The sequence below is a fragment of the Netta rufina genome (genome assembly GCF_964035555.1).
Source record: "Netta rufina genome assembly, chromosome: 5".
NCBI lineage: Eukaryota > Metazoa > Chordata > Aves > Anseriformes > Anatidae > Netta > Netta rufina.
Genome location: NC_140128.1, coordinates 54,332,604 through 54,476,782, shown reverse-complemented (window position 1 = coordinate 54,476,782; position 144,179 = coordinate 54,332,604). Strand labels below are relative to the sequence as shown.

The window sequence follows — 144,179 nt, the reverse complement described above, 5'->3', positions numbered from 1 at the left end:
AAGCACAAGGATGTATGGTTACGAATCGGTCATGAGCTTGGACTCGGACTGGAAAGCTTTCTCACCATGCCAGGAGTGAGCAAACAGTGCCCTAGGCACAAGCACCCAAAGGGTTTTAAATCGGGGCACGGTACCGTGATATGTCTGAGGGGAATTTAATGGGGACCGAGCTGCTGCCCTTTTCCATTGCACTTATACCATTCCCAAACTTCAGGGCTGCTTCTGGTCCTCTGCCCCAGCTGCACTTGGCTTCTCAGGGTTTTCTCAACTGCCTCTGAAGCACTGGAAATTAGTCAGAGACAGGATGTAGAAAGGACACTGGTGACATGAAATCGTCAGGTGGTTTGTGGTGCATCTTGCTCATAGGCGTACGGTTGAGCTGATTGACGGATCTGGGTCATGAAGAAACCTTTTCCCTCAGGTGAGGCTGGCAGGGGACTGCTTCCCCTTTGCCCCTCGCCCCTGCCGATTTCTCAGAATCTTCTGGGAAATTTACTTGGCAAATGCCGTGCTGCAGGGATACTGGTGTCATCTCCTGTCACAGTCCTCTGTGATGCTGTGTGTGTGAGGTCTGGTCTTTTGCTGCAGCTCTTAAGTTTATTATCCGATACTCAGAAGTGTTTTGTGACCCTGGATGAATGGGGTTTGCAGAAAAGGTGTTATGTGAGACATCCTGAACAAAACCTCCACTGCGTTGTTGCTCACCATTGTAGGGGGAGATCATTTCCAGTCCTATCTCTCTGAAAGCAGCATCAACAGATTATTTGTAATGCTGGAGGTGAACCTGGGAGAAGGATAGAGAGAGGACAGCAAACCATTGTTTCTCTGTGAAGCAGTTTCCTGCAATTAACAGTCATTCAGCTGAACTATTGTAGCCGGTGATGATACAGTACATCCTTATTAGCCCTGCTGTTTCAGGTGCATTTTGGCATTGCTTCTATACATAATGCTACCTCTAATGTTGTGAGTCGTGTGCATTGTGCCTGCCCTCTCCACAGTTTCTGCAGATGTGTTTTCAGAAGGCGGTTGTGTCACGTTCCTAATCGATGCCTATTGTGCATTTGAGGAGGACTTAGCACAAAACAGCTTCTGCATCTGGCATTGGGGAAGCTTCTTGACTTGCAGCTTCCTCATCTTACGCTATGGATTGAAGGTGCTAATTAACAGAACAATAAAATCATTAAATTTATATTCCTTTGTATCGCTGAAGAGAATTTGTATCATGGGAATACACATTCATTTATTGCATCCTATACATGAGATAAAGATTCCCCTGAGTTTATTTCAACTGCTGCTAAGCAGGAAAGTCTAACATGATAGCCCTCTTGCTTAAGGAAAAAAAGATTTCCCCTGCCCAAGCAGTGATTTGTACTTTACATTCCTAGAAAGTGATGGCTTTTTAAATGACAAGCATTTGAGGTGAAACATTCCCTAAGTCTTCCAGAAGTTTAAGAATATGCTATGTGACATTTTTCAATGCTTCTCTCAAGCTAATTGTAATTCTCACGTCAGCTTATAGACATCCTTCGCGATTGACAAGAAATATTAGTATGACATATCAGAAGTGTGTCTCAGAAATCTTAGGGCTTTCTTATTCTCTTGCTGAGACCATTAAAAAAAAAAAAAAAAAAAAAAAAAAAAAAAAAACACAGTGAGATCCCCAGGCTCCCCCACCACCAAGACTTCCATTGTGCCAGTGCCAAATTGGCTTTGGAGTCAAATGAAAATTTTGAGCAGATGTCCAAAGATGCCTGTAGAGTGGGTCACATAAACTCTAAGTTGTACCTGGAAGAGATAAGGCAAGTTACTACAGCAGGGAATTACTAGAGCAGAGCGATTCTTCAGCTACACGTCTGTGCCTCGGTACATCTCCAGATCCAGAGCTGTGGTGGGAAGAGTGCAGACTCAGCAAGACCTGCTCTCCACCATATGGAGATTTCCCTGTGACAGCTGAATCCGAATATAACCAGTAAAAGCATCTTAAAGGCTGCTTTGTGCCTTTTCAGCAGCATGAAGCAGCTTTATCGGGATCAAGGATTTGGTCCAAAAGTTTTCCCCAGACATAAGATGTCTGTTATGATACTAGCTTGTTGCTAACAAGTGCAAGGATTCTATGAAATACCTGGCAAAGTAAAAGGCTGAGATTAATATAACAGCTGTATTGACTTATCCGGATGCCCTCATTTTCTGGGTGATATACCCATCTCTGAAAATATCTTTGGGATCTTTTCTCCATCAAGAATCTCAGAATGTAATCACAGAAAAGAAAAAAAAAGCCTCTCCCAATATTGGCAGAAAGACCAGATAAGTATTCTTTCAATGCTGAGAATTGCTCATTATTGTAGAAATTGTTACTGGCTCTTCACAGTAATCAATAATAGCTGTTTCTTCAGGGTGACACAACTATTTTTACTTTCACCTTTTCTACATGTAGTCATGGGAACACAAACCAACCTGTGAGAATCAGACTTAGGAACAATTTGAGCATTTGAGGTGACGGGGAGGTGGTCATTGAGTCTCATCGCTTCCCTGGCTTCCAGCTTAGCTGTGTGCATCATCTCCAGCACCATGAGGGCATCACAAAAGATTGGGTTCCAGTCATGCCAGCTAAGAGGCATGTTTTTTCCGCTATTTTTGACACAGCTCTAGCAAGTTTTAAAGGGAGTTTCAGAATGTTCTTGAAGATCATTTAAGCTTCTGGATGCTCTTCTGTCATAAACAAACTGCCTGCAAAAGGTGTGTTTCCAAACCCTGAAAACCCAACTTCATCAACAGCCTGATGCAGGCAGACCAGCTGGCCTTGGTACCAAAGAGGTTACTGCAAGATGGAACCTCAGCATTTGCTGCGCAGTAATGCCAGCAGATTCCTGGACAGAATCCAGTCAGTAGCAATAATCATGTAAAGAATAGTTGTTCAAGAAGCCTAGAGGAAAATAAAACTTCGCTTGTCAACGTTGTTCCCTTGGGAGCTACAGCTTTTCATCGTGGAGCCCTGATTCCCTATGTTAAATCGCGTGAATCTTACCCTATGTGTATGACAGATACTATCATCCTATTGAAGGATGCTCTGTCACGGATCCAGGTCTTGCAGATACAGTTTTGGGACTTGCTTCATGCCATTAACAATTCCCTGCCAGCCTTTGTCTAATATATATCCAGCAATCTAGTGGATCCACAAGTGTTGGATCCAAGGCTTATATTTGCACCAATGTCACGTCCTTCTGCCTCTCTGGCTTTTAGCATACAGCTTGTACATGTAGTTTCCTGATGGTCTGCCTCTTGTTACTTAACATTTTTTTCCCCCACTATTCTTGGCAGTTTTCTCACCTTGTGTAATAAATAGCAATTCAGATTTACAGTTTCGCAGCTACCATTCATTCTGCCTCGTGATAATATGTGGGAAATGTGGTAACTCTAGGGGAAAAAACTACCCAGCTGTTTGTCAGAAGATACCTCTTAGCTGGGATTCTGCTTATCCCCCCGAGTCTTCAGAATTAGGAGAGGAAAAAAGATCAGCCTACTTGCTGACTGATATTTAGGATAATTTCACTTTCCCCTGTATTTTTTATCACAGGGTTTTGGGAGGTCTCTGCTCTCTGAATTTGAAGAAAATGACAAAAAGCCTCCGAGTGGTATCAAGATGAGAGCGGCTGTCTTGTGATGCAAACAACTGACTGTCTTAGCAACCACAACACACTGCACAGGTGAGATCCAAGACCATCTACTTAAAATGTATCTTCAGGGATGCATGATGATATTCAAATACTTTCTGTGTTGAGCTTCAGTATTCTCTGATTCTCTGTATCAAATATGTTCAGTTTTCAAGTAAAAAAATTAAATAAATCTAAATGCTCTCAAGACAAATTCAGCCTAGCCCCTAAGAATCAAGCTTCTCTTCTTCTTACCTCTCACCAGCTATGACGAATGCTCTGCAAGCCACATTACACCCTAATCAACATTTGCATAATCTTTACTATCTCTATGATTACAGTATGAGGGGGTTATATATAAGCTAGACAGTAATTAAACAGAGCTAGAAAGAATCCAGCTCCAGTGATTAGCATAAAGAAGCAATGACTCAAGAGCAGATAGACTGGGGAGAAAAGCTGAGGAGGAAAAATGTGAGCTGGCTATCAGGATAAGGCTTCTGGTGAGCCTGAGAGCTGGAGAGCTGTGGGACAGCTTGTATCAGCACGGGGACAGGGAAGGAGGAGGCCTCATGGCCTGAGGAAGGCCAGTGCCAGGTAGCTGCAGTGAGTTGTGGTGTTGGGGGTACAGGGAACCCCTCCTTTAGCCCAAGTTGCTTTGTCATGCAGGATTATTCAGGCCTCTGGTGCAGACCCGCACCAAGGCCCGAGCAGCAGGAAGAAGCCAGACAGAGCTGCTGGACATGAGGTTACCAAGCAGCCACAACTGCTCAGCTGTAAGGCTCCTGTTTGGAAACCGGAGCCTTACAGGAAACTGGATAACAAACGAGTTCTGTTGGCACCAATGCACACAAGAGCCACATCCACTGGAGAAGAAGCCCCTCCTGTTGTGCCCGATATTGAAAGGCCTGTTGTGGAAATGGTGAAATATTAGCTCAGATCCTGCAAAGGTATGAACTAGGTGTATTAGAAAAATTCCTTTGGAACCTTCAGATGACTAGAAAGAAATGTACCTGACAAAACTGTCTCAAAGTTGTAAAGAAAACCATCTTTTTCTGCAAGAAATGAGTGACCTACTGCTGTTGGTGGTTGTCATCTCCAATAGCAGTGGGATGTCATATCAATCACAGGCATCCACCCTGCAGAAAAGTGGACAAAGAGAGGTAATACTTAGAGTATCTTCCATCGTGACAATAAAACAGAGCTCCTTTGAAACTCAGGAGAGATGCTGAAACTCTGTAAAGAACCCTTGGAGCAGCAGGAGATGTATGGAGAAGTCGTCTGGTCAGCTTATTTAGGATCCACAGGGGAATGGGACAGGGGGATTTCACCACTCACTAGGTCACCCCACAACGGTCCCCAGGTTCTTCACTCTTTTCATTCTTCCTAGATTATATACTGAAGAGATAAGAGCCTGCATCTGAGCCTGCACTGTTTTCCTGGGTTCAATTTCTGGAGGGTCTCCTCTAGGGTGCTTCCCCTAGGGCATTGAGAAGGGTGCTTCCACATCCTGAACTAGCTGCCTAACTTTAGTTCACTGCTTAGCAATGAAGAGTTCCCCTCATGCAGACAGATGTGAGTTAAAAATGTACGAAATCTAATGTCATTTTTGTGCGGAACTGAAAGTTGCAGAAAGCTAAATTCTTCTTTGGCCTTGGTCTTACCTGTGCTGTTGGTCTTCGTGCAGCCTCTGCAGAATTAAACCACAGTAAGCCAGAGCAGATGGGAGGCCCTAGACTCTCCTGTTCTTTTAGAGATAATACACAGTCATAAAACCAAAAAATAGTATCCCTGCCACCTCCAATTTCCACAAGGTATTGGGAAACTTTCTGATCTGAGATGCGAAGTGGAAAGCTGTGGCATTTTCACTGACTTTCCTGGAGCTGCTCCCAACCCATACTGTGGTAACATATTGCCGACTCAGCTGAGATCAATTTTTTTTTTTCTCTAGCTGGGCCTTCCATTTCAGTGGTTGTGGAGAGAAGGTGGCAATCTGTGTCTTTTCCTGGAAAAGTTATTTCCTCCAGGTAATGGTATTGCTGCAGAAGTATAGCCTTGCATCTTTTATATACTTCGGGAAATGCTTTATTTGTAAGAAGGGCATATCTAAAACTCAGACACCTTTGAGGAGCTACAAATTGCCAATTCTCCCAATTTTTATCATAAGTTTTGTGATATTTGAGGCTTTTTCCTCAAAGTACCAGCTTCTGGAGTGATGTGATTACACAAGGAGCTCTCATTTTTCTTTCACTTAAACAAAAAGGCAGTAATTTTCTTGCTCTCATGGCTGCAGAGGGGAGGCTTAAAAATATAACCTGAGCACACTGCAAAAGCTCAGAAAACAGAAGGCAAAGCAAAATGAGTTGAACATATATTCTCTTCTAAACTTTATAATTAGAAGCCCATGTCATTTTTTTTATTATTATTTTAAGATGTGACTCATGATTTTTAAATTATTTGATTTGGCAATACTATATAGGTTGACTATGCTCTTGGATAAAATTCTTTGTCACGCTAAAGGCGAAACTGAGCCAAGAGTAAATTCACTATAAACAATTACATATATTGTCTATTCTTGGCTTTTTTAAAACATCATCTACTCTTTACAAAAACTCTATAACACAATGAAGACTAATGGAAAAGTATAGCTTTCATCCCAGCCAACCCCCAGTATATGAAAAATATAAAAATTGAAAGGCCCGACAGAAAAGAAGCTAATAAAACTTGAAATAGTTGAGATTTATTTCTTTACAGTGTAACTTCTCCTATACCCACAGGACCACATTCTGTTCTGGGTTACACTAGGGTAAATCCAGAGTAAATCCAGTAAAATAATCTGACTTTATTGGCCACAACTAATATATTTTGCAGTGAATTGATATCAGTTCTGCTGGGTGTATTTGTCATTCCATTTCTAGTTGCAGCATTTATATCAAAATCTAGTAAGAACAGTGTGACTGGGGAATTGAGGAAGAACTAACATTAAGCCTGAGTGTGCAACTTCTGTTTGACTGATATCCCTTCTGTCCTGCTTCTGATTATTAATTCTGAAGCCTTTAATGATGTGATCACATACTTCCCACAGGACCATCTACCTCTCTGAGTAACAGATCGCTCTGATGGGGGTAGGTATGAAATCTGCAGCAGGAGAGATTCTTGACTTCCAGATCTCTGTTTCATCTTAATCTTAAGGAGTACTTGGAGCTACGCAAACCATGTCCAGCAGAAAGTAGGTGAGAATGGGGTATTTGCATACCCAGCTGGTAAGGAGTCCAAGATTGCAAAGAGAGTTTTACCATGTTCTGCTTGAAATACCTTGAATGCGAAAGAAAAGCACATGGCCTGAAAAGAAAAAAAAAAAAAAACAATCCAGGAGTCAACCTTGTAGTTTTCTGATCTATAATCAGAGGGTGTTACCCACTGCTCTTGGCAAGGTCTTTGCAGGGGCAGATGTACTCTATAATCAAAGTTAAAAGACAGATAATGAAATTTATTTCTAAAGCCCCTCATAATTTCCCCAAAATAACAGAGCAAAATGAAACCCTTGCCAGGCTGATATGAGGATGAACTTAATGTTTGTGAAGCCCTCAAAACCAGCAGTGATGAGCACTGGAGAAAATTTTAGGGCTTGAGCTACTGTATCGCCAATATAAAGTGAAGGGAGTAAAAGTCTTAGATGTTAACTCTCACACCCTCCAACTCCAAGAGCACTCATCCCTCAAACTGCCCTTTAAAATCCTGGTTACTTACTAAAAATCACCTGGATGTGATTCAAAGGGCAGAAAAGAAGGATGTGCCAGAGGAAAAAAAAAAATATATATATGGCATCCTTACCTAGGAGGAAATAGATGGTCTTTAAAACAAGTCTGTATAACATGCAATAAAATGTGTAGGGTACAACTCATTAAATGCTGCAGATAAAACAAAATGACTAAGGGATCCTCTGCCTCTCTCTTGTACCAAAGAAATTTGAGTCCTTTGGAAAAAAATAGTATCCCATTAAGAGCTGCCTCATAATGCAGTCTTTATTCTGTCATTTTTCTGAGTCATCTGAATTTCTGAATCACCTGAACTTCAACCTCATTGTCACTTGCACGTATAGATTTCTATTTTGGGGAGTGGGGAAGGAGTTTTAATACTTTTTTTTTTTTTTTTTTTTGATGTGGCATCTGGAATCATTCATATCCTCATGCTCAGGAAGAGGTGACTCTTCAGATCCTCTCCACGCACTTCTGCTGCTTGACCTAATGGAATATCTGCTCACAGTACTACAATGCCCTGTAGTCTGAGAGCACCCATCCTGCCCTCACAGCTTCACAGCTATTCATTGACAACGGAACAGGGAGGCTCAGCAGCCAGCCTGCCTGTCCGTGCTCTGATGGGGGGGTGTCACACAGCTTAATGGGCATTCCCCTAATACAGACCTTTCTGCATCTCTGCCCCATTCTTTTCTTTACAACCCTGGCTTCTTGCACTATTCACTTTTCCCACTGTTTTCACATCACTCTCCATTGCTGAGGGATCTCATCCTCATCCCAGTTTCTCTGATGACCTGCTTGTAACCTCCATCTCTGGATTTTCCATCCAAGTACGGTTCTCAATGACTTTTCACCAAGGACAGCTGCCTTTTAATGACATTAATTCCTGTTTCTCCTCCCTATTGCTAATTTCCCTTTCCTTTTTCTCCCTCTCACCTCTAGGCCTATGCCCCATACCAGGGTACCATTGTGAAATCTTTGCAAAAAAAATTAAAGAAATAAATAAAAAAGGAGGTTGTTGAAGAGTGCCATGGTATAATCTGAGCTATGGCTTGGTACCACCTAACACAAGTACTGAAATGCCACAAAAATACTTTCAGAAGTAAGGGTTAATATGGTTGTCTGAAATTCAAGTTCACAATTTCTGTAGCCCATTGCACAATACAGTTCACAGAACTTACACAACTTTAAAGAGTTATAGGAGAAAACCTGAAAGGCTGGATCCAAGAATTAAGAATGTTAACATGTGCTCCTGTCTGCTTAAGAAATCAAAGGAAGAGGGCTCATTAGGCTTGACACCATCACTCCTGAAGGCTCCTAGACTTGTTTTTACAACCCAAATGAAATGGGAGGAGTAGTCTGGTCAGGATATTTATTGGAAGTGAAGATATACAGTGGAATGATTTGGTAAATCCAGGGGCTTGGTCCATTTTGCACCCTTAAAGAATCAGGCAAAAATCACTACTTTTCTTGTGGCATGGTTGGAGGCCTTTTCCCATTGAAGAAGATCAAGGATAACAGGTTTGGAAATCTAAAACTCATCTAATTTCTCAACCAAGAGAAAAGAAAAGAAAAAAAAAAAAAGAAAAAAAAGAAAAAATGATTTTACCATGAAGCTTTAGGAAAACACACAACTTGCAAGTAAAAGGGTCAGAGAAAATATGGCATATCATGAAACCTTCAGTGATAGCAATAACACACTTAATACATCAGTGTCAAATGTTTATGTCCTTGGTGTATTCCAGTAATAACTTGTGTAAGACTGTTTTTTTCTCTAAGCTTATGTGTCTCTTTACCCACAGTTCACAGAAATGCTGCAGTCTGGAATAAAGTTTGGAGGGGACAAAGACAAAACAAGACTGACTACATAAATTATTAGGGGTAGACTGGGATGCTGGGACTCAGAGGTGGGTGCCTAAATCTCTGGAACAGAATTTTTCCTCACACTTTCTCCTCCATCCTTTTCATTTCCCTCCAGAATCTCTAATTATTTCATGCAGCAGAGAAAAGCTTCAAAAGGTTTGCGGGGTCCTCTCTTCCAGCATAGCTGCAGCTACGCCTGGATGCTCCGCTGATGGGCAGTAGGTGAATGGATCTCTTTGTCAAGTGCTCTAACCCCTGTCTCTTGTCTCATCTCCAGCAGCTGACACAGAAACAGCAGAAACAACAACAGAAAGACTAATGCAACAGAGCCAAGTTTCAGCCATCTGGCTCCAGTTTGAATTTCAGACAGAGAAAGGCACTGCCTGGTGGCATGCAGTGAGATGTCTATGGGAAGGGGCAGATCTAAAGCTTTGGTCAGGCGGTCTCTTGAAAATGTATCTGTGGCAGCTAAGGAACTAGCACTTTGCCCTTCCACTACTTCTTCTGGTCTGAAAACCAATGCTTTCCTCTAGCAGAACTGGCAGAGTTGCTCATGATATAGCTCATCTTCTTCGGTGCAAAACCCACCTGGTCTGGCTTTGCTCTGGAGTGGATGAACCACATTGCGGTGACAGTGGTAATCTTGGGGAGAGACACAGCAAACAGTTGAAAAGATGATCATGTCCTAAATGGCTGCGGCCTCTTCTGAAGTGATAGTGTGTATCTAAGGATGTCTCCTCTTTCCAGGGCCTCCTTCGGACTGTCTTAGGTAAGCAGCACTTCAGCATACTGGTGTTTGACACTCCTGATGACATTCCTGACACTCCCTTACCATTTGCATGTGCTGGGAGACCAAGGGAGCTAACACCGACCTGCGGCCTCTGTGGCTGGTGTGTAACTCTGTGTTCTTATGAGCCCAGCTGTAGGACAATCCTCCCTTCACAGGGAATAAATGCACTAACAATTTGAAGGCACTGGTAAAAGACAGGAAGGAGTCGTTTACAAAAATGTAAAAAATATACTTTTCCAATAACTTGTAGGGTAGGGATTTTTTCTCATATCAATCTTACCGCAAAGTTAGTCAGGCTTAGGCAAGAGCCAGTTGTTCCTAAAGGGAATATCCTTTAGCTTAAATATTGTTGTCTGTGTTACATGATGGTCCAAAGAATAATTTTAAATTTGCCTTCAGCAACCAAAATCCAATAGCAGCAGGAAGGTGTGGGGAAGCCAGCTGGTGCCTGCCCAGTCCTCACGATCTGCAGACATGCGCCAAGCCAGCAGACTGCCTTTTGAACCTGGAATGTTTTTACTATCGACTGACTTTGTTTTTGTCCTGTCTCCTGCCTCCCTCCCTCGTTATCACTATGGTGACTACCATATCACAGCCTGTCTCGCAGCCGTTGAAACCGTCTCTCTCTCTCCCTCATTCATCTTTTCTTCCTTAGCATCCTTTTTCCCTTCAACCCAACCCTGCCCTTTAAATGAAAGGATCAGCTCTGGACCGGGGCTGAAGTCATCTCAGCTGTCCAGCCTGTCCCTGCTGCGTGCTTGTCTCATTGCTCATCAATCATCTCCTGAACTACCTCAGTTTGCCAGGCAACATTTTAAGGTAAACCAAAATAAGCAGTGGTTCACCTTGAAGCACACACTTCCAACTGTGGCAGCCAAAGAGCTGACTGACAAGCAGCTGTACAACAAAAGGGAGGCGAACAAATGTCCTAAGGTAAACTTTCCCTTCTCTTACTACAGACTCCCCTATAAATACAGGTAATAACCACTCATCCATCTTCCCCTTATTGATTTAATCCTGTGTCAAACCCACCTTTTCACATATTCTGGAAGAGATCCTGTTTTCCTCCACGTGTCACCTCGTATCACCTAGCACAGCGGCTGAGAGGAGCAGAGTTCAGGAATGATAACGAGCTGTGTTCTTTCTGATGCAAGACACAGCCCCAGAGGCTCGAAGGTGCTAACTCAACTCCAACTTGTTAAATGAAGTCCGAGGCTTCAGACAGCATCTCAGGCTTGCGTGTTTGCCTTAATGTATCGAAAGAGAGAGAAAATATTAAAAGCATCTGAGACGCAAAGGATCAAGTTAGGCTGTTATTTTTAACATTCCTTATTCCATTTCCAATTACCTTTTATCCCAATTTCCTATAGAAATGAGGCTTATGAGATCAACCGGGCAATGCATGCCTCTCCCCACCATCTTCTTTCCCCATCAGCCAATCTCAAGAGAATTGAATAGAGAAAGTAGAGCTCTTCCGAGATAATTAAATTCTTACAGGATTTATAAAAGCCAGTGGCCAGGAAGCAGAGAGTGTGGTTTGAACCTTCCCAAGTTGACCTCCGGTGCTTTTTCTCCCATCACCCAGTTTTTAGAATATCACTTAGCTTTAAAATACTGTGTGTGAGGAATGTTGTCAGGGAGAAGAAAGGGGAAGTGGAGTGCTTGGGGAAGCAGAGTGCTTTGATGGGCACGTACAGGGTGCTACACACAACAGCCACCCAGTGCCACCATGGTAAAGGCCGAGCACTGGAGCCCTCCTGGCTGTGTGCAGACAGGACGCCCAAGGGGTGTGGTAAAGAGACGAGGGCAGGTTAATGCAATACCAAGAACACAGGGAATAGCAAAGGAAACTTCTCGTGTAGCTGTGTGGCTGCAGCCTTGCTGCTGTGAATGATAAACTTCTGAGTGGTTCAGGCAAGGACTGCCCAAACCCTGCTCTAAAGGTCTGAAGTCTGACTTCCATGAGCCAGAAAAGGAGGTTGGGCGTTAGGGGACATGTCATCCTGGAAATGTCTAAATATAGCTTACATTAGATGAACACGGGGTGCTGACAATGACTGCCACGAACGTGCGACCTTAGTATAAGGATGAAGAATTAATCAATTAAAAATGCATGATAGGAGCTAGCGGGCAACGAGGGAGTGCAGAAAGGACTGAGTGAAAGCCAGCGGGGAGCAGCTGTAGCCCAATTCATCTGCCTTCAGCAGCTGTGCTGTGTGGTCCCTGGTACCGGTGTCACGTCTGCTGTCCCACCCCTGTGCAAAGAGCCGAGGTGAGCCCCGAGCTGTCAGGAGCCGCATGAATGAGCTGTAGTCCCTGTAGTGCAATGGCAGCGAGCAGAAAAAAAGAGGTTCCCCAGTGGAGTATGGTCAGCTGGTAAATGGCCAGCGGTGGAGGAGTTGCTGGGTCCCATCTCTGGAGCACGGCCAGTTCTGGAGTCTGCTGTGGCTAACAGGGAGGTGTGAGACCTTGAGAGAGCACCTGCTATGGGGCTGTGGGGTGAGGAGTCTCCCCCTTGCCCTGGGGCTCCCCTTGCACAGGGGGCTGCTGCTGCTGCTGCTTGAGCACAGCCCTCCCGGTCCCTACGGCCACAAGCGCAGCTCACGAGGCCCCCAAAGAGAAGAACACTCGTGGTAGGGGAAGGGATGGGTTAAAGAGGAGGAGGAAACGACAAGACAATCTCAAGAGAAGCCTGGAGCAGCAGAAAAGCAGGGAAGCTCTGAAGTGCAGGGACGATGGAGAGGAGGAAGAAAGCCAGCCAGCTGAAGGCAGCAGGAAAGCGCTGGAGAGGCCGGGGAGGCAGGACGGCCGAAGAACATGGAAGAGCACAGTATCATTTATGCTTTATGCAGAGATAACAGAAGACCTGAGTATAATTCACTTAAAAGTCAATACTGCCCTTTACGTGATAGGAACATAGATCTGCAGAGAAACAGGCTTCATTATTTTTCCTGCTTACAGAATGACCTAATATCGGGGAAAGCCACTCTTTGGCTGGCTGTTACAAGGAACTGGAGGTGACAACAACTGTCCGCTTTGGCGAAAAGGGAAAAGGTTATTTTAAATGGGCCAGAGCAGACATTGTTTTCTTTTGTTCCTCTAGAGGAAAAAAGACAAGAGCACACAAATGGAGAGAGAGAGAGAGAGGTGGAAGAGCTGCGGAGACAGAAAACACAGCATCTGTTTTGGTGCCGACTCTTCCTCTCCATCTCATTGTGAAAGAAAGGGCACAGCACGCAGTCTTATCGTTTCCTTTGAGATGATTTGTTCCAGTTTTCAGCTGTTCAGGGCACAGCTCAGCCTGTCTGAGCACCCTCACAGCACTGTAACAAAAATACAGTCATGGCTCTGGCTGATCCAGACTTTGAAACAGGGGCACAAGGAGACAGAGGAGAGAGGAAGAAATAAGCAGAAGGAAAAAGAAAATAACACGTACAAGTCCACCCTGGTGGAAATTAAGATTTCAGCTGATTCCTTTACCTCAATTTCCCTGCCTAAATCATTTTTCCAGAAGCAGGTGGAAGAAACCCATCAATAACTCAGTGGTTTCTGGGATTTGAGAAGAGCCTGGGCAGGGCAGCCCCAAAAGCAACAACCTCCTCACCAGTCTGTCCTCCTCACCTTGTGCCTGCTGCAGACCCCAGATGGGCAGAAACCCCACTCTCCCACCATTTTATCCTTATTAATGACCTTTCAGTTTGCCACACTCAGACTTAGCGAACCCCTCAGCTGTGAACCCTGTGACACAAGAGAGAAACCTGCCCCATCACTGAGTGCTGGAGGCTGGCAGGGCCCTTTGGAGGCCACCAGATCCAACCCCTGCTCAAGCAAGGCCACCCAGAGCAGGAAGCACAGTCCCTGGAAATGGTCTGAGGAGCCTCAGAGCCCCTCATAAACCAGATCAGAGCCTTGGCCCCAAACAAGGGAGCACAGGAGAGGCACTGCAGAGCAAGGTTGTCCCCTGGGAATGCTCACAGGCTCTGCCAAATTCACATCCCCTCACCTGGAATGAAGGAGAGCACGGCTGCCAGGACGTGGCAGGTGGGTTGGATCCTCATGCAGGTGATTTGGATCCTGTTGTCACTTCCAGAGCACACACCACACAGGTGTCCCTGAGGGAAGAGCACAGGCACAGTCTCAGCATCACATTTACAGCTATAAGTAAGGCTGGAGCACCTCCACACACATGGAAACATCGGGTGTCCAGCAAATTCATGGTTTGGAAGCCAAGGTGGTCTTTTGGCTAGGTTTTAACTCGGGAGGGATTTTCAGCATCATTTCCCACTTACCCAGTGCAGATCTGCCACTCGCTGTTTGTGTGCTTCCTCTGCAAAGAGGGTAGCAGCACCCGAGGAACCACCTGCTGCCTACAGGGATCCATTTCTGTGTCATTTTCTTATTCAGTTGTTATGTGACAGGCTGAGGATCCCCGTTGTTAATTCTCCTCTTCCTGTTTCTTACCGTGGCCAGTCCCACCTGAGTCATGCCAGCAGAAACATATTGTAAAAGTACAAATGTGAGAAAAAATGAGTTGTTAAAATGTTGGCCCTGAAGTACTGAATGAAGCAAAGAGAGCCTCCTGAGAAAGCCTGCTCTGCTGTGTTTTATTAAACAGGAAGAACTTGGAGACACCAGAGAGCCAGCTATTTGCCCAGGTCCCAGCGAAGAGATTTGATTTTTCATTTTCTCTTGCCTCTGCTCCCTCTACTTGCCGGGAAGGGAGGAGGATATAAACGTCTCTGGTTTGGCAGGAGAGCCCTGTTCAGACCCTAACCAGGCTGCTGAAAACTGAGGAGGCTGCTGGCAGGAATCTGCATCTCAATTTTATGCCAGCAAAACTGAAAAAGCTAAACAGATTTTTACCTCCACCCCCCACAAACTTTGACGCTCTGAATTGGTTTGGTCTTTGATTTTTCTTTGGGGCTGTCGTCTTTTAGAAAGCCCTGGGTGTTGCTTCAAGAGAAACCTCAGGAGCTGAAGGAGAGTTAATGCTGGGGAACACAGGTAGCCAAAGAGCATGCTGGCTGAAGAACAAACCCAGTAATCCTTCACTGGAATTAAACATTACCGGAATAGAAGTTCATATTTTAATATACTTTTGAATGCATTTTTAAAGGTATGGAGCCAAGAGTTACATGAATTCTCCAGCAGCTGAAGTGTTCTGGTTTCTCTAGGTTTCCCCCAAGCCCCACAGATGATGTGTGACACTGGGAGCTAACTGCAAACATTCACAGGAGGACACCAGTCTTTTTTAGTCCTCAGTGCCATTTCTTGCCTTTCCATGCAAATACCTACTTTAAGTCTCTTTGCCTCCATCCCCTCAGGCAGCCCTTAGTCCCATTCCCATCACATGGAGGATCTCTTTGAGGAGTATGATGACAGAAGAAGGGTCCTGTGAGAAGCCATCTTATTCATCCAGTTATCCAGACCCTTCAGGACGAACAGCCCTGCCTTACAGGGGTAAAGGCCTTGGGACTCTCCCAGACTGCAAGGCGTTTAGTAGCTAAGCCAAGGCAAAAGAACTGTAAAACTTTCCTGGAGGATGACTCCAGCAGAGGAAATCTGTATCTCAAAGAGAGCTGCTAGACCCGGGTGTAGAAGGGACAAAGGAGCAAAAACCAATACAGCGAGGCATCCAGTAATCTCTGCTGCTGTAACACCCGTTGGGAATACAGCACCCGCACAAGTTAAGGCAGCTTTCCAGAACTGCTGCACCCATGATACATAGTGATGAGCCCCTCAGGATCACCGCTGTAAGCTTCTCTCCTTGCACCAGCACCTCTACCAGCACACCAACAAGTGAGGACAGACAGCACCACTGCGGCTCCTCAACACCTGATGGGTGATCACGAAACGGGGGCAACAGGACAAAACACGAGGAAGCCTTCAAGAAATGCATATTTACCTGAATAGAACAAAAATCAGGCAATTCTTTGAGAACTTCATGTATATTAGGACACCAACACAAAGGAGGATTTGTCTCCAGCTTAATTTTGGAAGGTTACTTTGGAGAAATGATTTACTAACGCAGTGTATTCAGGGTGTTCTGGATATTGAACTGAGGGTTGGTCACTTCCCTTATTAAATAAGAGGCTGTTGGTATGTTTTCAAACAAGCCAAACCTCAGCACAACCCAAGACCTGCAATAGGAGGCCGGTCTCCCTTTCTCACACATCAGCCAGCCAAATCCAGCCCTTGGCTGCAGCTGTCTGGGTGGAAGGCATGGCGAGACATCCTTCTTGCTGGTCAGTTTAAAATAACAGATTTCAAGACTACATCCAGGCTTTTTTTTGTTGTTGTTGTTGTTTTTTGCCTTTTTTTTTTTTTTTCCAAAATGGACAGCAACTTCTAAGTTGGAAAAACACTTTTTTATTTTTTCTTTATAATTACTTATTTCCTAAGTTCATACCAAATCTTGCTAGCCCTCGTATGCAAGACTTGCAAGACTGATTTTTATTTGGATGAGAGACGGAACCAAAATTCCAGGGAGAGCTGGGCAGCACATGCTCCTGCAAACATTGGCACACAGTTTTCAATGGTCCAGGGCTGCCTGAGATTTTGGAAACAACGTCTCGAGACGCTGAGACGCGCATGCTGCGAAAGAGCAGCTTTCCTCTTGGAAGCGTAGCATTTCCAAGAAAAGGACATTCTGTTCCCCGCCACCTCTAAAAACAAAACTGATTCTGTCATCTCCATGTTTGTTTTGCTGCAAATGATATTTTTAAATTGTTTATTAAATACAGTGGTGATTTAATTGAATGTTTGCAATAGCGAGAGATCTGTGCTATTGGCTTGAGCCAAGTGCCAGAAGGCATGCAGAAAAACTTCCCCCATCACGCTGCTGTTGCCAGGCCTCCATGGCTTGCAGAAAATCCCTTTCTGATCACCCAGTACTAAACCTCCTAAATGTTGTCCCCTCCCCGCCAGCACCACTTGGGATGAAACTGCTGTGAGAAGTTGTCTCAGAGGCCAAACTCATTAAAATCTGGAGCCAATGCACAAGGGGTCCATCTTTAATTTCACCTTATTTGTCAAAAATTGTTTGCCAGATCCTCCCAAACCACAATATATAGAAAGAGTCCATGCAAAAACCTCACTGCATTTGCCAGAATCGTGGGACTTGTTCTGCAGCACTATTGCACTGAAAACTATTATAATGAAAGCTCATAAATATTTCATTGCAGAAGTGACCAAATATGAAACGCATTCAGCAAAAGAATTTCAAAGAAAATCTTAAAAGATTACATCTCTGGAAAATGAAAACATAGGGGTTTTGGTCTGGAAACTGACAGAAAGACTGATTCTGTAATTGCAATGCTAAAACAAATATGAGAAAACACAGAAATCAGCTTTGTAGTGATGAGATAAAGTCAATGCCCATTAAATGACGGCTTACACAAAATACACTGAAAAGAAACCCAAACACCACAACATTAAAATTAAAATATTAAGACCTAAATCCACAAAAGGGGAATTCTGAATTAAATCAAGTTTCTACTTAATGCATTCTTACAAAAATGTCACTTTTCCAAAACGATACTTTACTCCCAGTACATTTTCTTTCTATGTACTAGGCCACAGAGTAAGAATAAATAAATGATTTATTTACATGGTTTAAATAGTGTTGTGTATTTCACAGTCACAGCTAAATTAAATATATGGGACGCAGGACATCCAGAAATACGACCGAGCTACCAGGACTGTATTTAACAACGGCTGTCTCTCCTCCCATCACTCTCCACAGCCCAAAGCCACTTCTGCAAGGGAATTGCTGACATTTATGTCTCCCTACCCTATACTTGCCCCCAACACCCTCCCCCTCCAAAAAAAAAAAAAAAAAAAGCATGTCACAGAATCACAGAATCATCTAGGTTGGACCTAACACTAACAAGTCCTCCACTAAACCATATCACTGAGCTCTACATCTAAACGTCTTTTGAAGACCTCCAGGGATGGTGACTCCACCACTTCACTGGGCAGCCCATTCCAATGTCTATCAACCCTTTCAGTGAAGAAGTTCTTCCTAACAGCCAACCTAAACGTCCCCTGGCACAACAAGCAAATAACAAGCAATGGAAGCCCCTGCCTTATCCCAGGGGTTGTCCCTCAGTCCTCTCTCCCACACACTCCTCGTTGCCCACCCGCAGCAGCATGAGGCCTCCCCTGGGAAAGGCACCACAACAGCGCCGGGTAGACCCTGAAAGGAGGAACAAGTAAGGGCTCAAGGGCTGAGAGCTCGATATTTCCATTGAAATGGAGAAGAGATGCTCTGGGTGACATCTCGCCCCTGTTGAGGGTTGAATGCTGGGCCAAGCTACCCGCAGTAGAAGGCCTCAGGCACCTCTGTAAAGCTGGGCCTGGCTCTGGATGGAGCAGAGCCTGGCCAGGAGGAAAGGGAGCCTGACCTGAGCTGAGAGGGGTGAAGGAGATGGTCTCCAGGAGGCCTGGGCATCAAAGCGATGGTGGAGATAAATGGGGGCAGAAGTAACAGGGAATGCATGTGCTAGATGCCAAGGGAAACAAGGCCAGAGACCAGTGGGAGAAAGGTGACACAGAGGAAAGGACTGAGGATGCAAAAAATGATGAAAGGAAGGAAAAACAAAGAAAATTACTCTAGTCAGTTTGAGGGGGAGGCGCTGACTCCCATCTAGACAAAGCCTCCCTTCAGTTTCCAAATTCCCCATACAAAAATGTGGACAAGAACAATTTTCCTCCTGCTCCCAATGAAACAAATTGGAACATGCCCTCTAACAAAAGCTGCTGAAGCAGAGTCAGCACTGGCACAAGAACAAATGGGTCTGAAGTGGCCGTGAATACATTTAACGGGTAAATGAGAGGAGCAGCAAGGGGCAGAAGCTGAATTCGGTGTGAAATGGAGCATGATGCACTCATTAAAGGGATTGTATGGGGCGATCACCCACAAAGTCAGGGAACTTGTTTCAACAATCCCGAAGACCCCCAAACCCATTCCCAAATCCCACCGAGCCTTCTGAGCTCCCCTTTTGCCAACCTCTCTTGCTTTCACGGACTCAGCAGCACCACACTTAAAGAGTAAAGGACAAAGACATAACACAAATTTAGAACCATTAATGTAATGCCATACATATTTATACTCTTACACTGATAAGGACCAACTTTTTGACTCATGAATATAGGGCCAATCAAGTGCTGCAAGAGCACACACAGATCCATCCCAAAATAATGCTTTATATATATTTCAGGAATGAGCCTTAACTATACTTAGGATAAGGAATTTGTCTTCATGTGATGAGCCTGACCTCATCATCTACAATAGGAGTGGTTGTGAGCAAGCAGACGCTCCTCTCGACTGCAAGGTCCAAATCACCCATATATTTCATACATTTAAAGTACTGATCTGGAACCCATTGCCGTGGCGTCTGGGTGCCTCGTCGTCTGCCTAAAAATAAACAAATATCAGTTACCCGAGTGGGTGACTCATGATCATACACGAGCCCCTCACACTGTGAGCAGGCTGGCTGGTTAATTAACTCAAAGTCTGACTAACAGATGATCCTACTACTACCTTCAAACTATCATCACTTTAATTAGTATGTGTAAATGGGCCCAAGTGCACAAAGCCAGCAAACTAGTTTCCTCTTTCCTCCTACATCAGCTGCTAGAAAAAAAAAAATAAAATCCCTGTTCTGAGACCCAAATTCATCCCTACCGACAAGTAACAGTCTCAGAGCTCTTTCTGTCCCACATGCAAAATACGGGCAGAGGAGCAGGTTTTTACTTCATCATACCAGCAGGGAAATTATAATGATGCAGCTCTTCACCAGACTGTGAACCCAGCACAAAACTCAATGTACTTTTCAGATAACTGACACGATGCTAATGCAGCTTGCTGTTGATATTTCTGATAACTTAACCTCACCGTCCATCCCATTCCACATGGCTAACAAATGCAGTCTATTGGGACAGTACTTGTGAATCTTGACCTCACAGACAATACTGCCTTAAATAATACAAATATTTTAAAACAAAACATTTTTAAATGAGCAGAGCCCTTTGGGCGGTGACAGGACGGTTTATTTTCTCAACTTTAGTTTTTCATTTAAAAACCCCTCTTGCTTACATGTGTGTATATGCATGCATGTGAGCAGCTCTCTCTCGATATAGATATAGATATAGATGATATAGATACAGATATATGGGACCATATGGAAAACTTTTTACCAAGACAGACTTAGCCCAGGGGGATCTATGCTGGCAAGCACGGGAACCTCGGCTGTCTTTTGTCTCAGTAGCAGCTTTGTCACTGCCAGCAACATTAGTTCAGTTACCATTCAAAAATGCAGAATAAAAGTCTGGGCTTCATTTTCTAATAAATCCTCCACAGTCAATTGTTTCAAAATAATACAATAATAAAATAAAATAGATAAAGAAATAGAGGTTCGCCTTCCTTCTTTCAGAACAGAAGTAGCGTCATCTCGCTAGGAAGTGTTACAGCTGGCCGCCTTTAAGACATACTTGAGGTTTAAACCCATTTCATGTTCCACGTGCTGGTTGCTCTCCAGTCCAAGCAACTCCTCTGGGTTGGAAAGGGAAGGAAGGGGGATCCCGACAGACATTCCTCATCTATGATCAGCAGCTATAATTGCACTTTCTTTTACCTCGCTCCAGCATTTTCCAAACCCCACCGCTCTCATGCAGGGAAAACTCTTTGGAAGTCAATATGGAACTACCTCTCCAGAGTCGATGAGAATTGACTTTTTCAGTGTGCCTGCAGGTGCTGGCCACTGTCGCTTTTTGACATCCTGCATTACACCGGCTTTGTGTGTACAAATGAGTGAAGTTGTTCCCCGGTGACTGACTTGAAGAGACTTATTACTACTGACAGCTGCAGGAACTCTCTTTTTGCTCGAGAGATAAAAATGTGTGTTTTGGAGCCAAAGAACCAGACAGTCAGAACAAAATACACTGAAGCTGATGATAAAACTCCCACCAGCTTCAGTGGAACTGAATTCACCCCATCTCAAGGCTCTTGGTGGATGTGTGCAGTTGTGCCTCATAGCGTTGTGCCTTCCTTACCCCGAGGGTCTGCTTGGCCGCATGCACATACAGTGATGTCAGGTGTAATTTCAGACCTCAGCCCACAAAGTGCTCTCTTATCTAAATCAGTCCTAACATTTTCTGTTGGAACAGCAGTATATGGGTCAGCGCCATCTAATGAATGAGAACAAGGTCTGGCCTCATATCCCCTTCCGTGGGATCCATCGCACCCAACTGACATTACACTCTTGAGCCTTAAATGCACACTTCTCTTCACATTGCTGCTTGAGTTTTCTGTCAGCATCCCAAAATGTGTGAAAACAAAGACAATTCAAAGTTTTCACCTTACTTTATTGACTACTTAAAAGTGGTGTTCGCTAGTACCTACAGAATTATCTAAGTAGGGTAACACAACACCAAAAAAAATGCCTTTAGAGCCACAGGAGTACATCACCGGCTGAGCTGTGTGTACTACTTGTACCATGAAAAATACTAAGACTTCATCCTATGTTATCCTTCAAAAGCTATTTTTTTTGCAGGAGTTATGAATGCGCATGAAAACAAATGGAAAGAATGTGCTGCAGAGGCAAACACAATGCTCACCACAAAAGCTGGCCCAAAGAAAAAAAAATTCCAACAGGAATTTGTGAGGGCTTCGTTTCAGGGAGAATAATTAGCATGAATACTGCAAATATGCATTCTCTGACCTAACCAAAAATCTGAACAAAGGCAAGAAAATCTTCACACTGTGGAGTTTTTTCCTTTTTATTTTAAGATGACTGTGAATTTCGTGGGACATTTTCAGCCTGATATTAAGAAAGTGTTAGAAAGTATGAGCAATTTCACATATTACACCTGACTCTTCTCTCCACACTGAATGCTTTTGTGGAAGCATAATTTCAGTTGCATTCGGAGCTTCCCTTTCACTCTAGAATAGAGCCAAGAACTGCAAAGGAAACAAAATAGCCTATTTTACAAGAAAATAGCAGTAAAACTGATTATACAGAGCATACCCTCAAAATTACCGTGTGAATTCACTAGAAAAAATAGAGTTATTTTAATTACTTTGGGTAAAAGTGTGTTACTGAAGCAGGTAGCATCCTTTTAGCCAAAAAGCCAACAGTTTGCATTGGGGGTCAGCACTTTCTTCATCGTTAAGCAATGAGGTTTTCTCATATTAGGAGCATACATGCACCTCCCTCTTCTATCAAGACTTTTTTTTCCTAATTCTGTTAAGGAAATGAGGGGATGACATAACATATATATATATAAATAACATCAAAACAAAGGATGAACTTAAAATAAAATTCAGACTGTAAGTTTTATTTTTGTCTAAAATATGTTGTTTGTGTCAATGTAGTAGGTGCTATGACATTACCCTGCTGTAAAGTGAATTCTGCTATGAATGTTAGTAAAGGAGAACATTTTCTCTTGTAAATTCCACCTGGAGACTTGTGTCTGGATTGGTTTTGTTTTCTGAACTATTATTTTTCCTACTTTAAAGTTCCTGTGTACAGAAGATCCATCTTTTTTGGTTTTGTTTTGTTTTAGATTTCAGCATCTAAAAAAGAATTTCTCCCTCTTGCTTGGGTCAATCCTTGTGGTGGGGTAAGGGCCCATGCCAAGAGGACTGCCCCTACCAGCATCCTCACGATTTAGCCCTTTCCTTTGGCTCCTTGAGACTATGGGGGAAGAGCTGCCCACTTCTCCCTCACCTTCTCTTTGTTGCCAGGAGCCTAGAGATGGTGCTTCCACAATACTTCATCCATTGCTTGTCTGCCAAGCAATTCCTCCAGGCTCCAAAGGACACACGCTTGGCCCCTGTCTCCTTTGTCTGCCATACGCTGATGGCTGAACCAGGCCAGAAATTGTATCTAAAGGCCATGAAGAGCTCAGAGTCCAGAGAGTTTCACACACTGTTTCATGACACCAGTAAGAGAGGAGCTTGGAACATCCCATGATCATCTGGCTGTGAGGAGAAGACTGTCCTACACCACCAGTGCCAGGGATAGCGCTGCTGGTATCACTGAGGGCAGGCAGGCAAATTTTCAGAAATCCCTGCCCAGTCCTCAGCTCCATGACTCAGTAACCAGCTGATCCTGCCACACCTGTGCCAACACAGCTCTCCCCAGAGGCATGCCCCACGTGTGCCAGCACTGCGAGTGTCTGCAGGAGCCTCGGTGTGCGCTGCTCGTGTCTCTGCCCTGGAATACCTCCGGAGCACCTCCAGCCAAACTGCGTCAGTGCCAACGCTGGTTTGCAGTGGCAGCACATCCTCTCATTAATGGTCTTTGAGCACAACTCTAAGGTATCTTGGTACCTTGGCACAAAGCGTGTCGCAAGCTTTCACACACATCCTCCTCCTGAAATGCAAGCAGGAAATTACAGCCTGTAATCCCTTGTCTCTACCATGCTGCCACCATTTTCATCATCAGATACTGGGGAGGCTGTCCTGCACTTGTGCTTTAAACAAACCTGAGTTTCAGAGAAAACCCTGAGCCTCAGCATCATGAGGCCCTACCATGGAGCTTCATCCAGTAAAACAGGCAAGTGCAATAAAAGAAAATGGGTAATACCACAGCAAAATAAACAAACCTTCTGCAGGCATCACCTGAGAGTGAGCCTGCAGTCTTGCTGGACACCCCGGCAAAGATGAGCTGCTGCCTCTTCCCTGTCCACGGAGTGGTAGAAATGGGGGGTAGGGGACAGGCAGCAGCAGGACCTGTGCCATGGAACTGTGTTTGCCATGGCAAAACGTGTGTGTGTCACACACCTCGAACGGGACACCTCTAATGGGTAGGTGCCCAGTGCTATTTTCTCCCCACTGACCCACTAACGCCAGGGACTGTTCTCGCAGTGAAATAAAGAGGTGAGCTTTCATAACAGGGGTAGGGTTGCAAGACCAGGATCACAAGGACTGGTACATTCATTGCTCAAGAAGAAACCAAGACCAAAAAAGCCTCTCCCAGTAACGAGCTACTCTCTCTGGGCCACATTTGGGGCCTGACATTTCAGCTGTCAGCTGTGCTCGGAGCCGGGGCAGCTGAGAGGGGAACTCCCCTCTGCGGCTATGCGGTCAGTAACGTCCAGCGAGGACTGGGGTGATCAGATAGGGGCAATCAGGCTTCAAACTGTTGCCCCAGGACCTCCAGGGCCTCCTCTGACCCAGCCCTTAGTCTTTGTGGCTTAGCCATCCTCACAAAGATAAAACAACTTCCTTTCTCCACTTGTGCCTGCCTGGCTCCCACAGTAGCTGCAGAGGTTCAAAGAACACGCGGTGCAGCACCCCTAAATCCTACGGTTTGTTTCTTCATTTTTCTGGCAACAGAAATGCATGTAGGCTTGCTAGGGGTTGGTTAATGTTGTAAAAAGGATATTCTTCCCTTCCAATCATCCCCACCTTCCCCAGTTACAGGCAACATCTCCCAGCAAACACCCATGCGGAAACGCAGCTCATCGCAACGTCCTTCGGCTGGAGATCTCAGGCTGGCTCCTGAGAGAGCAAACCGTGCCAGCAAAGTCCTTTGCAAGTGATACAACTGCATCAGCACTGGGACCTGTGCCGGCACAGCTATTTTTTTTGGCAAGAGAAGGGTAAAAAGCCCCTGCTCCGACCGGTGGAACTAAGCTGGCAAACAGAAGCACCGGGCATTGCACCTCTAACGGGGTCTGCCTCCTGTGCCCCCTTCTCCGTCCCCACTTTCCCCCAGCACTGCTTACACACATAGATCCAGGTCTGCCCGGGAAGGGGAGGGCTGTGCTGCTAGCTCCTCCTGAGGATCCAGCCAAAAACCGGAGTAAACAAACACAAAGAACCTGTGGGAGACAAGGGCCGTATGCTGCGAGTCAGTCCAGTAACTCGCTCATTCACTCCTGACCTCACCGAGCACATAACCCAGCAGCATCGCCACGGTTCTCATTGCAAACTGCAAAGCTTTTGTTTCAAAGGGAAACAGCTTGAATGGGCTTCATGGAAAATAAATAATAATTAAAAAAAAAAAAAACAGCGAGACAGCGTTTTGTCTGTGATAGCTGCAGTGCTGCTGTTTCATCTGCGGAGCGCTGCTGGAGGCAGCAAACAGCCAAAAAACATTGCTGCAGCCTGCGCACCATAATGAGCAGTGAACTTCATGGATGAGTTGGGACCGTTTAATCGATAGCGTTATTAAGCAAAGCTCGCTTCCCCTCTGCCTCCTCCCCACGAAGAAGAAGAGCGGCTCAATAGCGAGCTGTGTGCTAACGCGACTGCAAAATTACAGTTTAACAAATATCTCAGAAAGGGGAAGCTGCACGCCTGGCTTGGCAGCGGCCGTGCCCGAGCCCTCTCGCACGCCTCGCTGCAGTGGCACGGGTGGGGGTGAGGGGCGAGGGCACCCTGACACTGCCCCAGCAGCGGGTGCCGTGCTCGGGCACGCAGGGACACTCGGCACAGCCCGAGTGCAATTTCCAGTGCCTCTGCAGGCTTGTGCCTTGCTTTTTGTTGTAGCAAGCAGTGCGTGGTGCAGTCTGACAGTGCCGGAGAGGAGGCTGTGCTACAGCTACACGTGCATGCAAGCAAACTGAGGCAGCGAAAAACAAAGTGCACGCAGCCACATCGCTGTTGACACGCAGGTAAATGCTGAAGGCGGATTCTCATCCTTCTTGTTAACAGACCCGGGCTTCTTCCTGTGATTTAGGAAGCTGATACTATTTGGGCAACACACCACAATCAACATATAAGTTGGCAGGGATGGCGAATTCAAAAGGCTTTGAATTGTGTTGACACAATTCCTAGCTTGAAAGCTTATAGCTTACAAACAACATAACACGTAACAACGGTGTGTATTGATTTCATTAAATAATAGCACAGGGTAGGGGCAAATTGTTCCCAATAGCAGCTTTTAGGAAAATCACTTTATAGCCCATAATACCTGATAGAAACGGACTGCTGGCAAGCTAGACCAAGGGGAGAAAGAGCTGAATCAGAGGCCCCTGGGGTGCGGAGCCGGTCTGTGCTGCAAGGGTGTGGGAATCCTGCAGCAAGCGTTACCGATTCTGCTCCAGCCCTGCAGCAGAAGCAGCAGCAGCATGTGACTGTTTGCGGTCCCGGAGTCCTGCTCTGCCCTACCTGCCCGGGAAATGCAGCCCTTTGCTCCACCATGCAGCGTCAATCCACGCGAGCAGAGCTTGTGCTGCTCCCAGGCAGTGCTGCAGAGCAAAACATGGCCGGGGCAGCCTGGAATACTCTGCAGGCACTGCGCTGGTGGGGTTTTACCACAACAACTAGACGTAGACCCCGGGAAAGCAGCCTGGGTGCAGACACCATTTATCTGCCAGACTGAACTGCTGCCAGCTAAGTGTTCCTAATCTCTCCTCTGCTCCCCTTGCCCCAAACAAGCCCTAGGAGGGAAAAAACTGCTTGGGGTACATCCAAGGTTTGTTGTTTTTTTGTTTTTTTTTTTTTCCAACATAAATCTGTCAGGCACCTATTGCTTCTCCTCACACCTCCAGCTAGCACAGCTCTGCCAGCACCGAGGCGAGGCCAGAGCCAGGCCTCGAGCAAGATGCAAGGGAAAAGCCTCGGGTTTGTCAAATTAGCTCACGCTCCGAGCGGCACGGACCGCATTAGGACCTGGCGGGGCATCGGTTTAACCTCTCCATTAGTTCCCATCAGCAAATGCTGCTGCCCCTGCCAGGGTGGAGCCCACTTAATTGGGCTTGTGACCTCCACATTCTCTGTCTCCTCTCATTCAGAGCAGACTCATAAAAGCACAGACGCTGCCAGCCAGAAGTGGGCTATTAGTAGTAATAGTAGCGGCGCTGTTATTATTAGCTAGTCTTTTATTTATTTTTTAGGAAGTTATAGTGCCGGACTGCAGACCTGCCCGTAATGCTTTTCTAAGGGGGGTGGGGGGTGGGGGGAGGAGCAGACTCCCCGGCACCAAACCCAACATTAATCTATTTTGAAAACAAGATCTTGTTTTCCACATCTCCCTGCCTGTCTCACTTGGATTCTGCCAACACATTTTTTATGGTGGTTTGGGATTTTTAGGGGGTTTCTTGGTGGTGGGGGAGGAGGTTAACGATTGATAAGTTCACTGGCTGGCCTCTTGGTGAGTCAGGAGAGCAAACTGCAGCCCGTGCCCTTGCATCCAGTAAGCAAAGCCCTTCCGAAGCCCCTCTCTGCAGGGCACTGCATGCAATCGCTTCCAGCTGGCAGATGTGCCCATTTCGATGCACAGCGGCATCTGGAGGCGCCGGCATCACCGGTCGCTCGTGCAGGAGGTTTGTGTCCTGGGAGCGTGGTTAACTCCCCAAAAAACAGAGTGATTCCAGACTGACCGACGTCGGGATCCTCAGCTGGTGCTCTGCAGAGCTGGCTTTTACTGGTGCGTCCCCAAAGGGGCAGCTGCTTCCCCCACGGCAGAGGAGCCACAGGCCACAGGAGCAGCCAGGGCACCGTCCTGCCCACCTGAGCAGTGCTCACCCAGTTCAGAGGTCCTCTCTTCATCACTGCTGTGATTAAAGATGAGCCTCGGCTACAGGCTACAACGTCAGAGCTGGTCTGAGCGGTTTATCATGCTGGAGGGAGGCACTCCGAATCTGAGGAGATTTGTCCTGCGTGTCAGTTAAGACTAGCTTAGGCTCAGAAGCTAGCTCAGCCCCTGGCTGCCGTTGTTTGAGGGGGAGGTGTGCTGTCCTGGTAGGAAGAAATCATTGCAAAGGGTTCACCGGAGGAGAAGCGAGCTCTGCGTTAGCAGCCTTTGCAGGCAGGAGCAGCAGAAGACCAGCAGCTTTTCTGTGAAGATGCTCAGGAAAGCTAAACGATAGCACTTCAGCTTATAGCTTTAGACCCTGTTTGGGGAATTTCCAGCATGCACGATTCATTCATTTGCTTTTTCATGGGGTCCCTCAGGAGCTTTTGTGCAGCTGTAACTGTGTATAGCAGAGCACGAAACCTGGCTTGCCCCCTAGATAGAAGGGGCAGCCCCATCCTGTACCAGGGGCTTTCAGTATCCTGGAGGAGACATGTTGCAGCTCCTTGCCCTCCAGACCAGCATAAACGTTTGTAAAAGGCATCTGAGCTATCAGCAACCCAGAGCTGAGAGCACAGACCTTGAGAAACAACGTCTCTGCTTCAAGCACCACCTTTGCCTCCAAGTAATCCTATACAAGACCCCCTTCTCTCTCTGTGCCTCAGTTTCTCTCCTGGTAAAATGGGCTGACAGGTCTGATCTGTTCTGACCAACCTTTGAAAGGTCCCAAGGGGAAAGGAAAGCAATAATCTTGGGTAAAGGAAAACAAATGAATAGTCAGGTAAGAAGCCTGACACAGCTGGAGAAAGCGAAGCAGAAACAAGCACAAACAAGTTGGGAGCCAATTCACTGACACCCTCAGTAGAGGGTCTCGTCAACTACTGAGACTCAGACAATCCGGGCAGATAGAAGTTCGTGTTTTACCTCTAAATAATGCAGAAAGTCCCAGCTGCTGCAGGGAAAGAAGTCCTCCCCCTAGGACAGAGCCAGAATGGCTCAAGAGGACGTGAGCGTGCTGCAAAACAAATCTCACATAAAGGCTACTGCGTGCTTTTCTCATTTAAAACGGTGTTGTGCTTATTCATCTTTGTGCAATGTCCCCTGTGATTGCACACGGCTACATGCAATACTGGAGAAGTTAGGAGAAATTCAATTATATTGATTTACAGAAGAAAGAGACAATAACAAATGTAATGGGTAGTTGTTATTCCATATTTTATCGTGATCCATTAAGACTTCGGTTTCTAATATCCTCTACCTTTAGTGTGAGAATGAAATTAAAACAATCATTTTCAGGATGAGGCTTTTCTCCACGTAAAGCCCTGGGCTGCCAGCTAACCAAGTGCAGGCACACATAAATCAAGACCTACTCAAATCTGGGTGCATTCAGATCCTTGCTGGAAATAAATTGAAACAGTTTCCTCTCAGAAATGGTGCTTCTCAACAGAAAATACGCCAAGTGGTCAATCCCACTCTAATGCTATGCAAATCTATTTGTGGAGAAGATAAATATACAGGAGGAAAGCAAGGCTTTTTGTTTGAAGATGCACGTCCTAATTACCAGGTAGGTGACCACGCAGCCACAGCAGGGAAATGGAAAAGTCCAAGAATTAAGGTAAAGCAGGTGGAACATTGCTGGTCCGTAGCATGTTCCAGGCACCACTGACCAAAACCTGATTGATTTTAACAGAGCCTTGAAAAAAGAGAGATTTTTGAGAGAGGGAAAGAAATCAGTCATCCAGACTTGAGGTTACTGGCTAAGAAATCTCTGGCATCTCCCACTGCTGGATACGCATATCACCAGTGACAGCTTAATGTGCTGCTGCTCTGGCACGGGGCACACAGCTCCATCCACACAAGCTGAAGCCCTTGAGCCTCCCCTAACCCCGTTTTCCTCCTCTGCCTCACCTGTCATTAGGATTCACATTCCCATACAAGAGGAGGGCCCAGATTAAACACAAGATGCAGCCCGTTCTCCAAATCCCTTCCTTCCAGCAGCAAGTCCTGAACCTCTCTTGCTCACAGTCAGGCTATCCCCACAGGAATTTCCCTCCACAGGGTTCAGACCCTGCTGCTGACAACACAGCCACTTCTTTCAAAAACACATGGAAAATGACTGTGCTTTATTACGGTCAGAGGCTAACAAGTTGGTGAAGCACATTCCAGTGCTATGATATCGCTCTGAACAGAAGAGCAATAGGATGCAGCCCCGGCTCTTTGAGGTAGAGCATTTCTATGTTAATTGTGGTTTGGGAGTCCTGCTCAGCATTTGAACAAATGACCATTTGTTTCCAGCATCTTAAGCTATGACTGCATCCAGTTTATGGTGATTTAACAGAGTATTTACAGCTGAGGTTAATCATTTCCCTCCAGTATTTCTTATCTCATTGCCATCACTTGACACCCTGAACAGCTCCTCCCCATCCACCCCCTGAGACTGCCTGGACCAAGCAGCACTGTGCTGCTGAAACTGCAGCAAGGCCTCCTTTGGCGTGCTCCTGCCTTGGACAGAGGCAGTCTTTGCCCTGCTAGAGCATTGTCTCCTTTCCCCAGAAATCACTCCCCAGGTCACAAATCTCCCCCCACAAGCCCATCAGTGCTAACGGCGATGCAGTGCGGAGACACACAGCCTGCCTGGTGGCTGCTCTTCCCAAAACGAGGACAGGCAGAGGAACCTGGCCAGCCTTCCTCCGGTGAGAAGACGCCAGCACTGCTGCAGCTTGTAGCTGTCTGGCACTTCTCCAGGCCAGGCTGGTTGCTGTGTAAGAAGAGCAAGCAGCCCACAGCACGCTCCCCTGTGAGAGGAGATGCGAGGAAGGCTCATGGCCCAAGGCAGTTCCTCAGCCCTCACTCTGTGCATGAAGCCTGCGACACCTCATAGTCCCAAAGCACCCGTGGCAAGCCAATGTCCACCCAGGCCCCAGCCCTGGACACTGCCCAGAGCAGCCCCTGCCCAAGGTCTCCAAAAGGCTCGTGGTTTCTCTCAGCAAGCTCCTTTCCCTGGGGTGGGATGAGCCTGAGGGGGGGAGCTGCCCTCCAGGCTCTGCCCTCTGCCCCAGAGCACGGGTTTCGCAGCCATGTGGGATATGCTGCTACACCACCTCCACCTCGTCAAGGCTGCTTTGGGGCACACTCTTTCCAAATTAATCACTCCTGGCTAACACACAGGTCAATGGCAAGCACAAGTTAGTGCAGGCTGGCTCTGCCCCAGCCCCAAGATCATCCCTTGGGTCCCTCCAGGGTCCCCCTTTGGGGACCGAGGGCTGGGGGCTGGGTGGAGGCCCCTGTTGGGCACACGTGGCTCTGAGGGGAAGCAGCAGCTGCAGGTCCTCCCCAGGGAGCAGAGGCAAGTTTCGGTGCCACTTTCTCACAATGAACCCTCCAGCCCTCCTGCATGCCCTGGGCCAGCCTATTGCTGCCTCCTTGGCATTTCAGGCATTCAGGGAAAGCTCCTGGAGCTCTACAAGAGGGCCTCGATGCACCAAATGTGTCCCCAAGCAGAAGGAGGGAGCAGGAGGAGCAGCAGGGCAGCATACACCCCACCCAGCTGAACAAGGCTCTGGAGGGCACTGGGGGCTTTGAGACACCAGGATCGCTGAGGCTGAGGACATCGAGCGGCCATCTGTCCATTCTCCCCTCTTCTACATAAAACTGATGTCCTCTGCAGGGCCTCAGACCAGCTCTGCTCCTTGGTGCCCATGCAAACCTCCACCACCTCAGAAGTATGGTCACGTAAGCACAGGAGATGTGGTCTCCCAGCCAGACCTTCTCCCCTGAGTTCACCACCCATGTATTTGATAATTCATGGATTCAAATATTCTACCTTTTGCCATTTAACCTTTGTCAGCAAAGTTAATTTGCAGAGGCAAATTGTGAGCTCTGTGGGATAGAAAGCACATTTTCTACTGTGCTGTACATAGTAACAGTTTCTATGTGCTATTCCATAGAAATACGAGTCTTTACAGGACCAACTAAATATAACAACTCTAATGAAGTTACCTCTGGTCTTAAACATAACATGCTGCCTTCCAAACGGCAGGGCTTCAGCACACACATTGTTCCCTTTCATCAAAAATAGGGGAGCAGGGTGGCTGTTTTTCTGTCCTCAGGTAACTTTACCTGCCTCCTCTTTGGCCCTTCACTTTTTCAATACCAGGTGGTGCCCCCTGAGTAGTGCCACAGCCCTCCTGAGCCGCCTCCTCCTGCCCAGGCCACTTCCCAGCTCTCTCCCACCACCATGCTCTCCTGGCCTCATGAACTTCACCTCTGCCATTGCAAGAGCTCTTTCTTTATCCTTGCTTTTCTTGGCCTCTCCTTGCCTCACCAATTCACATCACCACCCAAATCCCAGCAGAAAATAGCTCTGCCACATTTTGCTATGCGTATTTTTTTGATTTCTGGTTACTACCTCTGTATAAAGGAGGAGGTAAAGCTTCTCTGAAAGAAAACAATCATATACCATCATCAGGATGAACAAAACTGAGTGTTGCCTGAGCTGCCTGGTTAGGTAGGGAAGAACTGAAGTTTCCCTTCAGAAGTTCACAGCATAGCTGCTTCAAAACCAAGGACCTGTAATGATCTCCTATAGTCATGGCTATGAATTTGGCTGCTTGGGCTGATCCCTCCTTGTGAGTTATACAGGGTGGCACCCAACCCAGCAGCACGGCCGCTCAGGTTAAAGGCACACACAATAACTTCCAGGGATTGGGACAGCAATAGCAGACAGTGACTGCAGCCTGGCCAAAGAGCAGAGCTCCTCGGACCACCACACCCTAATGTCTGTGGTTATTAAATGCATTTCTTTGGGTCATCCGCTCCTAAAACTACCATAAGAGTGCAGAGCAGGCAGAGGGGAGGCTGCTTACAATAGCTGCTTCTGTTTAGCGTCTTATCTGGAACCTGAGTCACAGTTGGCTGCTGGTCCAGAACGGAGAAGCAAAAGACACCCAAATGAAGCGTAGTCAGCTGCAGCGCTGGTTTAGCATTTCACTAACAGGCTGCCTCTCATAAAATCACTTGCAACTTACATTATGTACACAGAGGGAAAGAGCGCTCCAGGAGTTACCGATACTCCACAGACACAGAAATAAACAATGGTTTAGCTAACATTGTGTACAGTTACGGAAGGTGGGGTGGATCAGTATCTCTATTATGCATTTCAAGCTCACGGATAATAAGAATCGGATTTTCCTTTTCTACCTCCTGTCTGCTTTCTCTTACACTGCAGGCAGTATCTGGAGAGCCCAAATGAGGAAAGAGTGCTTGACGATGTCGCCCTCAACCTGAGCAGATGCAGAGCTGTCACTTACTTGCACAGAGCGGTCTCCGTGATGACAGCCCAGGCACCCAGTCCCAGCGCTAACTCACTTTGCACACCTACTCCCTGTACCTGAAGGAGCTGGGCTGTGTTGGCTGAACAATGGGAGTTCCTTTGAAATACCCATTTCACATTGCCTTTAAAGGCCAGATCCAGCCAGCAGCACTCAGTACTGCATACATTGTGATAAGCTGTAGATCATAGTTTGGCAGGAGACTGACCTGCAGATTGCCAAGTTGTCCAGGAGCTGGTAAAGCAGAAACCTTGCTGCCTGCTGCTAAGACGGGTGTGCCCGGGACCTGTGAAGCAAGCACCAGGTCCAGGACATGAAGTTTCTCATTGCTGATAGGAACTGGCACATCTGGCTGCACCTCAAGTCACAGCTGATAGCATTCTGGCTGGGGTTGTGCTCTACACCACCCCATGGTCTCCTTTGTGACGGGCAACTAGCCAGGAACAGGGGTGATGCCACTGCTCTGATGGCTGCCCCCCTCCTCCTCTGACTAATTCTCATGATGTCACTGGAAGATCATCTGCCCTGGGGGAAATTTGAACTTAGGATGTTCAAATTCCAAGGAATAGTACAATTTACAAGCCTAGACCCGGAGTTTTGTGCTCGCTGCAGCCTGAGATGCTCTTACAACACCATGCAATCGAAGCTGGGGACACAGCATGACACCTAACAACCTTTGCATGATACGCCCTCATTTTCTGTTTCCCCACTCTGAAACACTCTGTTTGCTCAATTGCTCACCACCACCAAGTGAAGGAAGCTCAGCAATCATGTTCGCCTTGGCACCTGGTGCACAAACCCAGCTTGAAAGCATGGCCAGGGGAGGGTGGCAGGAGCAGGAGACATGCCCTTCCTCCTGCCTTGCTCCCTGTTCCATGCCCAGCACTGACCTGGGAGCTGTGCCTTGCTCAGGGAAAGAGCATCAGCGCCCCCTCCGAGGTCGGTCCCAAATCTCCACACCTCTATTTCCTTTCAAAGATTTTCTCCCCACTAGTCCAAAAGGCTGCGAGCTCTGTGCGTGAGGTGAGTGCTGGCCACCGCAAGCAGAAGCCTGCAGCAGCAGAGAACAGCCTTCTCCAAATAATCCGCTTTACTGGTTCACCACAGCCCCTGGAAACTCCTCACCTTACCCAGGCTGATAATACAGCACAAGAGCAGGCACCACTCCAACACACAGCCACCAACAAATCCAGATCTGTTGCTGGTAAATGTGAGGGAATGCTTCACAGCTTTATACATCTGCAGCCTCATCTTGGTCATATAGCAATGAATTATTGCTTTTGCCTTACCTGCTGCCTCCCCTTACGTCTTCCAGGATGTGAAACAATTAGTCACAGATGGGGGAAGACAGCCTCCAAGAAGGGCTTCCTCCAAGTTCGAGGAGCAGGGGAGAAAGGAGATGCAAAACATTTCCAGCCCAAGGAAAATGCATCAGGAAAACAGTCTGACTACAGAAAAATTGGATAGTGTTGCCACTGAAACAAACCAGAGGTGGCTGGAGAGTTGTCAAAGTTTTTGCATGTGTGCTTTGTTGGTTTTGTTGTTGTTGTTTGTTTTGTTTTGTTTTTGTTTTTAATACAAATTAATTTAGAAACAGAATGCAGAGGTGCTCCTTTTGTATTGTCTCAGCTCAGAGGATGTTGATTTGCAGTTTTGGGGAGGTTTTAGAAGAGGGTGCTCTTCTTGCTGTTGATGGAGCAGCTGGCTTCTAGGCAGTGGACACATCACTTTGTTTCCTCTTTGCTAGTTTTTGCAGAATATTGTCATGTGGTACTACATTTCCCTTCTCTGATATGTGTATATATATAACACATACAAAAAATAAAAAAATTATATATATATATATATGTTTATACATACGTTTGTTTCCCGTGTCTGTATTTTGGACCTCCTTTTTTCTCTCCAGGCATCCTTATTATCCAGGCCAATAAATATTACAGCATCTCTTGCCTGTGGATTAGGAGGGATGGAAATATCTGTTCAAATGCTCGGAATAATCCATTTTTTCACTGCACATAATAGGGGAGGGGAAGAAAGACTCATAAGCCATGATGGGTGATCAGACAGAGGAACAGCATGTACACAAAACACTCTGCAGTGTGTTTGGAATTACGCTGTGCCCATTTTTGAAAGCTTAATTTGTCATTTCAGGATTTTGTATACCAGAGGATACAGCTGCAGGCTTGAATCATTGTATTCCCATCAGGGCAGCTCACAGAAATCGTCTAGGAAGCAAACCATGTAACGGCATTGCAAGGTGTGTTGTTTTCGGTAGGCCGGCTAAGAACATGTTTGTCAAAAAAAGGGGGCACTGGAAAAAACAAGCAAACAGACAAACAAACAAAAAACAGTGTACCTGTATGTCTGGAAAGGCAGGATCAGGTTTCGAGTCCTTGTGTCAAAAGAAACCTCCTGGTTCCTTGAAAGCACCCAAATGTCTCTGGATGCCCCAGCCCCATCTCCCTTCCCAGCACGATGCATTTCAGGACTGGAGGAAAGCCACACCAGTTTTTCAGGCAGGATTTAAATCTCCAGTGCATGCTGGATGCAGACAAGATCAAGGCACCAGAACTTACTGAAATTGCTCCTTTTCCTCAAAAAAAAAAAAAAAAAAAAAAAAAAAAAAAATTTTTTAAATCTTTTCCCTTTATCGCAGGAAATTTAGCCACCAACACACAAAGCTTTAAGAACCCAAAGAAGCAAGTGGATAAAACAGAAAAGGTGAAGGAGAAACAAGATATGAAATTAAATAAAGGATTATAACACTTGTCTCTTGCCTGTGAGAATTTGGAAATGTGAGACAGTGAGGTGCCTAGCACCAGAAAAGCCATCAAAAAAGGCTCATGCAAGATTTTATTTTTATGAAGACGTACTCCAAATGAAGACAAGCAAAGCGTGGCTTTAAAATAAATAAAATTTTTCACAGTCAAAAAGATTAGTTTTGCTCAATAGTCTACAGCTAAGTGGGAAGAACAAGCTGGTTATTAGACTACACTAGAAAAGAAACTGAAGAACACTGCAGTCTTACAAAAAAAATAATAAATTAAAAATAGAGGGATATCAGTTTCATACAAAGACAGAAGCTGCCAAGGTCTGAAATAGCAGATTTATATCAAACCCACAGCCTAGCAAAATGCCTAGTTTAAGGCTAGATTGCAAGGGCTGTCAGAGACACAAAGCTGGAAAAGAGCCTGCTAAGAGGGCCTGATTTGATGTCAGCCTGAGATGAGCAGCAAGGAGTCACTGCTGCTGCAGACAGCAGCAAGCCCTGCACACAACCACGCTGTGGCACGGCGGGGACGAGTCGGCAAATCCCACCGCAACAGAGAGCCAAAGCCAGAACTGCAAGGCCCAAGAAAAGGTTAATGGAAAATTAAAACCCACTAGCAGCTCAAGCACTTTGTCTGTGGACCAGTTGATGACCAAGAACATCGTGAGGAGCCACAGAAACCACCAGAAACCTTTAGAAACCACCACCTTCAGAAACCTGCCTTCAGTGGCCTGGTGCAAAGACAAGCCACAGCAGCTAACAGGAGAACGGCTGGTGGGGATTTCTTGGAAAGCCACAGCGACCAGTGAAGGAAACGTCAGCATAAATGTGAAGACATCTTATAAATGGAGCGGTCATGTGAGGGTGGATTATCTGAAGTTTCAATGAAGGGGTTGAAAAGAAAATGTAATTGTGGCCATTGCTGAACAAGTGACTCAGATATCGCGGTAGGAAAATGATTTCTGCTGTAGATATCACCAAGCTAGATGTCAGAGGAAAACAGAATGTCGAAGAGTTTGTTTCAAGGAACAGCTTCCTATTTAGGGGCTGAAAACACACTGAGCTCAGCTCAGCTTGGGTTCATCTTCCCAAACTTTCACATCTCCAGCGTGGAACCTGCATCTGCAGCACCCGGCCGGGGGCGCTCGGAGGGTAAGGGAGAGGAGCTCACATCTCCAGCATGCAAGAAGGGAAGAAAAACAAAATAAAAGCATGATTCCAGATAGTAGGTGGAGACAATAGAGAAAGCAATACCTCTAAAGTAAAATAAGAAAGGCAGAATTATAAAAAAAAAAAAAAAAAAAAAAAGACTGAACTAACATTTTTGAACATACTGGAGGAAGCCAGATTCACAGTCCAAGGCTGGCGCAGGCCTTTTTATGCTGGGAAAACAGATATTGATTTCAGATCATCGGTCTTAGAATCCAAAAATAACATTATTAAAGATTACAAACCAGTAACCATGTGGTCTCCTGTTTAAAAGTCCGTCAGTCATGGCATAACAACTAAGGAAACAGCCGCTAACCAAACACAGCTTGATTGTTACAAGTTTAAGTGATTTTGGGTTTTAGTTGTTGTTGTTGTTTTTCTTTCTTTCTTTTTGTTTGTTTGTTTTGGGGGGTGATAGTGAAGGAACTCCTTAGAGTCTGAGGCAGTTTGGCTCTGCCTGGTATCACACTCATCCACCTCATGGGAAGTGATGCTCGCAGTCCCAGGGCAGCATACAAGCCTGTAACACGGTGTTTTTCTACGTGCAGGGAGGCAGTTCCACATTCCTCATGCCTACAAAGAATTGCCAGAGGAAAGCTCTCCTGTAGAAGAAACAGAAAACCTTTCAAGCTCCCTCAGAGCAAGGGGAGGTGGCAGCTCTGCTCATCCTCAGTGCAGACCCAAACCTGCCAGGGCTGAGCTCACTGCAGAGTAACAGCGGTGAGGGGGACCAGGGGTGGGTGCAGAGGTGCTTGGGACACACAGGAGCAAGGCCAGCTCTGAGCACAAGCAGGTCCTGCTGCTTTGCTTATGCAGTGCTGCACAAGTCCTTCCTTCCAACTCACCCTGTGAGACCCCAGGGCCGAAACGTGGAGTCCCAGAGCACTCCAGACAGAGCACTTCTGGGAATAACCAGTGCCTGCAGCCAGAGACAAGCAGAAGATGCCATTCCTCGGCTGGCAAGAATATTTATCAATTTGCTACATCCAAGCGTTACATCCAGCCAGGTAGTGATGGGATTTGTGCCCCATCCATCACAGGCAGCCAGGAGCCACGGGCACCCTGCAGCCTCACCCCTCATCAAGCTGTGAGACCCCCGATTCCCCTTCCCATGACTCCTGGAGACCCACAGGGATGCTGCTGGCAGCTGCACGAGGCCCCAGCTCCCACAGTGGGATAGGATCCTACCTTCTGCCTCCTCGGTGGCCCCCGGGAATTGCCACGGCTTCTGCTAAAACCGGTCCGCGGACAAAGCGCTTGAGATGCTAATGGATTTTAATTTTCCATGAATTTGCAAGCAGCAGTATCCTGCAAAGCTTTGGGTGATTGTTCATGCTTCTTCACCTAGTCTAACATTTATTATATTTTTCAAACAGACATTAGTATTAATTTAATCTTGATTTTTTTTTTCTTTCCTGAAGCAGGCTATAATTAAATGTCCTTTTCCCGTGACATTTGCTAGGATATAGTGAGGCCAGGGCTTTTTTAAAGACTCATTCAATATAACTAGCATTTCAATTAGTGTAAGTGCATGAAGTAAACATTTCAAAAAACAGCCCGGTCCCTTGAACTCATACACATGGGACAGTTTAATTTTTAACCAACTGTAATTTTTTATTATTTTTTTTTTAATGCAAGGAAGCCTGAGTGAATGGTAGAAGTCCTAGCAAAGCGTACATGTAAAGCAAGCTGAATTTCTTTTCATTTTCTCCTCACAGCTGTAATATATTTTCCTTTCCTCAGCTGAAGCTTCATGTTGACACTTCATCTCTGCATTGCCCTTACTCAGGTAGATTTTCATGTAGGAAATTTCCTACTGTTTTACTGAATGCAGCTGCTTCCCCTTTGGTCCATCACATCAAGATGCCCGAGCGTGGACTGACAAAGGTCTGTGTAACATTTCCAGCGACTTATCATTTCTCTTTAAAAGCAATCACGGAGAAATATGGTATTCTTCTTGTTCCTATTTTTCAGGGAAGATTTCTAAAAAAAGGCCTCCTTCAGGGGCTTGCTGACACCAACCCTGTGCTGAGAACAAGGTCATTAAGGCAGGAGCCGCATCCTGATGTACATCAGCGCAGCATCTCCCACCGCAGCCCCTGACCTTGCTCAGGGTGCTGGGCACGCTTAGGCAGCGCTGTACAGTACCAGCAGTAATTGAGCCTTTAATAAGTTGTCTCAAATTACCATAGGAGCCATTAAGGAAAGGGACATTTAATTACAGTTCTCTGTTAGAGGGGGGAGAAAAAAAAGCCATGATAATTTTTATTCATCCTTTGCGGAGCGCAGTGGCCTGGGGACGTGCCCTGCGAGGGGACACGTTCCTGAAGGTGCTGTTCAAAGGCTGGGGACAGAGCCCGTGGCACAGCATGGGGACATGGTGGGGGACATGGGCAGCGTGCCTCACCCTGGGATTGCTGTAAATCACAGGGACTTCAGGCCCTAATTACTGCCAAGACCTGAAGAAACACAGGGACGGTGCTCAAGAAGAAACCCAGCATCTATGCCACTGGGTCCTCTTCCCAATAATCCTGTTGCAGCACCAAAATGAAGTGTGATTATAAAAGCCAAGTGTATTTCTAAAAATAAAGGAAATACCAGTAAATGTCTGCGTATGAAATGTAGCATTTTATCTAACACTACCAATTGAGCTAAATGCTGTGCTGCACATTCTGCTGTTCCCAGAATAAGCACAGTGCATCTCAAATTGATTTACCCTTATTACTCATTTTGTACCGGGGTTTGCAAATTTCTCTCCCAGTGCAGAACATAATTTCTGTCTGTTGCTCATGGATGGCAGCAGGCTGACTCCAATAAATCCCACTCGGTCAGAATCGAGCATCTACATAATGATTCCTCCAAACCAACCGACTGAAGCGCTGCCTGCGCTTTCATGTCAGTGCTAACGGGGGGCGATTTCAATAGTTTCATTTATTGTTCCTTTAGCCTCCTTTACAGATCCCAGAGCCTTCCAATTATTTCAGACTCCGGAGATGCTTTCATCAACTGAGGTGCAAAGCGATCCTCCAGGAGATGAGGTGCGAGCGCTGCCATTCCCAGCTAGAAGCTCAGCTTCACGAGGGTTCAGCCGTCAGCCGCCTCCGACTGGCACCGAGCACCTCGTGCCCTTTTCCCATTTCAACCGATTGCACTTGGGTTGAGTTGGAACAACACAGGCCGTGCTGTCGGGGTAAAGGTTTATGAGCAATTTAGCAATGCTGCTAGAACGTGTTTATTTTTGCTCCGTCGGTTTCTACAGTTACTGCGTACTGACGAGTGTCCTCAGCTTTGTACCAGGCTCTCCCGTCTGTGCCCGGCATTTCCTGCCCAACGAATCTACGCAGGGCTCTTATCGATAATCCCTCGCCGTGCTCAGTATTTGCTCGCAGGAGCTGCAGCAGGGATCGGCGCTTGGTTTTCCTGGGCACCGTGCTCACAGGCAGCACTGGATCCCCCCCAGTTTTTTGGATCAAACTGCAACAGGTGGGCACGGGAGATAAAGGGGGGGGAAGAAGAGGAGGAGGAGAAGTTAAAGGCTGAAGCCGACCTGCCTGGCATACTGATGAGCCACCTCGGTGCGCTGCTGGAGGATGATTTCCCCATCGCTCCTTACGGCGGCGAAAGCACGGCGCAGAGGAGCGCTGCAGGGAACAGCAGCCCAACAGCAGTGCCTCTGAATGAGAGGCAACACCGGGAAAATGCTGCAGGAAGAGACCAGCACACTTGGTCTATCATGCTCCCCATCACCTCCAGCATCCTTGTGAAGGGATATGGGGACAGGAGCCCCCCCTGCCCCGTTAGCTGAAGCCCCCTTCCCTGCCCCGGGGACAGGTTTTGCCTCCAGATCCCAGTGCCCCCCCTCAGGCCCTGACAGCCACAGCCTGCCTTAGGGATGTGCTTTTAACACCTGAAGCCTCTCCTCTGGACTTGGCCAATTAGAAGCATAGTTGCAGCGACTGCAGAATTGCTCTCATTTTGTATTTCATTTTTTCAGTTAGATTAGTTCGGGGATCAGAAAATGAATGAGCTTAGCTCCAGTCCCACAAGCCTGCTTTTCCTCCAGGCAGCTTAACACACTGCTCTGCTTGCTAGACAAACATTTAATCACTGTCTGCACTCAGTATCCTCCACCATGCTGGGAGATGGGCTCTTGCCAGGTTGCTCCAACAGGCAGAGCAGCCACACACATACATTTATTTCCCTTGCAAGCTGCGGCCAACACACAAGGACACACACAAAGAAAGGAAATCAGTTTTCTAAGAGAAATGCCTTGTAAATAAGATCATGCTAAAAGGGCTCTCTGGCTTCCAGAGAATCTTCAACGTAGCTATAAAGCAGAAACCTATCTGATAACATAAATATCAGACAATTTATCCCAGGAAACAGGGGTGAAGGGAGACTCAACACCACATGCTAGCCAATCCCAAACACCATGGTTCTGAGGGGAGGGTGACAGGAGTGATTTCAATTTTATAAAGTTTGCTTTTTCATGAGAAGAGCAGACAAACTGTGCTACTCGGTCCATCCCAAGTGAGACTATGACACACCTATAAGTACCTGGCTGGGAAGAAGTGCCTGATAAAAGCCTTTAGTCTAGCAGAAGGAGATGCAGTGAGAGATACCAAGTGGAAAGAAAAAAAAAAAATGCTGGGCAAATTAAGGCAGCAAAGGTAACTTACTATTGAAGCAACTTGCTTAGGGACCTTGTGAATTCATTGTTGCTTGAAGTCAAGCCTGGGCACCTTTCCAAGAGCTACAGCTCAAAAAATAAATTACAGGTGTGACAGAGCTGATGTTCTGGAAGCACAGAGATATGATGAAGGCCAGGGAAACAGTCACATCAAGCAGAAGTCGTTACGAATAAATTGGTATTCTTACCCTACAGGAACTGCTGAAGTGTGTGGGAGAGGAAAGGGGGGAAAGGGGCAATTAAGGCAAGCTCCTGCCATTGCCTACATAGATGGTTTGTCCTCTGAGACATCACCTCCTGAAGAAAACAGCACCATTGGTTCAGAAGGCCCGACGAGGCCCTCGAGCTAAATACCAGCGCTGCCAGACCCGGGGGAAGCATCTCGCCCTGCAGAAGGTGAGGGACACGTGAACACACACATGCATGTGTTGTGGGAGGACGTTTGGGGCTGCTGCTGCCCCTGACAGCTGTGGAGGCCCACCTGAAGTCAGACACATGGAAATCACCACAGTAAATCAGAAAGCAGCTGCAGTTTTACAACCCTTCCCTGGAGGCACTGGAGGAACACGGGACAGAGGCACCAGAAAGACCTGCAGTCCCCGAGGAGGCCCAGGAGAGCTATGAGTATGGCCAGATGAGGGCCAGGAAGGGGTCCCTGTGCAGAGGCTGTGGGGCAGATTCTGAGATGGATTAGGGCTATTAAAGCCTGAGTGGAAATAGGCGGGATAATCCACACAAATCATCAGTATGGGCTTTGCTGGCCTTCAAAACCCGCATGAATTCATCCCACTTGGTCATTTATCACTACAGGTGCAGGTCCTTCATGCTTTCCAGCACAGGTTATGCCTCCCCCTCAAATTACAGCCATCTAGATTTCTCTTCAGAGAAACCCCCCGAATAAATCATCTGTGATTCATAATTTATTCAAGCATTTCCCAAACCGTTGGGCTACATATTACTTGGGCTGTCATCTGACAAGATTAATAGCTTTCAGGAGCCATTGGGAACACCTTTCCCAGCCTCTTCCCCTCAGAGCTTTACCAGTTCTGGCAAAACACAGGCTGGAAGTGCCACCTGGCACTCCTGTGCTGAACACAAACTGTCAAGGAACAGTTTGCGTGGAAAGACTTCCGAACTCAAAGTTTCGCAGCAATAAAGGATGTGGCACACCTGTCACTCAGCTCTGCTAACGATTAATTCCCTTCGCCGCCTCATTTCCAGGACTTCCTTTGTCAAGAGCTGATTTCTGGCCCCGTGGCAGCCTGGGCTGCAGCAGCACCTGCCCACCTTCTGTGGCCAGAAGCCGTCTCCCCCAGAAGCCCTTCCAGCTGTGGGCTCCTTTCTGCTCCTGCAGTGTGACATACACCAGGTGCCTCCTTTCTGCATGCAAAGAACTTGCACCACTTTCCTCCAACACCTCTCCATTCCTGCCATCACCCTCCTGAAACCTCAGCTTCACAACCTCACAATAGATAGATGCTTTAATTTAATTAAGACGCTGATTTCAGTATCTTCAAATGGCCAGAGGAATCTGGGCTTGCATCAAGCTTAGCACATGAAATCCTTTTTTCTTGTTGGGAGCAGAAGAGAGGAAATGAGAGTACACATCCATGCCCTTTCCTCCCGTAGGGTCTGTGATTTATTCCCAAGCTTCTGCTGTAGGTAATATTTAAGACAGCAGCACACACTGCCCAGCTTCCAGCTACACACACGTGGCTTCCAAAGACTTCTGCAAGCATTAATCAAGCACTTGAGGACACACAATTTTCACATACTAATTTACTTAAATGACATGTTACTTTGTCTTCACAACTGAGACACCTAAACAGCTGAACAGAAATCACAAACTGAATCTCATAGGAATAATTAGTATATGAAAAATAAAGCAGACCGAGCTAGAGCCACCCAGGCAAGCAGCCCTTGGGGTCCGTCGACGAAAACAACTCATTTAGAAACAAAATAGTCACAGGCTAAAGAAATTTGGACAGCATTCTCCAAAGCTCCAGCTATATTAAGAAAACAACCTGCCATAAAGTTTATCATGAAAAATGGATCTTGTGACGTGCAGCCAGAGCCAGCCTGGAAAACAGGCCAAATTGCTCACTCAGGAACGGTGGGACCGAGGCAGAGCGAACAGTTATCTGTTAACAGCAATCCTCAGTTATCTGAGCATTTTCTTCTGCGCTTTGGTTATCCCTGGGTAGGAGTTTCCAGAAAATCTGCTACAAACACCATCAGTGCCACAGAGCAAGCCAGTGCCAAGGGCAGGAAACATAGGCCTTCAGGAGCAGGCCCGCATGGACGTCTCTCTCCAGAAGTTTCTTGCACCCAGCCAGGGACTCACCCCTGCAGCCTGACGTTCAGACACTCGACCTCAGCCTCTGCAATGTTCCCCCTGCAGGGCCAGGTACACAGCCACACGCAGCTCCTCAGGTCAGCCTCCTTCCGACCAGCACTGAGGTTTCATAGGGTTTATTCTACACAAGCCGAAAGCCATCCTTTGCTACTAAGCATATGCTCCAAATCTCTTGTATGACACTTTATTTGCATGTGCTGCCTAAAATGGCACTCTTGGCGCTTTTGGTAGCCCTGCATCACGGCTATTGGGAAACACTTTCTTACTTATAGACATAACTGCTCCTCTACAACTGTGCCACATTACATTTTTTTCTCCAACAGACTGGAAAACCAAGCCCTACCTGGGCATTATACTAGGACCTCTTTAACATCCACAGAAAGGACACATCCCAGTACTTCCAGTCTGCTTTCACACTGGCATTACCACTCTCTACCCTGTGTTCACAGGTGAGTTAACATCAGCTTAGCTCTGGCAGAAATTAGCAGAAATTATAGTTTGCTCCTCCTCCACGAGCCTGTTAATGGCTCTCAGCAGTGCTGTCAGTCCCCCCAAGCAAACAGCAGTTGCTTGAAGCCTTTACCCAGGTTCTGAATTTTTAAACAAAGGTTTATTCTCCTGAGTGTATACGGGGCATTAAGTAAACATTAAACTTTTTAGTAAAGTGTAAAGACATTTAAAACCATCTCAATTACTCAGCTCTCATCTACACAGCACTGTGACCTCTCTGTCCCAGGAGGAAGGAAAAACAAGAAGGAGTTACTAAATGAAAACAACAAATTCACCTTTGCAAGGAAAACAGAAATGACTCCACTACCTTCTAGGCAACCTTCAAATATGAAAGCAGCAACAAAAATAGCATCAACACTCTTTACTTCATTTTGCAGATTACTTTTTCCTTTCATACCAAAGCAAAACAAAAGCATTACAGAAAGAAAACTGGACTGTGTGCAGGTTTGAAGGCACTGCCTTCTTGCTAACATAGTCTCAAACCCTTGAGAATAAGCAGTTTGATCCAGCTTTGATTTTTACTTTGACCACAAAGTAAAAAGCAGGGTTTCTAAATGCAACATATTCGCCTCCTCAAAGGCCTCAGAAAGGTTCCCCAGCCAACAAACACGAGCAGTTCAGAGGTGCCAGATGCTCTCCCTGGTTGATCAAGCATTGCTGAAATCTTGCTGCTTCTCGCAGTGTGCTGATGCATTGCTCTGTTAGCAAGGCACATCCTTCCTTGTCAAGTTTCTGCTCGGCCCCAAACGCTAATGAGGGACTGGTGGGTAATCACTTAAACTATGTTTACTCTGAAGTTATGAAGTTATTTACTGTCCATCTGGTCCCACTCTTACTGCAGACTATGGAAAAGCACCTAAAAAGGCTTGAATCACGCTCTGTGCTATTTAATGCCTATAAGCAGCAGCATCCTAGTGTGGGAAGACTTCCAAATTTAAAGCATTAAACAGAAAATACTTTGGGAAATCCTGCAGAAGTTAGGGGGGCATTAATTAATTTATTTAAAATTGTTTTCTTATTTTAAGAGATTTTATCTGCATCCTGAGAGTCTGGCAAAAGAGGATGGAGTGAATTTCACATTACGGAGTCACTAGGCAGTGCACGTGTGAGGGCACTGAAGACACAAGGCAGTTCACAGTTATTTATTACACTTCTTTTTTTCTTTACACCGGATTCGGAACTGCAAATCTGGAGCTGTGGGCAGATCCCAGCACTCATTGCTAGCACTGGACAGAAACAAAACAGGAGTTCCTCCTGGAGGAAGAGAAGCCATCCATCCGTGCCCAGGGCTAAAGGCAGTGTTCGTAACAAATTGCCTGACTAGTTTATCTTCCTTATGTCCATATCACAACTCTCTCAAATTATTTTTCTGCTGCTAAATCCCCCTGTGGTTCTGGGTCACTCATTGAAAGTCAAACCCAGAGCCTGCTTGTGGTGGAGCACAGGCATGGGCACTGTTTGCCTCCAGAGTACGGCACCACCGCACCTAGGGCCTTGCATGATTGATTGTGGGAAGCGGGATCTTTGTACAAACACTTTTAAAGGAGAATTTGATTAAACTTAAAAGGTATCTTCTAGGAATATTTGTACCAGAGAGACTTGATCACGCAAGGAGAGAGAACTAGCCATGCAACAAAAGGAAATTAGCTTAAAGAAGAACACTTAATCAACAGCTTTTTTTTTCCCCCTTGGTTACATTAATAACAGCATGACGAAGATGCTTTAATTTTTTATTTTTTTATTTTTAAAAGGCAGAACATTAACAGCACAGCATACTGATCAGAGGTGTAAGTTACTTTGACATCAGAAAAGCTGTCCCTAAAGTTGCATTGGAAAGGCCAAAAATGATATTAAATAGGTAAGAATAACCTTTTCATCATAAGTGAATTTTAGCAGTGCTGACCTGAACTGTTTCTTCAAGAGAAATGGGACACAGGGCCCAAAAGAACAGCAGTTGGGTCCGATGATTGTTTTCTCCCAGTACAGGTATATTTCTAGAGTTCTTATGAGGTACCAAGTCACAGGAAAGCCAGTTCTGTTATCAGAGGCATATTTCAGCAAGCAACTAAAATTTGGGACCCCCCTGAGGACGTTTGTTTAGAAGCTGTGGAAGTTTCCAGCTCTAGCCCAGACTTCCCACTCTATCTTGTGGCAGGACGCAGATTTAATCCTCCTTCAGGAGGAAAGAGCACAGGACAGGAGTAGGGACCCTTCTACAGGAAAGCAGGACAAGAAATTCAGAAGCGCTGAAGGTGGACACGACTATGGGAGGTGCCAGGCTGCAGTTTGGGTAAGCTCGACATCCAGCAACTATTGAAATTAAAAGAAACAGATTCCTCCAACCAACCCTTCCTATAATGAATCTTTCATCTTATGCAAAGAAAGAGAATAAAAATAAATAAATAAATAAATAAAACAACCACTGGCACAAACAGCACATACCCCAGAGTAGCAGAGACCTGTAGAAGCAGTCACGAGGCTTGCTGATGTTCCTGCGAACGCCCTTCCCAAGCCCTCCCTGCACCAGCCCGTGGCCCCAGAGCTGCTGCATCCCAATGGCAAACGGCCCAGCGGCTGCAGGCTGCAGTCCAAGGCAGAGCGAGGCACCTGGAGCAAGGCAAGGCTTCCCCAAAGCAGTTCCTTCACCCAGAGCAGCAAGTGCAAAATCCAGACCAGGGTGCCACTACAGAACTGCTTGGCCAAAGGCACCTTTCTCTTAGTGTCCCTGTCCCCAAGGCATTTATCTCCATCCCCCGGGCTGCATGTGGAGCACAGTCGTGGACCCAACAGCTCCCAAAACAGGGAGAGGCTCCCAGTGGAGGCCTGCCTCCTGGAGCACCTTCACGCCACAGGTAGTGGCCCTGCCAACACACAAATCTGTGGTTCAACACCACTGCTGTCCCAACAGAAAGGGTGGACCCAACTGGCAAAGGCAGCTTGCCCAACGCTCCTCTGTACCGAGGAGTGTGGAGTTGGGAAGAGTTCTGCAAAATGGAGCCCAGCTCAGTAACCCCAGCACCTCCTTCACCTGCTCACAGAACGGAGCACTGGGGGAGAGATTTGAACCCCAATCAGGAAAAATCACCTCACCAGGGTTACAAGCAGACTAAAATCCACCATAGTTTTCCTCCCACCAAGGCTGCCTCCCTTCAGTGGTGACCCCAGGGGTGCCATTTCCAGGGAAGGGACACAACCCCCAGCCCTTGTCCCACCTGCCTGAGCAAAGCAAACCCACATACTGCTGCTGCTTCTTTCTCTTCAGGCTGATCCATCTTCAAGAGGATGAACCCAGATGACACACAATACGCCTGAGCAGCTTTTCAAACCATTGGTACGACAGCACTAACGTTTCATCTAACACAACTCATAACGCTGCCACGCAGGGGTCTTCGTCGCATCGTTGTCCTCCCGGGGTTAGCGCTTACCACGGTACTAACGCGGCTCGTGCCCAGCTTCCACATCTGAGGCAGAGCCCTAGGCTCTGTGTAATCAAAGGAGAGAAATGAGCACTTTCAGGGTGTAATACATTAGATCAGTTTTCAACATATAATTTAGGATTAAATTAATTACACCCTAGGAAAGCTTATTTCTCTCTAAGGGATTCTGGGCGACCAGCTCAGGCAGCGATAACCAAACCCGCTGATGAATCCCACGCCTCGTGACTGACTCGCCTGGCACAAGTCTCTCTGCCAAACCCACTGTGTACACTCTTCTATTTTATTAATCCTCCTCAGACTTCTTTCAATCAGGAGATATTCTAAACCTTGCACACACGAGGTAGTATCAGGAAGTCTGCAGCTGCCTGGATCTTCTATTCATCTTTTGCTTTTAGATATCAGTGCACTCTTATCAGTTGCATAGCATCATCCTCCATTCTAAAAGCTTATTCAGGTCTTCGCATGCTAGGTTTCAGACACATTATATCTGCTCCCCCAAAGTGTGCAGATGCACAGAAGCTTCCCCCAGTTCCCACGTGTGGATTTCATTTCCATTATCTCACACCTCCTCTTCCAGACTGCCTTAGAGAAAACTGCAGCAAAACGTCCACCCAAAATTTGTGCAGATCGCTGCCTCTCCCTCAGTCATTGCCGGTAGAAAACAAACACCAGTCAGCATGACATTGGCCAGTTGTCTTCCTACTCCCATTGCCTGATCTTCACAGGCTTCTTGGCTGAGCAATCTTTCTAATCCCTGCTCTCCGTTGCCGTATTTTAGGCTGTATTATGCAAACTTCCAAGCAAACTTTCTCTGTTTGAGTAGGGGAAACTTCCAGGTAATTTCTCCATTTTTGATGAAACTTCAGACCTCCTGCATGTTACTGACCTCAAGACTTTCCTTTCTCGATGACTTCAGATGCTAGTTCCCTTAATATTTTATAGTAATTCCCTCCCTTTTTCAGCAAACGGTTCTCCTACCTCTGTCACACCTTTGTTTTGTTTTTTAAAGCACACGTAGTTTACTATTTATTAAAAGGAAGACCAGAAGTTGCATTTCTTACTGGTTCAAAGAATTTGTTAGATGAGCCAGAGCAGGACATGACATTTGGCACCCAGTTTTGTAACGCGATGCTCTATCTTACACACTCGAAGTTAGCTCGTGGAATGAAAACCACACTTAAACCGTTTGATTTCCTAAAGCTGGCTTTTGGGCATTAGATTAAGATCTCAGCACACAGCAGCACCATCAGGGCACTCTTCAAGTTCAGCCTCTCCAGCTTATATATTGCACCCTGTGAGGCCGCTCTGGTGCTGGGAGGAAGCTCCTGGTGCTGCTCATACTCACGGCTTGCAGAGATGGGAATGGCCTGGAGGACACACACATGTGCTTTGGGAACTGAGGTTTGCCCACATACCTGTGTTTCCCTTCTCAGTTGGGGTCTAAACCTTAATTAAATGTAGACCCTCAAGTCTAAACCACAATAGCTGATGCCTTAAAACTTCTGCAGTGGAAGCTTAGGTGCCTAGTTATTTATATAGGAAACGAGCCATCAGGAGTACTAAATACAGCATTAAAATTAGCATTTTAAATTCCATTCAGCATTAATTCAGCCCTGCCTCCCCACTTACACATACATACCATCACTAGGAAGAAATGTAGCACCTCTGCTCTCAAAAATGGGAGCACCACCACTGCTTTACTTTTGCTTCCCAGCCTCTTCAGGAGATTCCTCAGGTACACGTTTGGGCACAGCAGTCCCAAGCTTCTTCCCTCCTTAAACTTACCAAGTTCCTTTGTTTCACTTGCTTTTTCTTGGGGCTGGGGGGGGGGAATGTGTGGGCAGGAAGAGGTGGCTGGTTTTGGAGGTTTAGGGCTGAAAGATCCAAGTCAGACAGCTCTGCAAAAGAAGCTGATTACTCGGTTACTCCCGTACTGTCCTGGTACTGCAGTCTCCACCACCAGGAAAATTACAAAGTTTTTTTTGCAGTAAAACACCCCCCAGAAAAACACTCTCTGTGCTTCCCTACCCTGCCAGTTTTTCAGTATATGAAGGCATGACTAATTGCTGCCCTCCATACATTACTAGCACTGGAAACCACCGCAGTAACTCGCTGTATTAGTTCTGCTGGATTTAACACATGCAAGCAAACCATTTACCGCGTACCAAAACCCAAAAAGCTCACAGAGCACTGCTGGCAACCTACCTGTTGAATGGAACAGGACAACACAAAGCAGTTTCCTTTACCTGCCCTATAGTGTCCTGTCTGTTCTTCTGCATGCAGTGCTTTGTTGCATCCAGCATGGGAAGACAGCAAATATTACCTCAGAAAATCCCAAGGTGCAACCCCAGTGCAAAGTTTCCTGCCATTTGCAGCACGCGGGGTAGCGACATCCACACACTGCTGGGCTTGAAGGGCACGATGCCGTTTTTGCCGTGTATTTTAAATGCATTTCTTTTGTTGCAGCCAAAGAGGGCAATTTGTTAAGCTGTATAGCCAGGTGGCTAGCCCTCAGACAGCAGTCTGTACTCACTACGGCAGTGACAGGCAGCCAGGTCGTCTCCATCCATACCCTACGGGCCAGGCTCTGGCTCTGGGCTGGAAGCGCCGAGCCAGGACCGGTCCCAGCACTCCCCAAGCTCCGGAGCTGCCTCGCAGCAGCGCTGCCAGCACGGCCGGGGGAAGGAATACAGGAATACGCCACACGGGCAGAAAAGGAGCAGCACGGGTCCCTCCAGGGCCACCGGCGTGACCAGTGCCTGCCCTCGGGCAGCAGACAGCTCTAGGCACCCCAGCCCTATGGCCCTAGGAAGGTCTGAGCGAGTTTCCCAAAGCTGGGGCTCGGCAGCGACCGGCGACCGCTGCTCCAACAGCGCCGTGCCCACCGTGCGATACAGAGGGGGCAAACCCCCCGCTGGTGGCTCTCGTGACCAAACTTGGAGAGGTAGGTGATCAATCACGTTTCAGAGCAGTGTTTTACATCAATAACGTTTTACTACGTATTTTATTACATCAATGGCTTGAAAAAATTTTATTTGATGTCAGCAAACATTGGAAATCATAGAAAAATGAATTATGTAGAATTTCACAAAGGAATTTACCCCACTATAATTCCTCATACAGTAAAATAATTCAAAACCAAATGTTACTTTTCAGTGGCTAAGCAGTTTTATAATGCTATGAACATTCATCACAGTAAGTGTGCTGAATAATAGAAAACAGGCAAAAAAGACATTTAAAATATTACTTACAACAGCATTATTACAACATACTTTCTTTAAAATCCCAACGAGTATTTTATCACTTCAAAAGCTATACAGCATTTCCATTATATTTGCAAACTTAACCTTATACATCTTTTAAAATCTTGAAAAAACTTCTTTTAAGCAATCTATAAGCAGTTAACAAAATTGATAAAATCTACATAATGGAATACTATACACTCCAGTATAAATTTTATTTTAGGAGAATATGAATGTAAACACTCATTATTATACAACATGCATAGACTATACTGACCTTCCATCTTCTGAACTGTAACTTTCACTGCAATTGTGCTTTACTATCAACAGGAAAAGCTGCATTAATCCAGGGAGTGGCAGAAAGTATTTGCTTTAGGGGCATTGCACAAGATCACTAGATTTTGACTTGCTGAAGACAAGCTGGAGCTCATAAAATGATTTTATTTTTATTTTTTTTAAAGAGTAAGTATCGGGCCATTCATCACTGAATGGGGTATGCATAATTTTATACAGATTTGAAAAAATGCATTATCAGAAAAAATCTCTTAGGACATTTTTGCGCTTCACTGACTCGGGGATTTATGTTCACAAACCCAGTGATCAAGTTAGTGTAATGCACTGTTTGGCTCATATTTGGTGTGCAAGAATACCAACAGCATTTTAGCGATTTAGATAATAAAAACTGAAATTTAAAGTGACAATGAGCATATTTTAATACATAATGTTTCAGATGTCTTTGTACAGGAAAGAAAAATGTTTGTCAGGACATTGCTTTAAGAGATTAAGAGTTTTACTCTTATTGTAACTATTAAAAAAGTGTTCTAGTGAATATTTAATGGGGTCTTCCTGGTTGCAAACTTGTAAAAATATATTAAGATTTCATTATCCCCATTGGTATTAAATATATCAAGACAACCATTGTGGCTGCACTACCAGTTATGGCTACTATGGTCTTAAGCATCTGATTGTACATTGTTGCTATATTGTTAAGCACAACTGAGGCATGTTTTTTTTTTTCCCTTGGTTATAAGATTATATTACAAAAGTTGATCACTGTTTCAAACCAGTTAAACACGAATATTCAAGTAACAAGGTTGTTTTAATGGATAAGCGAAAAAAGAAGTTACCTAGCACTTTACACAACTACATAAAAATTAAATAGAACAAATGAAATTTGTTTATGCATATGCAATACACTTTTATATCTTTAAGATTTCTAAAAACTAAAACTTAAACTATCATTTTCTTTAACGATACCATATTTTGCACAATAACTTATACTTAGGAGAAATAATTTCCCATTTTCCACAAAATATATATAATTATGACATTCACATTGATAGTTTAAGAAACAAAATTTAAGTGAATATTCTATCTTACGCAGTTATCTTTGTGGACCCTTCTAATCAGAATGCAACCAGTTGATGTATCTAATGCTTGATCCATTTAAAAAAGAAAGAGAGGGTCTTCACCTAAACAAGACCAAACCATTTAAACTTTCAAAAGCTAAGATGATTTCATCGCGTTTAAAAACATAGTTAAAGAGAACGTAAAAAACTAAACGTTTAAAATACAGTGCTATTATATTGTATGTATCGACTACAATAAGATAGCTGTCAACTGAGAAGTCATTTAACAACTTTTTTCTTCCTAATATCATGAATTATACATGTTTCTCCCTACCCCTTTGGGGATGAAGCCAAAACACAACTTTTCTGATCGTAAGATGGACAGATTTGAGGGCAAAAACCGAAGAGAAGTCCTCACAGGTAACTAACTTGACAGCAGAAGCCCCACCTGATGAATTTCACCAGCTGGGACACAAGTTTCCGTGCTCCTCTCCCCCTGGCATGGACCTACCAGCGAGAAGTTTAATGCTGGAGTATTTCTAGCGAGCGGCATTTCTTTCCACCAGAACTGCCAGCCGCATTCGCAGTGCTGTTTGCCCGGCTTTAATCCCGATTCACACTGGCTAACAACTAAGTGTCCTCTCCCCCTCCCAGCTCCAGCTGGCACAGGGCTGAGGGAACGCATGCAGGTCCACCCTCAGAGCTGCCATGTCACACAGACAGCTGTAGAGATGCTGCCACAAATTTGGGTCACCGTATGTGACTACAGGTCTCCAACAGAGGACAGGGACTAGCTCCCTTCCATCCCCTCATCACCTCAAAGGCTCTCTCTGGAGCTACCAGAACCAAGCTGCTCAGAAATGGCCGCAGGAGCGGCTGAAATAGGCCCCTGCTGGGCTAAACACTGTAGCTTGCCCTAAGAAATGCTCATCTGCTCCTTTGCCTGTGCGTCACAGGGGTTGTGTCCACACAGACGGAGGTGCCACCACAGCGCTCTGGCGGTAACCGAGCTGCTTTAGGGTCAGAGGACGGAGCCACCATGGCACACACCACAGCATGGCCCAGCGGCTCCAACATCAGCACCATGTTCGGAGCTAGCCCCCGAGCTGCAGCACCTCAGCTGCAGTCAGGACGCGGGCTAGCTCATTTCAGGTTGTGTTAAAAGAGGCTGGTGCTGCACGCTGCTGTGTGCCACCCTGGCTCGAATCCTCTGTAGAGGAAGAGGGGCAAAAAAGGGTCTTTTTCTCCGTCTGCAAAGACACCTGTTGGTTTCTTACCACATCGTTAAGTTAACCATTTTTAAATGCTTTGTGACTAGTGTTATCTTGCAGCTTCCCATCAGGCAAAAAGTAATACTGCTGCTTCTAGTTTCTCTAAATACTGTCTGCTCAGCAGTCAACCACCCTGTTCGAGGTGCAAAGTCCCAACGCGGGACTTCCAGGAACAGCTCCAGTTCAAGCCAGCTGGACAGGCCACAGAACAGATCTGAGCAGAGGGCTGGGGATCTGCAAGCTGCATGCACCAAGTATTTGGAAAAGCACCTCTTAGATTTTAAATTGCATATTTTGGTTCAGAACATGAAAGCAATGTGTGCTTCAGAGGGGTTTAAATGGCCAATGAAATTAACCCGGTTCTTGTCCATTGAACTTCCAAGAGACCAAAAACTACTTGAAGGTTGAATTTCATGCTCCAACCCTCGCCCAGACGCCCACTGGGAGAAGTAGTCTGATGTCTTTGGCTAACAGCACTCTGAAGAGGAATGAGACACTGGGACAGAAAGTGACCTATGATAGCCAAATGTAAAAAGGCACATATTCCAAAAAGGAGAGGCACCAGAGAAAGTTGCTTTGACTTAATCCCACAGAGGATCAGGAAAAAGAAAGTTGTGTAGCACTCATTTAACAAGTTACAATGCAAATGCTGAATGCCAGGGGTTAAATAGCGTATCAAACAGTTTCAGGTTACGTATTCCCTTTTGCACTAAATAAAAGCCATTAAAATATAAAGGAATAAAAATGCTCAATTAGGGAGCTTTCTATGAAGCAAGAACACACAAATACAGTGGAAAGAATTGCACAAACCAGAAGTGTAATGAGTTACATTTACAACCTTGGACTGACCAAACCTTAGCAATAGGATTTCCTATCACTTTGCGTTGTTCAAGATCGCGTGTTGACATGCCCTGTCATTTCAGAACAGACCTGACACCACTGGCATGTGCACAGGCCTCTCCTTTATAGAAAGCTCACTAACAATAGTGTCATCTTAAGAATACACAGGAAGCGGAGACCACAAGGCCATGCAGCAGTACGTACTTATACCCTACGGACCAAGTATTATAAGAACTCCTAACATGTAGAGTTACTGTGGGGCCTGCTAAGGAGCTCCTGGTTTTGCAGGTTGGTCAAAATTACGGACAGGTGTTACTGGTTCTAGAAATCCTCATGCTTAAGCAGGACGTTGATGAAATGGAGAGCTGAGCTACCTGGGTGCTTTTGAAAGAAAGTGGAGGCAGTATGGAGGAATGAGGGGAGATTAAGGCAGATGTAGCACAGGACTGGAAGCGTTTGCCTTTTTTTGGTAATAGCTGCTTGTCCACAGATATGATGCAGATGGCTGTCTGAGGTTTGCTAATACCTGATATCCTGGATAACACAGTAGTCAACACAAATTGTTCTAGGCTACAGCACCTTCTCACGAAGCAGATGCATATCTGACATCAAGAACAGAAGTAGCCTGGAAGGAAGAGGGAGGGGGAAAAAAAAGAAAACATTTAGTTTAAAAAATGAATACACATAGGCTTTCTTGCATCTCCAAACTTTACCCCAGATTCAAGGTACTGAAAGCAACAAGACAGCCAGCCCTGGCACATGGGGAGAATCACAGCAGCTTCCCTTATTCTGAGCCACACCAGATTTTGTTGGTAGAACAAGAATTAAGACCAGAGCTGAGGCTGCTTTATCAGCAGCAATCTCACCTCACTGCTTCAAAGATGTGAGCGGGGACGGGGGACTTGCTGTGAAAACACACAGAAGGGGAAAGCCCAGAGGAGTCAGTCAGAAGGCTGATGAAGATTTTGTTAAGCTGGTGGCCGGGCTGACAAAGCATACCAGAGGAGAGAGCACCTGAGGTACTGCTTTCAAGAGCAGGCTGCAGCTGCACCAAACTGCTCAGGAGGGCCCAGGAACATCCCTCCTAGCCCAAGGAGATCGCTTACATGATAATCCAGGTCCCATTTTTCTTTGCACCCAAAACCACCCAGGCCCCCGTTACCCAGCTCCTTGCAGCACCGTGCTTATGGTAGCTCTGAAGGCAGGAGCCCCACGTTCACAGCCACCCAGAGGCAATATTTACACCTGATTTGCTCAGAGAGCTTGCAGGCCATTAGATCTCCATTGTGGGACAACCCTGTCCCCCTTCCTCTTGCATCGTTGTAAAAAGGTGCAGGCTGGGTAGCTGAAATCCCCACCACGCTGCCAGCACCGTCCTCCTCCCAGCCATGACACACCAGTTCCTACTGTCCAGAACAGGCTGCAGCTCTCTGCCACCCTGCATGGCTCCCCTCAGCATCAGCCTGGTGTCCTCATCCCACTCTACTGCACTTGCTTGGCTCCAGCCTGGGCACTTTCCATCACTGGCCTGGGGACCAGGACTCCTATTCCACCAGTTGTTTCACCAGACCTTGCTGCCATTTGAGGTTAAGGTTGCATTTAAAGCCAGACAATCTTTGAGGGCTCAGGGAAGAAAAATTCTGCACTTCTGCTGGTCACAGAAAAAGGCAGTGACATCAGCCACCTGTTTTTCAGACAGCTATGTACAAAAGTAGTTACTTCTTTGTCCCACCTCCCAGCTCCGTACAACAATTTCACTCACAACCTAAGAATGCGAGTTTTTTGAGTTCAGTTTTGTTCATCTGTCACACCTTTGGACCTAGCCCCCAAGTATAAGTAGCTTCAGAGAACAAATTACTGGGATTTGTAAAGCAATCAAGTTCTGCTCTTTGAACGTCTGAACAACAGGCAATGTACAACTGAGCCAACGACAATCAAGGTAACTTAGAAAAACATATGCAGCACACAGAGAAGTCTTTAGTCCATGTATGACAGACCAAAATTCAGCTCACACTGTTAACTGCATTTGCATTTGAGAAGATGCAGCTTTTGTGTTAAGCTGTCATTTAAAATTAGCCACAAAGGAGCCCTGTATCTAACATTTTTACATACAAACCTCTAGTGGGGTTTTTCTTTTGAAAGAAAGTGTTAATAACACATTTTTATAACGAACTTTCATATCTCAATACTCTGTAGTCTCTTGGTTAACTTTAAGCACACGCTGCCTTTGGAGAAGTGTTACCTCGGTGAGCTTCTATCAAGGAGAGCACGAAAAAAATTGTTTCTAGAATGTGCCTTCACAGAAACTGCTGTAAATTCAAGGAAATTTTGCCTCTAGGTAATTCCAGAGCAAATAGTATCACACACTTCCCTTGTTTATAGCTTTCTTTCCTTCCCTCAAGTGAAACCATTCCATGATCAAAATACAAGAAAGAGCTTTGCCTCGGAAGACTGTAAGGTCTCAAAGCCAAACCTTGAACAGCTTAGAGAACTGAGTGCAGGGAAAACATCCAAACGATATAAATATCTATCAGGTTTCAGCAGTAATCATTAAATTGTCCACGTGCTGCTGCTGCTGAGATACCAGTATCATTAGAGGGCTGCAAAATTAAGTGTTCTCTTTCCACTTTTATGGATGTCTAGAATTCCCCCAAACAATACTGGGACTGGAATATCCAGACACGGTGAAATATGCTCAGATACATTTTATTAAGTAAAAACTGACTGATTGAAGATACACGTGCACACGTATACACTTTTAAATATATTTATATATTATATATTAAATATATAACATTATATGTGAAATATATCATATTATACATAAGAACTGAGCTCAGATTGGGAACTTTACATGACTTAAGTGTGATTTACCTCATCTTCCTCTTCGGACATTTTAGTGGAATTATCGGGGGATTTTACAGGCTTCTGGCTATTGGTTCCATTTGTCTCCTCTTTGCCGTGCTCTGCCTCCCACTCCTGTAGAACTTCATCTATGTTGAAACGACGTCGGTAATTTACAAAAAAGTTTTTCACTTGCACCACAGATTTGTTTCCAATCACATCAGAGATTGCCTGAAAGTCTCGGCCATATTTCCTGATTGCTAAAAGCAACAAGAAAAACAAAAGTAAAGTGTTATTTCCACAAAGACCACAAATTAGGCCCAAGTCACAGCATGAGGATCCAAAGCTGAACTTCTGTCCAGGTTTCAAGCCTTTCTCTGATTAAACCAGCATGAAAAAATCTAAATTCTCCATGACACAAAATTAAGACTAGCCTTGGAGAAGAAAAGGAAATGCAGGTGTAGCAAAGATGAGCAGAACGAAATCAAGAAGAGCTGTGTAAATATCCCTGTATTACTTGAGAAGTTGCACAGGCAAATAGCAAAGCAGTCTCCCCAGAGGAGTTTCACTTTCAGAAAGCTTGGACAAGAAGAGATTATTTGCAAGTACTCATATGGTACAATTACATTGCTGGGGGAGGGGTTGAGAATTGCTTCCTTGTTCAGATCTGTTCTTTAGGCATTAATAAACAGCAACATCAAAACCCTTCATTAGTCGCTGAAGTGAAACACAGCTCTGAAATGTAATAGAGTTTTGATCATAACCTCCTGAAGTACAAACAGACTTGTAGTGCCATACCTTGCACAGCAAGAAGCTGCTCATCTGTGGTCCAACGTGCATTAAATTTCTGAACAACCTGCAGGTCAGAAAAATTTGGTAACTCCCATTAACATGCGCAACAACTTTCACTTGTACCCAAGTTCAAAAAAACTCACAAAACCATGAGTAATTAACTGTTAGTCAAGCTATCATTCGTTTGAGCAGCAAGATGTTTTCAAAAAGAACTGCGTGTGGCAGCCGTTCAGTTAACTGTGACACACACGGCGCCCGTAACTCGCTGGGCAATACAGAAAGAGAGGGAATGGTCTGAGCAGATAACCAAGAGCCACAAACTCTTCAGAAGCACCTACTTGTCTTTATCACAGACACCTTCTGTAATCTTGGTCAAATTATTTCCAGCATGAGGTGCCAGAGTTGGAAGAACAACAACAAAAGCACCGAGTGCCAAGAGAAGGACAGGCCATTAACATCTCTCCTACGTTTCTCAGTATCTAGAACCACCACCTCTCCCAGGGGCATATGGACACAATGCTGAAAAACATGGTATATCTGGGACACCAGCACTTCTGCTAGAAACCATTTTCACACGTTAAGCTGCCTTTTTTTTTCTTTTAAACTTTCTTCTTGCCTCCCATCCCCGTTATGCAACAACAGTGAACATGGTAATAGTCTTGATTCATACTGACAACTAATACAGCATCAGTCCTAGTCTACTGGGAAGATCAATAGCTCGGGTATGTGAATACAGATTAGCTTTTATCTCCACAACAAACAAGGGTCAGAAAATGATCCTACCTCTGGAAGTCTGTATTGTTCTATCCCACCTTCAAGTTTTTCTTTGAGAGCGCTGTTTGTCTGTTTAATATTCTGAATCTGAAAAGGAAGTGTCACCCTTTTAACAAGGACAGAGACCTTTGACAAACCTTCTTCCAGCAGCCCTAATGGAAACTGTACAAGTTCAGCATCCCACTTCTCCTCAGCACTTTTCTTTTTCAAAAAAATATATATATATATTGTATTGGAATAAAGAAATGTAGGAGCAACTGGCACATTGGGAGACCCCCTTTACTTTATCCTATCCCATCCCATCCCATCCCATCCCATCCACAACTTATTTGGAGCAAGAACTGCTCCAACTTCCAGGTCTGTTTAAAGCCCAGTATAAAAAAAAAGCCCTGTTCACAGCAAGTAATGAATCAAAGACTGCTAGAGAGCTCTGCTTCTCCCTCAGTGCCAAGAAGGCTTCAGGCCAAAATACCAATTCTATTAAGTTTAATAAAGAGCTTGAGCCAGATCTCTGCTCTAAAAAATACTGAAAATGTTCTCATCTAGGAAACAGAGTCATGTAACAAGCCTGTTTTTCAAATATCTATTAGTAAAGACATTTGTCTGTAACACTTATCCATAACCATTTAAAAGGGAGACCCATCAGACAAACAAAAGGTACCTAAAGTTTGTAAGATGCATTTATAGGGAAGAAGAAAAAAATATCTGGCTGTTCTACAAGTACCATAGGAAGAGGTAAAGAAAATTACAGATTGACATCAGAAACTCCTGAATCCAGTTATAACTGAAGGAAATTCATAGTTGTAACACAAGGAGCTCTGAACTGCAAAAAACTCTGAGAGCCAACAAAACTCAGGTCAGTGCTGTGGATTTTCCTTCCCTTGCTTCACTTTAGATACAAAGTAGGCTGCCCACAGAAGTAAAACATAAAAGAAGAAAGCGCAGGGCTGCATTAATTTATAGCACAAGGCTAGCAGCTTGTCAATTAAGCCACATAATGATGTGCATCATCACCAACTAGCTACAAGTTCCTGGGAATTTTGCAGACGTGACAGACAGTGCCACCAAAAGAGGCAGCTATTCTTGCACTCTCTCATCCATACCTGTCGCTTGATTGAGACTAATTCCATATCCAGTTGTCTGAGTACAGTGGTAGCGGCTGTCGCATTGGCAGAAACAGCCTCCACATCTTCTTGAGAGAGGAACATTCCTTTGGGAGGTTTCCTCTTTGCTCTGTTCTTGGCCTGTGTACTGTGCTTCTCCTTCTTCACCTGAGGAACGGTTTCAGCGGGTGGCACCTGAGAAATAGCAGCCATTTGACAAAATGCAATACAATGTTTTAAGTGACCAAAGAAACATTGAGGCGAGCTATGGAGGCTGTTTTCAGGAGCCCTGAAGTGATCACAAAATCTGATTCTAGATCCCTCAGTCATTTTTCAAACCAGGATTTACGCTCTCAGGTTATAGCTAGGTGTTTTAGTGGTTCATTTTCAGTCATCCTCAAAGCTTGGAGAATGAAAAGGAATAGCTTGCAATCAGCAATAATTGTTTGTGCTTTAAGCAGTATGTCATACACATGCTTTTATACAACTCTGTCCTTTCTCCTAGGCAGCTTTCAACATTTCCAGGACATACTTGTCTCCTTCACCCATTCTCGTTTTGGGAACAGATACCTAATTTTCAGTCAGTTGAATATCCTGGTTATTTGCAAACACTCCAAAACGTCTCTTCATGCTTTCAACATCAGGTCTCAACAAAACAGTTTAACTGAGCACCAGAAGAAAAAGTGGAGTTTGGAGACAGAAGAACACGGCTAGAAGAGTTTGCAGAGATTTGTTTTTCTACACATCAGACAAAAAGGGATAAACCAAACTTATTCAAAGGCTGAGGATGAAGGAGCAAGGTGACTACAAAGCAACTCTTCGATCATTATACAGTTTCTTGGAAGCTAAGTTTTCCTGCACAGCACTGATACATAACTGTTCCATTAAACTGATGCAGTTTGACCACAAAATTTGAATCACTTTTGGAAAAGGGAATATTTCACACACCACTAATTTTTATGCCTTCTGTCTAAAGCACAGAATTAGGCACACACTGCTAACAGGTACATTTGCTAAGGCGCTATACCACAGGGCCTTTCAGGAGCACATTTGATTCTCTAACACCAAAACCACCTCTTCCAGAAGTTACTTTCAATAAGCAACACATACCCAAGATTTATTATCCCGTGGCTGGAATATTGCCCAGAATGCAGAACAGAAGAAGGGTGGCTGGGGAGAGAAGGGAGGGAGGGGAGGCCGCGCTCTGAAGTCCTCCACTTGATCACTGCCAGCTTTAAAACATTGGCTTCCCTTCGCACCATTGTTCCCCTCCTAATTTGCAGCTACATGCAGTTTCTGCCCAGTCTGCGGCATTTGCTCATTAGCAAGCATTAAAACCCACATGAAGTTGCACAAAGCTCCATGTAAGCACTTGGCTCTGCCTCCCAGAGCCTGGAGAAGCCCAGTGCAGCTGCCGGCAGATAAAAGCTTGCGCCCTCTCCACAGGCTCAATGGCCAGAGCCACGCTGGAGCAGTAAAGCGGGCAATTGGCTCTTCTCAACTTTTTTCTTGCCTCTCCCAGCACAAAGAGCTCCACGAGACACAACGCCGAAGGCAAGCCCAGGAGCAAGGAATAACCATTGTTTTTTGCAGGACAGATAACAGATTTCTTTTTTTTTGCAGTGGAGAATGGGGAGCAGGAGAAACCGGGCTGGCTGAGCTACAAACAAGTGAGGTAAGCTCTGCACTCTGCTTCAGAAGCAAGCACTTTGATGACTGAGCCAGGTAAATTATTCAGCATGGTTAGATGTTTCAGATCTATTCATATTTCATCTGCATACAGAATTTCACAGGATCACGCAGTAATGCCTCGCAACAAGTTCAAGCTGCAGGGTGACCAACAGGCAATACCTGCAGTGCAAACATCCCAGAAGCCTCAAACCTAAGTAAAAATGGAAGCGAGTTTCAAATGATTGTTTTACACAGTTCAAAGAATGTGAAGCTCTTCTGCGTTGTGGATGAGAATCCAGACCTCCAGCAGAATGGTTTTTGACAGCTCCAAATGCTTCTAAGCCCCAGTGATATTGCACAGGCTGTGAAAATTCAAAAATCTACCCTATCTTGGAAACTTGCTTTCCTGGCCACACATTCCTGTAGAATTATATCAGCTCATGAAAAACAGAGCTGAAATGCAGGGATTTAGCAGGGCTCCTCTATTTATTCAGATAGTGCCGCTGCTATCCAGAACACTTCAGTGATACAATGCCGCTTCATAGAAACAAGGTTTCCCGAGATTTCATGGTTTAAAAACAAAGACCAAGCTCAATCCATGTAAGAGCATGGGCTGAAACAAGAGGCGTTTCCAGGAGCTGCCTCAGGAAGAGGGATGTTGAGAAGCTCTTACGGAGTCAGCATCTGAGGAAACCTGAACAGTCGCACTAGCACTGAAAGTGCTAAGAAAAGGAAAGATTCCCCCTCCAATGATCCCCAAAAGAGGAAACACAGATGAGAGATTTCAGATACTCTGAGAAATCCCGGTATTACTCGACAACTCATACAGTAACTGACACATCTCAGAGCTGGAAAAACCATCTCTGTGGGGTTGGGACAGGGAGGTTCTTTACGGTAAAAGTCCTTGGCTAGCAGTGCATCGCTGACCAAGTGGTTGAAACAACCACAACCATCAGGAACAGCCCCCCTTCCTGGATACCTGCTCTCCTGAGGCATTTTCAATCAGCCCCAGGCTCAAGTACTGCAAAATCAAATTAGCTCTGAGCAGGCTAAGCAGGTTGTCAGCTTCATTTTGCCCAGCAGAACAATCACTGTCCAGAAGAGCCCCCAGAAGGCTGCCCGCTGTTGCAGCCGCAGCGTGGCCGCACGCGCTCAGCGAGTTCAGGTGACCTTTGGCTGGGTGAAAGCACGTCGTGCCCTCTGCTAGTACAAAAGGGAGGGCAGTCACCTCCCATGCAAGACATTCTGCAAGAAAAAAAAGATGTATTGATGGTAGCTGTCTGCCATCTGCTCCCTTTCGGCCTTAAAATAGGGGCAGCGAAGCTGGCGAAGAACGACTGTTCCCCCTGTGTCCCGAGTTCGCAGCGTGCCAGCATGGCAGGGAAGGAAGCTGTAATAAAAGGGATTGAAAGGTCTCTTTGCGGATGCCAGCTTTCAGAAAACTTAGGGAGAACTCCTAACTTGATTTGTTTTTATTAAAAAAAAGGAAATTAGATGATAGTATTGATTATTCACAAGATATACTAGGCAGCTGCAGCATGCAGCTGCAGCTTAGCCAAGCAAGAAGCCTTCACGTCTGGGTGTCGCCGAGGCTTTCAAGAACTCAGCTTCTTGTGAGAGTGTATGTGAGTGGCTGGACATGCACCCTGCTCCTAGGCAGTCACTGGAGATGCTGGCTTCTTCAGTGAAAGCAGCAACTAGGCTTTTCTGGGACGTCTGCAGAGAGCACTCTGGCATGGGTGGAGAACAGCCCAGAATACTGTGATTTTTCAGTTATTTCCCTTCAGAATAATTTATTAGAGGAATTAATCTCACTGACAGCAACTGACAAAAAAATGCTGTAGGCCCTTGCTTTTGCCTGTTGTGCAATCAGTTTTAAATAATTCTGGTGTTTTTTCCTATATATAGCCTTTTAAAAAAAAGTAAAATCAGATGATGATGACTGTCATCCCTGAGAGAAAGCAGGCTGTAAGAAATCAGGAGAGGGAGCTACTTCAAGGAGAGAAGGCCTTAGGGTAAACATCTTCCCGTACTGCTCACATATACAACCCATACTGCTGAATTGCAAGATTCTTGTTTAGTAACAGATAATCAGACAAGTTTCACACGTGAAAAGAAAAGTATACACTCTCCAGTTAGGCATCACAGGTGGTTTAATGGTTTTCAGAAGTGTCTGTTATATTGGCATGGCTCTATTTCCATCCAGAACTGTATCCCAATTTAAAATGAAGTACCTGTACCTCACTTCAAATATTATGCTGTAAGTAGGTAAGTTATTCTTCATGTAGTGACAGGCTAAGGCCCCTCTGACAGACAAAAACTGGCCACACAAGATTTCTCCTTTACCATTCACAGCTGCAGTTGCAATCCTGGTGTCACCAAAATCCTCAGAACTACTGCTGAGGCCTTCAGCAGATCAAGAATCGACCTTAAAGTCTGTGCTGCAGATAAACACGCTCCTGCCAGTCTACCCAAAACAGGTCAAAGGTCTTACTTCCCTTCCACGAGGCCATCCAAGGAGGGACATCAGTGCTTGTACTCCATCTCAGCCCCCGGTTAGCTTGACTTCAACCATCACCAAGGGTGGTTCAAGCGAACACAGCCAACCCTGAGTCAAAGGCTCCTAACACTCACACAGTACACCAGCATGTGATGGCAAAGTCTAGAATTCTTCCAGCTTATTTGTCTATACTTGTCTTTATCTAAGAATAATTCTGAAGACAATTCTTTTCTTGTGTGACAGCCATACAAAGCACAAATAATGAAAATTAGATACTGTCAGCTTCTACATCAAGTAGCAAGTAAACACTTTCATTTGTACAGTAGTAAGAAAAGAATTATACCTCCTTTTTGCTCTCCTTATTTTGTTCAACTTCAATATCAATAGGGTTATTTCCATTTGCTTCCTCCATTTCATCCTCACTGGAAGACAAAAGCAAACAGCACTGTATTACTTTGTGAGGCTCTGTTTCTCTATAAATAGCACGCTAAAAATGCAAGGATGCAACAGCAAGTCCAACAGCTTTCCTTTCTCTTTTTCCACCAGGGTGGGCTTTTTGGGGGGGGTCTGTGGTGTTCTTTATTTTCCCTATTTACTTGTTTTTAAGTCAAGTAATTCTTAATTATAAGGATACTAGAGACCATCTCCTTAAAGAAAGACATCAGTAGTGTATTTAGGCAATGGAAGTCTGCTCAGATGAAGGCAAGACACAAGAATTTGATTATGTAAGTTATCTTTTAAAGAACAATGGACATTGAGCATTATAACTTTAGACAAACGCAGACAAAGACTTAGAATTACAGCAAGCAGCTCTAACACAGATCTTATACAGTTATAACATTTAGCAAAAAAGATATGCACAAGATGAACTCCCTCAAGAACATGCATAAAAATGTTTTTTCTCAGTCAAAATCTCACATTTCATTCTCCCCTGTAACAGAAAAAGAGGCATCAGTTACAGAATAATAATAGGCATGAAATTGGGGCCACATTGAAAGTGACCTTGGCACACCTGGCCAGTTTGGCTTCATTGGAATTTTAATCAGACATTAAATCGAATATATTTTCACCATTTAGAATTTTTGTACTGTACACAACTAAAGTTAATTGCACCATTTGGGATGATGCCCAGAAACTGAAGAAAAAAGCTGATCTCATCAAAGCCTTTTTTTGAATTACTACATAAGAAAAATAAACCTATTTTGTCATGTCAAACTTCACAGCCTGCATGAGGAACTTCAGCTGAAGCAGGTATGTCGCAGCAACACAGCATGAGGCAGGGCAGAGGAACCCAGGCAGGAGCTGTGCTCAGTGCCTGGCTGCTGGGAGCAGCCTGAGCTTGTCCCCAGGGGAGCAGGGGACAGCAGGCTCGGTGGGTGCAGCAGGTAAGTGGGTGCTAATTTCAGATTTAGCTCACGGCTGCGTCCATGCTGCTGCACAGATGTCAGCTAAGGAACAAATTGGTGAGTGACTCGAGCTGGTGTCACCACCACAAGGGCAGTCACTTGCACAAGCTGCTCCTGCTCTCCCAAGCCACCAGCTGACCCTCGAGGTATTTAGTTTGTAAGGTATTTAGTTTGTACAATCGTGATTCCAACGAATAAAGCTCTCAAGCACCTCCCCACGAGCTGCATACACATGGCTCCTCACATACAGCCCAGAAGGGCTACTGAAAACCCAGTCCCAAATGCACTGGGAGCTATTTCTGTGACAACCTGAGGGGTTAGGGAATTTCCCTGCCTACTGCAGAAGAAATACCGCAGCACTTGAGTGAGATACCTCCGGCTGCCTCTTCTCTTAAGGCAGCTCTGCTGGAGATGGGGCTGTATTCTCACCTGGGTTCAACTGCCAGCCTTTCTACAAAAGCCAAACCCCCACAGGCTTCGCTTCACTCGCGGTTTGCTCATATTCCAGCAAGTTCTCTAGGCATGAGCTAGATCAAAACCCACTCAGTCATTCTTGCAGTTTTGGACATTGATCATGATTAACTGAAGAACACTTGAAATTTTGCCAGCACCCGGTGGCACAGCACATCATCAAAACTCGGGCATCCTACCTTCACCCAGCTTTATTTCCACACTCCACGTGGCTGAGCTGAAAAATCCTTTGGGAGTGTGGAGGTTTCACTATTTTACACAGGGGAGGGGAAGAAGGGGAGACCAACATCAAGTTGAAGGCCTGGTGCTGAGCTTGCTGCAGATATAAATCGAGTTATGCATTTCCAGTCCAGCTGCCTTCTTCAGAGGCTGCAAAATCACAGCACGTGGCAGCCCATACAATTCCTTCCCAGTCACCTCTTGGTCAGAGGTGCTGCTTCATCCAATAAATAGATATATGTTACCAGAGAGGTATATTCCCAAATTGCAGTACGCACATATATGAGCACGGGAAAGAAAATAGAGATAGTATTAAAAAGATCCTTGACTACACAGTACTAGACAAACACACACTCCTTATAAGAGATTTTCTCTTATAAGTTACTAGGAAAAAGACAAAAACAAGCAGGATGCAAAGGAAAAAAATAATCAAGACAACCTTTGCAGAGAAGAACAGAATGGGAAAGAGAAAGCCAGGTCAGAGAAAGCCATCCAACTACTGAACAAGCTGGCTGGTAGTATTCTCCCTGGCCCTGCCTGTTAAACGAGTATTGTTGATCTAGTGAAAAGATGGGAGAGGTTGGGTGAGTCACTGGTGTGATACATCTCAACTCAGGCAATATGCATCTCTTCCCCCTTCCCAAACAGGGCTCATCACCCAGCGCTGGAGGCAGCACACGGCTCTCTGGGAAGCACGACAGCAGCGACTCCTTTGAGGGACAAGCTTTTGCAGAACATTGCCCAATGTGGTTAGGAGTCTTCCTAAGCCATGCGCACACCTCCAGATTGGGCAAGTTGGGTTGCAAAGATGTAAACTGCATTTTACTGCAGGTTGAGGAGGCACCCACATCGAGCAGATGGACTTGCTGCTGTTCAGAGAGACGGCTTTCCCCCACGCACCCGAGGCCACAGCATTTCTGAGGCCCTGGAGCTCAGCTCCAGAATTAGGCAAGGTCATCGAGTGGCAGTTCTGACTGGGCAGGTATTTCTAGCCATACACACACGGCCACTGGCTGACCCACCGTCTTCAAGGGCACACATCCAGGGGGCTCCAACTTGCAGACATAGCTGCACAAGCAGGCGTCAGGCTCATCGGCAGAAGCTGGTGACCTCCTGACCACCACCACACCCCAGATCCTAACACAACCAGCTTCTTGGGACACTGCTGTCGGAGGTGTCATTGTAAGCTCTCCTCTTCCTGGTCTAACTTTATTTTTCTCAGGGAACAGAGCTTGGCCCAAAAGCCTTACACTGGGAACAGTTTTCCATGTGAAAGGCATGGGAAAGGGGTGTGGGTGCACACGCACAGGCTGAGGGGTGCTGCACTGGAGCCTGTGCCCCAGCTGGTGCGTGTTCTCATTCTACTGAGCACTGCGCAGAGGAAATAAAGGCAGATTTCTAGCTCTTTTATGACTTCCTTTTATTGTGCTGCTCATCAGCTTTTCTGGCTCTGCTGGCAACAGTGCCAAACAGCTTGTAAACATCGGTTTTAATTTCATTTTCTCCACCCTCAAGCAGTATCAGAGAAAAAAGTACCTAGAGTGCTGGGATGGTGACCACTCCACTACGGGGCCACCAGGAATTGCCCAGTGTTGGAGAAGGGAGCACACTAAACTGCTGCCAGATTCCTTTTGGCTTAGAGCAAAGCAAAACATGCACAGCAGGGAAGAAGGGGTGGGGAAAGAAGGAGTGGTACCAGGAAACATTTGGGGGGAAATTCCTACACCTAGTTTCTTACAAACTAACAGTAATGTCTGAGGTAGTCTAAAGAAATCAGTGGGCATCAATACACGGCCTTTCTGCTTGCAAACCTACCTTTCCTCACGTTCCCTTTTTTGTTTACGAGCATGACGGTCCATCACGCTAGTTTTAGTCCTTGTCTTCTTCCAGGAGTAGTAAAATTTCACCAGGCTGGCTATTGATTTGTCAGGAAGCTGTAAATTAAACATGTATCCTTTTATACGCTTATATGTAAAGTAACCCCAGGAGTTCACCCACAATTGGTTTGGTTTTTGTCAAGGAACTTCTGATTCTCTACTTTGGATTCTCTGAAAATTTCAAGCAAGGCAGTTCTGAAGCCCTTCAAAAAAAAGAAAGAGAGAAAAGAAATCTGTGGGGGACTGTTTCAGGTTAATGCCTACCATTTGGGACAACAAAATCTATAAAGAGCATCTCAGCAAGCCTCCACTGACCAGCCAGGTAGCTGGTTCCCTTCAGAAAAGAGGAACATTGCAAGAACAAATCCAAAATGGATCCTTGAAAGTGAGCAAACAGTTTTAAAAGCCAACACAAGCATGTGTAAGCAAATGTAGGAATTGCTGAATTACAGGCTACATCCCAAACGTATCTTTGATGTCAGGTTAAAAAGGCCCATTCACACCATTCACATGATGAAATCTATTCAGGTCTCAACAAAAGATACTTTCAAAAGGTGAAACATCATTGTATGGTTAACTGAGGATATCGGAAAACCACAAGTCAGATTTTTTTTGTCCTCTTACACTAACTATGATGCCCTGTAGCTACAAGAATAAAGTCTGCCTCAGGAAAGAGTAAAGCTACACTAAGCCTAGCTCTCTACTTCTGAAGTGTTCAGCATGCATATTCTTACACAGGACTTCTACGAGGTGAAAGACCAGCCTTTCGCTGAATGAAATGTGTTTTAGATAGAAGTCTGATTCAGCTGGGAGGGCAGGATGGCTGGGGAGGAAAACAAAACTGAGCATCAGCCAGACCTCGCTTACTAAGGTACTAGAGGTGAAGTCTTCACTTGCAATTAGCTGGTTGGCAGACTGCAGACTGACCTCAGGTCCTGCTGATGGATCCCACCACAACTACCAGGCTGGTCCACAATGGCACACAGGCACAAATCCACCTGCTCCAGCAGAACACGTGCTGTGCCCCCTCGGTGAGCTGCTTTGGGGTCATGTTGCCAGCAGCCACGCAGCAGGCTGCTACGTTGGGATTACCGAGTTCCACAGAACAAACTCAGGGACAAGGCTGGTTGTGACAAACATCAGCTTGGCTACAAGCACACACTACGAGTGCCAAAACATCAGCATCAGCTCCGGTAAATAACGCAACTCACTTCTCATTCCTGCCTTCAGTGACTTTCCCTCTGTTCCAAGCCGCAATGGTGCTATTGGGCCAACAGATAGAAACTAACAGCTAACACGCTCCCCAATTCCTGTCCCCTACTAAACACAAAGCTTCGTGCCATTTAATTCCTTCCATGCAGGATGGCTTTTCTGGGAGCAACAGCAAAAAAGAAAAATCATTACCCAGGAACAGCGTATGAGCTTGGCTTCCCTCCCTGTATGGGTATGCACTTCACTCGGGGACAGAGTCACGTTTCTGCACATAAACTGAAGGGTGATTTTTTATTTATTTTTATTATTTTTTGCTTTGTTGGTTAACCAAGCAGCAGGAAGATCTTTACATTCCTCTTTTTTTTTTTTTTTTTTCTCCCCTCACCAGGATATTCCCTCCCTCCATGTAAGATGAGAGGAATAAAGAAGAAAAGTGTTTCACCCTTCAGGAGTCCCCAGCTCTCCAGATTGTCTGTATGCCCATGGCATGTGGGCAGCCTTGTCACCTGAACCAAGGCAGCAGGAGCCCCCAGGACTGCAAGATCAAACGAACATCAGTGCAGGTGCATTCAAGGAAGACATGAGGAGAGCAAGCCTCTTCCTGCCACCTTTTTGAAAAGGGACCTTGCAGCTTTCCTTCATGCCTATGGAGCAGGTTGCCTTTCCCTTTTCAGCAGGATCAGGGACACAGACCTTCAGGTGTGCTTTAAAGAGGCTGAACAAACTGCAACTACATAGGCTTGCCTCAGGAAGTCACAACCATGGTTGAAGAAGAGCGAAGAACAAAGTCTGGTTCCCACCCAGGTGACAAACAAGTCAAAGAAAGACTCAAGATTTAATTAGTAAATAAACAAACATCTAACATCCCATCCTCTCCGTATTTCAAAAAGGATCTCTCATTACCTTTTGCTTGAAATCAGCGTTTTAACATCCTGCTCCCTTATCCCACACACACCCCAGTGATTCCCTTTCATGCAGAAGTCTACCCTTGAAGTTTTCAATCTTAGTTTTAAAAAGATTGCTAGCAATTGGAAGCAAAGGGCTGAATACTTGAAATGATATATAAACCTCCACCACAGCACCCACTGACAGTCCCAAATCACATTAAATACAGACTTCATACTCAAATAAAATGAATTCCTAAAAAGCAGGCTGCAAGAAAGGAAATCAGCTTTGCACAGAGATAATCTTTACTCGGTGTGTGGGTGGGCACGTGTGCACAGACCATGCCTGAACTCCAGCTGAGACAAACACTACCATGGCACATAGGGGACCGAAAACCATAATTTCCAGCCAATAAAAATTGCACAGTCAAAGTTTATCCTGAGCCTGGTAAAGCACTTCAGGAAGACGCTTCTGCAGAGGCTCCAGAAGCAATGTTGTTTTTATCTAGTCACGGCATTATTTTTCCTCCGACATCCCCTTTGGCCCATTTTCTCTCAAAAGCATTAGAGCAGTTCACCACAATCAGCACAGGAGATTGTCCAACTGCCTGTTCTGCTTTTTCACTCCTCTGACACCACTTACCATCTGCTGGATCCTGTGAAAGGTTTTCCCATGGAAACTGAAGGCCTGTTCAAACAAGACCTTGTCTTCCACCGTCCACTCATCTGGGAATGGAGTAAAGTTTGGCAGATCTGCCAGAGACTTCTCGATGTTGTGCTTGTGCCAAAACAGCATCCCGAGAGCCTAGAAACAACAAGGACACCGCAGGGACAACTGTAATCACAAGTTGTATTATTATATGCATGCAAAGGGAGAGCCACAGCATTTTTCTCAGGGAACACGTTGACCATCGTTTTTAATTCTCTGCTCCATCAGACACTTCTGTGTGCCAGAAACCCGCAGTCTGCCCCACACCCTGCCAGGTTTTGAGGAACTACTGAAATTCACACAAACCATGGAGGTAGCAAAGTAAGAAGGGAGTACCAACAGAGAAAGGGGAGAAGAAAATCAAAGAGGTGATTCCTACTTCACTAATCGTGATCTGCACAGGCCAGCTAAGCAGAGCCTTGGGAAGGCTACCTACAAACCAGGCTGGACTTTAGCACTGACCAGAAGTTCCCTGACCTCCCATGGCTTCCCGTGCAGTCAGGAGGATGGTTTAGTTGCCTGGGGTTCCCTTTGGGTGTTTAGGGGCTTTTTTTGAGGGGGAGGGCAAGAAAGGGCGAGAAGGCGGGGGAAGAACGAGGAGAAGGAAGGGGCAAAGGGTGCATGCAGCTCTGACTTGCTGCCGAGACATCCCCAGGCCAAAAGGAGGAACAAACCTCCCTCGTTTTAGGGGCTGCTCATTTGTTCCCCTCAACTACATCTCGTTTCGCTGTGGCAGCCTCCGGCACCTGCAAACGGCCCTCCTCCCGCCTGCCCCGGCGCTCCTGACAGCCGCCCCTGTCCCGAGGGTGAGGTGTGATCACACGTCGCTACATCTGGCATGCCAGTGACCACCGCGAGTCATTTTAGGAAGGCCTGACTCCGCAGAGCTAGAAACCAGCCTTTCACAAGAGCTGCGAAGTGAAAACAGCACCTAACATGCTGAGTAAAACATCAGAGGAACCCGCTCAGCGTATGCAAACTCGGTTTGGGTTTCGCAGCCTCGGTTACCCTCGTCTAGTAGTTTCATCCTGTCCACTCAGAGCTACAAAATCCCTCTGAGCCTGGGGGTTCCCCACCGTGCTTCGCTATGCAAAAAAGCAGTTCCTCTTGGTGTTCTTGCTTCACGGAGATCTGCACGGGGCCGGACCGCAGGCCTTATCTTATCTTATCTTGCCCTGACCCTGCTGGCCTTGCAGTGCCACCTAAGCACCCCTCTGCCCCGGTTCAGGAGTCCCTTTGCCAAGACACAGGACAAGAAGGGCTTGGGCACGGCCCAGTCACCAGAGGTGGCCCAGAAGCCACACACCCAGTTATCTCCATCCACCTTGAAAAGTGTGAAGCTAAAGAAACTATTCTGCAGTCTTGAAGGACCGAACTTTCTTTCCTATCATCCCTCCTAGCTTCAGATAAGTGCTATACCAAATGTCCGTGTGCAAAAGCAAGGGGAAGACGTGGAGGGAGCCATTTTGGTGCTAAACACTGCTACAGCAGGGCCAAGGGGAGAGCTACTTCCACAACGCAAAGGGTCAAAAAAAATTAAAAAGCTCTTCCTTATTGCTGTGAGAAAGCACCAGATCCATTTAAAAACAACCACCACCACCTAAGATGATGGCTAATTACAAACAGCTGACACCCCCAAAGCACCGAGAAGCTCTCACACACTCCTTCACCCCCACCGTGCCCACGGGGAGCTCTCTGCCCTGGTCCACACGCAGGCACACACCTTTGCCAGCCTTGTTTGTCCCCGGACACCTGACCCAGGCTGTCAGGCGAGCACAGCACGCAGCCAGCTCACTGTAGCGCTCCCAAAAGCCCGTAACCTCTACACCTCAGCCTGCTGCAGCTTGCCAACCCCAGCCCAAGCGGGTTTGCCCTGCCAGAGCCTGCCCTTTGCCTGTCTCGAGCTGGCGAGACTGAGGGGACTCCCCAGGGCACAGCCCCGAGCCCTCCAGCAGCAGAGCCAGCAGCGTGGTGCCAGGCCACCGGGGAGAAAGGACAGTGACACAGGAGCCATGCTGGCACGGGCACGGCCAGCTGGAGGGCTGGAGCATGGCCTGGCCAGCCTGCCAGACGGCTCACGGCTCGCATCCACAAGCCAGCACGTCCTCACTGCCATGGTATCAGGCACGGATGGCACAACAGGAGTCTGTGTTACAGCCATCAGCCAGAAAGCTGCACAGGAGACCGGCTGTCTGGGGGTGCACGTGTGGGAAAGGCCTGCAGCAGCCAGCAGAGCCAAATCCTGAAGGGGCCAAATCCTAAAGCTCGTCCTGCCTGGCTTCCAGGGGGACTGTACGGGCTCTTCCAAAGCTACCCAGCCAACAGAGACACTCATGGCACCTGCTGAAGAGAAAGTGTCCCTTGGTAATACAAGTCATGGTACAAGGCAGATCCTTTCCACTTATTTCCTGGAAGCACCTCACTTGGTAGTCTAGGAAATCCCAAAGGACCTGGGATGTGTTCATCTCCAGAGCACTACATGAGAGCGCTGGAGAAGAAGTGGAAAAGTTTTTAGAAGGAGGGACATTTTTAGCTCCCGTGCCCTGGTTTGGAGAGTCCCAAAACTTCTGTACCCAGAGGAGGGGTGGGCAGGGGGAAGGCAGATGGGGAGGAGGTGCTATGAGGAAAGGGTGGGAGGTATCTATTTCCAACACTAAAATGAACGCAAGGCTGCTAGCCAAATAAAGTTTTCCAAACTACAAGAATTCGGTTTGTTTAAAAGTCACAGGCTTCATTTTCATCACTCTTCTGGATCAGTCTACACTCTCCAAATATTTCTCCACTGAAATGACAAAATTGGCTTTTATTATCCTGAGCTTTTATTACTCTTTTAGCAAACATTACCCACAATTTCCAGTACTTGGATATACCTATCTCAGTTGAAGTGAGCCATCCAGGATTTCATCTGGATTTAAGCATGCAGCCTTTCAGTGCTTTTTTGTTCTTTTTATTGGCATTTTCTGCTCTTAGAAACTACAAATATTAACTCTGATCATCCTGAGTTTTCAGAAACTTTTGCTGGCTATTTCGATTTTAATGTTCATGTCCCACAAGAAGTCTTTCTGAGGATGAATATCAACCACTGAAAGCCTGACTCAAAGACAGCAGAATCATTTAAATAAACCCCCTGCCTGACCAAATCACAGACTTCTATGGTAATGGCTTCTGCCTGAACAAATTCATAAATTTTCAAGTTTTCTTAGAATCCCTTTGTAGAGATTACAGTATGTAATTTGCCAATACAGTAAGTCATAAGATTCCCCGCCTTACCTTTCCGGGCAAGTGCATAAGGAAACTCTGTAGAGAGTTCAGAAAAATTTCCCCAGTCACTACTCATCTCCCTAGGCAAGTGTTGAAATCGATGTTAGTTAATATATGGAAGATTAGTACACAATCCTAGACCGAGTGGAGTAAAGGAGAGGTCTGCCCCTTGAAACAGGATTTCAGTCCCTGAGCTGAAGGCAGTGGCTAACCTCAGGGACGGCTGGTGAAGTTGGTACTGCACAGACACCTAAGAGCTCACTTACAAATGGCAAAATCATCTGCAACACATTTTTAAGGTGTGTAGTCCTGGATATGGGTTTGTCTCAAAAGAACATGATGGTTCAATAGCTCATTAATAATCCAAGATATCCATGAAGCAGCTGTGGAGCAGTCAACTGGAAACCACAACACAAGCAGGCAGCAGCCCAAACACACGTCATTGGCCTTTTTAATGTTGTTTAGGGGTTCCGAAAGCGTTCAACAGGTGGTCACCTTAGAACGCTTAATACTTGTGGTCAAACTCTTCTAGAAACTATGATGTTTTTGTTTTCTTCTTTTGACTCTTTATGTAAAATTCAAGGTGAACTCTATAATCCCAGAGTATGGGTCACCATTAGGAACAGTCAGTTTGGGGAGAAGTAAACAGAAGAAAACAGAGAAAGAAAGAAAAAAAAGCACAAGGGGAAGATAAACTTGCGGACAGTCATTTAAGTCAAGTTTTAATACCTGCTGAAAACAACTTTTTAAATAAAGTAAGCATTCAAAGGATTGTTACCTGCTCCATATTGTATCCATGCTTCTCTTTAGCAATGGCAATGTATTCGTCCACTGAAAAACAAAGAGAAGACATAAGGGCATTTCATACAATTATCTCATTTCTTCTTCCCTTCCCAGGCTAAAACACAGTCCTGCAGCTCTGACTTCAGCCATGGTCTTTGTATCCTCCACACTGAACTCACATAAAGAGCTGCTGTTTCCAGCCAGTCAGGAAAGGAAGGAAACAAAAGAAAAACAGCCAAACTACTCCATATTGTCCTTAACAAGCTTAAACGATGCGTGATAACCAAGCCAGTTTCAATACTTCCGAAACACAGCATATAATATATCAAAACAGGTATTTTTGAGTTACAAGCACAAGCATTTCTCCCGTGATCTGCTCCCATTTACTCTCTGAAAGTTTTTCATATCTTCTTCTAGTATCAAGTTACCAACCTCGTTCTCCAGAACTGCAGAGATATGAGTCCCAACTCTTTTTTTTTTTTCTTTTAACCCCCCGCCCCAAAGCAGCTGTTTTCTTAAGAACAGAACACCCCAAAGACAACCCTTACCCTTCCAATACTGCCAGAATCCTAGCGTTACACAATCACTGCAGCTATCTTGGCAAATTTTTCGGTCCCTGTGCCTCAGCAATTCTCATCTCGGACCAAACCCCACCTCTACATACCAGGCCCCTGTGAGTTTTTTAACCTTTATAACATGAAAATGCCCTGTGGAGTTGCATTTTGTACAGACAAAACTAAATCCCAAATGTTTCTCCCAGTAGGAGTGACTGAGCTCACACGACATCCAACTGCAACTGGAGCTAAGGCAGCATCCAGCGCTGTTCTTCCAAAACCTGTGTCCTTGCACTTGGCCATCATTGGATATGCCATAATGATAAAACCCTTGAAAAATAAGCTAAAAGTGAGCCTCCCACTTCACTTGACAGAGCAGAGGATGCTGGAAGCATTGGTTGTTTGTAGGATTTCTGATGTGCAAAGCACCGGGAAGGCTTCGAAGAGGTGCACGTGGCCCAAGTTCTCACTGGTGTACAAACATTGAACTTCCAGACGAGTCATTAGCAATAAGCTCAAATTCATTCTCCCTTCTTTTTCTGCACACGAGGGGAGGGACGCAACCAAATTCCTGTGCTGAGCATCCAACAATGACGTGGAGAGCACACACAGCAACTAAGGAAGGAAACGGTCCTGCGAGCACTGCAGCTGAGGAAGCCACATTTCCCACGGTTTGTGCCTCATGATTAACTTCAGCTCCCACACGTGCTGCTCCCATGCCTTTTGCTCCATGAGAACCTGCCGTGACTCCCTGCTGTCTAACAGCAGGGCATTTCTTAAAGCCTCCTCCTCATGCCAGGACACTCCTCGATTCTGTCTTCAACTGAGAAAACTGAGCAGTGAGCTCAGAAGTTATTGGGCAAAACAGAGAGGACAGATCAGAAAAGACACAGCAGCAGAGCACCAGCCTCTTGTTTTCAGCTTGTCAGCACTAGAAACAAATGAAATTCAGGTGAAGCAGACAGCCCGTCTTACTAGGCAACATGGCATTTGATACCGATGCCCAGCCTTGATTTGGCAAGATGCACTAACTCATTTTCACACTTTTTTTTTTTTTTGCAACACCTTTATTTTGTTAAATGCCATGGAGAAGCCTGTGACAACACTGACACAGCCGCATGTCATGGCAGGAGAAGAGCACGATGCACGTCAGCGAGGACACCCCATGGAGTTCTTGCTCTCCCCACCCACCTGCAGACAAGGGGCACTCCCAAAGGCTGACGAGCCTGGTTGTTGGACCACACTCGGGATGGGTTCACTAGGTTTTATTGGCCCTCTGAGGAAAGGTGTAGCCGCAGACACTCGGTTACAGCCCCGCAGCAAATGTGCATCTGTCTCTCCAAGTCTGCAAGTTGGTTCTCAGGACGGTGCTGGACTGGGATAAAAACCCTCCCTGCTTGCTGACAGCCTTTTCTAGTGTTATACAAACATCACAGAAGAGTTGCACAGCCAGTGGAGGTGACAGGATGGTGATAGAGGCTTCTCAGGCTGAAATTGCTGCATTGCTGAATCGAACATCCTGATGGTTTCAGCAGGGTAGGAACCTCTGAAACCAGCCTTGCCACAGGAAGACAGAAAAGGTCACAGAACCACAGCCCGAGGAGATAACAGCATCCAGGAGGACCACGTGGGGACAGCAAAGGGAACCGCCTCTTCACACACCATCCTTCCCTCCACCCACGGAACGAGGAATGGAAGGGCAGAAGGATGTGGGCAGATGTGCAATTTCAGATGCTCCCAGACTTCATAAGCACACCAAAAGCAGAGGCTGCCAGGAAATCCTAAGTATGGCATTTCCCAGTACTTCAGTTAAGTGCTCTTGGCTTCCTCAGGACAGGTATTCCACATGCAGCGTGCTACATTTTGTCTACGGGGGAGGTGAAGGAAGGGAGGAGGGAAAGGAGTTGAATTCTCTGAAGTCCAAGGCTGAATCAAGCCCCTGAATGCCAAGTACTGCTGCATTAACCAGCTCGCTTCACTGGAGAAAAAGCTACGGGTCCTGATTTGACTTCAGCATCTTATCCTTTAATACATACAGAGACGAGATGAGGTCATTCTGCTCTCCAGCATATTACATTTCTTGTGCCAGACACCACAGGCAATGAAAGCATTCTTCTCCCCTCCCTTGCTCCTCACCCCTAAAAATCATTACAGCCTTTTCTCTCCTAATCCCAAGATCCTAAGAACATTTGCAAGGATCCCCCACACCAGTGGGATTTTTCTTGAATTAAGTCAGAACACCACAGTGTCTGCTAGCAGCAGTCTGCACCGTGAAAGGGGACAGGATGCCTTCCTTGGCATGGTGGGGACGTAACACCTCTGTGCTGTACCTCGCTGCTGCAAAGAGAGAAGAAAAGAGACAACAAGGCAGCACACCAACCACGAGCAAAGGAGAGCTCTTCCTATCCCCTAGGAGTGTTTGCAGAAGAAAGGACAAGGAGTCCGGCGCTGTGCTCCTGCACGCAGGCAGGGAACAAGCTGACCTGGCTCACTGCGCCTGTCGCTTCTTGGCTAGCTGTGGCTCACTCTGGTGCTTGCACCATCAGAGAGGTCTGGCCGTGTCTCCAGCACTCCCTTCTTTTTACCATCCCCCTCTGCACGAACCAAGCAAGGAAGAGCAGGGCACCGGCTGAGTCACAGGCTCCCTTTCGCCTCCCATACCAGCAGAGCCTGGAATTGCCACCAGCTTCATGCTTCGCATGCCAGCCCAGAGCAATAAGCGCTCTCTTCCACCCCTGCCTTCCCCCACGTGCTTCCAGCGAGCCCAGGGCAGCGGGCACGTGAAATCCTGCCTTTCAGCAGCACTCAGCCACGCTCGGCGTGCAAGCAGCGATCTGTGCAGGCAGCAGGAGCCCGGGGCAGAGCCCTGCTTACACCAGACAAACTTGCCAGCCCAGCAGCCCCGGCACAAGCCGTGCCACCACAACTGCAGCCGAGCAGGGGAGATGGGGACACCCTCCCCTCCCCTCACACCCAGCCCGGTGCTGGAAGCATTTCTGCACAGAGCGGGCCAGAACGACAGCACTTGGGCAGAGATGGGTGTCTGTGTGACACAGGAGATGCTCGGCTCCTCTGGAGGCTCTTGTTGCTACTAGAAACCAGATGCGGGAGGAGGGACAGAGCAGAAGCACACACTGGTTTGTTTCTTTACCAGTTGGGCTACGTTTCTTCCCTTGTATGTGTTTTAGCTGCGTGGGGAAGAGCACGACCCCACGCACAGCCCCTGCCCAGAGTGGAGGGAGCACCCAGAGAGCTGCTTCCTACAGGCAGGCATGTGCAGGAAGGCAGGGGGATAAAGGTGGGCACACGAAGGGAACAGAGCCACGCACACATCCTCACCAGCAAAGAGGAGCACGGGGTGCTCAGATGCTTTCAAAAAGCACCTCTCTCTAACACAGGGAGGGAGACCTACAAAAAGATGACCAAAGGACCCCGAGCGCAGCATTAACGCAGAGAAGGGAGATGTAGGGGAACGAGAAAGGGAGCAAAGTGCTTCTCCTCCACCATCTAGAAAGAGGAGTTTCTGCCCAAAATGGTGCCCTCAGCCCCCTGAACATCGCGGTCTTGTTTCCAGCTGTCTCTCTCTCTCAGCCTTTCCTTCTGCTAGCTGCCTTTCCGCAAGAATTCCTCACTAGAGGCTAAGGGAAGGGGACCCTCTTGGCTGACACAAGCAAACAACTGCATTGCTGATTTTCAGTCCCGCATCCTCGAGCCGTGAATTCAGAGATGTAAAACAGGAGCATTAATTTTGGGCTGGGGGGTGGGAGAGCTCCGAGGAGAGAGACGCCTGAAAGTGATGCCTCCCCTCCTCAGCACTTGAGCAGATGAAACGCTCTCTCCAAGTGGGTCTTTGGGGAGAACTCCCCCCACACCCAGCCCCAGCTTGCTTCTTACAGACCCCACAAGTGTCGTGTTGTGCCTGGTGGACTCAGTGACCCCGAGGAGGGTTTGCAGCAGAGGCGGGAGCGCTAAAGCCCAGGGAACGCACCAGGAATGCAGAGGTAGAGCTGTTGCTGCAACCTCAGTTCACCCCTATTACTGGGGTACTGCAGGAGCTCTGAACACTTTGCATATTACGTGATGCAATACCCTGACAGAACAGGGTGAAATAAGGACAAAAGCAGCAGCCTTCACAGCCTCGGTAATGTGCTTCACGGGGTCTGATCAATGCTGGAACCTGTGAGGGATTTCGGATGCGGCTCTCCATCTCCCCCTCCTCTCCCCCTCCTTTCGGAACAGAAGAAGTCGAGACCCAGAACAAATCAATCTGATATAAAGAAAATAAGGAGCAGGGATTAGACACATACATGTGAAATCCTTCCAATTGTCAAAACACTTGTGACAGTAGACAAACAACTCGCCACAGTTTCTACCTCGGTGTAGAAATGAGCAGCTGCATTGCCGTCCCGCCGCCTCGGTGGAACAATCCTGCCACCTCGTGGCCCCAGCACAGGAGAGGAAGGCAGGAGAAGAGCCGAGCTCAAACAAAGCCGCTCGCTCAAGTGAGCAGCAACAGGAGGCAGTGGGGAGCAGGCAGAGCCCAAAACGAGATGGGCCTGACCACTTTTTCTGGGCGGAATTGGGTATAAAAGCAAACAAAACCCATCTGCTTAAGAGGCTGTTAGTTTTTCCAAGGCATATTTCCTCTCCTTGGCAAGAGGAGCAGGAGAGGGACGGAGAGCCAGGGCACAGCCATGCTTTAGGCCCCTTGCTGCACTCACCTGGGCAGGTAGGTGGCCTCCTTTCAGACTGCTTCTAGGAAGAGAGAGCACTGCAGCAACACAAAGGCCACTTCAACACTTCACAAATGAAAGGCATGAAAAGATTTGGGCCTTAACTCCGCTTATACCTGCTGTATCTACAGCAGGTGAGGCAAAAGCCTGGATGCAACTTCAAGGCAAAGAAAAACTGACCTCAGCTGGGGAAGTCACCACGAACAGGAGCAGCAGGGGCAGGGTACCTCGAGCCAAGTGACCACACAGTAGGTCTCAGCCCCCACCCACTCACCTCCCCATGGCTCAGATCCACTTGACCATCACCTCATGTCCTTCAGCAGCAGGGCCAGGGTGAGCATCCCTCACCCCAGGCACCCTGAGAAAGGCCAGGTCTGAATGGCCCAGCCAGAAGTGGGACGTGTTCCTTACCCCAGCACAGCACGAGGGCAGGGATGAGCAGGCAGGCACAGGCACGGCTGGATGGAAACCAGCAGCGATGTGGGAAGTCGCTCCCAGCCACACCTGGAGCCAGGGAGCTGCAGCCTCAGGTGGCAGGCCGAAGGGATGCAGTGGAGTGCCCTGCTGCTGAGATCTGACCCCTGCAAGCAGCCCTTGTGCCTGCTGACAGTTTTATTTCTCAAAGGGAAACACACTCATGCTAGCAAAGAAAAGCAGCTATTTCCCATCTCTCTTTCTTAATCCTCCTCTTTACTTTGCCGGCATCTAAAGCTAAGCCCAAAGCTGGAGCTCCAGTGATGGTTCAAGACCTGACCCACCTGCCTTCAGATTGTGCTGCAGCAGCAAGAAAGCTGTACCGCAGCCATGGGGGCACTCACACCCCCAGCACGGCTTTGGAAGCTCGTCAGAACCCTTTAAAGCTGTTTTCCAGGGAAGGCCTTTTGCTAGGATGCACGTTGCCCTTAAAGCTTTTACCAACACAGGCTGGTTCCTGAAGTTGCACCCTCAGCTGGTGGCAGCACATCAGGAGGGTGGATACCCACCATAAGGATGCACACGGAGCACTCTCGGGGGGAAAAGAGACCGCTTCTTGTGCGTGGAACGCATTTAAGCTTCAGCTGGAGATTCGCTCAGCCCTGGCATCAGCGCTGCCTTCCTGGAGGGGCGGCACGGCTCTACCTGCACAGAGCCCCGGGCACCTCCCGTGTGCCACAGGGGGGAAGGATGAGGGCGGTCTGACAGCCCAGGGGAATCTGCACCTTTGGGACCCAGCACCAAACAGGCAGAGCCACTCAGCCCACTAACCTATGAGGATTTGGGATCCCGTGTCAGATCATACAGCAGCACATGGTACCTGCTGGCAGGGAGGCAATGCTCAATCCCTGTGTGAGCTTCTGAGACGCAGACAAGAAAGTGACCCTGGGGTAAATGCATAGGGCACACGCCTAACAAGAGCAGGCTTACAGCAGAGCAGATCTTTGCACGGTTCAGTACAGGGAGTCCTAAAGCCAGCTGTACCCCGCTGTCAGTCCATGGCCTGAGTTCACTCTGCAGAGAAGCCGCAGCCCCAGATTCCATACTTCAAGGCAGGAACATGCCCAAGCAATGCAAGTAGCTGCATTATCAATGTGCTTGTCACAACGGGTAGGAGATTTAAAGAACTATTTGATCAGATGGTTCAAGAGACATTAACTTGGATTAGAAGCAGCCTCCCTCACGCAGATTTTATTATGGAAATTACTACTTTTTGCACTCCTAAAGAGTAGCTGATTCCATCCATCGTTTCCAAAAGCCACAGTTTTCATAGAACAGCTCAGGTCAGAAGGGATCTTAAAGCCCACCCAGCTCCAGCCCCCTGCCATGGGCAGGGACACCTCCCACCAGCCCAGGTTGCCCAAAGCCCCATCCAGCCTGGCCTTGGGCACCTCCAGGGATGGGGCATCCACAGCTTCTTTGGGCAGCCTGTGCCAGGGCCACACAGCCTCTGAGTGAAGAATTTCCTCCTAACCTCTAATCTAAATCCCTCCTCTTTTAGCCTAAAGCTAAATTTTGTCCCCATTGTCCTGTCATTGACTGAGCAAAAAGTTGCTCTCCATCTTTTTTATAAGCCCCCTTTAAGTACTGAAAAGCTGCCATGAGGTCTCTCCAGAGCCTTCTCTTCTCCAGGCTGAGCAGCCCCAGCTCTCTCAGCCTTTCTTCATTCACTACTTTGGAAAAAAAAAAAAAAAAAAAAAGTTTGACACACTAACAACAGAGTCAGTGTGGGTAAACAGACTCAGACTAGCAGTCTCATGCAAGGTTCATCCTAGGTCTCATACCTAGGAACATTTCCCAACTCCTCATCCACATGTCACGCTGTATCTGCTGAAATTCGTTTTGTATTACACCAGCAGCATGGAAACACAGCTTTCTGAGCAAGTGAATAAAGTAATTCATGAAAGGAGCGACCTCATACGCAAAAGCAAACAAAAAAACTACCAAAAAACCTAGCACGGAGCAGCCACTCTGGGTCAGCAGACTTCTCAAAGGCCGGATCAAGCAGCCTGCTGTCAACCAGCCTCCGAAGCTGCCAGTGAACACCCAGACACAAAGCCCTGTAAAGAGGATGAAACCTTCCACGGGGTTCATTTCGCACCCTCAACAAGATTTTGAAGGCTCTTGTCTAAACCCAGAGCTGTTGCGTTCCCATTGTGCTCGGAACACGAACTAATAAAGCACTGCAGCCGAGCCAAGCTCCTTGACCAGCACGAGTAATTCCGTCACGTCACGACCCGGGGCACCTGCACAGAAGGGGTGTGTGGGAGCAGAATGGCCATCAGGCTAAATTACAGCTCGTTATTATTGTTACTGATAATAAAACCCATCACGAGAGAGTAGGAGCCACGCTGACCCCCTTTATAACGCATACAAAAGGCAGAGAAATGAACGGTTTGTCCCTTGGCCACCTCCCTGGAGAATGTCACTCGGGCAGGTAGGACACGTGGGGCAGGCCAGCAGAAAGCGAGGGGACAGAAGCCGGAGTCACGCTGCGGAGCTGCCCACGGCTGCTGGGAGGCGGCGATGTGCTGAGCACGGAGCTGCTCGGGCAGGGCAGAGCCCTCCAGGTGCAGCCAGCAGCCTCCAGCTCCACAGCAGCTGGAGCAGAAGGTTCTGCTCTGGGATGGTGAGGGGGTCAGGCACAGGAGCAGTGCTTCTTGGTTGAATGTGGGGGGTTGGTGGCTTGGTTTGGGGTTGGTTGGTTGCTGCTGGCCTCCCTCGCTAGGTGAGTGAGAAGGGTCTGGAGCACAGACTGCTTCTCAGTGACCCAGAAGAGCTCTGCACTAGTGAACAAGAAGTTGTGACACTAAATGAAGAAAGATAGGGACCAAGTGAAGGCAGCTTGGTAATGGATGTGAACTGATCTTCATTGTATTTTCTGAAGTATTTTCTTTTGTTCCTTCTACATATGCAGTTAAAAACCCATTTTGAGACGTTTGGGACTGGCCCCTTCTACGAAGGGGAGGACCTTTTGACAGCAGCACTCTGCGCTACGGCACCAGGGTGCTGAGAATCCCAAATGACATCTCAGGTGTGCTTGGAATGGCTCCCTTATCCCCTGGGTGCAAGCACGTTGGAAGGAAGCAGGACAGAGACGAGACAAACACATCCAATGCACAGGGACTGAGTAACCTAGAGGGAGTGACTTACCTCGAGGCTGGCTGTGGCTCTAACCCCCCACTGTCTGCCCCAATCTCTTGAAAGCTCCCATCCTTGCGTGCTGCAGGAACAGGCCAGCTGCTGGACTAAGGCAGGCTGTGAACTAAGGCACCTAACAAGTGCCTGCTGCAGGTTAAGTCGAAGGGGAATTCCTGGTACCCCAGACAACATGAAAACATGGTATGTGGCCACTGCTTTCGGCCAGGATTTAGAAGCCCAGACCTTCCTTAGGTTATTATTTATTACTTCCGATGCTTGCCGTGCTAGGAAATTCGTAACTACCCCTACCACCATGTGAAAGTGCATGAGGAGCGTATGATTGGAAAATAACTTGCATGTGGAGGGCAAAAATAAGAGTACAGGAAAAATAATTAGCAGGAGTGGTTCCTAATTAGAGCAAAGAATGCTAGAACAAACATTACGGAGAGGGAAGCTCTGGCACATGTTCTTGAGAAAGCCTGGCTGCTCTGCATCCTGCTCCAGCACCTCTGTAAAGGTCACACTCAGCAGCAGGGTGAATTCATCACAGCAACCTTATGCCCATGACGTCCTCAAACATTCCTCAGGGAAAGACGTACCCCACAAGAGCTCCTCCCTGCCTGCACACAGCTCCCATCACATCCCTATCAACACGCTCCTGTTGGTGCTTTTGCTCACCAGCCAGCTCCAGGACGAAACAAGCAGTTACCTTCCAGATCCTCACCCTTCTTACTCTTCCCTTAAAGCTACAATAAGAGACACGAGGTCAAGAAAAAAAAAAAAAAAAAAACTACACCGAAAGGCTCAGAGGCTGCCATTCCCACTAGAGCCAGCAAGACTGGAGCACGCTCGGCCCGGCCCAGGGCTGGGCCAGGCAGCCCAGCGTAGCTGCAGCCTGCTGCTTCTCGTTACACTGGTCCTACAGCTCACACAGCGCCTCTCAGCCTGCCTAGGACTGCTCCCAAACGCCTTTCAGATCAAGGCTGGCTGCCAGGGTGACTCTTAACAGCGCTATCATCACTCCATTACATCCCCGTCACCTCGTCTCTGAACTTCTCTTTAAAAAAAAAAATGCAACGCGCTTCTTCCGAGCGCCAGCTCTGGTTCAGCCCCTGCAGTCGCAACCATGGTGGCAGCTGGCATTTTCAAACTGGGTCATCTCGCCACGTTTGAGGGCCCGTTTCATACTGCAGTGAAAAAGAGGAACAAACAGGTGGCAGGAGAGAACAAGGCACATGAAGAAACTGGTGACTGCCCCCCCCGCAGCACAGCAGCAAAAATTCCTCCAGGATTACGCAGCTACCTTAGATCAGACGCCCTTTTCCTGGATACTCTCCAACATGTTCCTCTTTCTTTGGGGGTTTTGGGGGAATTTGGGCTTTTATTTTTTTTTATTTTTGTTTGATAAAGTCCTCCGTACCTTGGGTGAAACGCATCCCAAACACACACACACGCTAGTCCTTTTGAACTGAATTGCTTTCCTGGCTCAGACACAAACCCCTGCTGTGAAAGGGTTAAAGCCTCAGCTTTCATTTAAATATGCATCCCGGATCCAGAAATATCAACCTGCAGTAATAATGATGAAAGAGCTGCTCTGAGATTTCCACACAGCATTGCAACAGCAACGAGCACAACAGCTGACAAACAAAGGGGAACTGCAGCGAAGTTTGAGGCAACTCGGCCATTTCTGGGATACACCCAGAGCCTTTGAAGCCTATCTTTTTTGTTTTTTTTTTTTGCTGTTGGTAATATCCACACTTTAAGCATCAAAAGTTGCCTCAGCTAGAATGAAATACTGCCTACCTTTGTATTTGAGCATTTTTTTTTAAGTGCAGCAACTGCAGCTTTTGGTGGAAGTGGCCATGACTGTATTATTTCTGTAGCTACACTCGAGCAGAATCCTAAATTAAACACCAGTTATCTCATTTCTGGATTCACGGAGTTGTATTCTTCAGCTATGGCATTTGCATCCAAGCTTCACAGCTGCCAGGTTCGCTGCATAATATGAAATTTGGATTAGGGATAAACATAAACCCAATTCTGCTCTTCCATTAATCCTTTTTGCTGTCACTGGGACAGCCAAGCTCATATTTCTAGGGAAGGAAATGAAGGAGCACATACAAATAGAAGGATCAGAAGTGGTTTTTGCCTTTTTCTTTGCCTTTTTTTTTTTTTGGGGGGGGGGGGGGGTTGTTTGTGGGGTTTTTGTGTTGGTTGTTTTGTTTCCTTTCTGTCTTCCCTGGAAGCAAGAAAAGGTGAGCATCGAGCTGCAGGCAAGAATTACAACCCCTGAAGTCCACCCCTCAGAGACCTGGAAGCTTTGGATCTACCTGGCAGCTATTTTTAAGGCTAACATTTTTCTTATTCTCAAAAGAAGGAGAAAAAAAAAAACTCAGATACAAACAAGAAGAAAAACCCCAAATGAAAAAAAAGCACAATGCACACACTCCATCTTCCAAAACCTCCCACTGCACCCAGCCAGCCCCAAATACAAAAGCCTGAGCTGGGCTGGGAGTTCAGCAGGACTTTGCTGGCTGGTGGCAGAGCCCGAGCTGCTCCCACTCTCCCACCCCAGAGCCGAGGGGGCTGCGCTCTCAGTGCCAACCCAGCCTTCCGTGGGGTCGCCTTATAAACCAGAGCACTGGGCTGTAACCCTTCAGGCAGGGGGGATTGGAGGGAAGGAGGGGAAATCATTAAACCCACAGTTCCAGCCATTTCAAAGCCCTCGCTCGCAGTGTTTGGAGAGGAGGGACAAAGCTTTGCTGCTGCTGAACACACGTGGGACTCCATCCTCCTCCCGGCTGCTGCAGGGCTGGCTCCTGGGTACCTATGAAGCACGAATCCCTTCCACTTCCAATGCACCCTGTTAAACAGAGGCTTTGTTTTTCAAAAGGGAATTTTTAAGATCACTTTTCCCTGTCTCGTCTCTCCCATCTGTGGTTTTCTGCTCACATTCACTTATTGTGAGCGCGCCCCGTGCCCCAAGGAAATGAGGGAAATGAGACCTGATGATGGCAGCTAACGGAGCCGTGTGTCCACGCTGAATTCACAGGCCAAAATAAGTGAGTTGAGGGGGAAAGGATACATGGAAGCAGAAGCCCTTCTTAGAGCTGTTTGGCTCAGCTACCCACTGCAAACAAACCCAACACAGAGCATGTGGAGCCTTTTCAAAGACACACTCAGCACCTTGATAAGACAAATACTTCCCTGTCCTCTATTCTGTCGTTTTAGGTTAGAAAAAACAGATTAAGGTGATTTTCAAGCTCGTGTCACATCCTCTTAAAAGAGAAAGGGAAGAATAACCACAGCTTGTTCTACGCACAGATTAACCCTCGAACCACAGCTCGAGACAGCCTCCAGTCGCTCAGCAGCAGCCAGCCCTCCGAAATCTGGGATCCACCTCCTTGTGGCACCTGAGGATGGTTACCAAAACTCTCACCCACGAGGCAGCAGCGGGCAGGCTAACAACCAGCACTCGCTCACAGCCTCTGGCAGGACCCAGGCTTTGAGCTCCCAGAGGCCAACTCGGAGCTCGCAGGGCTGGGGCACCGCTGCTGAGCAGGGACACGTCCCTCCCCTTGCCAAAACGCACCCCACAGGGTTAACATCCCCAGTAACCATGGCAACCTGCACTTCTTCCTCCATCAGAGCCTCAGCTGGCACTGCTGCCTTCCCGGATCGGGTTTTGCAGCACATTTAAGGCCCCCCCAACCCCTTTTGTCCCCAGCCAGGGGTTTGGCTGAGCGCACGGTGAGGGTGCTGGAGCACCTGCTGCTCCGTGTGACCAGTGTGCCTTCATCCCCAGGAGCCTCGGGCACATCCACCACCCTGCCCGGGGAACAGGGGGCTGCCTGCGGTCTCCCCAGGCATGCCAAAGCAGGCATAGGGTGAGGCAGGAGCAGTCCTGCAGGCAGGATAACAGAGGGAGGGCTGGGGGGTGCCCGAAGCTGGAGCAGTGATCCATCAGCAGGTCAAGCAGAAGAGCAGGGGACCCAGCTGGCAGCCCTGAGCTGCCCTCCCAGGGCTGCTGGGGACAGGGCCGCCTCTTCAGCACCACCCAGAAGCTGCAAGTCCACCAGGGACACCCACCAAAACATCCCGATAATGGTCAGGAACCAAACCTCACATCCAGGGCACGTGTGTGCTGTCAGGAAGAGAGCAGACAAGTGACTTTCAAAACAGAGCTTATCGCAAGCTAAACAAAGCAGCTTTCTCCTCTCGTCGTTCACCTTTGAACTACAGATGCATAAAAGCCCTCATCACATCCTATTCTCCCGCCTGCTTTCCACCCCTTCCTCCTGGGCAGCTGCAGCATGCCAGCACTTGCTTATTTCCAAACCAACCCAGTGCCATCGTTATGGTTCCACCCGTTGGAGCTCTTGGCACGGCGACAGACACACTGCTGTGGTATAAATAGCGTCGTGCTGGCCCAGCTCGCTCCCGTGCAGGATCTCCGCAGCACCCTTACAATGCATTTTTCACTCCCTGCCTCTCCTTCCCCACCTCCCACGTGCCAGGCAAAGAGAAGGCTGCCCGTCTCCCACCGAGCTGCTCCTGACCCCCTCTGGGGACTGTTATGACCCCTGAAAGTGGAGCCTGACGGCAGATAAGGACAAGGCTGGCAGCATTCAGCTTCGGTATCAATACGGGGCAGGGCAGTAAGCGGTTTGTACAAGATTAATGGTTAACGAGGCACAGGATAAGAAAGTGAGCGGTAAGCCAACATACTTCTGTTTGGTTTTGTGTGTTGTGTTGTTTTTTTTCTTCTTTTTAAACCTTCTCTGCCGTATCCATTATTTCATGGCATCCAGGCAATCAGTTCCTCCAAGGTTCCACAGAACTGCTCTGCTCGTGGGACCTACCAGCTCCGAGCAGTCACTGACGTGTGCTGCAGCAACTTCCATCTTCACACGGAGCCCCAGGAACACAGCAACGTCCCAGGACTCTTACCACAAGAGCAGGATGGATGAAATCCTAGCTAGGATTCACAGCATTTACAAACCAAGGGGCTACACCAACCTTCTGGAGACCCCAACTCCTTCCATTCCTGCCTCATACGGCCGATGATTTCCCCCTCCAAGGATAACACATATCACAAAAACCCATGGTTTAAAAAGGCATCAAGAAATAGGGAATCCTTCACTTCCCTGGATAACTTCCAATAGTCAATCAAAAAAGTTAAAAAACACACTCAGGAATTTTATTTCAGTCTCTGTGGACTTCTCTTGCAGCCCTTTATTTACATTATATACATCTTTTACTATGTCAAAATTCCCCTTAGAGAAAATTCAACAGTCCCCTTTCAGTCTCTACTCGGTAAACTGAACAGATGGAGTTTGCTTTGCCTTCAGTTCTCAAAACATTTCAGTAGCTCCCATTCTCCATTCTTTTCTCAGATTTTCCATACTAAAGCCGTTATTCTGAAGCCTTTTTCCTGAATGCTGCAGGACTGAGGCAGCAAACCACTCCAGTTACCACCTCATTTTTTACCCCCACATCATCCTTTGGGGCCAAGCATGATGCTGGGAAGCCCTTGCCAAATTACCTGCCCACTGTGCCCCTAGAATTGCACTCCAAGCTAGTTCTTTCCAGACATCAGTCTTGATAAAGAAGGTAAGACCAGAGCTTTCAGCGCAGAGACTTGTAACTCTGCAGTCGGGTCATTAAGAACCCACTGCATTGGCATCAGTTCAAGCTAGGAAACAGACCCAAAGCGCTCTGTAAGCCAGACAAACTCTGTAAGGCAGTGTTTGCTTTATTTATCATCTTGTCAATCTACGGCTTACCCTCAGTTTCTCTCCACAGCAACCCCGTATCAACTCCGGATCGCTGATGGCAGCGTGGATCATCAGCCCTATTAGGCGTTCTCACAGACCCCATTTAATTAGGATTCACCATCAGCAAATGCCAAGACTGGGAAGTGAACACCAGAACAGCTGAAGAGACTTTCTGTCCCCAATGCTCCTTGTTCATAAACCACGATACAGATTAGGGAACTCTGCATGCCATACACCAAAATGCTCTACAGACTTTGCAGAGCACTGCACTGCTTTGTTCTTCATAGCTCATTTTTGGCTAACGCCAGGCAGAGGTAGGAATAACTGATACTTCCTTCGGTATTGTCAGCTCAAACTGAGCTGAGACAAAGCAATGCCCACTCTTACCTTGTTCTTCTTCTCTCCCTCCCTGCAGAGCTGCCCTCTCCCCACCTGCTGGAGAGTTCCTACCACCCCCAGCCCCCTCAGCCACCTCTCCCAACGATCCTTGGCTGCTTGCTGCTACCAGATGCTGTTTGACAACCACGTCCCCACAGCCAGCTAGGTGCCTGGGAGACGTTGGTATGTCACGTATTGCACAAGAGGATCATACTGCTTCACCCCCAAACACCGTATGAAATATTCATTCATTTTTTTCTGTATCTTTTTGGAAGGTAAAATCACTGATGTGCCTACGCTGTTGCTAAAATTTTAATCAAGTCTTATGAGCAATTTTTTCTTGCCCTCGCATTCACAAGTTTTCCCCAACCTTTGTTGTGCCAGCAACAGTCAACTGCTATGTAGTTTTTAAATCAGTCATACTACGTTTTTCATTTCTTAGGTTCATGACATCTTAACAGATATCATATCCTTTTTACTCTGTAATATACTTGTATATTTTGTGCCAGTTACCATGATATCGAGTTGAAGATTTTACTCAGTTCCACAAATCCTTTCTTTTCTTCCTCCATTCTCTCCTCTGTCTCCAAGAAACCCACATCCTATCAGACAAAAACTAAATGCTCCAAAGCACAGCTGAGGTTCAGAAGACTCTCAGACCTGAGAGGCAGCTACAGGAATCCTGTGTCACAGATGACCCATGCAGCCTTGCCTCCTGGTGGAGGCATCAGTTTCTTACTCTTACACCCCTTCACAGGTTTCTGGCTGTAGATAACTGTCAAATATCTCTCTCTCCTCATCAGTCTTACTTAGTTCAGCATGCAATAGCAGAGAGCAGACAAGACACCACTGGTGAGAGAGAAGGCAAACATGATCCTTGCAAAGCCCTTTTTATCTGGGGATCATAGTACTATTATCCTTTTATAACTTAAGGGGCAACTTCCTCAGTGGACCAAATGCCCCAGGGCAGATCCCAGCCACTTCTTGACAGAGCCAGTTTATGCAGCCTCTGCTGCCTTAATTAGCAGAGGCCTCACAATGGTGCAGTGATGCATCTCAGCCCTTGGGCCTAAGGAAAAGCCATCTATCAGCTTAATACTGCCACCACAAACATCTGCAGAGGACAAGCATGTAAGGTTCTTATTCCTGGTCCCAGCTTCAGAAAGAAAAAAGATACAAGCATAAAATCAAAAATAAGCTCTTTCAGCTGCCTTCCCTAAAAACGTTTAGCTTTAGTAACTGCCTCCAAGCAGCAGCCCTTTAATCAAGGAGTCCCACTTATTCACGAGGACAACTGTAGCTAGACAAACCTTTCAAAAGCTAGTTCTGCCATCTGGCAACAGCACTGAGACTTGTTCCCAAATACACACACAGAGCTGGTAATTGCCCTCACGTGGAATTCCAAGGCACTGCAATTGTTCTGGCATTTAAACCTCCACGAGCTCCAGATGTGAATTTCATTTGTGGCTTTATCAGAAAAAGGTACTACAAATTGCCATAGATTTCTGCCACCCCGTAATTCTAAAACACTTTTCATTTTGCTCTCAGCAGTTATTTCTGTCATCTTCTGTGGCACCAGCAAACAAGATCATGTGGGCCTGAGAGTAAGTATCTTAAAGAATTCATGCCAAGGAAAAAAGTGTCACATTTCCCCTGCTTTCCCTGCTTCCTTGTATTTGCTACACTGAACAACTGCCTGAGGGGAACAAAGTTCTTTTGGAGGGCTGCTTTGTAGGCTTTTCTTCTTTTCCAAAGCTCAAATTAATTTCAAAGCATAATAAAAAGGTCACAGACGTAACCTCTCTACTGAAAGTGGCACCTTCACATTCTGTAAGTGATATGCAGTGAAATGGAGAAAGAAGAATTTGAAGAGACTTACGTTTTGCTTCAGAGAGATTCTGATTAGGCGACCAGACCAGCATGCCGAGGTTCTCTCTCTCCTGACTTCGTCTTGCAAGTTTGGCTTAAGAGAAAGCAGATACAATCCAAGTTATAGAGAAAGTCGTTTCAGATGCAAAATGTATACAAAAGTAACTTATCACACATCTGCAGCTTTTAATCAAGCTACGAAACCCTTCTGTAGAGTCAAAGCCCTATCTTCTCATTCAGACCTGAGGCTTTTCCTTGTGTTTTTTTTTCAAGGCATCACCCCCTGCATAACATGGCAGATACCGCACACTCACTCTTTCATGCAGCGCACTAAGAAGCATATGTTAGATCTAAATTAAAAGTTAATTAATGTTTCTCTTCCAGCATACTTGATTATTTTTCTTCCAGCCACTGTTAAATGAAAAAGGGAGGAGCCAGGCTCAGGCGGCAGGCTCTGAGCCCTTAGTATCATGAGACATTACTGTGCACTTAGATTAACACTTCAGGGTAGGCACACGGATGAAGCTACAGTTTCAGATTTCACTTCCTCGAGCCTTCTCCCCCATCCATCCCAACAACCCTGCTGTGTCTCCATCCCCCATATGTCTGCACACCCACCGGGGGAACACTGGGTGTCCCAGAGCAGAATCAGGCCCTCTGCTCAGCCCATTCAGAGCAGCTTTCGTGCATCACACCCACGCTCCTGAAAACACGTCCGTTTTTAGCCACCTTAACACTTGTTGAGCTTGAGAGCACTGAAAGTCTGAAGTGAAGAACCACAGCTGCACGTACTTTGAAGAGGAACCTCAAGGTAAAGGTTAAGTTTCAACAACAAGTTCTCGTGAATCTGCTGTTCCTGGGTGATGAGCAGTCAGAAGAGGAGGAGGAGAGAAAGAAACTTGCCCTGTTGAGTCAGCACGCCCAGCCAGCTCAACCACCCGCCCTGGCCAAGAGCAACTTGTAGGTCTTGTTATGAACGGCTGCGTGCAGTACTACTTCCACTACAGAACTTCACAACGCTCAAGTTTTATGCAACGTTTCAACACGACGCTATTTTCTCTGTGCTGCACGATGAGACACAGCCACCATTTCACGATGCACTGAAAAACACCACAACAGGAGAGAGACGTTCTGCATCCTCTGATGGAAGACACGGTGCCAGGACCCTCCTCTCTCGGGGCACGGGTATGAAATCAGGACATTATCTGCTCCTCCATCTCTGCTGTGGCAGAAACAGAAGCCTGCCAGCACCCAGCCTTCTGACCAGATCAGAAAGTTCGATAATTACAATACTATGAGCAGTCAGATCTAGTGTTAAAAACAGTAATCAAACTGCTCAGCTAATACCATTTAGGGATAAGTGACAAAGATACTTTAACAAGTTTAAAGTAATAATACGTATATATAGCAAAAATAGCATGCACAAAAAACAGGCCAATAACATATTTACACAATTAAAATTTTACTTTCAAATACCCAGAGTCTACCTTATTTCTCAAGCCTTGCCAGAAAACAAACTTATTTTCACTACTGATTTCTTAGAATTAATATCCAAACATCACGATCATCTTTTAAAAAAAGGAAAAGGCTGTGTAGAAGGGTAGCAACTGCACACCCAAGGTGTTTTGTGCACTGTGCACGATCATTGCTTTCTACACTAGGCAGAAAACCAAGAGTGAGAAAAGACGAGATGGGGGGAGGAGACCGGGGCTATATATAGAACAGAAAAGGTGTCTGAATTTGTAACTACATTTCTTGAACTTTACAAAAAAAATTTCATACTTCTGGGATTAAATTTTACTTTTGCCCCATACCAAGTGTAAGTTAGAAATGCAAAGGAAGAGGCAGCTTTAAGCCTCTTTATCAAATTTCACTCCTCACTCTCCCCACAGCAGTCTGTCCTGCTATTTAGTTCAGTGCAGGGTCTGAAATAGATAGAAAGAAGGCTCTCTGCTCACTTGGCATTACACTGAAAAGCACTTCCACATCCCAGAAAAATGCTCAAGGGCGGAAATCATCAGGCAGGCCTCCAAGAAGCTAAACCCTGCCAACCCAAACCCCACACCCCTCCCCACGACTGTAACCCATCCCCAGTTAGGAGCCTGGCACCCAAACTCTGCCAGCGAGCCTTCACACCATGGTGACCCATCATCCTGGCTCACTAAACCGGCCGAAACGCCTAATCCAGGAGAAGGGAAAGGGTCTCCCCCAGTGCAGCAGGCTGTGCCTGCTCCCTGAGGCGCCTGGAGGCCGCCACACACGGCGTAGAGCCCAGCCGTCCCCTCAGCAGGCTGGGCCCTGAGGGGAAGGTAACACAAAGAAGCCATGGCCATCCCCAAAGCCTGGGAGGTGGCAACCAGGGCAAGGTGGTATTGAGGGACTTTGTGGCATCAAGGTGGCCGGTGAAACACGTTCCTTGCCCTCCTTTGCCAGGGGACTGCTTTGCGTTAGGGGCTGCCCATGTCCAACCCTTCCCTCTGGCCAGGATAAATCTCTCACTGGGCCTCACTTGAGCAGGAACTCCCTGCAAATCATTGAACATTGAGTCCAACATGGGGCGTTGTGCTGTCTGCAGGATCCCCTCCTGCCCCAGTACCACAGCCCCGCTTCTTCCCCTCCCCTCCCACCAGCCTCAGCAGCACCCCGAGTCCACAGACATCCCTCAGCAGAGCCCAGTGTGAGGCACACCAGGGTTAGGTTAAAACTCTGCAAAGGACAGGCACGCCTACAAAGGCCAACATCAGATGACATGGAAGGCAAACACCCCAGAGGCTAGGACTCCCTCCCTAGCACCACATATGACTTAGCCCCATATCATCCCCTCTATCAGCCCTCAAAGCCCACAGACCCTCGCTCCCCATCCCCAGCAGGCGAGGCAGACCCAGCACCTATCCCTCCTAGCAGCCCAGTGCTGACCCCCAAAATACAAGCAGCACCAGGACTCTTACTACATGACATAGCAAGGAAGAGTTTAAAAGCAAGTGGAAATGGTTATTTCTGAGCAAGAACCATCAGGAGAGAGGATAGGGCATGGCACAGCTCTTGCAGAGCAGTTCTTGCAGCCCTTTTCTGCATCTTTCCAAGCACAGCACAAGGCCCACCAACATGGGGGAATTCTTTCCCCCCACCCCCTGCTTCCACGCAAAGGTTAACAGGGTGAATTCAAACACTCCACACTTCAGTGACAAAGCTAAAAAGCTACATTAATTTAATCCATTATGTATTTTACATTAAAATAGTCACTTAAGGAGGGCAAGGGTTACTCTTTTTAGGGTAACATCAATTCAGGATCAATGGGGTTTACTCATTTAAGCAAGTGCAGTTAAACCAGTGCAGCCTGTGTTTAAAGAAGCTGTATATTGGCAGAAAGATCATCTGACATTTCAGTTAATCCTGCACTTTCATGTACACTACCCACTAGGTATTTGTAGAGTCTCTGGCACAGCCATTAGCTCCCTATCACAGATGATACAGGAGCAAACAGTTCCAAATCGTGTCCCCACTGCAGGCTCTCCTGTTTGTCCCAAAGTCACGGCTCAGAGGAATCATGGATCCTTCCTCCTGTCCTTTGTCCCAGTGCCAAAACCCACAGGGGATGCAAGTTCCCATTGCCTTCACCCAAGCAGAGATGGGCAGCCCCCCCTGACCAGGTACAGTACCATGGCTCTTTTCCAGAGCTGCCCCCAGAACATGCTCCTACCCCATTTCCTTAGCCACACAGACCATGTGTGATGAACCATAAACTGAACCAGAAGAGGGGGTTGATCCAGGTTAAAACTCACTAAGAAAAAACACAAGATGGATGTTTCAACCAGCAGCAGCTGACTCTAAGAGGCACTGGGGTGATTTAAAACAAAATATCTTGCTCCTGAGTCTTTAAAGCATCTCTCTACCCTGCTGTGAAGGCTACTACAAGGGACAGCCTCACTCCCAAGCATGTCTGCACAATTTTCACTTGCACACAGAAAGGTGTCAGTCCTGCTCTCCCACCACCACACAAGTTTAAAGCCTCAGAAGTAAATCCAGCTTAAGGTCAGCCCACACCTGAGCAATCCCAGCTCGTACACAAGGCAGAGAACAAAGAGGAAAGTGAAAGTCAAGAGACTCAAAAACCCTCTTACAATCCTCCCTTCCTCCCTAGAGCCACGTTCTGCTGCATTCACTCCAAGCCAGAGAGCAGAGGTTTGGCCCTGCCAGGACCCTCAGCAGAAGCAGGACAGAAGTGATGCACACAAGTTCCTTGCAAGGAACTTCTTAAATGCACCGAGACCCAACACCCTTGCAAGTCCCCCGCTATCATTTCACCTGCAAGGTCAGGACCTCCTCCTCATACTACAAAACACAAACCCAAGCCAAAGTCAACAAGACCGTGTACTTCCATAGCAGAGGGACTGGGCCCCACGATCCCTGAGCAGCACCCACAGCCTGATGCAATACATGAGCACCTGGCATCTTAAGGGCTTCCTGCAGATAGCACGACTTTGTTTTCTATGCGAACTTACGCTGCACCGGTGCTAGAGTCAGGACTGTATGAATCAGGTCAGTGCTGAATGTGCTGCGGAGTTTGTCATCATGAATACATTTGTGCTGACACGAAACCACAGGTCTTTGTTCAGGCTCTCCCAGAGCACAGCGAGAGCAACGACACGCACGTGTCCTGCAGGCTGCGAGCCACCACGCTTGCAGAAAGGCTGCCAACAAAGCAGGACCAGGAGCAAGAAGTGCGCTTCTCGCCCAACCTCTGCCAGGGTGCTGGGAAGCCAAGATGCCTGTTAGGAGAAGGAGGTGGACACATCGCCAGACAGAAGCTACCAAAGGCCATCGATACCACACAAAGCAGTGTCAGAGGCACTACGTCTCCTCCACAGGTCACAGAGCCTTCTTCATGGCTGACCCCTCCCTGTCTCTGTGAGCCATGGAGCAGCTGAAGTCAGGAGAGCAGGAAAGCTGTAAAAACACCGCTCCCTCATCCCACCTGCACCTCCGTTCGGGGAGGTGAACCAAGAGGCTCGGAGAAACTGAGTCAAAAGGCCAAAGGGTTAAAGTTTGACTTCACAGCTGGAGCCCATCTCACACCTCAGCGCTGCTGAAGGCGTAGGAGGGCCTGCTCAGCCGGCATCTCCCTGCTCTCCTGACACGCACTCCCCGCCTCCCCCCCACCTCCTGTTGACTCTGGCATTTGTCCACCCAAGCCAAGCACATTTCGCTAAAACTAACCTGGCAAAATAAAAAAGCAAACAGCGTTTTCCCTGAGCTATTAAATCAAATCAGCTGGCTGCGAGACCAGACAAACAGCAGAGCGGGTGCGCAGGGAGCAGCAGGCTCACGTGGACAGGGCCTCTGCTGCCCCGCAGCTTCACCCCGCTGCTGCCAACCAGAGCAGGGGAGCCTAACCCTAATAAAAAAAAAAAAAAAAAAAAAAAAAAAAAAGGGTTCTCAACTAATTCCTAGTTTTATACTGCACACCCTAAGAGACAAGGAAGGGAAGGGGACAGGCAGGCGACCTCCATCCACCACGGCACTGCTCTACGCTGTCTGAAGGGCTGCGAGTGCAATTCCAGCATACAGGACAGGCAGGACACCTGGAGCTTCAGCTACCTCAAACCCACTGCTCTGGCCCAACATATCCCATTCTACTTTTCTTCTCCCTCATAGAGATGAAACATGCCAGAATAAACTCATGGGAGCCAAGGCCTCTGAAAGGACCGCCCATCACTGTCACCTACCTCTTGCTTCCGTGCAAGGCAGCGGTGCCAGCTCCCACTTGAGTTTCTGCACTTGAGGGAGCTGCTCGTTCTCACAGCTCTGCCCAGGGATGCTGCTTGCTCCAGCTGCAGCTGTGAGCCGCTCAAGAGCATGCTACGCTTTGTTTCTGGCACCTACCCTGACCCCTCAGAGAGATCACCCCAGTCTCCTACAGATGCCAAGACATATTTTGCTCCCAGCTCCATCCTGCCCAAGTCAGGACGAAGCTCTGCCAGGAGGATTCCCAGCCTTCACCCTTCTCCGTAACCCTTTCAACAGCCTCAGGTGTGATTATTATTTATTTTTTTTTGCTGCTGCTGTTTGCATAATGCATTTCAGAGCTACTGGAGCCCTCTGACTTTCGAAGAAGGCAAACAGACCAACACACCATGACAGCACTGCAACACGCACCACAAAGAGTGGGAATCTGACACTATTAAGTTCCTGCATTACTTAAAGCAGCAAATGCTAACCCAGAAAAGCACAGCCAGGGTCAGGCGTTCGATACAGATGCACACATCTTCTTTGGAAGGCAAGCATGGACAAATCAACAAAGTTTCAAAAAGCACTTCCCATAGTACAAAAGGGAAATCTTCAGGTAATCTTTTGCAAAGCAGCAGGTAAGAAAAGGTTTCCAGATCTAAACAATGTGTTTCATTAGGAGTTATTAAAGTTTACACAACAGGCTGAAATCCCCAAGGTACAGGATGGCAGAATTCCCTCCTGCAAAGGCTATTGCGTTACTAATAGCACTTACTGAGCCTTCCCATAAATGGTACTAATTCACCTTTAAATCACATTTTGCAGGTTTAAAAGAAAAAAAAAAAAAAGAGACTAAGAAACACCCCTTACTTTTAATATGTAACCCTTTCCATTTTACATAAAACATGCATTGCGTAACCCATGGAGGTGAATAGATGTTTTAATTGTTTGGGTGAGAGCTGGAGCTGACATATAACGACTTAGCTGCTATAAATGCTGCTTAAAGCAGTTTTGGACCAGGTCTACACGTATTTACTTCTGATGAAGTGAGATTAAACAAGTACTTCTGTTCCCAATCCTGCATTTTCGGTATCAATGCAGACCTTATATTTATTGCATAGGGTAAAATCCCCTGCTTACAGTACCCACGGTGACTGTTAAAATAAGACAAGGGAGGCACCGGCTCCCATAACTTGAAGAACTCCTCACTGGCTCATTGATATTACTCAGGCTCATCGTCTAATTGTACATGCACAGCTGCAATACAATGAGGTACCTATGTGACACAGGAGAATTCAAACAAAATTAAGAATTAGAAGAAAAGCTTCTCTGCCATCCTCCCCTGCTGCTGGCACCGGGGTCTCAAGCAGCAGCTCATAGCGGTGGGGAGAGCCCTGCTGCCCATCTCCAGCTCCTTGGGCACGGGACTTCTCCCAGGTCAGCAGACAATGAATGCCTGCAGCCCCCTTGAGCCTGTGCTTTTTTCCGAGGATTGCCTAGATTTAGGAAGAATCGCAGAAATACCATCCTTGTACAGATGACAGCAACATTAAGTGTAGCAGAATATTTTAAACTGGAATCCTGCAACTTAAGGAATGTTTTTTAATTTAAAAGTTATGAATTAAGCAGTGCTTAGCTCTTCCTATACGTGACTACACCTGACTGACACTGTAATCTGTATGCAAATAAAGTTCTGAGGGCATTTCTGTATCCTCCTAAGGAAACAAAGGCTACTGCTTGGGTTTCCATACAGAGCAGCAGCACTGGAAGCGCAGACCGAAGGGCCTTATTGCTTCAGAATAACTGTAGGTGCTGTGCTACAAAATACATGGTATCACACATTATGACAGTGTGAAAAATATTGCTTTAAAAATTACCCAGTTAAAGATTAATCATCCAGCAACGATTACAAAGGTCACTTTGCAGCGATAAAAATTATTGCCATTAGGAGAGCTGGAAGAGAAAAATGAAGAAAACAGGGATAGTAATACAGTTCCCCTTTTTTATAGTAATCAAGCTTAACCCATGCCAAGTCTGAACTGCACATCATCAGGTTTTACTTTTTTTTTTTTTTTTTTAAACTTTCTTAAAAACATATCTGATCCAAGATTCTTTTTAAGTTTAAGAGCCAGCAGTAAAGCAAACGCTGTGGCCTACATTTTGCCCACAGCCCAGGCCGGAGTGAACAATAAAGCCAGAACAGATGTTGAGGCCTCGCCTTGATTTTTTTTTTTCCTGAATAATACAAGTCCACTCATTCTTTCCTGCAAGCAGGTGGCACCAATGTGCAACTGTAGATGAAGCCTGAATAACTATACAAGCAGCCTTCCAACATATACTTCGAGTGTGTAAAATTATTTTTCTCTATGCATGTGATTCCAAGCCAGGCTTTGCCGGGAGTTCTGCGTGCACAAGGCCTGCAGCCCCTGCAGGAGCAGGAAACACATTAACATAGCATCCGAGCAGGAATCCACCCCCCCACGCTCCGCATTAAGAATCACACCTCTGCTAATCACAACAGGCTTTTGTCTAGACATGGCTGGGGTTTTGTACTGGAATGGGAAAGGGGGGAGCTTCTTTAAAGGCAGGCTTGAAGTATGAAATTACGTTTTCAAAAGGCTTGTTTTCTCCTCTTCTAGATTTGCAACATCCACTTTTTTTTCCTCAAAAAGGAGGAGGGCTGGTGACTGTAGACTACAGCAACCCGGAGCACACAGCCAAAAAAGAAACGCAGGCCTCCCGAGGCTCACCTGCCCCCTCACTATTCACCAGGAGCACCCATGCAGGACCTCCTCAGAGCCATTTCAGCGTTTGTCACAAGCAGGTAAATGCACACACGCTGTTAGTTCTGAGAGCCAAACCCCAGCCCGAGGGAGCCAGCTGCTGCTGCTGCTTGGTTTCCCCAAACGCTGACCCACCGAGAGATTGCCTTCCTTCCCTCCACAGTTGCCCTTCCACTTACATTCAGTGCCCAAGCCACGCAGGCAGACCCACGTGCATGCAGGCAAGATCTGAATATAGAAACACACACCACAAGAAATCTTTAAAAAAGGAACAATTACATGGCACGATTCCCTCAAGTGCCAGGTTTCAGGCTGCTGACCAGCAGCTAGGCGCTGCCAAATCCATCTGAAGCCAAACCGTTTTCTGATGAGGAAGCAAAAATAAGGCACATGTCTTCCTCTTTCCACCATAGGTAGTTCGTTCTGCTGCCTCCCCGTTCCTTGTCATCACCAACTCCTACACACAGCTCTGCACTCATGTGCCCTCCCATTCCCTTATGGAGCCGGTCCTCAGCTCTTCCTCGCCATTAAGCGGGGTCCTCTGCCACGTTCCCTCACCCCAGCAAGAAGAGCTGCTCGGGATTATTCACTGACAGCACTTAGGAATAACATATGAGAGCAGGACAAGCACAGAGACTTCCTGAGCCTGGCACTGTATCTGCATCACCGGATTTAATGGCCCTTCATGGGAGGAGGAAAAAAAAAGTCCATCAAATTGTCTAATCCTTTTTGAACCCATTTATAATTTTGGCATCTACAACATCCTGTGGCAGAGTGCTACAATTTAATTATATGTTTATTGTCTGAAGAAGAACAAAGAAAACCCATGCACACACTCCTTTCTCAGCTCTGAAGCTGCCACCCAGTCATTTCATTTGGTGGCCCCATTTCCTGGCTTATGAGAAACAGAGAGTAACTGTGCCCTGCTCACCTCCTCCATGTCTCGCACTGTTTTACAGACCCTCTGCCATGCTCCTCGTGGTCATCTGTTTTCCAGGCTAGACGGTCTGGGCTTTGCTGCCTCCCTCTTGCACAGAGAGGAGCAATTCCTGTACTTTATCTTGTTATCTTACAGCCCTGAGAAGCATGTATGCATGGGGGAGGGATGGATACGGGGCACAACCAGAACTGTACACAGTGTTCGAGAAGAGGGTACACCACAGGATTTATAAAACATGCCGTAATTAGGTTCTGTTTTGTTCTCAGATGCTTTCATAACAGCTTTTAACAATACACTTGCCTTTTCACTATTACCATCGAGCTGATGAAAAAACCACTATGACTCCCAAGATCTTTATCTGGAAATGCAACAGCTAATTTAGAGACCACTGTTGTACACATACAGTCAAGGGCTGTTTCTCCCTCTCCCCCTCACCCCAATATTTCTTAGCACGTAACAAGTGTCACCTGTTACCTTTATGGTCGTGCTGTCACTGGGCTGAACAGGTTGCCCATTCTCCCCCCAAGCAAATATCCACAGCCCCCCAGCCACCCTCTCCTCCCTTTCACAGGCTGTCTTTACGTACCCACAAAAAGACAGTCCAGTTGTTAATAGTAAAAATAAGTGAGAAAAGGAATGTGTCATTTGAAATGGGGCATACACAAGAGCTGCTTTATTCAGTGAAAAGCTCACGGTGGCTCCTCTACAGCTACAGGACACCTCTGGCTTCCCAGGGCATCTTCCCCAACCCCAAAGACATGATGTGAAGAACAAAAAGCCCACAGAGGTTTTGCAGACCTGGTGGTTCCCCCCCATCCCCTTCCCTGTCAGGGCAGGGATTCAGACCACAGACCCAAGCAATTCCTGCTCCCCAACCACCCTTCCCTACTCCCCAGCACCTTTTAGGGGATGAAAGGAAGGAAAAGAAATGGGGCAGAAGGGATCAGGGCTGTTGTCTCTGCTCAGAAGGGAGGCTCTCACTATGCCTGCTTCAGAAAACCCTGAACCTCTCCTTATTCACAGAACAGGCCCAGTTACACCCCAATCGGGCAGCATTTTACTTGTCTTTCCCAAGCACTAAGGACCAGCTGGGCTGTTTCTATTACCCACTGCTAACACTTCACTACTGACTTTCTTGCAGATTACTTTTCGATGTTGTCAGCAACACCTCTTCCCATCCATCCAAAGTTTGACTACAACATCCTTTTGAGATAGTTTATGCTGATTAGTGAAAGTAATGAGTGCCTAGAAAGCAGTATTAGAAAATGCAGATTCTTGCTTAAAGTAACTTTTATTAACAGCCCAGCAGGTGAAGAAAACCAAAAAATCACAACGAGCTATGCTTCAAGGCTTATGGACTACGGCTGCTGGACAAAACGTGTTACTGCTTGGCCAGAGAGTACTGTGAAGGGCATGCAGGCAGGACACGCTGGTGTTTCCACCTGGACAAAAATCCGCCCAAAAGGCCAAATTAGAAAGAAATTTCATTTTGCTGTACACTAGCTGTGCCGAACCATTTTGCTCAGCAGACTGAGTCAGTCAGCAGCAGCTCAGCACAGCCAGCTCAAAGGCAGCAGGGATTTCTCACACCATCACGCTCTTGAAGCCGGGTCAGACCCCACCATGTCCGAAGGCAGCGAGCAGCCAGCCCACCGCGTTACAGCATGGAGCTTCCCAACCCCGCTGCGTGCTGCGCCGGGGCTGAGCAGCCAGGCAGGCAGCACAGCACCTCCAACTAACACAGCCAACTTCACCTGAAGCCGGCTTCAGACAGATTACGTGAGCAGCCCGGCTGGCGGGGCAAAGATAGCAGCCTCTGAAAAGGAGGCACCAACTTGCTCTGATGATGCAGCCACCTCCAGGAGGAGACCCCTCTCCTCAGGCCGACGTGAGCCTAAGAGGCGCTGATGTATCAGATCCCACCCAGCCGTCTGAGTCACGCACCAGCGTGGCGTGCAACCGCAATCAACAGGCTGTGAGCATGCCTGGTTTAACCCACACAAATCCGACTTTTAAACATCTGTGACGGTCACATATCCTCCTCTCACCCCCTTCCATGCCGGTCTCCCAGCTCCTTATCCTCGCAGCACCCCTAGCAGGGCACGAGAGCTTTTATTGGCACAAAACGCCGCTGAGCGCCAGGCCCACAGGAGCCGAGCCAGGTTTCCCGGGCCCTGTGGTGGAGCCCCAGCTACGGACCATCCTTCCTCATCATCCCGCTCTCAGAAATGCTGAAATCAAATAGGAGCCCATAAATAACACATTTAATATTTCAAATCCGATTTTAAAAACCTCGATCTGCTTCCAGTTCTCCTCGGAGATGACTGCTGTATTCATTAGCTCGCGAGCTCCCCAAGGCACAGACAGTCCCTCTCCTGCCGCCTGCTCACCGTGCTGGGCGCTCTAAGGAGAGCCTTAAAGTCAGATTTAACGTGCCCTTCAGACGTAGGCAGCTCCCGAGAGCTATCGGATCGCATTTTTCCTACATATTTCACAAGTGAGTCGATTTTTTCCCCCGTTTTTGCCAAGCTCGGGGAAGTAGTAAGCACTATATTTAAAATGCAGCTAGCAATCATGACAGATCGTGTAATTTTGTTCCTAGCGTTCAACTTTTAGTAAAAAGACTATCCAGCACAAGCTTCCTGGCTCCTCTCCTCCTCCCCCCCGCCTTCAAAAGGCTCTCAGAGCTAGAAGATTGTCTCGTGTCCGCATGAATAACTTCAGAGCACGAAGCGGGCTGAGCACCTAACTCATCGCTGCTCCTCCGCGGCAAGCAGCGCCCTGTGCCGTGTCCAGCCCCTGCTCCCACCTCACTCTGAACACACACGACCCCAAAACGTGCCCGGCAGCAGCGAGCCGAACCCCGGAGAGCAGGGCTGTCGGCACCAGGCAGCGGCAGGAACACCAGTGGCAAAGAAGTTGGGATTTTCCTGAGCTGCCTCCGCTGGGGGATTAGGAGCGCTCCTTGTGCAGCGCCAGCATTTGCATGCCGCAGCGCATTCGGAAAGAAATCAATTAGGACGTGAGCAGGAAGGTGAGCGCAGAGAGGCCTGTAACCCTCAGCACGCGGCTTTCTGCCCGGCTCAGGCTGGGCAGATGAGGAGAAACCAGCCAGGTGCCAGCCTGGCAGATAGGGGGGAGCCAAGACCCAACTGGAAAGAGAAACTGGGGGGTTGGTGGGGAGCCAAGGGCCCGACCTGGTCCGGTGCCCCAGCAGGGGAGGGTGGCTCAGCTCACACAGCACTTGCCAGCCCCGCAGCATGGCCCTCCCTCGCTCCCACAGACACCCAGCCACAAAATTAACGTAATTTTACCGTGTTCAGGGCCATTACTCTTTCCAATCTGAGGCCCGAAATCCTATTCAGCACTTAAATGCCTCTTTAGTGAGGCTGAAAATTCTTCAGCTTTCTCCGATTAAAAAAAAAATAAAAAATAAAAATCCCTTTCGGATTTAATTCATGCTCAGGGCAAAACAAGCCCTCTCCTTCCTCCCCAAACCTATCATCTCAGGCAAAGCAGCCAGAGTGTCCCTGCCGCTGCGAGAGCCTGGAGTCTCGTTTCCTTTCCCACAAATTATATAATGGAAAAACGCAGCGGCCAGCCCCCAGCAGCTGCCTGACAGGAGTCCAGCTGTGCCTCCTCAGCCATCAATTACACTGCCCCGCACCATCCCGGACAGATTCACAACGTTACTGCTGAGCTGTCCCCCTGTTCCTCCATCCGACGCTGCCACCCTGACGGCTCCGGAGCACTTTCTCCACGCTGTCACCTCCTCGGCAGCAGTGACCCGTGCAGCCTCTCTTGTTCTGCCACCAGGCCACTTCAGCTCCAAACTTCAGCTCTCGCAGCTTATAGGAAAGGGCTTAATGGGGTGTCACACATGTCTATGCGGAGGGGGGAGGAAAAAAAATAAAGGAAAAAAGAGCAGCGACAAGAAGAGGGCAGCAAGGGAAACAAAACACACAGGGACATAAAGAGGACAGGGAGCCCCAGGGGAGGGACAGTATTTAGAAGAGCTGAGTTATTAGAGACTGAGAAGCTAAACCGTGCTAAGGTTGCTGGGGCCTTCAAAGGAAAGGGAAAAAAAAAAAAAAAAAAAAAAAAGAAATCTGCGCAGAGCTCCCTGGAGAACAGAACAGCCTCACGGGTGTAGATGTGGGCTGGAGCAGAGAAAAGCTGAGACACCCTGGCACCAGAGAGGCAAGCAGGCTGTCGAAGAACACAAGGCAAGGCAGGGCAGGGATCTGCACCATTTACCCGCAGAGAGGGGCTCTGCCCAGCATCGAGACCCTTGCACCTTCCTCACCAGAAGAGCTGCGCCGTCTCCATTTCTGTCCTGGCCTGCACCACCTCCAGAACACCCCCAGCACAAAGCTTTGTGTTTATGGAAAGATCACCTTCCCTGACAGCTGGGTTTTCATAGGCAGCTACTTCGAGAGGAGTTTGTAGTTTGTCCTTTAAGGCAAGAGGACGGGACCGTGACACCGGGACCAACCATCACCAATCTTAGCGCCAAGAGCTGCTCTGCGACCAGGAGCTGTAGGCACTGCTGCAGCAGATTCCACCCTACCTATTACTGGAGAGTCTTGCCAGAGTCCTCATCTGCTCTGTGTCCCCTGAGAAGTCCAGTTTTCTACTGATAAAACTATTTGTAGTTAGGTATTTGTGATGCTGGCAGAGAGTCTTGGTACATTTCTGTTCATTAACACCTAGCCTGAACACACAACAAACGAGGAAGAGTCCACAGCCTGTAAAAGATGCCAAATGCCAATATAAATTGGAACATAAAGGGCAACAGCAACATGCGTGATGAGCCCCAGGAACTCTGTGATGTTCATTTCTTCAAGGCCAGCTATTATCACAGGTACAGCACCGTGAGCAGGATGGCAAACCACGCCAGATCAACTCACAGGGCCTCCAGCCACAGCCCTAACGTTAGCCTTAAGCCTGGAGCCAGTACTTGCACAGTACTTCAGACTGCCAAGCTCCCGGCTTTTGTGGCCTTACTTTTTTCCCCATGTCCCCACAGAGAAAGGAAAATTAAAGTTTCTTACAAAAAGCTTTAGGGGTCCACTTTCTGATAGCGATGTCCCACACCCATTAGCAGCCGTCCCATTGCACCTGATGCTGTGCTGAACCAGAACCATCAATTTACATGCAGGAGAGTTCAGATGCCTGCTGCCTGCAGAGTTTGGTCTTCACTTGCAAATGGGGTCCCCTCCAGGAGTCTCAGTTCCTCCCCACACCTCTGTAAGGGGCAGCAATTCAGCCACCAGTACGATAAACAGGTTCATCAGAGACATCAGCCCAACAGCAGTTCAAGGATGAGGCCCAGAGCCCCAGCACGTCCCCCCCCTTCAATTTTAGCACCTCCAAGAGCCACAGAATGGCTGAGGTTGGCAGGGACCACTGGAGGCCACCTGGTCCAACCCCTGCTCAAGGGCTACCCAGAGCAGGCTGCCCAAGATCCAGGCAGTTTTTGGGGATCTCCAAGGGCCCACAACCTCTCTGGGCAACCTGTGCCAGCACGCCATCACCAACACAGCACAGAAGTGCTTCCTGATGAACTTCTCGTGCTCCAGTTTGTGCCCACTGCCTCTTGTCCTGGCACTGAGCACCAAAGAAAATGGCCTGGCTCTGTCCTCTTTGCACCCTCCCAATGTATTTATAGACGGGGATAAGATCCCCCCCGAGAATCTCCTTATGCAACTGCCCAGTCAGTATGCAGACGAGTCACATGAGACTAGCACAGATGCTGGGAGAGCAGGTTTGAGGCTATTCCTGCAGAAGAAAAAGGAGCAGTAATTAAGCAATGCCGAACGAGACGGGCTCCCTTTGAGAACCCTTGCCCCCTTGGCTGCAGCATTACCCCAGGAGCACGGCACTCCCTCCCCACAGCACCTTTAAGTGTTGGTGCTATCTCCAGTAAGAGAACTGCAGCAGTTTCTAGGAAAGGTGACACCGGAGCACCGCAGCTCCCACACCTCCTGCTCGCTGCCCTTGGATGGCTTTTCCCGCAGAGTCGGGCGGGCTGGAAGACTCGCTCCCATCGGACAGCGGTGATGCAGCCTCCCTCCCCCACCTCCCAGCCCAGAGCCAAGCCCTCCTGCAGATCCCAGCCTGCAGCCTGTGGGAACAGGATACCAGCCCCGATCCTTCCAGGCCCCACTTTGCTGGGGGCGATGCTGCTGGAAAGCTGAAGCTTTCACACAGCTTCTAGGTTGCCTCTCCGTTCCCAAACCAGGAGGCCACGTGCCAGCAGGCTGAGCGAGGGCCCTGCAGCAAGGCCCCACGTACAGCAAGGGCACCGTGCCTTTGCTGTACTGCACCACCTGCAAGAAGAATTTCCCCTCTAGTGGCAGGGGAAAGACAGAAGACACAGCAGGTTGTGGTACGCAGACACAAGACCACTACAATGCTGTGGCAGAAACCCTCTAGGTGGTCAGCTGCTGTTCCTTCATCAAGTTTAGGACTGGTCACGCCTACCTTTACCCTATGAACCTTCCTGAACATCTGGCTTCTTCATCCGAACCTTCCTTTACATCTGGCTCGCCACTTCTGCAAGCCAGATGTAAAGGACAAAGCAGCACTACCAGCACTGCTAGGAAAGCAGGTTTTTGACACAAGTCCTTCCTCTGCTATTCCTACAGAGCCATCAATTCCATGCCACAAAGGGATATATATATATATATATATGTATGTATGTATGTATGTATTTTTTAAATAGAAACAGCAATTACCATCCCCAAGTTTGCCATTCTAGCAATAACAACCCTAAATAAGTGCCCTCGCTTCCCTAACTAAGCTTGGCCCTTCCACAGAAATCTCACTTGTAATTACACAACCCTACCACTTCTACCATTGCTCAAAAGCCATGGGGAGTTTCCCTTGTTCTTTCCTCTTCATCCCAGTGATTTCAAGGCCACCTACAATAATACCAATCTCAGCACTGCTGTGCCTCTAAAAACACACACCACTTGTGAATTAGAAAGGGAACCTCCCCAGCCATCTAAATCCCTGGGAGCACAGGGCACACGCAGAGGACAAAGGAAAATACCTGTGCCATGCCCTGCGTTCGCACAGGTTGGAGTCTGCCCTGTCTTGTTGCATCAGAGCATGAAGATGATCAGTCTTGTTCGCCCTATGCATCACCTAGAGGTGTAATGTTTTGTGAAATTTTGAGACACGCATTGAAAATGATATTTTTTTTCTTTCCACCTGCCCTTTCCTAGATTTTTTTTTTTTTTTTAAAGTCAGATGTAAGAACACAGACATCATTCACTAGCCTAGGAATGCGAAACATCATGCATAACTGCATTAGCACATCACGTTTCATCAGGTATGCTTTGAAATAAAACCCTCATCCAAGGTACGGTTGTCGTTATTCAGAAGTGAGATGAGAATGTCACTGCACAGTAAGGTAACGAGTGCATTCGTTGCCAGTTGGTATCGCTCTAAAATGAGACAAAGGAGGGAGGAAAAGAGTGTCAGAAATAGAAAGTACCCATATTGTTAACTCAAACAGAAGGTTACACATCCTTGGGGCTCTGAAATGGTACATAAAGACCTAGTGTCATGATGCAAACGTAAAGAAACAAGTACAACACCCCAGTCTGCATAAAAACGGCCTTCATTGTAATGTGGTAACTGCAAGGAACAAATGGAAATCTGATCCAACGTTATCAGTAGTTAAAAACATATATACTGATTTTTTTTAAAGCAAAGATTTCAATTCATTAATTACAGAAAACATTCTGAACAACTTAACTGCAGCAGCGATCTCCTTTTAAAGCTTTCCACCTCTAATCCTAAATATATCTCAATAATATCCTTGCTGATATTTCCACACTGGGCTTCAGGAGGGGAAAGTGATTCCAAGCACTGAGAGCTTCCTCATCGAGTCCTTACGTTTAGAACATCACATCCGTGACCTTTCCACTGAGAAAAAGTTGTTTCACGTACTGCATCTTCCCCTACAGAACCTCCTGGCCTTCCTGAAGCACAATGCTGCCATCCATGACCCAGCAGCAGGTGTCATTTACTTCTGGTGTTTAGCAGGTTAGCTGACCTTCTGACATTCAGCAGAGAATTGACAAGACATCCATCCATAAAATCACTTTGAATAGAAGGGTTCAGATGGAAAGGACCTTCAAAGATCCAGTCCAATCGCCCGGCCACTTCAGGGCTACCCAAATACGCGGCACATTACTGAGGGCATCACCCACACGCCCCTCAAGCACTGACAGACACGGGGCACCAACCACCTTTCCAGGCAGCCTGTTCCAGTGCCTGACCGCCCCCACAGTGAACATTTTTCCTCATTGCCACCCAGAACCTCCCCGGCACAGCTCGGTGCCGCTCCTGCCACGGGTGACCAGGAGCAGGGACCGGTGCCCCCCTCAGGGCGGTGCAGAGCCGTGAGGCCGCCTCTCAGCCTCCTCCTCTCCGGCCCAGACAGCCCCAGTGTCCCCAGGCTTTCCTCACAGGACGTGCCTTCGGCCCGCTTACCAGCTTGTTGCCCTCTTCTGGACACTTTCGGGGACCTTAACTCCCTTTCTATAGCGTGGAGTCTAAAACTGCCTCAAGGTGAGGCTGCACCAGTGCTAAACCTAACAGGACAATCACCTCTTCATTTATTAAAATGAACAAAAACAGAGGGAATTATTTGCTTCCTGTAGACCTTACAGATCTGTTCCTTGGGAGGGGAATCCCTGTGTTTCATTACTGATTTATGAAGGCCTTACCTTGCTAAGTTACTTTATAGCCAGGAGCCCCATGTCTTCTCCTCTCGAGCACAGTTACAATAAAAGCTTAGATCATCTGCTATAAAGCTTACGCACTGCAGTTCTGAAGAAAAGGCCGTATGAAAATGGATTTGTTTCTGACTACCACAGAAAGAGACTAAAGACAAGAAATAAAAGAACTTGGGATACTCTGTAGAACTACTCACACAAGTGCTACCTGTGAACAGGGACGCTCTGTAGGAAACCAGGTTTTGTTCCCCGGGGACACATGGCATTTTACCTCAGTGCCTTCATTTCCCTCCTGCCCCCAAGCTCGAGACAATACCTACTCCACAGACACACACTCAGAGTGCTTCAAAGTCTGAGCGAGATCATCAGCACAGCATCCCAGGCTCCATGGCAGAAAACATTGCCACATGGGTGCAAGCCAGGCACAGGCAGACCCTGGGGGGTATTTTCACCACAACACGCTTAAAATTGAGAAGAAGGTCAAGTAAAGTTACCTCCTGGAGGTAACGGTGGCTGGAGGAGGCCTCCATCTATCGCATCTACCTCCCAGTACTCCCAGTTCCCAACACAGGCAGGTCGCCACACCTGCTGAGGAACAACTCGCACAGCAGCCCCAACTGCAAAAACGCCACTTCTGAGGAAGGGGGAGGAAAAAAAAAAATTGAGTCTGGCAGCGGAGCTGCTTTGCAGTCACACCCTCAATTATTTCATAACTTTTCCAGTGCAGACACCAACAGCACATACAACTTGCCCATCCAGTTCCAGCGCTAATGGGAGCAGACACCAGTGTCAGGCCAGTTACCTGGACAAATCCCTTGGAAGCTGTGTCACTCCTTCAGACTCCGGCCATCCCGGTGACCTAGATATCCCTAGGATGGTTCCTGGCCTGAGGGGACAGAAACCTTTTACTCCAGCAGTACCGTGAAGGGAAGGTGACCTTAGGTTCACAGCCTCGATAGGTTTCTAGTGGTGTGTGAGGTGCCTTGCTTACCCAGGAAAGGCTACAGCTTCCCAAACAACAGTTGAGGTTTCACAAAAGCCCTTCCTACATAGGACACCCCAGGGAAATGAGAAGAAAGGAAGAAGGGAAAGCAAGCCATTCACAGCTGCCTGGAGTTGCCCCATAATGGTTACACGGCCTTAAGTACAGCAGATTAAATTCATACCTTAGCTCAGCTCACACAGGAAAAGCTTTTTAGTAAAGACAACGAGCAAGTGAAAACTCCACACCTCTGCAGACCTGTAGCCGTAGCTGTGCTACACAGCTTAAACTTAAAACAAACTACTGAAAGGACATGGCAAGGGGATGATACCTGGGCTACAGGAAGGAGTTCCTGAAGTTCTTACACCCAGGGATTTCACCGCAGCTCAGTAAGCTTACCTAGGGCTGCCCCCCAAGCAGGGACAGGCATGGAGTAATCCAAATCTCTGTACAGGTACTGAAGATGAGAGCAAGGTAAACTGAACTGTCTTACTCAGGGGAAAAGCAGCCACACCACATTTTATGTGCACTCTCGCAGCAGAAGGAGGCTGCTCTGTGGCTATGCTGGTGTGACTGAGTCAATCCAGCACCAAATCCTGTGTCCATCTGGTGTGCTCCTCCTCGGAGGCTGCCAGACTGAGCCTTCTCCTTCAGCCAGGTAAGACAGACAGCAACCTCCGGGCTGAGCACAAGGACGCCCTGACATTCTGCAGTGCCTTCACATACAGCACCTTTGCATGGATTATTGCCAAAATACAGCAGGAAGGCAAGGCAGGACCAACCCTGCCCTCCCTCGGATCCCCCAGGTTTCTCTGTATCGCAGTTTGATAGGTTATGATGTGTCACGAGGCAGTCTAGACCTAGATCAGGACAAGTGAAGCCATTAAAAGGAATTTTAACTGTGGCTGGTAACATGTTGGATGGAAAAAAAAATCCGGCTGAACCACCCAGTTATTTACAGCACTGCAGACTTCCTGTCTTGATGCAAGTCAGCAAGATCTTCTGGAAAACCCAGGAACAAAAAGCAGCGAGGGAGGCTAAGTTAGTTAGAGAAGCTAATGATCTCTGTTAGACTTCAGAACAGAAGACGCTGCACCTATGCCTATCCTCTTCTAGGAACATGGATTTCAAGGACTAACAGACAGAAAAATGAAGCAAGAAATTAGTGAATTAAGAAATAGTTAGCAACTAGCCATCACAACAGGAGGCTATCTGTGCCTCTGCATTTTCAGATACAAGGCTTCCCCCCTACCTCCCCGGTCCCTCCTGCATGTGCCAGGGCAGTTTGTTACAGCCAGGCACTGCAGTGGGGACAGTGAGGGCAGAGCCTTTACAAAGCAGCCCGGCAGAAGGGATGCTGAGATGTGTCTGACCTCGGCACCAGGTGAGCCACCTGAAAAAGAGCACTGCAGATAGCTGTTAAAAAGAAAACCTACACAAAGACGTTTAGATTCTAGAAATCTCATTCTTCTCATCAGAAGAAGTCCTGGACTACTAAGAAAGCAGATTTTAACATATTGCTAAGCTTTAATCAAGTCTCTTGCAACTTTACAATTTTGGAGAATCACGGGTGACAGTATTAGACAATACTGTGGGTTAAACCCTACAGCTACGCAAAAACAAAAGGGAGAGGGGAAAACCACTGTCCTTTCACATGAGAAATTGGGAGAGAAAGGAGAAGCGGCAGTGTAAGGCCCAGCCTGCAGTCCTCTGACCTGAAGGGACTTGTTCCACTGACCTAGCTGGGCTCTGGTTCATGGCATTTATGCTCTGAAGTTCACAGATTCACTTCATAGCAGTTAAGTACAAAACCATCCCCAGAGCGTTCCCACTACGTACCCCGCTCTATTGGCAGGGCTGTGCTTTGTACTGCTCGAGCAAACCATCTCCCAGCAAGTCTGGCTGGTAGCGAGACAGGTTTTGCTGGCCACACGTGGGACCTCTGCCTGCCAGCGGCTGATCCATGCCTCTATCTCACAGCTGAAGCAGCAGCACATCACATCACAGGCCTGCTCATAGCCAGCACAGAAATTCCAGGTTTATTTCTAAAGCCGTGACTGATAAAGCCACGAGGGAAGAGCTTTGCAAACCAGCAGCAGAGCCGTGCTGCAAGCCCTCGATCAGAGCAAGTGACGATGTACCTGGTGATGGGCCTCGAGGACTGCTCTCCGAACACCAGGAACATCTCTGCTCCCACACACAGCAATGCAGCCTCTTTCTTCCAAGTCCCCGAACCAATTACTGGGAAAGATCATTCTCCTACAAGCCCAAGACCTCAGGGCCGAGACGACCCAAGCCGCAGGCAGCCAGGCACCGAGCAGAGGCCGGGCTGGCACCACAGGGCTCAGCCCTGCTTCTCTGCCCACCAAGGTGCTCATACTGTGACCAGTCAGCAGCAAGCTCACAGGAGGAAATAGTGTGGATTTTTGTGGCTAGATAGGGCAGCTGGATGATTTATATTAGTGCGATAGATATATCACACACCAGGCCCTACAAAAAGTCTTAGGATAACCAAGGCACCGCTACAGCCCAATCTGAGAGACACATGATGAAACAAAATACTTCATTTAACGAAATATTTCCAAGTCACTTGGGTGCAGACTGGCAAGCAGTGTGCTGAGCTGTTTTTTATCCTTCTCTGAGCAAGCCCTTCCCACAGCGTGCTGGTTAGGACAGCAGCAATTCAATGGTGAGACCCAGCACAAGCTCTTGCTGCTGCCCTGAGCTCCTACCCTCCTCTCTGCTCACCTGTGCACTTACCTAACACGTACAGTGAACTACAGCGTGACATACGTGGTCGTAGCCCTGGGCCACATTCTGCTAGCCCGTAGGATAGCATCTCTTCCTGGCAAAGCAGGTCATCAGGAGGCCCGAGACAGGCCTCTGCTGCCTCTGTGTCAGAGAACCGAAGAGCCTGTTCCCCTCAGGGTGCCCCAGGGCTCCGTTTCAGCGGAGCACAGGAGGGTAATTCCAGCACCCGACACGCAGCGGTTTCCACAGACCGCAGCGGACACTCGGGACCTGCTTCTACCCCCTCCCTTCCACAGGTCTGTTAGGATTGCCAAGCAGACAGCACGGACACACCTTGCACGGAGGGGCTGGAGTGAATCATCCCCACGCTGCCCCTACCGAGGGCTGCTGATGGATGCTGCAGGCACCTGGCGTGTGCCAGTGAGAAATGCGGCGGTGTCTCCGTAGAGCAGCTGTCCTCGCGTCTCTCAGCAGGGGATGTTGCCAGAGTTGGCATTTAATAAAGGTTTGGAATTCATTTCCCTGTTTTACACTGTCACAGGGGAAAATCAGCTTAGCTCAGAGGCATGAGACCAAGGTGTGAGTGATGCACAGGGGGTTTGTTTAGGCAGGCAGCTAGAGAGGAGCCCAGGAGAAGCGAACACACTCCGATCGGCACCACTTAGCATTTGTTGCTCCAGCTTTAGCAGTAGATGAGGCTTCTGAGGGTGAGAAATTCTGGGCTTCGGGCACGTGCTCAAATCCAACACACTACCTCGAGAGTTTCCTTACTTTCTCAGCTATTTTGTGTTCTCCTCTGAGATTTCCAGAGGACGAGCCTCCAGATTCTCAGAAACCCTCTGGTGAAACAGTCGCAGGAAGATGTGTGGAAGAGAAACTGCCAAGTCACATCCTCCAAACCCTCTGTGGAAGGTGGAAGAGGGATCCCAAGCCAACAAAATCCCCCTGCTCCAGCGCTGCAGCTGCTCCACCACGCCAGGCGTCCCCCGCAGCAGCATCATTCCAGAAGCACGGGACAAAGCAGGCGCGGAGCAGAGGACTTCCTTACCTCAGCGGTCCCCAGGGAACAGCTTTTGGTGCATGAGCAAGCAGCAAGGCAGCACCACCAACCAGGAGCTGAGGTAGCCTGGAGCAAGGAGCTGAGGTGCCCTTCCACAAGGAGCACTGGGCACTAGGAAGCTTTCCAGCCCCTCATCGCTCCGTTACAAGCAGAGGGATGGGATTCAGCTCTGAGACGTGTCAACGCTGTTGGTAAGGCTCAGCACAGGTCTGGCACAACACAGCCCGACCCTAACACACGTTTATCTGCTATATATTGCTATTTTGCTTCCTTCCAAGCAGCCTGAGAGGGAAAAGTGCAAATCTAGCTCCTGCTAAAGACATCTCTGCCTTCCCCGCTCCCCTCGTGCAGGCTCGTCCCCGCGATGCCAGGCGAGCCAAGCACCAGCTGCACCTGCTTCGCCTTGCAGTGCGGTTCCAGCACGCTGCCTCCAGCAGGAATTCACAGCGGAATAGCTAATGCTCCTTCGTTATCCTGCAGCCAGAAACACTCCCGCCTTACACGAGACAGATGACAATGGAAAAATTCTGCCCGTTTTACCTTCGGAGCATGAATGAACCCACTGTGGTCAGAGCAGACTTCAGGCACATCAATTCCGTTAACGAGGCAGACCACAAACTCCGCCGTCTCCTCTCCCCCAGCGTCCTCATCACCAAATTAGACAGTGGGGATTCCGGCCCCGCCTCGTAAAGCATTAGCTGGTTTCCTCTACAACGCTGCTAGACAGGCACATGCTTCTCCGCTCCGTTGGCCCCCGTGCTGCACAGCACAGCCAGCTTCCACATAAAGCAGAGCAAACTGAGAGGTTCAGCTTTCTGCCCAAGGTCATGCTGGAAGTCAAGTAATGAGTTTCCCATGGTGAAACACCTGTCACCGTCTCTGCCAAGTGGAAACGATTCTCACATGTCAGGATTTTAGGTGACTTTGCTTAGTGAAACCAGGCCCTTTTGAGAGTTTTCTCCTCTCCCCCCCTTACTTTCAGATGGCAAAGCAACCACAGGGCAAAGCAACCGAACCCACGCTCACCTGCCCTTACTAAAAGCCTTGCTTTTAACCCTGCATGGAAAAAAAAAAAAAAAAAAAAAAAAAAATCAAGTGGAAGGTGCTTTTTAAGAACAAGGACCACAGCGGAAAGAAACCCCACCACGCCTGCATATCAAGCAGGTTCATCTCCCAACTGGTTTCTCATTCATTTAAGTCCAGCCTCACTGTGCAAAGCCTTAAAGAGCTGACCCAGCTGGGGGCTAACAGAGTGAGAACCACACGAACTCCATCAAGGCTTAGCTCTGGAGAACGCACACGCGGAGCTGAGGTGCTAATTGCTCATCTTAGTGCCTGGATTAACTGGGCACTAAAAGACCTGCCCTAAACACGACCACTGGCTTCCTTCCCCATGGCACACGAACATCCCAAGCACCCCAATGAGGAGGGAAGCACCAAAAGCCATCGACGCTGCAGGTGAGAGTCCATTTTCCCTAATCCCAATATAAATTTGTATTCTTATAGTCCAAGGCCTCAACCAACTGAGAACTGGGAAGCAAGTGACTCCCCAGAACACCCAACGTCCCACCGTCTCCCCTTATTACATCTCTGTGCAACAAAAGGAACCCATCAACCACCTTCACAAGCCATCTCCAGCGCTCACACGTGCCCCTGGGCCCCTCAGCCACCAGCGTGAAACTCCAGCATCCCACGAGCTCTCCCCCATCACTGCCCTTTAGTCAGACACTGCAAAGGGAGCCTGCAACTACAACTGCAGTTGCACGGAGATGGTTCTCTACAATTTTAGCTAAACAGCCACCTCAACAGCTGCTTTGACAACCAGATCTTCGTCACCCTACCGCTGTGTGACCTGGATGCATCTGTGAAGTAACAGGCTGCAACTGTACCGTGCTCCAAGGAGGACAGGGATCTGGTGCCTCACACCATGCCAGCACAAAGTGCCTGCGCTTAACAAGGAGCGTCCTGGGCATGGCTGGCCAAATCGAGTGCCAGCTGCAAGGTACGGACAGGCAGGAGTCTGGAGAGACGGGAGGTGAGGGGTGGGAAGAGAGAAAGCCCTAAGGACCCAGAAAGCCAAAGAGATATTTGGCCAAGAACTCCTCTGGACGAAAGCAGAGATGGAAGAACAGGACCCGTGCTGCTCAACCTGCCCGAGCAGAAGTGACAAGCCCTGTGGAGATGGACTCGGGTGAATTTAGGCTGCCTGGCTTCCAAACAATCCCCCCACCTTTGCTGCAAGCCAGCGTTAGCTCCGCGCTGACCGTGCTCCACCGAGCCAAGCAGCAGCGAGGCCGTCCCACTTGGCTGACGGCCACAGGAAATCGCAGCTGAGGACTTCCCACAAGCTGCCCTTGGGCAAGGCAGAAGAGAAGCTGCTGCAAGAAGAGTTTCGGCTTCCAGGCCCGAGGAGCTGCAGCCCTGCAGAAGGGGCACAGGCAGAGGAAGCTGCAGCTCTGCTCCCTGCAGGACAGGCTCCTCCTGGCTCTCCAGCACCCAGCGAGCTGCCCAGATGAGCAGGGCAGTCCCCAGGCACGCACCTAACCCCCAGCACAGGGGAGAAGAGCTGCTGCAGACAGAGGGGGCAGCTCAGCTTGGCACGGCTCTGCCCATCTCAGGAGCTCATCTCAGGACCACTTTCTCCCAAGTGCAGGAAGGTTACGTTTGATTCACCTGAGCTGGCAACTACATATTTATTCCATCAAACAATAAGACAAGAAGAAAAACCACCAAATACCTTTTGAAGAAGACACTGAGAGCATGATTATTGTTATTTTTTAATCTTTTCAGCCCTTCTTTGCTGGCTCTCTTCCTCTTGCCCCCTCCCAAGACACAGCTTCCAGCTCCGCTGACCTCGTGTGTCCTTCCTGCACCTTCACTGATTCCTCCCTCCTTCCAGTTGCCCTCCGAGCCTACAGAGCCTTGCCAAAACGCAAGCAGATAAAACACATTCTTGTTGTCAAATCTGCTTGTCCTTTTAACATATGGCACACAGAGTTTTGTTTCATCTTAAACTCAAAGCAGCAAAGTTTAGCAGCCAGCTCTCGTTATAGTCTCACAGAAGTTGAAATTTTGGGCTTATTAAAAGATAGTGCATTTAAAATTCTACATAGATTCAGAACACTGGGAGCTGCTTTAAGGGAAGGCAACAGAAGGACCAAAGTTTCATACAGCCTGGAAGCAATTCTGCCATTTGTTTTAAGCTTTCTAGTAACATAACATGGCCTTTGAGTTAACATTTCATTTCAAACCACTTTAAAAACGTGATTGCTCTGTGATTGTTCTGCACTCGTGGACATTTTGCTTGTGAAAAAGTAGAGCCTGGCTGCATATGTTCCCTAGTCAATGCTCATTGATTCTCTAAAACAAAGGGTAAAACCCCCAAGGAATCAAAAGATGTTTTTAATTACTTTGACACTGTTGATGAGAAGCAGACACTTACTCCGGCTGCATAACTCCCCACGTGCCAGGTACCGGACAACTCACCAGGACAGAGCACACCAAATGCTTAAAACAAGCTTTTGTGTTCTCACCATGCTCTCTACCAAGGCTGTTATTCACTAAACGGGGAAACAATAACACAACAGACTGATTCCATTTAAATCCATTAGACCCATCGTTCCTAAAACTTCCAGGTACTTTCTGCAACCACCCGCCTCTCCGTTCCCATCGGAGGGGCAGGGACTCATGAGATAAAACTCAGCTCAAGGAACTTCACTTGGGGTAAGTCTCAGTCAGGTCTCGACGCCAGCTTCCCTCAGTCAGGAAGGAGAATTCCAGTTAGAGGAACTGTGCCCCAAAAGATACGGAAAGATGGATTTCTTCCGAAGGCAGCATCCCGTATCAAACCCATTTCCACCCAGAGAACAGCTACTTAGAACATTTTGTTCAAACTGAAAAATTTCCAGCCCTTTGATTACAAAGGCAACCTGCCAAGCTGGAGTATAAAATTAGCACATTAGTGCAGTAGTGTCTTCCTTCAGCTGAAGGCAGCTCCGGTGCCTCGACTGCGTGCCACAGCCCTACGGGGGTAAAACCCAGCTAGGGAACCAGGTTCACTCTGCCCTGCTCCAGAGGCTCAGATCACTTGAGCAGCAGCGAAATGCAGATATCAAACCAAATTGTTTCTACTGATGGAAGAGCAAGAACTGAGCAGCAGCGAGCGCTCAGGCAGACCCAGTGCCCAGGGAGCACCCTGCTGCAGCAGCACAGAGCGAGCAGCACCCCCCGTGTCACCGCACCCCCTCGTGCTGCAGGGTGCACGGCAGCAGCGCAGGTGCCTCCCGCCGTGGCTCCGAAGTGCCAAGTCAGTTTTTCAAGCCCTGGTTATAAACGCCGCTCTCGCTTTAGAAATGTGAGTTATTTTTAAAATGCATCATCAGAAAAGGTTAAACGTGGCCTTTTTCCTTTCATTCGCACGTTTCGTACACATTTCAGCAGGCGTCTGTCCAACTTAAGCAAGCTCTGGGCGAGCACCTGCTCCAAGCTTTGTCCAAGCTCCAGCAACACGAATGAAACGTGCTGCCTTTATTTATACAGCCACTGGATAGGCGCTGGAAAGGTTTTTCCTATCCAGCTCTTTCCCGAAGGTCTCATATCGCACCTCCTCCTACCTCTACCCCCTTCCCCAGCAGACACCAGAATCATTTTGCAAGCAGCAGACTGCACCCGGCAGTTCCCTTGTCTCTGGCTCCAACAAAGGGACTCGCTGCCGGGAGGTATTGCTCGGGGCAGGAGCGATACCAGGCAGGGCAGCATTCCACCCTCCCGAGCTGGAGACCTCGGGTTCCAAGAGGAGAGCAGTGCCTGGTCCTGCAGCCTCTTCGCAAGGTAAGACGATGTGAAACAGCCCCCTTCCCGGCGAGTTTCAGAGCTACGAGGACTGCTGCCAAGCCTAATTCCCCTGGCACCTTATTTATTTGTTTTTATGAACTCCAAAAATATTTTTGAGGGGTCCACGAAGCGCTGCCTTTATTTCTCCCCCATCCTCCAAAACGATGGAAGACCTGGACAGTAAGAGCCGTACAATAGAAGACATCAATTTCCCTGCTGTAACTCCTTGCATGCGTGCTTTAAACAGCTGAAACATTTATAAAGCTCCTCTCGGTGTGCATCCTTTCCTTCAAACCAGCCTCAGGTCGTCAGACAGATCCAGCACTGCCCACCCCTGCTCCCGGAGCAGCGTGCAGGTGCTGCGCCCGCGCTACCTGCACACACACACACACAGCACCAGCTCCAACCGCCTCTGCTCCAACAGAAGAAGTCATTTTTCACCCAAATACAGGAGTTTACAAGCTAGATGTCTTTGCCAGTTTTTGGGACGTTGGCGGGATGGCTGGATTTGTGCCTGTCCTGTTTGCGCTGTAAGGATGGCATTGGATCTGTGCGCACAGGACGGCTTCAGCTGAAGTCACCCAAAAAAAGGAACTGATCCCATTTATCCACTCTCCAAACCACCTCTCGTGGGTGGGATGGCAGGGAGAAACACCTTCAGAACCGACTCACGAGGACTAAAAACCCACCCGAAACACAGAAGGAGCTGGAGCACAACGCAGCAGTTTCCCCGAGCGCAGCCCCGCTCCCCAGAGCCAGCACACACAGAAGGGAACGATTTGCCAAGCAACTCGGATCTCGGGCTGAAAGCCAGAGGACAGCTCTGAAAAATCTTCCTTCCGCCACCCAGCTCCCAGCAGCCAGCCTCTCAATATTTGCCTAAAACTTACCAGGAGCAGGGAGGCACTGGGAACATCAGATGAGATCCAGCTGTGCTCTCCCCACTGCACCAAGCTCAGCAACACCCAAAAACGTGCCCAGCACCAGGTCTGTCACTAAAGGAACACCACAGAGCACTCGCCTGTCCCGTGCCACAACCCCCTGCTCTCAGATGGGGTCACCCACATCCCCCAGGCATGCATTGTTCACCCACCAGCCAAGGAGACCTCGAGGAGTCCTCCCCTGCCCTCCCTCTGTCTCCTCCCCGCTGGTTTGGGCACCGCCACCTCCCGGCCCTGGGACAGGGGCTGCTGGAGGCTCCCGGCCCTGCCTGACACTTTCTCAGCAGCAGCAGGTCAGAAAACGTGAAAAACCACTGATAAAAACAATGGGTGAGGGTTAAAGGCAGGGAAAACATTTGCTCCGACAAGCTCAAGCAGCACCCTGGGGAGAAGCTGAGGCACGGACCCTTCGGACACAAAAAAGCCTTGAAAAAGGAGCCCCGAAAGGCAAAAGTATCCCCAGAATTTAAAAGCTTGAAAAGCAGTCGGATGCTGCATCCAGAGAGGCAGGCGGGCTGTAAAAGCGTTGTTAAGGGGAGGAGTCCTGCTGCATTTTCCGCTCTTCTGGGGAAAATTACAACAAAGTTAAAATCATGACCGTTTTCTTCCAGCCCAAGAGGGAGTTTCAGAAAACAACGAAACGGCTCAGACACAGAAGGTGCCTCTGTGGGACTGAGGGAGCACGGGGAAAGAGCACAAAGCAGAAATTGGAGCAGGGAGCAGGGCTGGGTTAACAACGAGGTGGCCAGATAGGATCTACAAGCCGTACACAAATTATAAGGAAAGTGAGAGAACCACAAACAGCAGCTTAGGAATGAAAAAAAGGCTGGGGCGTGTTAAAGGAAAGGAACCTTTTACAAGAGCTGACTGCGAAAACATTTGGGGCAAAGCAAGCAGCCAATTTTCACCCCAAAAAAGCAGCTGGTTTCTGGAAGGACGAGCAAGGACGACTGCAGTGCGTTGGGGTGGCCAGAGGGAAAAGGCAGAGCAGCGAGGCACCGTGCAACGGGAGAAAGCGGCTGAAAAGCAGTTGCTGGGGGAGGTTAAATTAGGTAAGCGCGGGTTCTGCTAAGGAAGAAAAAGAGCAGGTGGTAATTGGGAGCACCTCTATAAATGGCCTTATCCCAACAGGACCCACAGCCACGGCACAGCAAATGTTTGTAAAATCAAGAGATGCATTGAAGCCAGCGGCCGGGGCACCCCGCTTAGTGCTGCGGTGCAGGAAGCCGACAGCTGCGGGGACACAGGCACGCGGGAGCCGGGCCCTACAGGAGCGCACGAGGCCCCATCTCCCCCCGCAGCCCGGCTCTCTGCTTCCCTCCAGGACTCTGCAATTTGCCGTACATCCCCCGTTAGGCGTCCTCCACACACAGAGGGAACGGGCTCTGAGCAGGAAGCACCAAAGCTCCAGTCTGGGCCAAGGTGTGTTAGCAGCAGAGGGCTGCCCGAGCTCGAAGGGCTGAGCCAGCGCGGGCTGCAGCAGCGCCGTGAGCTCTGGAGGTGTTTCCCTTGCCTTGGTCATGATTTTAAGTTTTTACAGCCAGAGTTTTGAAGCAACCTTGCAGTATTTTAAGCCCATGACCTTTGTTTAGAGCGTATGTCACTTTGGGCAGGATCTATTTTAACGCAGGCTCCAGCTTTTAGACTCCGTGAGCCGGGCAGCAGCTCTGCGGGGGCCAGCACGCTGCTTCCCTCCGCAGCAGGCTGCTTTTTTTAAGGAAAGGGTGGATTAAAACCTACCTGCTAGAACTCCAGATCCCTTCCCTCTTCTCAGCACACCACTCAGCCATGCAGGAGGGGTTGCCCCCAGGGTGGCTGCTGTCAGCAAACCCTCCTCGCAGGTTTGCTGGTGCCGGCCTCAAGACAAAGAGCCCTGATTTGGGGAGCGCCGAGCTGCCTGCCCCCCGTGCACAAGGTGGAATATCAGAAGGGGTTTTTTGTTGCTGCTGAGCCTACTTAATCCCCACACCGAGCCGGGTCTGCCTAGCAACAAGTTGAAGTTTTAAACTTGTGCCATCCCACTTGTGTTCCCATGGCTACTGCCGAGCGCGGCGCGTGGCAGCTGCAGGGAGCGGCGGCAGGGTCCCACCAGGGACATCTTGGAGATTCCCAGGCAGAAAACAATACCCCAAAAGTACAAACCCTACACCTGGCACGCCTGCCTGGCTATTCACCCCAAAAAAATCAAAGATTGGCCTCCTGCCGCGGTCAGAGGGACATCAGCCCGGGGAGTAAACCCGCACGTGGCATCCACACATCATTTGTGGTGTTTGGCACAAGAAAGCTTTGGGTTACAGATGGGGCACTTTGAGCTTCTCCCAAGTGCAGAGCGATGTACAAATGGCAAACGGTGTCTACCAGGTGGGACAGATAGCCCTTAACACAATTAAAATGGGGCAGTGAGACATCCTTGCCCTGCCCCAACACAAACTGGTGCCGTGAACAGGAACAGACGGACGAGCTGAAACCCCAGAGCAGGGTGAAGTCGGAGGGGAGAGAGAAAACTCCCTGTTTCACTGCGAGCTGTAAGCAAAGAGCTGTTCCCAAAACGATGCTGTTACATAAAGCAGACTTTCCCAGTCCTGGCTTTCCAGTTCAAGAGGAGACTGTTTCCTACTTCGCAGCGGTTCTTCTCAGCCCCTCGCCATCCTCCGTCCCGCTGTGGGGCTGAAAGCTGTCGGCGTCCTCTCCCCGGAGCAGCTAACGGGGCCAGGCAGTATGGCTGTGCCAGGCCTGGCTGTGTGTAGTCCTTGCCGTTCTGGACCCCAAGCCAAAGGCAGGGCAGCACATTCGTTAAGTTGCTCTTCCCATCCACAAGGACACCGATCCAAGGTCGCGCACGCCAATGATTATTTTCAATACCCACCTTTCAGATCAGAGGTGCTGTACCAGATAAAGCCCAATCTGATAAGCCACCTGCCTGCCCAAAAGAGCACACGGTGCCGTGACGGGCGATCGCAGATCCCTCCAGACAGCAGCACTGGGAAGCTGTGCGGACAGGCTCCTCTCATTACAGCTACGCTACCAGCCGCAGGCTCTCCCAAATTACTCTGATTTGCAAAATCCATCCAGGTGAAGAGGACAGAAATGAGGGAGGTGGCAAGGAAGCTGAAATAACTATGAGGATGCAAAGGCTTTTCCTGCTCTTATTGGGAGGGGGGGCATTTTTTTTTTTTTATTTTTTTTTTTCCAGAAATATACCTGGTTACACACATGCACACAGCACATGGGAAACCCTGCTGGTGGCCCCCCGAGGGGCAGGCAGAAAGCCAGGGCTGAAGGGGGAAGCACAGAGCAAGCTCTGCGCCTGAGAGGGGATTTTTGCAATTTTATCACACCGCTGCAGCCTCCTCCCCCCAGAGAGGCAACATTTACCAATACTTCCTTTATGAAGTTCAAAGAGCTCGCTGCTGCACGGAGCTGGATGCTGAAGATGCTTGGGAAGGTAAACACACTTGTTTAGCCTCAAAACCTGACGAGAAGCAATTTTAGCGAGTTTGACCTGCAATACTTAAAAGCAGTCGCATCAGGCTGGTGCATTTCAAAACAAACAGCACTAAGAGCACAAAGCAGCCCGATTCTAGAACATGCTGCAGGAACGCTTTCACTGCCTCCACTACCACGCAGCGCATCCTCTTGCGCTTTCAAAAAGCACAGAGCAGCCAAACTTTCATGTGGAGCCCTAAGTTAAGAGTTTGTGAAGCTTCAAGAGAGAAGCCTAACCCAGGACTCATTTTAAAAGCGTTATTTCAGATCATCCTTAGTTTACAAAGCAACTTGGTATTCTCAAGAACTGAATTTCAATCTGTTCCTTTGAGCTTAAACAATTAAGAACAAGAGGTGGCTCATCCTGTCACACAGTCATGCCAAAGCCTCAAAAGACAAGGTCACCCGGTGCAGAAAAAGGTACAGGCTTCCCAGGAAGGCAGCAGGAAGAGCCTGCTGCCTCAGAGCTGTCTCTGATCAGTCTCTGGAGTCTCTGCAGGAATCCAGCCTCACTCCTACCTTCGACTTGTGAGGCGAGTCTTTGCCACACCACCAGAAATTGTACCTGCAGGAAGGGGACACCAGCACTAACCACCAAGTTTCTGAGGAGACATCGCTCACATTTACCTCCTACAGCTCCTATTACAGATGTTTATTAACATTACAATACAATTAAATAAATACACGTGGATGTCCAACAAAGCTTTGCAATTTATAGCACGCTGGAGGTATGTGGCAGGACTAGAGCCCACTGTAAGCCGCATTATACAGTGCACCTTGATCAGAGAGGCAAAGATTTCCGAGCTAATTATAATGACTAATCACAGGGAGCCCTAAGCCTTCGCTTGGCCAAGTCACAGAACTAACTAGGGCTGAAAACAAGAGTTTTAAGAGCAACTCATTAAGCAGCGGGAACCAGCTATGAAGAACAAAGCGTTCCCTCTACCTAGCATTAATTCCAGCCCAGCCATCCCTACATCTGTCAGGGCAGGAGACAGCTATTACCTCCACACACAAACACTGCGTGTGCCAGGCAGGGAAGGAAGCCACAGGCTTTGGCTGCACCAGAGGCTTGTTTGTTTACTACAGCACTCAGGTTTGAGAAGGATCTTCTCGCCCTGTTGGAATGACAAGAAAGCTCCAAAGGCACGGCTTGGAAGAAGGTGGAGCGGGAGCTCTGCGCGGCACCAGCAGCCTCTGCTGCCCTTCCACGGGACGAGCAAGGACCGGGTGAAAGCAAACCACAGAGCCACGCAGGCTTAAAAATGGACAAGCAGCTCAGGGGTAAGAGGGACAGCACCAAGCCTGCAGCTGCGCTCCTGCCAGAGTGCCAGGGATACGGGTAATAAACTCCCCAACTTGGGCTCTGTTCTCCTCCTTTGTCTCCAGGCTGGATTTAACAACAAAAAAAAACAAAGTTTCCTACTTCAGGGCTTCACGTGCCCGCTTTTCTCCAAACAGGCCATACCCTAAGCACATTCCCTAGGACTGACGATGCCTTTTTCCCCACTCCCTCTCCCCCAAAGCCCCACACCTCATTCCCAAGCATGCACCCAGCCCCCAAGGGGCACGACGCTCCTGCTGGGGACACAGCGAGTCCCTGCAGACAAGAGTGAAAGGGCCAAGACACAACAGGCTTCATAAAGCAACTCCGCGGCCTCTGTCAGCCCAAACACATCGGGCATTAGTACATTCGGGTTTGGTATTTCTGATTAGATCAAACATCCTCATTACTCTTCCTTCGTTCCCAAACACGCTGCTGCACCAAGGGAGCTCCTGCCCGCCGTGTTTCAGGCAGGGCCATTTGAGGAAATGAGACAGCCCTCCAGGACAGCAGGATACCAGTATTTCCAGTTGCAGCAGCTGGGCTGTGACTTTTCCACTTGCTCAGGTGGAGATCCCAAGGTCTCACTTGAACACTTTTTTCCTGCTTCTCGTTCAGATGAGCCCGCTTATCTAAACACCATTTTCTCTCACAGTCACCGGGCGCTCAGACTATTTGCAAACTACCAAGACTGTTAGGAGCAGGGCTAACAGTCCTGTTTGCAAACAGAGACACAGAACAAGCTGCCTGGGAGGCGGGCTTGCCAAGCGCAAGTGGTAAGGGGCCTTTTAACAACCCCTTGTTAAAGAGCTGCCATCCCCAGTCCCCATGGTGCGGGTCAATAGGTGATCCTGCAGACACCACTCACACTCAGCTGCACCTTCCTGGAGAACCCCCAGAAGTAGCTGCAGGTGGGGAAACCTAAGGAGATCTGGCCTTTAGGACCAGCAAAGAAACACAGCTACTCCAAAAGCATCAGCCACCGGGGCTGGTCCATTATACACCTTTGATCCCAAGCAGAGGGTGGGCACGTTTTCACAGCCACAGCTGTACGGCTGTGCACACCCCAGCTCCCCCCGGGCATCTCCTCCCATGGCACAAGGCAAAGCCCCCACCTCCCCCCCAGGCCTTACAGAGGCAGCAGAGAGCTTCTCTGCCCTTCTCAGGCAACTACAGACAGCTTCTGACCACATGGAAAAGGTGGCTTTTTTGTTTGGAGGCCTGTTTGTTTTTTTCCCCCTTCCATTTTTGGCAAGGCTGAGACACCACCACGGGCTTGGCCATGAAAGAAAGGCAGGAAATGTCAGGGAGCACACCGAGCACGGCTAACGATGGAGGGAGAGAACAAGATCCTGGAGGATGTCGGTGATGTTCTGGCAGCGAGCACCTTCCAGTCGGCTTTTGTGTTCCTAGGGCTGGAAGCGCTACAGAGCACTGCCTCGCCTCCCACCATTTTTACTGTGGCTGTTACAGGGCAACTAATAAAAAACTGGGACAAGATCAGCATTGCAAACGAGTCGCTGACATCTGTCAGCTCACACACAGCTCAACTTCGGCTCTCTACAGCTGGACACCACTGAAGCAAAACTTGCTTTTGGTTGTGTTTCCACTGGAAAGAGCCCCAGAAGCTGCCTTCCGAAGATAACTGACACAAACAATATCCAAAGGTACAGGAGGCGACTTGTACTTTAACCACCATCACGGGGCAGGAGGGAACGTGCAGCTGGAGTGCTGTGATGGAGAGAGCAGCGCTGATCTGCCTTCCAGTGCATGCCACGGTTTGGGACAGATCGCTTCCTTCGGGGAGGGAAGGCACACTCCTCACAATTACGGATGCTTTAATCTTTATTTGAATCCACTGACTGCGTGAGAGCTCTCACTAATGCTTCATTCCTCCCGTTTTCAATATCCCAGCACTAAGGGAGCATAAATTAATAAGCAACAAGTAAAACGGTCAAGCACAATACCAGCGCTTCCCCATGTGAAAGATTTTTTTTTATTTAGCTTTAGGATATGCAATGTTTCCTGCCACTGAGTTTTTCCATTAACAGGACATGTGGGTTTCATTTGTATGGATTAAAAGAACCATAATAGTTTGCAGTTCCTCAAAACCTCCAGCGTCTCAGAGAACCAGCGTGGATGGCCGACCTGGTGACAAGAGCCCAGGACAGGCAGGTGGCAGCCCAGCGCCTGACTCTCAGCTCTAACAAGAGGAAGGCACAGGAAAGGAGATCGCAAACGCTCACCTTGTGTTTGAGAAATCAAGGCCAGGCAGTGAAACACGGCTCAAGAGCAAGTTTGACTGATTGTAGCAAGCTCTGGAGTAGGGATTTCAGTCCCAAAGTTCGCCTGGCCTCCTCCCCAGTGAAAGCTGCTTGTCAAATAACAGCGCTGCCTCTGCACGAGCCCCGTCTTCACTGTACGACTGCTCTGAACACACCGAGAGCAACAGGGGTGTGAGTCGTGCACTGATGACAGAGGGGTGACTGCGTTTGGGAGAGCAGAAGTGGGATGAACACAGGGGGATTGGGACAGGAGAGCAGCAAGGCAGCCACACCGACCGCAGCAGGGATTGGTGCCAGCTCCGGCCCTGCCACCACGAGGGGTTCGCTGGGGGAGCCCTAAGGAACCGCCCCACAGCGGGGTTTGGCCACAAAGGGTATCAGAAACTTGCCCTGAGATACTTCACTCCATAACTGCAACTTGTCATTTTCAGGATTTAAGAATTAGGCCTAACAGAGACACAACCCCTTGATCGTCTTCCCCAGCCTCCTCCACGCTCCCACCAGCCCCATCCCGTCCCCCCGCACACCTCGGTGGGAGCTGAGGAAGCTCTGCCCGCTGCCAGGCCCTTCTGGCCACTGCTTTTGTGCTCTTCTCTTGCTTGTACGCTTGTGAAGCCCAAACTGGCATCACACCCTGCCTCTCCCTGCTCCCCTGGCCTCAGGAACGTGGATCTGAGGAAAGCTTCCCTCATTTCCTTGCTCTTTGCTACAGCTCGCTCGTGGCTCAGGAGTGAAAGAAAATTAAATGCTCTCTCTGCCCTCATGTATGGGGACGGAGGAACACCCACGTAAGAATGCTGATGTAAGAGTCAGCAATTACAAATATACCTCAGCCAAACCGGAGTTATAATTGAACATTAAGTTAAAAAAAAAAAAAAAAAAACATACAAGGCCTAGCCTGTGCCATATTTCACCTGAAACACAGCTAGAGCAGCACGAGCCCTCTGCATTTTATCAGCCAGCTAATCTCAAGGTGAAAGCCTCCCGGACTCCACACCAAATAACCTTCAAGCTTTAGGACCCTTTGGTCAAACAATCCCTAAAATTTCTACTGGGACCCAGACACAGCATCTGCACCCCGCAGTAACGCTGCTCCATCAATTTCACTTTGAAATTACCAGCGGGATGAAACAATTTAACAGTTTCATTGAAAAGGTCTCAGTGCAGCCTATTGCACTTATTTAGGGTTTTCTGTCCTAAAAGCAGAGAGAAAAGGGGCACACCAGATAAAGACACCATGGCTATTTAACTTTAGGGCTGAATTTGGGGAGCAATGTCACACTGCAACATTATTCCTAGGTAATTCCACAGGCCAGGAAAGCAGCACGAGCAGACAAAAGTTCACCATGAACTCACTAACTAAAAAGTATACTTTTAAAAAAGAAAATTTTAAAGGGACACATAAAAAGACCAGACCCAATGCCCACTGGGGTCGTCAGAAAACCAATCGGTTACTTTGAGTGAACCTACTAACAGGCTTTCTATCTCACCGTGCACTCCGCTGGAGCTGTCTTAGGGTAGATATTACTCAGGAAAAAAAAAAAAAAAATGTTTCTCCACATCACACACTTCCCCCGCCCTTTCACTACACGTAGCGAAGGAAGAAATAACCTTTGCATAGGTCACGGCACATCTAGAAGTTAAAACCAGAACAATGTATAACCCAGCACATAATAGAGAGGAAGGAGCACGCTGTAGCCCCCCCCATCCATTATGTTAGAGAAACGGATGGCACAAAAGAGTGGGATTTAACGGGGGGGGGGCTGAAAAGCCCCGGTATTGTCGTGATACCTGGCTAAGAGCCAGCACGATGCACGCCGTGAGCTACGGGCACGTTGCGTTTGACCTACAGATCGAGAAACCGTGTCAACTGCTCCCAACTACAAACCAGCTCCCCCACGCTTCTCCTCCTCCCCTCCTCCTCCTCCTCCTGGTCCACCAAGAAATGGAGCTGCCATGTGCCAAGACCTTGCATCGTGTTTTGTGAAGAATGTGCCATGGGGGGGCGGGGGGGGAACCATTCGGTGAATAAATGCAACATCAAAGTTCAGGGAAAAAAAAAAATCCTGTTTGCCTCCTGGGACCGTAACAGTTAAAAAAAAAAAAAAAAAACACGTCTGTTAAATAATAAAGAGGCACCCACGGTATTAGGACGCAGCACGAGGACGATCCGGGAGGAACATTTCTCCTGAATCCACACAATAGTTACTGCCGGGGTTATGCGATAAGGAGCCAGCGAGGCTCTCCAAATCAGTCTTTTTGTTTTAAGAGAGAGGAAGAGAGAATTCAATTAAGTTTGGACTAGGCAAGAGACAACTCCACACGCCAAGATCTCCAGATAGGAGGAGGGCTGTCGCTAGCCTTAACCTACAGCTACAAAGGAACAATGCAAAAAAATTCGCTTACATTTCCAACTAAGGAGGTCAGCAGCCTGCCTTTATGCGCCCAGATATACCCGGAGATACACCAACAGCACGGTGCTTCGAGCACCTGCCTTTCAGTGCGGCCACAATTCCTTTGTTTGCTCCAAATTTGCTCCCCTACCACTTTAAATTAGCTTACAAAGAGCTGCAGCAGAAGAGCTGGAATGTGAAATATTCTGGGGGGAAGCCGAACGGCTCCTGGGAGAGGGAAAAAGAGGGGGAAGAGAGGAGAAAAAAAAAAAAAAAAAAAAAAAAAGGAAAAGAAAGAAAGAAAGAGAGACTCGAGGCATTTTGAAATGGGTTTTAAAAAAAAAAAAAAAAAGGTATTTAGACAACTTGATCGTCCCCAGTCCCACCCGTGTGGCTGAGCCCACAAACAGAGGAGAAGGAAAGAGGGGAAAAAAAAAAAAAGGTGGGATAAAAAAAAAAAAATAAAAAAAAAAAAAAAGAAAGGAGCCAACTGCCATCTCCTGCCTCCTCTCGCCCCACAGCTTCCCTGTTCCTCCCTGCAAAGCGCCCTCTGGAAGGCAGCGAGACTTCTTTATGCACCGTGCTAGGGCTGGTTCCGGGGGGGGGAAAGGGAAGGGGGAAAGGGCCCAGGGGGTCGGGCTGGCCCTAAGGGGGCTGCGGGAGGGCTGCGAGCCCCCGGGGGGCACCATGAGCACGGGGAGGGCGTTAATTAGTCATTAGCGGGGGAAGCGGAGCCGTGTGTGCCCCCCCAACCCCCCCCCCGAGACTCACCGGGGTCGAAGTCGGGGACCACCGCCTGGTACTGCGGCCCGACCCTCATCCCGCCGCCGGCTGCGGAGGGAGGCAGAGGGAGAGGCGTTATGGGGGGGGTAGGGGACACCCCCACAGCCCCCCCAAAAAACCCCAAAATCCCCCCAAAACCCCCCAGCCCCCCCCCAAACGGCCTCACCGTGCTCCTCATCGCTGGACGAGCCCGAGCTGCCCTCCTCCCACGAGTTGCTGCTGCTGTTGCCGTTGGGGGCGGCGGCCAAACTTTTGTTATTCCCGTTATTACCGCCCCCCCCCCCCTCCTCCTCCTCCTCCTCCTCCTCCTCCTCCTGCACCACCGCCGCCAGCAGCAGCAGCGGGGTTGTTCGCCCTGCCCCGCCGCTTCCCCGCCACCTCCGGGCCCTTCTCGATCATGGCTGGCATTTAGGGGAGGGGGGGAGCCGAGTTTAAAAACTGAGCCGGGAGCGGGGGGGCGGGGGCGGGCTGAGGGGGGCGGGAGGGAGGCGCGGAGGCGCCGCTGAGGTGCGGGCGGGGCGGGCGGGCGGGGGCCGGGGCCGGGGCGGGCGGCGCCGCTGCCGCTGCTGCATCCCCCGGCGCTGCCCCAACTTCGCGGCTCATCCCCAGCCCCTGCGCCGGGACCCGGCTCGAGCTGCGCCGCTCGGCCCGCCGCCCGGCCCCGCCCCCTCCGCGCCGCCATTGGTCGAGACGGCGTTTTGGGAGGGAGGGACGCGCTCCCATTGGCTGCTGCCTCACGTCCGTCTCCCGGCCGGCTCGGCCGCCTCGAGCTTCCGTCGGGGAGGAGTGAGGGGAGGCGGAGCGCGGCGGAGGAGGAGGAGGGCGAGGGCTGGCGGGGCTCTGCCCCTTCTCGCTCCTCGTCCCCCACCCCTCGCCCCGGGGGGGTGTGGAGGGGGCTCCGCTGCTGCCGTTCCCGGCCCCGCCGCGGTCCCGCCGCGAGCTCAGCCCCGGGAGGGAGGGTGGCGAGGGACTACTTTTCACCCTACCCCCCCCCTCCCGCGGCGGAAGGTTACTGCGCGGTTTGAATGGGAGCGGGCACAAAGCGCCCGTTGCCCGCGGCTGAGGGGCACTGGGCGGGCGGGCGGTGTGGGGGGCGGGGGGGTGCTGAGTGCTCCCCTCCCCTCAGGGCGGCCGGGGGGCGGCGAGAAGCCCCGTGAGGGGCCGGGGCAGCGCCCTGAGGTGGGGCAGCGCCAACTTTTCCTGCGCAGGGCTCGCCCGGCGGGGTGCTGAGGGCTCCGGAGGGAGGCCTCGCTGCCCGAGCCGAGTCCACGTGGAGCGGCGGCGCTGGCAAAAAAAAATAAAAAATAAATAAAAAAATAAAAAGCGGGGAAGGAGCCTGCGCGAGGGAGCGGAACAAAAGAGGAAGCGAGAGCGCTGCCCCGTGGGCAGAGCCGCCAGGGGGCTCGGGGCCGGGCTGCCGGGGGCAGAACAAAGCCCGCTGGCTGCCGGCCGGCCAACTTGGGGGGGGGGGGCTGTGTGGGTAGGGTTTTTGTTATAATTTATTGCTGGCCCGTGGCTTGCAGCTGGAGCAGCAGCGGTTATCTGGTGCCGGGCAGCCCGTCGCGGCCCCCCCCCCGCCTCCCTCTGCCATTTTCATGCCACAGGGCGAGGGGACCCCGGGGCCCTCAGTGATCCGTACACCATCCCCTTCAAAATCTGCGTTAATTTCCTAAAAAACCTTCACTTTCTCTTCTGTGCTCGTACACCGACAAACACGGTCACTTTCCTTCGTGTACACGCGCATGTAAGCATTAAATCTACGGTGCAGTTCCTGCACCTCACACAAAAAGTTGGTTTACGCCACATAAAAGCAACTTTCCCCAGCTCACAGCACAAACCCAAACTTTACGACAGCGGCTCTTGACCCCACAATCTCTAAAAGTATCAACTTTAAATCAGGAGAATAATTAGCGATGCTCTTAAGCCCTGACAGCTGCGAAGGTTTCCCAGTGCAGTTTTCCTTAGTGCAGGGTGCGTTTTGGTAACGGGAAGAAGTGCAAACACGGCAGAATATCCATTGCCAGTCTCTGTGCTCCGATATTTCTGCTCCAGAATTCCCTGGCAGGAAGGTAACACCCAACGTTTCACAGAGAAATGAGCTCAAGTTAAAAGGGTTTGCAATCTGCTGTCCCGGTCCTGGCCCTGCGAGGAGAAGCTCGCCCCAGCGCACACCTGAGCCCTCAGCTTGAACTGGATCCTGCCCCCACAGCTGCCCTTGCACCACGACACGTGCACGCAGCTTTGCAAATCGGGGCCTAATTTTGGCCTTCCTGCACTTCCTCTCCCTCCTCCTTTGTTCGTCGCTGTCACCAGCGGGGCCTCAGGATTAAAATCCGAATCAGCCACATGAAATGTTTGTAACATCGCTGCCCTCTGAGGGGTTGAAACAACAGGTACCGCAGACACTACACGTGCTGTGAGCCTTCCTTAAGGCTTTGGCCCCGCTTATACAGCGTGCTGGGGACTCCCCACATCCCACCTCTGCTCGGCAGCGCCGTGGCAGAAGCCAGCTGCTCAAAAGCCATCGCTGGGGCCACGAGGCTCACCCTGCCTGCACCTCACCTGCCCCTCGGCAGCAGCCGAGGAAAGGGAAGAGGAGAATGAGGTGTGTGTGCATGTGCGTGTGTCCCCGAGCAGGAAGTCTCGGGGCTGTCACTGTCTCAGCACTTTGCACCTGTCACAGCTATTGTTCCAGGCCAGCAGCACCGTCTTCAGCCCTGGCAGGGCATTTATTTTATTTATTTTTTTTTTTTTCTTTCAAACCTTTCTGCAGAAGCACACGAGCTGTGAACTTAACATCTCTCGTGCTGCTCAGGCTTATAGTTCCTAAGCCTTGAGAAAGATTTTCATGTTTGTTTTTGCTTCCTTAAAAATGGTGCTGGCTTTCTTATTCTAAAAGCCTGAAAAGTGAAAAGTTTTGAGCGAGTGTCCCAACGCAGCGTTGCAGATTTCAGCGTTGTTCTGGAAGCAAACTTTGAAAAATTCTTTTCTGGCCCTAAAGAAAACTCTGCACTGAGTGTAGGCGAGTGTGTACACAGAGACTGTACACAAAATACAGAATTGTGTTTTATTTTTCAGCAGCAACAGTGAATGCACTTTTTGCAGCCCCTGAACATTGCTAATGCCAAAAGAGCGAGGTTTGAAGCAACAAAGTGAATTCCTCCAGCTCACTCCCCTTGCTCCAGAGATATCTGATATTAAAACTTCATTATTTTAAAGTCCTGCAAGATGGGGCTGATAGGGAGGAAACCTCCCGAGCGCTAAGACAGACCCTGGTAGGCACAGGGTCCTGTTGGCCTGCACGGGTTCTTCATTCAGATACCTTAGGCCATGCTCCTGCCCGTGACTGCGGGCACCGTGCGTCCTGCCGAGGCTGCTGAAGCCGCGTAGGATCGGGAGGAGGAGTTTGGTGCACCAGCAGCCGCTGGCTGAGTCCCCTAATGCCACAGTGGCATTTTTCCTCGGCCCTGAGCCTAACTGGGGCTTCTGGACATAACCGTAACTTCGTGGTTAATCCTTCCGGCTGCTTAGATAGCAAAGCAAAAGGGGGAGGGAAAAAAAAGGCTTTTCCTTCTGAAGGCGGTGTCGCTGCTCCGTGCTTACTGCAGCCGAACAGGTCGGACAGGCAGGACTGTCTTTTTAAATAATTTCTCGAAATTTGGTTATCTTTGTCAAGGGGAAAGCTTCTCTCCTTGCCAACTTCTAAATGATTTTTTTTTATGGCTATTAACCCTGTCGGTCCCACAAGCACAGTCGAGCTGAAGCAGCAATGCCGCGGGGGTGCCTGAGAACGGAGCAGGCACCGCTCCCCAGGCGAAAAGCGCGGTGTCTGCTGCCTCTGCCCTCGTGTCCGCCCTGCCCAGCTCAGTGCCTGCTGGCTGTGCCACGACAGCACTGCTCTCGGCACATCCACATCGCTGCCAGCCCTTGCCACAAAGGGTTACAAAAACTAAATGCCTTCCCATTTGCCTGAGCTGTACAAAGCAGCTCTCACCTATTTTCCTTGAAAAGAGAGGCACTGAAAATGCTCACCCCCGTGAGAGCGTGCATGTTACACGGCTGTGTCTGTAAGTATGTATGTACACGTATGAATATACAGACATATTTGGTTACTAACAGCAGAAGGGACAATTAATCACCCTCGAGACTGATAGTTTTTAATACCGAAAGGCTATTAATCAGGAAAACATTACCCTTTGAACAAGATGTTTATGCGGCCGACGCTATGGGTTGGTTGCTTGCTTGCTTGTTTTCCCCTGGTGCTAAAGCAGAGCAGAAATCAGGTTTACAAGCTCCTACATTAGAACTTCTTGCTCCAAGTTTGACAATTTTGGCTGGAATTTGGAGGAAATGTCCAGGAGTTTATGCCCCTCTCTCGTTGGTTCCAAGGGGACTTCGGTGTTCAAAAGCCAAATCTCTGGAGGCATTTAAATGCCTGAAGATATAAACAGACATCACGTGGAAACTTAAAAAAAATAATAAAAAAATCTAGTTCTGTTGAAAAATCCCAAGGGGCATCTAATTTCATTTTAATGTAACTAAAAGACCTTAAAAATCTGTCCCTAAATCTCCTGCGCTCCCTTGAAAATTCTTTCTTGCAGCCCTGCAGCCTGAAAGCTGATTCTGGAGAAGGAGCAATAAAGGCAAATTATAATCCAAATTTTTATTCCCCACCGGAGAGAATGGCTCATATCCTGTAGCAAGTGGGAGGCCAGCAGGAAAAATCGCGGGGAGGACGGTGGTGGGAGTGAGAGGGTGCAGGGAGGCAGCGGCACTGGGGGAGGCAGGAGAAGGGCTGCGTGGCAGCCCGGGGGACCGGGGAGGCACAGCAGAGGGTGTCCTGGGCTGGCAACGGGCAGAGGGAATTCCCAAAGGGAAAGCACGAGGAGCTGGCACTGTTTCGGTGTTGGCACCAAGGGCTGGTTCACAGTTTATGAAACCAGGGCAGCGGGAGTCACACATCTGTGCCCTGAGAGCCTCCCCCAGCGGGGATCGGGTTCCTGGGGCATACGGCCTTCCCCACACCCTGTGCTGCCCCCGCTCCCCTGGGAGCAGCTCTCCGTTAATTAAATGTCAGGCTGCTGCACAGCCCCATTCCCCCTCGACACCCAAAAGCAAGCTGATTTTCTTAAGGCTTTGGAGATGCATCTCCTCTCTGCTCCCACCCTGCGCCCCTGAGCAGCCTGAAGAAGAGAAAGTGGACGGGACAGCGGTGATAGGGGTGACACGGCAGCATTAACACACACACACCCCTACAGCCGGTGCCTTCTCACAGAAAGCAAGCCCTGTATTCCACAGAAGGATCAGGGAGCAAAATCAGTGCAGAAAGCCCCTGATAGCTGGTGGGTCTGCCCCGCTCGGTGCTGTGTCTAAGCAGAAAATCTCCATATCAGAATGGAAACACAAGCTGCAGAGAGATTCATCATTCCTTAGCAAAACAAGGGGAAAAAGATTTCCATCTGGGAGCTGCTTTATCGTAGGAATGATTGCAACAAGCACGAAGCTGGTCTGGGAAGAGCTCGCTCTCTTTTTATAAATTTCTTTCATTTCTCTCCATCGTCGTCTCAGCAGCAGAACAGCCAGTGCAGGTTAAACCCTAGGAGATAGTGTTGTGGGTGACAGCTGCCATCGTTCTCAGGGTGACCTGGAGTACAATAACAGTTTTTCTAAGAGATTTAGAACAAGAAATCCACACAATCCATTTGGGGAGCTCTGTGTCACAAGACCTGATGGGACAAAGACTGGATGCTGTACATTAATAGAGCCGGGGGTTAACAGGAGATATTAATTTTTAAAAACTGTTTCACAATACAATCCTTGCCTTTCAGTCTTTAAATCAATCTTTTTTTTTTTTTTTTTTTTTTTTTTTTTTTGAGCGATGGAACAAGCTTTTCCCAGGAGCAGTTTCTTACCACTGGCATTCCCATGGGAAAGGAAACTGTTAGAAATTCATCTCAAATTGGTCTCCAAGCACGCAGTCAGAGGTTCGAGCAAACTTACATAAGAGAGAGAAAAATCTTAGAGGTTGGTGTGTCCAGATGCACACATGGGAGTGGGGAAAATCAACTTATTCACATCCTCCTGACATACGTAGGGATCACTCCACCGAAATTCCTGGAAATTCCCTTTGCTGGAAAACCAGTACGAGAAGGCTCAGGCCCGGTGCCTCCACGAACACACCCCTACGGCACAGCACAACCCATTGGCACTGCAGTGCCAACCTTTGATTTCGTACTTTCTCTTCCTCTTAATCCCCATGTAATCTCAAATGCCGGTGATCTCAGGGGGAGGAGCAAGAAGCCAAAGTTGGTTCCTCGCTGCTATTTGTCTGAAGAAAACCTTCAACGCACGAAAACCTGGAAAAGGGAAAAAAAAAAAATCAATGAAACCTCGATTTGGCATCCAGTGAGGGATTAATCACCAACTAAAAGAAACAATTTTAGAAAATGCCACGACTTAGTGCTCTTAAAGTGACAAGAAAACAAAAGAGCCACGATCCCAGATCCCGTCTGCCCCAGGCGTTTCCCTCACCCAGCACCAAGGGCACCACAGATGCGCCGTGCCCCCGCCGCCGTCCTGACACCCAGCTGGGGGACAGATGGCATTTCTCCACGGGCAGCGTGTTGGTGGCCCCTCACAGCAGCTCCCTGCTGGGACTCGCCTCTCTGGGGACACCAGAAGCGGTGCACCAACCTCTCGCTCACCAGGCCAAATCTCTGTGCTGCGGCCTTCCTCCTCTGAGTTACATTGGTGTAAACCTGGAGTATGTGTGGATCCCAACCTGCTCGGGGGTGCTGCATGGCTCTGGGTTAATATCTGGCTAATACCCAGGCACAGGGAGCTGTTCCTGCTGTCTCAGTGGCTGTGGTGTCGGGCGTGATGTTGGACACGATGGTGTCCATGCAGGCTGTCGTGTCTTCAAGGCCCGGTCGCGGCCTGCTGTGTAGATGTGAACAGCACTCACTTCTTTAAACATGGATTTTTCATACGCCAGGAACTAATGGCCCTCTCAGAGCAGTGATGGTCTGTCTTGACAATTTGTTTCCCAGCCATGCATGAGAAGTGAATTTTTACAGCTGAAGCAGGAGTCCTGAAAAACGGGCCCTACGCTGGGCACGCAGATGTGGCCTGCGGTAGGAGAGCATCCCTGCCCCTGGGGGGGCAGAGCCAGGAAAGCAGAATTGCCTTTTTCAGAGCACAAAACATGACACCCAGGCACCCTTTCATCTGTGCTGAAAGGCAGGCAGGAGAAGCAGAATTATCCCCTCATTACAATAATGTCCCTCGCACTTTCTCCAGCTACTCCGCAGGCATTAGTGGCTGCAGAGAAACGCCGAACACCCACGTCCCCAGCTAAAGGAAACCAGAGGGCAGGGTGCTCTAAAAATCAGACCCACAGAGCTTTAAACAAAGGCTTTTATATTTAAAAAAAAAAAAAAAAAAAAGAAAAAGAAAAAAAAAAAAAGAAAAAAAAAAAAGATTCACCTTAACTTTATTCCTTACTGTGAGAGCTTTGAAAGAAAATTGGATATTTTCCTGATTATCTAATTCCTCTTATGGCCACCCCACTGTAACCTGTACTACACACAAATTCACATCACTACATTTACCTGCCTGCTTGGCTGCTGGGAAAGAAAATGAAGCTGTCTCAGTCATCTTCTCATTCAGCAACAGAGGAAACTGACTTTTTTTTCTTTTTTTTTTTTCCCCCAATTCAGTGCCAATTAAAATGTGAAATGTGGATAATCTGATATCCGCTAAATACTCCAATCACTCACGTTGCAGAGCGGATACACATCCAGGCTCAATAAAAAATCATATTATTTATTTGTTTTAATGTCATAGCTGTGCCTCCCTTCATCCCAAGGCTCCTCACCCAACACCCATGTGACGAGCAACTTCCCCGGCCCTGACCTTGGCTGACACATCGGCTCTGCTAAAATTTCTGCCTTTATGCTGACCGACGGCAGCTGAGGACCCGGCAGAGCCTCTCCAGGAACCGCAGCACCTTGGCAGCTCGTGCCCCGCTGCTCCTCGCAGCCCCCAGCCCACGCCTGCTCCCACCCCAGTGCCCAGCCCCGTGCCTCGCGCGGCGCTGAGCCAAACCCGGCACGACCCCGGCACGAAGGTACAAAGGGAAATCTTGACAGCATCTGTGAATGGGGTTTAAGAGAAAGGAACGAAATAATACCACATATGTTAACGGATGGAGGTGGTAGCTATGGTGACCACAGACAGACAAAGAACAAACCATTTTGACTGAATTCAGCCAATTCCTTCTGACAACAAACTGCAAGAAAAAGCAAACTTTTTAAAATCCGTAATGAAGCCATTATAACAAAGCCATTTCTCTCTGTTTGGCTTGTTTGCTTTTTGCATTTCAGTTGCAGCTATTACATTAACCCTGTTAATCATTGATATAGCCAAATACTTTCTACCTACCAAAAATGGGGATTTTCTCTGTGTAAAAAAAAAAAAAATAATATAAATATAAAAAAATCATTGTTTGCATTTTCCAAAAGAATAAGCAAGGAATAGTTATTGTAAAATGACAGACATTCATAATTTACAGCATTTTCTTGTGCATGAAGGCATCTGGGTTTTGTAAAGGCTTGTTTATAGCAGTCGGATTACTTTCCCTGTCCCGATGTGCAGCGTAGCCATAAACGATCCCTGCCCTGTTTGTTGCGTGTCACAGCACCGAGCACCTCTCTCTGTGCACCCAGGGCAGGAGGGCACGAGCTGGGGCATTAAGGCACCCAAAAATCTGCCTGTGGAGAGCAGATGTGGAGCTGCCTGCGCGCTCACCAACTCCCACCCTGAGAAGCTGCAAGGGGCTGGAGGAGGAGGAGGAGGCAGAGGAGGAGGAGGGGGAGAAGGAGGAGGAGGGGAAAGAGGAAGAGGAGGAGGAAGAGGAGGCTCTGCCGTGTGCGTCAGGATGCAGACTGCAGCACAAAGCCCACGCACACCCCCAGGGAGACCCCTCTTCAGCCTGGAAACCACTTTGGTACACCCAGTGCAGAGGATGCTGCGGGCCGGCACGCTCGCTGGAGGCCAGCGCCAAACCTTGCTGCCAACAGCAGGGAGGCTGCTGTCATCTTCCTGACCAACTTGAGGGCTTCATCTCTAACTCGGTGTGTCCAGTGCCTTCTGCAATGCCCTGTGGGCTGCAGCATTCACAGCAGTGTGGATTTGCAACGTGCTTTCGATGCTCCGGGAGCAATAACTTCCCATTTCTGCAGCGCGCTGACCCTCTCAGCTCTAAGCCAGCATTTCCAGCTGCTTAACTTCATTCCTCTTTAACGAACAACCCCCCAAACCCAGCAAACGAGCACAAAGGCACACACCACGTGGACACGGCCCCCTTTATCGCTGTGCTGGGGTCAGCCCCCGTTCCCCCCAGGGACCCACGCCAAGGCCTCCTCATGCGTCTTTGCTTTCACTCTCTTCGGTTCTGAGGGCAGGCCCACAGAGAGGGGGGCGAAAAGGAAACCACCACTGCTCGCTCACGTTTTCTTTCGGTATTGCCTGGAAACAGTAAAAGAAAAAAAAAAAAAGATTCCTTTGATTTTATGTGCAGTAAACCCTCACTAGATGGCTCCTTACAGCAAGTAAATCCAGTCCCCGCAGACAGAGCACCGCTGGCAAGCCAGCCAGCGCTCACCCCGCTTTGGGCTGGCACCGCTCTGCGAGTCCCGAGCTGCCAGTCGGGTGGGCACAGACACCTCCATTCAGCCCTTTTTTTATGTTTTTACGTTCCACATTCAATGTCCTAACGCAGCAAGGTTGGGGGAACCAGGAGTGGAGGTCTCAGGGGGGGACCTCCAGCTGATGCCTGCCAGCGTGTGGTCATGGTCCGAAAGCTGCAACCATGAGAATCACGCGGTCCTCCCAAAAAACTCGCTTCTAAAGAGCCCCCCCTCGCTGCTTGCAATGCTACCTGCAAGGCATGTGCTGGCAGGATGTTCAGGGCAGCACCAGGAGAAGCGATGAGATGAGCTGTCAGCTGTGCTTAGCCTCCCCGCGCCTACGTCGCTCCGCACGCTCCGTACTGCAAGGTTGGCTGATTGTGCCCTCATTAGTGAGCAGCGCTAATTGGTGTCTAACCCGCCTTGAGATAAACACGCACGCTACGTGTCGGAAATCCAGCGAACAAATGTAATGATTTTAGTTTCTCGCCAGTCCCCAGGCTGTGAGCTCTGGCAGCTCGCAGCAGGGCAAGCAGGCGCCGCGGGAGGCGGGCTGCCCCTGGTCGGAGCTGGGAAGGGAGGTCTGAAACGTGGCAAACTTCCATGGTAGGAAGAGACCTGCTTGGTTTTATTGTTTGTTTGTTTGTTTTGTCTTTGGGTTTGTTTTTTGTTTTGTTTTGTTTTGTTTTCCCCAAAGAGCTGCTGAAAATCGGCACAGATAAATGCACTGAACCAGGTCATAATCAGCACACAGCACTGATGCAAATACCCGGATTAGGGAATTACAGCAATTACGGCAGATAACTCACTGGAAAAAAATCGGCATAAATGCTCACATAGATGTTTGCCTGCCCCATAAACAAGCAGAAGCCAATGCTGGAATTCACTAATAAAGTCATCTTTGATCATCTAATTCATGGAGCTGTTATCTCCCCATAACAAATCAGGGTTTAGAGCTTTTAGACAGTTAAACATTTTGTCTTGTGCTTAAAAAGAAAAAAACAACCAGCACCCGACAGACTTTTCCATCCGTAGCAGCGTTCCCTTGAAATGCAGTTGTTTACTTCAGGCCTTAAAGGCCGGATTAGCAGAGAAGATTGTTTGCTTTTAATTGTACATACAAGTTTCATCGCCGGCCTCCCTGCCTCCAACAAGCTCTTTAATAAGCGCCGTGGAGGCGAAGCCTCCAGAAATTGCAGAAGAGGTTGCGGAGGAGAAAGGGTGGGAGCGGCGAGTCCAGAAGTAGCGCCGAGAGGTCTCAGCCCCCGGAGGCAGAGCGCTCCCAGCTCCCGCAGAGGCCGGGAGGAGCAGCCCGTGAGTCAGCCGGCAGAGGAGACGTGTCACCACGCCGCGTGTCTTCCAGGGACGCCAAAATCGACGTGGCCACAGCACCCAGCAGGAATTTTTACCGTACCGGCTGCCGTCAGCGGCTTGCTGCTGTAGCCCTGGGTGTGGGCAGGTATCGCGCTGACTGAGGCTGTGATTGCCCCCGCCGCCACGGGGTGCTCCTCGCCGTGCTCTTCCTTTGCAAAACAGGAAAGAGGCGAGACGGCTTCGGCGATAACTGTTGGAGGGACCCGAGCAAGTCCTCGCGGCCGTACCTCGAGCCTTATCGTGCCTCGCCATCCCCCGTATGGTGCTCGCTGCAGCAAGGCACGGGCAGGGCTCTTATCTTGGCTTTCTGGAGCCCCAGCCCTTTTGCAATCAAATTAAAATAAACAGAAAGAAAAAAACGTTTAGCTTCATAAGGTGTGGTTTGTTCTTTTTTTTTTTTTTTTTTTTTTTTTTTTTCCCTTGTGTAAATTATGCATCTCACTCATTACAGGAAAAAGGAAGATGCGGGTTTGGAAATCGGTTGTGGGCTCCTCCATTTTCCTACATTCGAGCAAGTGTTACAGCTGTATACACAGGGGACCTTTTTTTTTTTTTTTCTTTTTTTTTTTCCTTGTTGCTTTACACCAAAATAAAGGCCGCAGTTGTTCCAGTCAGTGATTAGGCTCAGCGCTGCGCCTCTGGGGATGGGGAAGCACGGGGACTCTGAGGAGCAGAGAACTTAATGAGTTCTTTATTTGAAGAAGGGAAATTTTGTCAAAATGTTTCCCAGAGCCAATGGAAGCGATCCGGCGGCTGCACAGGAGGATGAAGGTGAAAAACCAAAACCTGCATCTGCTGAGCAGCAGCCCCTCACCAAAAGCTGAAGGCTGCCCTGCTGCTGTCTGTGCTCAGAGGTAATGGTGCAATGTAAAAGCCACCAGCTCTCTCCTTGTGTCCCACGTTAGGAGGCCCTAAATGAGTGAGCTGTGAGCTGTGAATGCTTTTCCTGCACAGCTGCAGCCCTCCTGCCCCGACAGCACCACCAGGGCAGCTTTCCCTCCTCAGGGCCTGCAGGCAGGGAGCAGCGCAGGATCTGGCCCGGGGCATCGTGCTGGACCTCAGCAGGGCCTCCTGCAACTCCATTTTATCATTATTTTTTTTAATCCTGAATTAAAACTTAAGCTTCAAAGGCACGGATCTGGGGGGGTCTCTTCATGTGGATACCGTGCCTCCTGGAACAAATCCTTTAATTTTGTGATGAGCTGGAGTCCAAGACATTTTTATTCAAATCCTTTTTTTAGGCTCTAATACTCTTTACTATTGGATATAGGGATTTTAGGCTGGAAATGGCACTCTTGACTTTACTATCACCCCAAACAGACAATCAAAATTTAAGCTGCTGTTTCTCTCCCAGCCTTTTTAATGCTGCTCCCAACGCTCTCCCAGAAATTGTAATGCCTCTGCTGCATTTACTCCACTAGCAAAATCTACTTTCTTCTGTGTTTCTCCCCCCCGCTTTCTCCTCAAGTCTTATGCTGTCAAATAAAATCAAGGTTTTCATATGTAAAATGGTTATCAGCAGTTCGGGTTTTACTTACAGTGCCTTGAACAGGCTGCAGGGGTGCTGGGTGGGGAGGAATGTAAGCTAACAGCGTGTACTCTGGTGCAACCTGCAAGCACCATTTTGTATGGGGTGTCCTTTTAGGGTTTTTCATCCTTGCAGGTGATAACAGCAGCAGCTCTAATAATTTTGCAGGATGTTAAAAATATGGCTGCATTTAACTGTCGTGAAGAATGAAATTACCTGATGTGATGATCAGATCAGAGAAATGTGCCTGCATCTCAAAGAGCCTGGTCAGCGGCTCTACCATTCGTGCCAGCCCCCCTCACTGCCTGCAACCCCGAGCTCATAAACCCCACGAGCCCTCCTAAAACAGCCCCCATGGGGGTCCCTCAGGGCTTTACGAGCTCATATTACGCTGTTGTGTGCCAGCCTTGGGTGTGAAATAGCTAAAAATCAGGGTGAAATACATCACTGGACTTGTGCAGAGCCAGGGGCAGGAAGGACCTACGGGATCCAGCCCAGGCACAGGGCAACTTCCCTCTGAAT

At 48.2% G+C, this 144,179-nt stretch overlaps 1 protein-coding gene across 1 annotated transcript; it reads right to left on the bottom strand.

Annotated features, from left to right (window-relative positions):
- Positions 1 to 50,902: 50,902 nt before the first annotated feature.
- Positions 50,903 to 131,691, bottom strand: RCOR1 (REST corepressor 1). The gene is given in 13 exon segments (XM_084288332.1): positions 50,903 to 55,218; positions 57,468 to 57,697; positions 58,236 to 58,293; positions 59,013 to 59,090; positions 60,107 to 60,301; positions 64,621 to 64,699; positions 68,189 to 68,307; positions 70,990 to 71,151; positions 75,095 to 75,147; positions 92,036 to 92,119; positions 131,055 to 131,114; positions 131,233 to 131,353; positions 131,355 to 131,691. Coding segments are annotated over 13 exon segments (1,401 nt in total). The 5' UTR covers positions 131,475 to 131,691; the 3' UTR covers positions 50,903 to 55,176.
- Between the last annotated feature and the right edge of the window lie 12,488 nt (positions 131,692 to 144,179).